Source organism: Dendrobates tinctorius, unplaced genomic scaffold, assembly GCF_039654945.1.
Source record: "Dendrobates tinctorius isolate UK_male_01 unplaced genomic scaffold, ASM3965494v1 ptg000075l, whole genome shotgun sequence".
In the NCBI taxonomy this organism is placed as follows: Eukaryota; Metazoa; Chordata; class Amphibia; order Anura; family Dendrobatidae; genus Dendrobates; species Dendrobates tinctorius.
In genome coordinates, this window is record NW_027361743.1 from 2066218 (window position 1) to 2210396 (window position 144179).

Consider the following 144179-nt stretch of genomic DNA (forward strand, 5'->3'; position numbering starts at 1 on the left):
GGTGTGAGACACCATATGTCTCTAATTGATTGCTCCGTCGAGAAGAATAACACAGACTTACGCTGTATTGTACAACTCGGGAAGCCTGCTGAGACGCCTCTGGCTTATCAGTTAGGTTTCCATTCTTTATAGCAAAGAAGTTAAACATTTACAGACATGCCTAGTATAAAACAATTTCACAACTGGTTTCAACAAGACAGAGGAAGCCACGTAGGCTGAAAAACAGGAATTCATCTGTTATCTGGTTTTAGTTCTCAAGGGAACAGGTAAGATGAGTCTAAACAAGAAAATACAACATAGACAGAACTCAATTTAACTCCTTCAGTTCCTATCAGCTGCATGCACAGTATACAAACACTGCTCTGCTGCATGCACAGTATACAAACACAGCTCTGCTGCATGCACAGTATACAAACACAGCTCTGCTGCATGCACAGTATAGAAACACAGCTCTGCTGCATGCATAGTATACAAACACAGCTCTGCTGCATGACCAGTATACAAACATAGCACTGCTGCATGCACAGTATAAAAACACAGCTCTGCTGCATGCACAGTATACAAACACAGCTCTGCTGCATGCACAGTATAAAAACACAGCTCTGCTGCATGCACAGTATACAAACACAGCTCTGCTGCATGCACAGTATACAAACACAGCTCTGCTGCATGAACAGTATACAAACACACTACTGCTACATGCACTGCATACAAACAGTGCTGCTGCATGCACATTATAAAAATACAGCTCTGCTGCATGCACAGTATACAAACAGCACTGCTGCATGCACAGTATACAAACACAGCTCTGCTGCATGCACAGTATACAAACACAGCTCTGCTGCATGCACAGTATACAAACACAGCTCTGCTGCATGACCAGTATACAAACACAGCACTGCTGCATGCACAGTATAAAAACACAGCTCTGCTGCATGCACAGTATACAAACACAGCTCTGCTGCATGCACAGTATAAAAACACAGCTCTGCTGCATGCACAGTATACAAACACAGCTCTGCTGCATGCACAGTATACAAACACAGCTCTGCTGCATGCACAGTATACAAACACAGCTCTGCTGCATGAACAGGATAGAAACACAGTACTGCTACATGCACTGCATACAAACAGCTCTGCTGCATGCACAGTATACAAACATAGCTCTGCTGCATGCACATTATACAAACATAGCTCTGCTGCATGCACAGTATACAAACACAGCTCTGCTGCATGCACAGTATAGAAACACAGCTCTGCTGCATGCACTGTATACAAACACAGCTCTGCTGCATGAACAGTATAAAAACACAGCTCTGCTGCATGCACAGTATACAAACACAGCTCTGCTGCATGCACATTATAGAAACACAGCTCTGCTGCATGCACAGTATACAAACACAGCTCTGCTGCATGAACAGTATACAAACACAGCTCTGCTGCATGCACAGTATACAAACACAGCTCTGCTGCATGCACAGTATACAAACACAGCTCTGCTGCATGCACTGTATACAAACACAGCTCTGCTGCATGCACAGTATACAAACACAGCTCTGCTGCATGCACAGTATACAAACACAGCACTGCTGCATGCACAGTATACAAACACAGCTCTGCTGCATGCACAGTATACAAACAGCACTGCTGCATGCACAGTATAAAAACACAGCTCTGCTGTATCGGGATCCCTCAGATTACCTCTTTCACCTGAAGGACTGATGTTCTTGGGTGTGAGACACCATATGTCTCTAATTGATTGCTCCATCGAGAAGAATAACACAGACTTACTCTGTATTGTACAACTCGGGAAGCCTGCTGAGACGCCTCTGGCTTATCAGTTAGGTTTCCATTCTTTATAGCAAAGAAGTTAAACATTTACAGACATGCGTAGTATAAAACAATTTCACAACTGGTTTCAACAAGACAGAGGAAGCCATGTAGGCTGAAAAACAGGAATTCATCTGTTATCTGGTTTTAGTTCTCAAGGGAACAGGTAAGATGAGTCTAAACAAGAAAATACAACATAGACAGAACTCAATTTAACTCCTTCAGTTCCTATCAGCTGCATGCACAGTATACAAACACTGCTCTGCTGCATGCACAGTATACAAACACAGCTCTGCTGCATGCACAGTATACAAACACAGCTCTGCTGCATGCACAGTATAGAAACACAGCTCTGCTGCATGCATAGTATACAAACACAGCTCTGCTGCATGACCAGTATACAAACACAGCACTGCTGCATGCACAGTATAAAAACACAGCTCTGCTGCATGCACAGTATACAAACACAGCTCTGCTGCATGCACAGTATAAAAACACAGCTCTGCTGCATGCACAGTATACAAACACAGCTCTGCTGCATGCACAGTATACAAACACAGCTCTGCTGCATGAACAGTATACAAACACAGTACTGCTACATGCACTGCATACAAACAGTGCTGCTGCATGCACATTATAAAAATACAGCTCTGCTGCATGCACAGTATACAAACAGCACTGCTGCATGCACAGTATACAAACACAGCTCTGCTGCATGCACAGTATACAAACACAGCTCTGCTGCATGCACAGTATACAAACACAGCTCTGCTGCATGCACAGTATACAAACACAGCTCTGCTGCATGACCAGTATACAAACACAGCACTGCTGCATGCACAGTATAAAAACACAGCTCTGCTGCATGCACAGTATACAAACACAGCTCTGCTGCATGCACAGTATAAAAACACAGCTCTGCTGCATGCACAGTATACAAACACAGCTCTGCTGCATGCACAGTATACAAACACAGCTCTGCTGCATGCACAGTATACAAACACAGCTCTGCTGCATGAACAGGATAGAAACACAGTACTGCTACATGCACTGCATACAAACAGCTCTGCTGCATGCACAGTATACAAACATAGCTCTGCTGCATGCACAGTATACAAACATAGCTCTGCTGCATGCACAGTATACAAACACAGCTCTGCTGCATGCACAGTATAGAAACACAGCTCTGCTGCATGCACTGTATACAAACACAGCTCTGCTGCATGAACAGTATAAAAACACAGCTCTGCTGCATGCACAGTATACAAACACAGCTCTGCTGCATGCACATTATATAAACACAGCTCTGCTGCATGCACAGTATGCAAACACAGCTCTGCTGCATGAACAGTATACAAACACAGCTCTGCTGCATGCACAGTATACAAACACAGCTCTGCTGCATGCACAGTATACAAACACAGCTCTGCTGCATGCACAGTATACAAACACAGCTCTGCTGCATGCACAGTATACAAACACAGCTCTGCTGCATGCACTGTATACAAACACAGCTCTGCTGCATGCACAGTATACAAACACAGCTCTGCTGCATGCACAGTATACAAACACAGCACTGCTGCATGCACAGTATACAAACACAGCTCTGCTGCATGCACAGTATACAAACACAGCTCTGCTGCATGCACAGTATACAAACACAGCTCTGCTGCATGAACAGGATAGAAACACAGTACTGCTACATGCACTGCATACAAACAGCTCTGCTGCATGCACAGTATACAAACATAGCTCTGCTGCATGCACATTATACAAACATAGCTCTGCTGCATGCACAGTATACAAACACAGCTCTGCTGCATGCACAGTATAGAAACACAGCTCTGCTGCATGCACTGTATACAAACACAGCTCTGCTGCATGAACAGTATAAAAACACAGCTCTGCTGCATGCACAGTATACAAACACAGCTCTGCTGCATGCACATTATAGAAACACAGCTCTGCTGCATGCACAGTATACAAACACAGCTCTGCTGCATGAACAGTATACAAACACAGCTCTGCTGCATGCACAGTATACAAACACAGCTCTGCTGCATGCACAGTATACAAACACAGCTCTGCTGCATGCACTGTATACAAACACAGCTCTGCTGCATGCACAGTATACAAACACAGCTCTGCTGCATGCACAGTATACAAACACAGCACTGCTGCATGCACAGTATACAAACACAGCTCTGCTGCATGCACAGTATACAAACAGCACTGCTGCATGCACAGTATAAAAACACAGCTCTGCTGTATCGGGATCCCTCAGATTACCTCTTTCACCTGAAGGACTGATGTTCTTGGGTGTGAGACACCATATGTCTCTAATTGATTGCTCCATCGAGAAGAATAACACAGACTTACTCTGTATTGTACAACTCGGGAAGCCTGCTGAGACGCCTCTGGCTTATCAGTTAGGTTTCCATTCTTTATAGCAAAGAAGTTAAACATTTACAGACATGCGTAGTATAAAACAATTTCACAACTGGTTTCAACAAGACAGAGGAAGCCATGTAGGCTGAAAAACAGGAATTCATCTGTTATCTGGTTTTAGTTCTCAAGGGAACAGGTAAGATGAGTCTAAACAAGAAAATACAACATAGACAGAACTCAATTTAACTCCTTCAGTTCCTATCAGCTGCATGCACAGTATACAAACACTGCTCTGCTGCATGCACAGTATACAAACACAGCTCTGCTGCATGCACAGTATACAAACACAGCTCTGCTGCATGCACAGTATAGAAACACAGCTCTGCTGCATGCATAGTATACAAACACAGCTCTGCTGCATGACCAGTATACAAACACAGCACTGCTGCATGCACAGTATAAAAACACAGCTCTGCTGCATGCACAGTATACAAACACAGCTCTGCTGCATGCACAGTATAAAAACACAGCTCTGCTGCATGCACAGTATACAAACACAGCTCTGCTGCATGCACAGTATACAAACACAGCTCTGCTGCATGAACAGTATACAAACACAGTACTGCTACATGCACTGCATACAAACAGTGCTGCTGCATGCACATTATAAAAATACAGCTCTGCTGCATGCACAGTATACAAACAGCACTGCTGCATGCACAGTATACAAACACAGCTCTGCTGCATGCACAGTATACAAACACAGCTCTGCTGCATGCACAGTATACAAACACAGCTCTGCTGCATGCACAGTATACAAACACAGCTCTGCTGCATGACCAGTATACAAACACAGCACTGCTGCATGCACAGTATAAAAACACAGCTCTGCTGCATGCACAGTATACAAACACAGCTCTGCTGCATGCACAGTATAAAAACACAGCTCTGCTGCATGCACAGTATACAAACACAGCTCTGCTGCATGCACAGTATACAAACACAGCTCTGCTGCATGCACAGTATACAAACACAGCTCTGCTGCATGAACAGGATAGAAACACAGTACTGCTACATGCACTGCATACAAACAGCTCTGCTGCATGCACAGTATACAAACATAGCTCTGCTGCATGCACAGTATACAAACATAGCTCTGCTGCATGCACAGTATACAAACACAGCTCTGCTGCATGCACAGTATAGAAACACAGCTCTGCTGCATGCACTGTATACAAACACAGCTCTGCTGCATGAACAGTATAAAAACACAGCTCTGCTGCATGCACAGTATACAAACACAGCTCTGCTGCATGCACATTATATAAACACAGCTCTGCTGCATGCACAGTATGCAAACACAGCTCTGCTGCATGAACAGTATACAAACACAGCTCTGCTGCATGCACAGTATACAAACACAGCTCTGCTGCATGCACAGTATACAAACACAGCTCTGCTGCATGCACAGTATACAAACACAGCTCTGCTGCATGCACAGTATACAAACACAGCTCTGCTGCATGCACTGTATACAAACACAGCTCTGCTGCATGCACAGTATACAAACACAGCTCTGCTGCATGCACAGTATACAAACACAGCACTGCTGCATGCACAGTATACAAACACAGCTCTGCTGCATGCACAGTATACAAACAGCACTGCTGCATGCACAGTATAAAAACACAGCTCTGCTGTGTCGGGATCCCTCATATTACCTCTTTCACCTGAAGGACTGATGTTCTTGGGTGTGAGACACCATATGTCTCTAATTGATTGCTCCGTCGAGAAGAATAACACAGACTTACGCTGTATTGTACAACTCGGGAAGCCTGCTGAGACGCCTCTGGCTTATCAGTTAGGTTTCCATTCTTTATAGCAAAGAAGTTAAACATTTACAGACATGCGTAGTATAAAACAATTTCACAACTGGTTTCAACAAGACAGAGGAAGCCACGTAGGCTGAAAAACAAGAATTCATCTGTTATCTGGTTTTAGTTCTCAAGGGAACAGGTAAGATGAGTCTAAACAAGAAAATACAACATAGACAGAACTCAATTTAACTCCTTCAGTTCCTATCAGTCCCCCCTTTGACATCTTCATTCTTCACAATCTGGAACACTGGATCCTGTAATGACAGCTGATAGTGTCCTATTCACCAGGTACTATCCCAGGCCAACGGGTTGCCCGAGGGAGACAGATATCTTCTTTTACCCTCTCCATCCCCCAGTTACTAAGGCCACGTCTGTCATCACAAGAGTACGCTCCTTCATGTCAGAAATGAGATGTCAACCTAAGACTTAAAGGAAACAATTATCAACTTTGGTAAGGGTTCTGTCACTAATTCATCTTTCTCATCTGTTTCTGTATCTTTTCTTACACACAGTTAAACACCAAAAAACGAATTTTAAAAATACATATATTACGAAAAGACAAACAAAGATACGTAGTAAGCTTAATATAATTCCAGCTATCCAACCCCCTATACCTTTAAACCAATTGGCTGGATTCAAAAAGGTGAAGGTATCTGACCACCAACTATCTTTATTGCGATCATTGTCTTTATCATACTGATCTCTGAGTCTTTGAACATCCTCTAATTTTAGTTTTAATCTTAAAGTTTTGTCAGGATCTATATAAGGACAGCAAGCGGGTCCGATGACTTGACACATAGAAAATAGGGGGGAAAGCCAGCACTGCTTAAGGTTAGAACGCATAAATTGGAGTGCATATGCACATAATGTCTAGCTGTATTCAAAAATGAGATATTTAGCAAAAAAATTGATCAATTCAATTGAGCCACCCCGCCGCGCCAAGGCAATCTCATATGGGGGGTCCTACTCTATATATTTTTAATAAATGCTGTGCCATTACGGCCTCCTAAATACACTTAGAGCATGACCATATCAAGTGCAATCTGTACCTGAACATTACTGGATCGCTCCCATGAAGCCAGATGAAGCAAGTGCAGATGAAGGCCAACCAGGTCTGAACACAGACATATCAGGAATGGCCTCCACACATTGCCTGACCAGCAAACATAGATGAAGGGAGATGTTGGTCCAGACACAGGTGCACAATTAAATAAAGCTTGGGGCAGGGTGGGGCTGCCGTGTGTGTGCACAGCAGCCTAATCCATCACAATGAACACAGAAAAATTATGGCGGACATAACCAAGCGTGCACGGCAGCAGTGGTGGTGAGGCTCAATATATTGATCAATATTTTGCTAAATGTCTCATTTTGAATGCAGTAAGATATGTGCATATGCACCTCATGTTATGCGTTCTGACCACTGGCAGTGCTGGCTCTTCTCTCTTTTTATTGCAAATTGGTTTTGTGGCTGACCACCACTGTTGCCGTGCACGCTGGGTCATGTTCGCCATCTTTTCTGTGTTTATTGTGATTGATCTAGGCTGCTGTGCACACTCACGGCAGCCCCGCCCTGCCCCAGGCTTTATTTATTTTTGCATCCATGTCTGAGCCTGAATTGCCCTTCATCTGTGTTTGCTGGTCAGGCATTGTGTGGAGGTCAAACCTGAGATGTCTGTGTTCAGACCTGGTTGGCCTTCATCTGCACCTGCTCCATCTGGCTGCATGGGAGTGATGCAGATATGCTTCAGGTATGGATTGCATTTGATATGGTCTTGCTTTTAAAACATTTAGGAGGCCGCAATGGCACAGTGAATAATAAAAATGTAGAGTAGGACCCCCCATATGAGATTGCCTTGGCGTGGCGGGGTGGCTCAATATATTGATCAATATTTTGCTAAATGTCTCATTTTGAATGCAGTAAGATATGTGCATATGCACCTCATGTTATGCGTTCTGACCACTGGCAGTGCTGGCTCTTCTCTCTTTTTATTGACTTGACACATACCACTTTGTGCTGCAGTTAAATAATCTAATACTATGGTATGCTGATTAGTGGCTATGATGAGCTGATTTTGAACAGCAACAGTGGTGTTCAGTATATCCAATATATCCCATATTTGGTCATCTAAATAATCTGTAGCTCTAACTAATTTATCCCACATTTGAGTAATCATAGGATAAATAAAAATAGAGCTGACAATTTTATTGGCCACACTCATCTGCACTATGTGTGGTCTTCCAGAGAGGCGAGGTGTATTGTCAGCAGCTCTTTTGTACAACGTGTGTTTAGGTATGCTCTGAGTACTCAACTGGTCATTCGGAATAACAAAGGTAGCTGGAGTCAAACGACCCAGAGTACAAGCACCTTTTACCCCTACTGGCAACCATTTATATGCATTGTCTCCACATACCCAGTACATGTCACTAGGTAGGTCCCATAGGGCTGAATGTTGTAGTACCAGTCTATGAACTAAATCTATGAACGCAGATGCATTCTGGAGCATGCACCAAGGTGAAAATTGTCCTAAAGGACTACAATAACCTGCATCAGGGTTTCCACAAGGGGAGGTTCCCTTCTTATATTCCGAGGACTCGTTACAAGGCATATTACCAGGAATATTAATACAAGTTTCGTTAGTGCCCTGGGGAAATAAATTGGAGTACTCCCATGACATATTATGTAACTTTCTTTCTAGCAACATTGGTTTGAAGGCATCAGTAGAATGGGAAGTTACATTAAAGCTAACTTGTAAACCATACGTTGGAACTTGTCCCAAGTAGGTTAACCGGGTTCTATTCCTAGGTACCCAAGCCCCCCCTTATATGCCAGATATTGAAGGTGAGTACTACTTCCTGAAAGGTTACCTTGCCACCAGGGATATCCTACCCATCCCACAATGGGTATACCAACCGTTGTGTTCCATAACTTCACATTATTTGTGGCATTATTAGCAAGTGTATCAGAACATCTGGTCCAGGCAAATAATTCCTCGGGTGGCACAGGAATAACAAGGAACGGAATACTGGTGGCTGATACTGGTGAATGTGTGCAGATCCAGCAATCTGCTGGAGACTGAGTGTCATTTGACCAATCATTCAGTAATTTTTTATGATGTTGTATAAACTTATTATTCAAGGACATTGGAGAATTTAGACTGTCCCACGCAGCTACCATTATTACAGATAATGCAACAAAACCAAACCAAAACATTATGCACTCTTATGCTTTGTTAACTCCTGTGGCTAGTTTGCAATGCGATGCGTGGATCCAGGTTGGTCGTCCTTCCAACTTAACAGAAGTAGGCGTTGTTAGGAGTACTTGGTAAAGTCCTTGATATCGGGGTTCAAGGGTCTTTCTGGAGTGTTTCTTGACATATACGTAATCACCGGGTTGTAGACAGTGAGTTCCTTCCACACTATCTGGATCTGGAATGGAAGAGAAAACTAGAGAATGCATTTGAGTTAAATGCTTTTGCAACTGGATTACATAACTTGTCAAATTATCCACATTGAGTGTTAAGACCTGTGGGTAGTACAACCCTGTGTTCGGTGGTCTTCCAAACAGTATCTCGAAGGGTGACAGTTTAGTTTTCCCCGTGGGTGTGTACCTTACTGAGAATAATGCTAACGGAAGACACTCTGGCCATGGTCTATGGGTCTGTTCCATGGTTTTCTGTATTTTTAATTTTAGTGTCCCGTTCATTCTTTCTACCTTCCCTGAACTCTGTGGGTGATAGGGTGTATGAAATGTTTGTTCTACACCTATCATTTGCATTACCTCAGCAGTGAAATGTGTGCCTCTGTCTGATTCAATTGTTTCAGGAACACCGAATCGTGGTACTAGTTCCATCACTAGTTTCTTTGCAGTGGCTCGAGCTGTAGCCGTTTTCACCGGGTAGGCCTCTGGCCATCCAGAGAACATGTCAACACACACCAGAACATATTCATATGGTCCACTTCTGGGGAGTTGAATGTAGTCGATCTGTAGTCTCTAGAAGGGATATAACGGCCTAGGACTGTGTTTCCGTGGAGTTTTCACTACCTGTCCGGGATTGTGTGCTAGGCATATGGGACAGGAGATACAGTGTAGCTGCGCCACCTTCCCAAACCCAGGAGCAATCCAAACCTTCGTGACTAGGCGCGTCATTCCATTGGCGGACATGTGAGTTGGAAGGTGAACTGCTTCTGCCATCCTTGGGTACAAAACCCTAGGCAGGCAGTACTTCTGATCTTTCTTCCATATTCCGTTCGTCTTCTCAGCTCCCATCTTTTCCCAAGTTTCCTTGTCCGTCTGAGCGGAGTCTTCTTGGAACTTTTGTAAGTCTGTAAACAATCCTGATGCATCCTTGTGCACTATGTTTACCTTTTCTGGAGTCCCCAAGGCAGCTTGCTTCACCGCCTGGTCTGCTTTCTCGTTGCCTTTTGCTTCCATGTTGTCTTTTCTGGTGTGTGCTGGCACCCTCATAACGGCCACCCCCTGTGTCTGGGCCACATTCTCGAGGATGTCTCTGATCAGTGTGGCATGTTTTATGGGTGTTCCTGCTGCTGTCATGAAACCCCTTGTGCGCCACAAAACCTCAAAATCATGTACTATCCCAAAGGTATATCTTGAGTCAGTGTAGATATTTGCTGTTTTTCCTTTGGAAAGTTTTAATGCCTCATTCAGAGCTGTCAGCTCAGCCTCTTGTGCGGACATGTGGGGTGGAAGTGCCTTTGCTACAATAGTCTCATGTGGTGACACTACCGCATATCCTGTGTGGAATTTTCCACTTTCATCGGCATATCTGCTGCCATCCACAAAAAGTACAAAGTCTGGATTTGACAATGGTGTGTCTGTGACATTGGGCAAGCCAACAACTTCTTGCTGCATCAGTTCTATGCAATCATGTTCAACCTCGTGTGGGGGCTCAAAAGAAAGCGATAATGTGTTCTCATCTATATCCCCCCTTTCAGAATCTGCAATTGGCAACAATGTAGCCAGATTCAGATTCTGAGTTTTGGTAAACGTAACATTAGGAGGCATAAGCAAGGCACATTGCAATCTGAGTTGTCTTGCCATAGAAATATGTTTAGCAGAAACCTGATTCAGGATACCGTATATATCATGTGTGGTACAGACAGTTAGTGGGTTATCCAGTACAATATCAGAAACTTTGTCAAGTAGCAATGCGATTGCAGAGACTGCTCTAACACAGGATGGTGTTCCCTGTGCTACTGAGTCTAGTTTGGCAGAATAGTATGCCAGGGGTCTATTCTTTTTATCATGTTTCTGTGTCAAAATGCCAGTAGCATGCCCTCTAATTTCAGCGGCCATCAGTTGAAAGGGTATATCATAGTTAGGTATACCTAATGCTGGGGCTGACACTATGGCCTTCTTCAGATACTGGAATGAGTCTCGTGCAATGTCAGTCAGTTGAAAAGGTATTGTGTTGATGCAATCATACAGTGGCTGCATATGTTCACTAGCATGTATGACCCATTGGCGGCAAGACGAAACTAAACCCAAAAATGCTCTCAACTGCTTGTGGGTTGTCGGTTCCTTCATTTGTTGTACAATTGTAATTCTGTCATTGGTTAAGTGTCGGGTACCGTGTGATAGACAATGTCCTAAGAATACGACTTTTGGTTGGCAAAACTGTAACTTTTCTCTGTTGACCTTACATCCATTGTCTGATAAAAACATCAGTAGTGAAAGTGTATGGATTCTACAGTTAGCCTCATCAGGTGCACAAAGCAACAGGTCATCCACATATTGTAAGAGCACTACATCAGGTGGATGTGGCCAGCCGGCCAACACAGACTGCAATGCCTGCGTGTACAGTGTGGGTGAATGCTGCATGCCCTGTGGCAGTCTGGTCCAGGCATATTGTTTGCCCTTAAATGTAAAAGCGAACAGATGCCAACAGCTTTTGTGGAGGGGCACTGAGAAAAATGCGTTTGACAAATCAATCACTGAAAAACATTTCGATTGACTAGGGATTTTTGCCAATAGCGTGTGTGGGTTAGGTACTACTGGTGTCAAAGGAACAAGGACCTTATTTATCTCTCTCAGATCATGTACCATGCGATATTTCGGGGCATCACCTGGTCCTCCTTTCTTTTTGACAGGAAACAATGGCGTATTAGCTTGTGATTTAATTGACACCAATGCTCCATTGTTTACAAGATCAGTGACTTGTGCCTCAATAGCAGCCTCTTGTTGGGCACTGATAGGGTACTGCCGCAGCTGTGGCAATCTTGTGTCTGCGGGCACCTCTACCACAACTGGGGATACGGGAAGTAAGCCAATATCCGCATTCCCTTTTGCCCATAAGGTATCAGGTAATTTGTCTAGGGCTGAGTCCCATGGTTGTGATGTGGTGTCATCATGATTTTGTGACTCGAGAGCTTGAATTATCATGCAAGCCTCAATAGCATCCCCTTCCTCATCTGGAATGGTAAGGTGTACTGTACCATCTTCAGTAAATTTGATGTCTGCCTGCAGTTTCTTTAGTACATCTACTCCCAATAGGCAAATTGGTGCTTTTTTGACAAACAAAAATTTATTCAGAAACATTTTAGGTCCTACTTTAACTGGCAGAGGTTTGCTAAAAGGGATTAAGCTAGATTGTCCACTAAATCCTGAAACAAAGGTCGAGTTTTCTGAAAGGAGATCTGGAGTTATTACTTTGTCATTAACCACTGAATAGGTTGCTCCGGTATCTACTAGAAAGGGTACCTTTTTTCCATTTACTTTGATTTTAACTACTGGTTCCCTAGAATCAAGTTGCATTCTAACTGCACCTAGTCAGTTAGTAGGTTCCTCCCTCCTAGGCTGAGATTCTCTATCCGCTTTTCGTTTACGGCAATCTCTCTGGAAATGACCTGGCTTTTTACAGTAATGACATGTAAAAGTTCTCCTCCTAACCTCATTGATTGGATGTCCTTGGTTGTCAAATTGGGTCACCGCTACTCTTGTTTTGGCCGGTGGTGCATTCTTCCTTTCCTGCAAATCTAATTCAATGCCCATAGCTTTTTGTCTTAATCCATGGACATCAGGTACTGATCTCCAATCAGGGGTGCTTATTTTCAGGGGATCTCGTATTTCTTTGAGCAACCCTTCCATAAAGGCTTTCGCCAATAGTCGTGATACCCCCTCATTATTTGTATCAAGACCCTCATCTTGGAACGCCGTTTCCAATATCCGAAAGAAATCGGTCACTGACTGTCCCGGTTTCTGCGGTATGGCTGTCATGTTACCTCTCTGCCTCTGCTTCGTCTGCATAAAATTGTCAAGGGCAGTTAAAAAGGGCTCTCTCGAAGCCTGAGTTCGAGGATTACCTTCTTGATCATTATCAGTGGGTCTATTTGGTCCAACAATCTGTGAAAACTCCCCTTGGGTAGTTATTGGTAGTTTTAATCTGCATAAGTCTTCCCCATCCAACCAGGTCCCTCTGTGTACAGTCAGTACTTGTCTTATGTACCGGGCAAACCCCATAGGAAAGGTAGTGGGATCTGGAGCATTGGACAATAATGCCATACATTCTGGAGCGTACCATGGAGTATAATGGGTAGTCTGAATCTGTCTGGTGCGGGTAACACCCTGTTCATCTGTTTCCCTGAAAGGGCGTATTTGGGTCCTAACGGGGGCTAATCTGCTAGGGTGATGGTAACGGGGTGCTCCACAGGCTAGACACGTCTCTCTCCAGTCTGGATTTTGTTGACCACAATTATTACAAGTCCATCCTAGATCGCCATTGCTAGGTAATGGTGATTGTTAGAGTTGATCGATACCGTCCGATACTTCAAAGTATCGTATCGGATGGTATCGGCCGATCTTTAAAAAAAGTATTGGTATCGCCGATTCCGATACCGGAAGTCCCATTCAAGTCTATGGGACTTCCGGTATCGGAATAAGAAAAACCCTTTCCTGCCCTTGTACAGCCTCTCTGGGGTCTGTACGGGCCTTTCGGGGGGCTGTGCCGGCCTGCCAGGGGGTCTGTGCAGGCTCCGGTGGTCTGTGCCGGCCTGCCGGTGGTCTGTGCAGGCTCCGGGGGGCTGTGCCGGCCTGCCGGGGGGCTGTGCCGGCCTGCCGGGGGGCTGTGCCGGCTCCGGGGGGCTGTGCCGGCCTGCCGGGGGGCTGTGCCGGCCTGCCGGGGGGCTGTGCAGGCTCCGGGGGTCTGTGCAGGCATCGTCCGATGGGACTACAAGTCCCATCGGGCGATGCCTGCTACCATGACAGTGATTGACACATTAGCCAATGATGGGACAGTAGTAGTCCCATCATCCGGCTAATGTGTTAAATGTAAAAAAAAAATAAAAAAAAAATTACATGCTACATACATACAACATGCATACTACATACATGCTACATTCATACTACATAAATACTACATGCAACATACATACTACATATATACTACATGCATGCTACATACATACTGCATGCTACATACATACCACATACATACTACATACATACTACATGCATGCTACATGCTACATACATAACACATATATACTACATGCATGCTACATACTACATGCTACATACATACTACATATATACTACATGCATGCTACATACATACTGCATGCTACATGCATGCTACATACATACTACATACATACTACATGCTACATACATACTACATATATACTACATGCATGCTACATACATACCACATACATAACACATATATACTACATGCATGCTACATACATACTACATGCTACATACATACCATATACATACTACATGCATGCTACATACATACTACATGCATGCTACATACATACTACATGCTACATACATACTACATATATACTACATGCATGCTACATACATACTACATGCTACATACATACTACATATATACTACATGCATGCTACATACTACATGCTACATACATACTACATATATACTACATGCATGCTACATACATACTACATGCATGCTACATACATACTACATGCTACATACATACCACATACATACTACATACATACTACATGCTACATACATACTACATATATACTACATGCATGCTACATACATACTGCATGCTACATGCATGCTACATACATACTACATACATACTACATGCTACATACATACCACATATATACTACATACAATACATTCATACAATACATACATAGACATACAGTACATATAACATAGAGTAACATACTTACCAATACTTGTCACATTGTTCCCCGAAGCCATTGTCGTCTACGGAATAAATATTAACATAACAAACCACAAAAATACTCACCCACGATCCGAAGCAGTCCACGAGTGTGTCCCACGACGATCTTGGGTAGAGAACGGCAGCATCAGCTGTTGCTGCCGTTCTCTACGGGCTGCAGGAATCCAATGACGGAAGGTAGGTATCCTTCCGCACTGTATTCCTCCGCCACTTAAAAAAAAAAAGTCCCTAGTCTCAATTTATGCCATTGCTGTGTGGGAAATTCCCACGCAGCAATGGCATAAAGTGAGACTAGGGACTTTTTTTTTTTTAAGTGGCGGAGGAATACAGTGCGGAAGGATACCTACCTTCCGTCATTGGATTCCTGCAGCCCGTAGAGAACGGCAGCATCATCTGATGCTGCCGTTCTCTACCCAAGATCGTCGTGGGACACACTCGTGGACTGCTTCGGATCGTGGGTGAGTATTTTTGTGGTTTGTTATGTTAATATTTATTCCGTAGACGACAATGGCTTCGGGGAACAATGTGACAAGTATTGGTAAGTATGTTACTCTATGTTATATGTACTGTATGTCTATGTATGTATTGTATGAATGTATTGTATGTATGTAGTATATATGTGGTATGTATGTAGCATGTAGTATGTATGTAGTATGTATGTAGTATGTATGTAGCATGCATGTAGTATATATGTAGTATGTATGTAGCATGCATGTAGTATATATGTAGCATGTATGTATGTGGTATGTATGTAGCATGTAGTATGTATGTAGCATGCATGTAGTATATATGTAGTATGTATGTAGTATGTATGTAGCATGTAGTATGTATGTAGCATGCATGTAGTATATATGTAGTATGTATGTAGCATGTAGTATGTATGTAGTATGTATGTACTATGTATTGTATGTATGTAGTATATATGTGGTATGTATGTAGCATGCATGTAGTATGTATGTAGTATGTATGTAGTATGTATGTGGTATGTATGTAGCATGTAGTATGTATGTAGCATGCATGTAGTATGTATGTAGCATGCATGTAGTATGTATGTAGTATGTATGTAGTATGTATGTAGCATGTATGTAGTATGTATGTAGCATGTAGTATGTATGTAGCATGCATGTAGTATATATGTAGTATGTATGTAGCATGCATGTAGTATGTATGTAGTATGTATGTAGTATGTATGTAGCATGCAGTATGTATGTAGCATGTATGTAGTATATATGTAGTATGTATGTAGCATGTAGTATGTATGTAGCATGCATGTAGTATGTATGTAGCATGTATGTAGTATGTATGTAGTATATATGTAGTATGTATGTAGCATGTAGTATGTATGTAGCATGCATGTAGTATGTATGTAGTATTTTTTTTTTTTTTTTTTAACATTTAACACATTAGCCGGATGATGGGACTACTACTGTCCCATCATTGGCTAATGTGTCAATCACTGTCATGGTAGCAGGCATCGCCCGATGGGACTTGTAGTCCCATCGGACGATGCTTGCACAGACCCCCGGACATCAGCACAGCCCCCCGGCAGGCCGGCACAGCCCCCCGGCAGGCCGGTACAGACCCCCACAGGGTGCACAGACCACCGGCAGGCCGGCACAGCCCCCCGGCAGGCCGGTACAGACCCCGGGCAGTCCACACAGCCCCCCGGCAGGCCGGCACAGCCCCCCGGCAGGCCGGCAGAGACCCCCGGAAGGCCCGAAATGACGGCGCATCATGATGCGCACACACCGCGCATCATGATGACGTCAGGCCGTCAATCAACTGAACTTCCGATTCCGATGCCGAATTCCGATATTGAAAAAATATCGGAAGTCGGTATCGGAATTCCGATACAGCAAGTATCGGCCGATACCCGATACTTGCGGTATCGGAATGCTCAACACTAGTGATTGTACATCAGGGCACAGTCCGGTGGGCAGTGATATAACCGGTGCTGCAGGTGGGGTTGTTATACGGGCTGGGGCAGGATACGGTGGTGGTTCCTGCTTCTCTGACACAGGGCTAAATTCTTTGGGACGAATCCATCGTTTTGTTTTCTCATTATATGCCCAGTTCTCTCGCTTAGCAACCTGTGATACTTTAATGCATGCCTCCATTTGTTCCCCCCACTCATTGTCTGCAATTCTTCCTGATTTTATGTCTTTTATCTCCTTCCACTTTTCTTCATCTAGAGCTTCTTTACCTTTTAACTTAAACTCTCTTAATACTGCTTTTAGGTCCTTTGCTGCACTACTTCCACATCTGTCCTTTATTATCTCACTTAACAATTTTCCTTCTACCACTGTTTTCCCCTGACTGTTTCCCATTTTCTTGTCCCGTATCACTTATCCCTTTTGTTAGTCCCCTGCCTTAGGTGGTGTATTGGGTAAGCTCAAGACTCAGCTCTACTATACCTCGTTACCTTCTTCCTAAGGTGCTAACAGACTGAATGGAGTTTCTGTTCCTCTTTGTATTATATGTTTCGTATACTTATACGCTATATACACTGCAAACAGAAGCACTCCCACGATACACAGGGATGTGAACAGGACATCCATTCACTGGGTTTCTTCAGTCATATCTTGTCACAGGCTTATATTGTTATCCTGTGCTCATTCAATCACACTCTTATCTGTCACAAGGTTTATTCATAAAGGGTGTTGATTTAAGCTTAGGCAGTGACCTCCCCGAAAGGACGCTGTCACATGACCCAGTTAGGCAATATCACCTCTTTGAACGAATACCTGCTGTGCAGCTTATTTTCTACTTTCCACAATCCTTCAACTCAGAGCAGCCACTCAACAACCTCCCTGATTCCTAACACGGAATCTTCTATTGTGGAAAACTTGTCTGTCTGGGCTTTGTAATATGAACTGTTCACCTAGCCTTATATTCCGTAATGTCTGACCTCTCAACGTATTACTACTCAATGGGATATGTGTATTCAATGCTAACAGTATCCACCACTGATCTCCCTTTTTGGCATAATGAAACTTTCTTATATTGGTGTCTGGGGTTGTTCCTGCAAATGTCCAATCACCATACCCGTTATGATTTGCATCAGTTCTTCTCCTGAAGATAGCAGTACACAGACAGAATCTGCAATGACCTCTCATTCGAGCAAAAATTACATATGCGTATCACACCCGATTTCCTCAGAGTTCTTATATAGACCTGATCCTACGGCCCCCTCCTCTACTAGATTCCCCTTTATACGGACCTTAGTTACAATGATAGATTATGAAGAGCAGAGAAGAGAAGAATTGATCTCTTACCTGGCCAGGTGTTTAGGTCTGCTGTTCACAATTTCATCAGTAACTGGAATGGTCTGTAAATCGGGTAGTCTTGGAGAGGTGCCTATATCAGGTCCCTGTTCGGGCGCCAGGAAACTGTCGGGATCCCTCAGATTACCTCTTTCACCTGAAGGACCGATGTTCTTGGGTGTGAGACACCATATGTCTCTAATTGATTGCTCCGTCGAGAAGAATAACACAGACTTACGCTGTATTGTACAACTCGGGAAGCCTGCTGAGACGCCTCTGGCTTATCAGTTAGGTTTCCATTCTTTATAGCAAAGAAGTTAAACATTTACAGACATGCCTAGTATAAAACAATTTCACAACTGGTTTCAACAAGACAGAGGAAGCCACGTAGGCTGAAAAACAGGAATTCATCTGTTATCTGGTTTTAGTTCTCAAGGGAACAGGTAAGATGAGTCTAAACAAGAAAATACAACATAGACAGAACTCAATTTAACTCCTTCAGTTCCTATCAGCTGCATGCACAGTATACAAACACTGCTCTGCTGCATGCACAGTATACAAACAGCACTGCTGCATGCACAGTATACAAATACAGCTCTGCTGCATGCACAGTATAAAAACACAGCTCTGCTGCATGCACAGTATACAAACACTGCTCTGCTGCATGCACAGTATACAAACAGCACTGCTGCATGCACAGTATACAAATACAGCTCTGCTGCATGCACAGTATAAAAACACAGCTCTGCTGCATGCACAGTAGACAAACACAGCTCTGTGCATGCACAGTATACAAACACAGCTTTGCTGCGTGCACTGTATACAAACACAGCGTTGCTGCATGCACAGTATACAAACACATATCTGCTGCATGCACAGTATACAAACACAGCTCTGTGCATGCGCGGTATGCAAACACAGCTCTGCTGCATTTGCATGGACAGTATATAAACAGCTCTGCTGAATCTGCATGGACAGTATACAAACACAGCTCTGCTGCATGCACAGTATACAAACACAGCTCTGCTGCATGAACAGAATAGAAACACAGTACTGCTACATGCACTGCATACAAACAGCTCTGCTGCATGCACAGTATACAAACACAGCTCTGCTGCATGCACAGTATACAAATTTAAGGGGGTGAAGTGCAGGAAGAGCTGGGGGAGGGCTGCCTCCTCTGCTCCATGCCCGGAACCATTGAGCAGGGCAGCAGGTTCCCCGGGGGACAGAGAATTGGCTGAGCACAGGAAGCCAGCAGAGCAGAGAGCAGGAGAATAGCGCACGCTTTCCTCAGAGCAGCCTGGGCAGGAGACGGGGAGGATGCTGATGCAGGCGGGGAGAGAGACAGAGCTCCCGATCACAGAGTAAAGACCAGGGTACCGTGCACAGAGACGGCAGACCGTGAGTACGTGAGACTGTGTACTGCGGAGACAGCAAAGGTGCGCCCTGACCCCTGTGGACAGACTGAGACCCGCAGAGAAGCGGAGGCCTGTATAGAGACTGAGGCCAGAGCAGAGACCGTAGCCCATGACTACGTAAAGCTGGAGTCTGCAGTGACAGATGAGGTGTGTCCTGACCCCCGTATGAAGTCTGTGTCTAGTGCAAAGACGGCAACCAGTGCAAAGACAGCAGCTAGTGTGAAGACAGCAGCACGTGCAGAGGCAGTGATCTGTGCTGAGAGATCTAACAGGGGACAGAGTGTTGTTTCCCCTGGGAGAGACTGTGTGCTGTGACAAGACGCTTCTCTGCAAAGAGACTGTGTGCTGCGATAAGACTTATCCCTACAAAGAGACTGCGCCCAGTGACTGGTCTGTGACCTGCTTAGGGTGGTTTCACATTAGCGCTTTTTAAGCGCACGCACAGCCGGGGGTAGCTCCGCCCCCGAGCCGGCTCTCTGCCCGGCGTGCCCGCCCCTTGCTTGTAGCGCCGCCTCCTAGTGCACAGCGGCGCCTGCGATCGGCGCACCCTATCTTTAGCATAGGGTGCGCAGATCGTGCGCAGGCCATGCGCTAGTTGCGCTTTGACCTGCGCTGCGCACTTTTGACGTTTGATTTTGGCGCGCACGGCGCACCGTCAAAAGTGCGCAGCGCAGGTCAAAGCGCAACTAGCGCATGGCCTGCGCACGATCTGCGCACCCTATGCTAAAGATAGGGTGCGCCGATCGCAGGCGCCGCTGTGCGCTAGGAGGCGGCGCTACAAGCAAGGGGCGGGCACGCCGGGCAGAGAGCCGGCTCGGGGGCGGAGCTACCCCCGGCCGTGCATGCGCTTAAAAAGCGCTAATGTGAAACCACCCTAAGAGAGACTATACCACGTACAAAGTTCCGGTGACCCTTGTTTTAATGCAGAGCCCCTGATTCCGATGGGAAAGCACCGCTGTGGAGTTGGAATTGGAAAGAAGGACATGGAGCATAGGGGATATCGTTTGTCTCATGCCCTTCTGGCTCCTGCAGCAACACCACATATTTTGGCTGGACATTGTTAAAGGCACAGGATACAGAGTACTTCAGACTACAAGCGCTGCTGGTGATTCGGCACCAATGTTGGAGAAGAGAGAACCCTTCAAGCAGGACCCCTGCAGACTGATAAGTTCCCCATAGGAAAATTACCTTTATTGCTGTTCAATACTGTTCATGCTTTTTGGCTACTTGCCTAACTTGTTTTCATATTACATATATCAAGAGTTCACCATTATTTTGCCTGTATTATTCCCTGTAAATAAACCTCCCCTTTAACTGTTGGTCCGTCTGTTCCGTGGTGACATACTCATCCCTGCACTTTATTACACAAACACAGCTCTGCTGCATGCACAGTATACATACACAGCTCTACGAGCAGAGTACATATATAAATAACTCTGCAGTAGGGGTGAACAAACCCGAATGGTAAAGCTCGGGGTTCGTACTGGTGACCGGTACCAAACCCCAGACACAGACTCCCGAAAAGGACTACTGTTCAGGTTCATCAGCTTAATAAATCAGAGCAGCCAATCAACAAGCTCTAAGACTGTGGGCACTTTCGGCCCAATCACAACCATGCCAAGTGTTAGCATGGCTGTGATTGGCTAGCACTCCACGCGACCCAGTCTGTATAAAGGCCAGATCACATGTTGCGCCACCATTCTGACTGTCACGCCTGCCATGCCGCTTTGCCCCCAGTGACGGGTCCCTGCGGGTGCCCTGGAGGTCTCTCATGTCTTATGCTGCAAGATCCCTGGAGCAGTGTGCACATGCACCTCGTGACTGTTGTGCTGCAAGATGCCTAGAGCAGTGTGCATGCGCACCTCACCTCGTGGCTGCATGCCGTGGCTGTGTGACCAGCTGTCTCTTCTCTGCCTGCGACAATCCTCTGTGTTCTTGAAGACCCTGATCATGTGACCTTTCCAGCACTGTCTGATGCAGCAGTCCTCTCTGTGTTTCTGGAGCCCCTGATCATGTGACTTTTCCTATGTTCCAGCACTGTCTGACCCAGCTAACATCTCAGTGTTTCTGGAGCCCCTGATCATGTGACCTTCTCTATGGTCCAGCCCAGTCTGATCTAGCAATGCTCTCTAAGATCCAGGAGGATCTGAACCGGAAGTCCCCTCCTGGTTCTGACCCGGAAGTGCAGGTGCTAATGCCCTATATCAGATATCAGACCACCCCTTCCTGTGGTCGGGGCCTGAGTATCGTGTTGCTTCCTTGCATGGCTGCTTGGTCTGCTCGGTCGCTCCCCGTATTCTGTGCCCCTGCACTTTGCCCTGTCGTGCATCTCTGCACATGCTCTGTGCTTGTATTCTGCCTCTTGTCCTGTGCCATGTCTTGTGTTGTCCTTTGTGCCATGTTTTGTCATGCTTGGTCTTGTAGTCCTTCCTGTGTTCTCTGCCTTTGCCTGCTTTGCCATGTTTTGTCTATGCTATGCTTTCCTTGTACTGCTTCCGCTTTCCTGTTTCTGCCTGGTCTTCCTTGTTCTGACCTAGGGTGCTTTGTTGTGCCTCCTGGCACACGCACCATTCCTCCTCTCTTACCTATGGTGCTCTGTTGTACCTCCTGGCACACGCACCATTCCTCTGCTCTCTGACCTGGGGTGCTCTGTTTTGCCTCTGGCACACGCACCATTCCTCCTCTCCTACCTATGGTGCTCTGTTGTGCCTCCTGGCACACGCACCATTCCTCTGCTCTCTGAACTATGGTGCTTCTCAAGCACATTTCCAGGCTAGTCTCAAGGTTCTTCCTTGACCCAGCTCTGGGCTTCGGCCTACGCTCCGCTGCTAGCCCTGTTCTCTGCCTGATGCTCTGTTGTGCCTCCTGGCTAGTGTTGAGCATTCCGATACCGCAAGTATCGGGTATCGGCCGATACTTGCTGTATCGGAATTCCGATACCGACTTCCGATATTTTTTCAATATCGGAATTCGGCATCGGAATCGGAAGTTCAGTTGATTGACAGCCTGACGTCATCATGATGCGCGGTGTGTGCGCATCATGATGCGCCGTCATTTCGGGCCTTCCGGGGGTCTCTGCCGGCCTGCCGGGGGGCTGTGCCGGCCTGCCGGGGGGCTGTGTGGACTGCCCGGGGTCTGTACCGGCCTGCCGGGGGGCTGTGCCGGCCTGCCGGTGGTCTGTGCACCCTGTGGGGGTCTGTACCGGCCTGCCGGGGGGCTGTGCCGGCCTGCCGGTGGTCTGTGTACCCTGTGGGGGTCTGTACCGGCCTGCCGGGGGGCTGTGCCGGCCTGCCGGTGGTCTGTGCACCCTGTGGGGGTCTGTACCGGCCTGCCGGGGGGCTGTGCCGGCCTGCCGGGGGGCTGTGCTGATGTCCGGGGGTCTGTGCAAGCATCATCCGATGGGACTACAAGTCCCATCTGACGATGCCTGCTACCATGACAGTGATTGACACATTAGCCAATGATGGGACAGTAGTAGTCCCATCATCCGGCTAATGTGTTAAATGTTAAAAAAAAAAAAAATACTACATACATACTACATGCATGCTACATACATACTACATGCTACATACATACTACATATATACTACATACATGCTACATACATGCTGCATGCTACATACATGCTACATGCATGCTACATACATACTACATGCATGCTACATACATACTACATGCATGCTACATACATACTACATGCTACATACATACCACATACATACTACATACTACATATATACTACATGCATGCTACATACATACTACATGCTACATACATACCACATACATGCTACATACATACTACATACATGCTACATACATACTACATACATACTACATGCATACTACATACATACTACATGCATGCTACATACATACTACATGCATGCTACATACATACTACATGCTACATACATACCACATACATACTACATACATACTACATGCATGCTACATACATACTACATGCTACATACATACCACATACATACTACATACATACTACATGCATACTACATGCATACTACATACATACTACATACATACTACATGCATGCTACATACATACTACATGCTACATACATACTACATGCTACATACATACTACATATATACTACATGCATGCTACATACATACTACATGCTACATACATACCACATACATACTACATACATGCTACATACATACTACATATATACTACATGCATGCTACATACATACTACATATATAGTACATGCATGCTACATACATACTGCATGCTACATGCATGCTACATACATACTACATATATACTACATGCATGCTACATACATACTACATGCTACATACATACCACATACATACTACATACATACTACATGCTACATACATACCACATATATACTACATACATACAATACATTCATACAATACATACATAGACATACAGTACATATAACATAGAGTAACATACTTACCAATCCTTGTCACATTGTTCCCCGAAGCCATTGTCTTTTCCGGAATAAATATTAACATAACAAACCACAAAAATACTCACCCACGATCCGAAGCAGTCCACGAGTGTGTCCCACGACGATCTTGGGTAGAGAACTGCAGCATCAGATGATGCTGCCGTTCTCTACGGGCTGCAGGAATCCAATGACGGAAGGTAGGTATCCTTCCGCACTGTATTCCTCCGCCACTTAAAAAAAAAAAAGTCCCTAGTCTCACTTTATGCCATTGCTGTGTGGGAATTTCCCACACAGCAATGGCATAAAGTGAGACTAGGGACTTTTTTTTTTTTTAAGTGGCGGAGGAATACAGTGCGGAAGGATACCTACCTTCCGTCATTGGATTCCTGCAGCCCGTAGAGAACGGCAGCATCAGCTGATGCTGCAGTTCTCTACCCAAGATCGTCGTGGGACACACTCGTGGACTGCTTCGGATCGTGGGTGAGTATTTTTGTGGTTTGTTATGTTAATATTTATTCCGGAAAAGACAATGGCTTCGGGGAACAATGTGACAAGGATTGGTAAGTATGTTACTCTATGTTATATGTACTGTATGTCTATGTATGTATTGTATGAATGTATTGTATGTATGTAGTATATATGTGGTATGTATGTAGCATGTAGTATGTATGTAGTATGTATGTAGCATGCATGTAGCATGCAGTACGTATGTAGCATGCATGTAGTATATATGTAGTATGTATGTAGCATGCATGTAGTATATATGTATGAATGTATGTAGCATGTAGTATGTATGTGGTATGTATGTAGTATGTATGTAGTATGTATGTAGTATATATGTAGTATGTATGTAGCATGTAGTATGTATGTAGCATGCATGTAGTATATATGTAGCATGTATGTAGTATGTATGTGGTATGTATGTAGCATGTAGTATGTATGTAGCATGCATGTAGTATATACGTAGTATGTATGTAGCATGTAGTATGTATGTAGCATGCATGTAGTATATATGTAGTATGTATGTAGCATGTAGTATGTATGTAGCATGCATGTAGTATGTATGTAGCATGTAGTATGTATGTAGCATGCATGTAGTATATATGTAGTATGTAGCATGTAGTATGTATGTAGCATGCATGTAGTATATATGTAGTATGTAGCATGTAGTATGTATGTAGCATGCATGTAGTATGTAGCATGTAGTATGTATGTAGCATGCATGTAGCATGTACTATGTATGTAGCATGCATGTAGTATATATGTGTTATGTATGTAGCATGTAGCATGCATGTAGTATGTATGTAGTATATATGTGGTATGTATGTAGCATGCAGTATGTATGTAGCATGCATGTAGTATATATGTAGTATGTATGTTGCATGTAGTATTTATGTAGTATGAATGTAGCATGTATGTAGCATGTATGTAGTATGAATGTAGCATGTATGTAGTATGTAGCATGTATGTAGCATGTAATTTTTTTTTTTTTTTTTACATTCAACACATTAGCCGGATGATAGGACTATTACTGTCCCATCATTGGCTAATGTGTCAATCACTATCATGGTAGCAGGCATCGCCCGATGGGACTTGTAGTCCCATCGGACGATGCCTGCACAGACCCCCGAAGCCTGCACAGACCACCGGCAGGCCGGCACAGCCCCCCGGCAGGCCGGCACAGCCCCCCGGAGCCTGCACAGACCACCGGCAGGCCGGCACAGCCCCCCGGAGCCTGCACAGCCCCCCGGCAGGCCGGCACAGCCCCCCGGCAGGCCGGCACAGCCCACCGGAGCCTGCACAGACCACCGGCAGGCCGGCACAGCCCCCCGGCAGGCCGGCACAGACCACCGGAGCCTGCACAGACCCCCTGGCAGGCCGGCACAGCCCCCCGAAAGGCCCGTACAGACCCCAGAGAGGCTGTACAAGGGCAGGAAAGGGTTTTTCTTATTCCGATACCGGAAGTCCCATAGACTTGAATGGGACTTCCGGTATCGGAATCGGCGATACCGATACTTTTTTTAAAGATCGGCCGATACCATCCGATACGATACTTTGAAGTATCGGACGGTATCGCTCAACTCTACTCCTGGCACACACACCATTCCTCTGCTCTCTGACCTATGGTGCTCTCTTGCACATTTCCAGGCTAGTCTCAAGGCTCTGCCTTGACCCGGCTCTGGGCTTCGGCCTACGCTCCGCTGCTAGCTCTATGTCTCTGTACCCGGCTCTGTGCTACTGCCTACGTTCTGTTCCTTGCTCTCTTCCTTGCCTCGCCTTGCCTTGTTTCTTCTCATGCCCTTTGCATGCGCCTGGCCTTCCTAGCCTCCTGTCTGTGCCTCAGCCATGCCGCCCTAGCCGTGCCCGCCTGCTTGTGCCTCAGCCGTGCTCGTCGGCCAGTGACAGCTGTGTCGCCTGTTATGCCTCAGCCGGGTTCGCCTCAGTCTCGCCCGTCTGTCTGTGCCGCAGCCCGCACAGCTAGCCAGTGCCCCAGCTGTTCTCTCTGTGCTTCCTTGCACCCACGCTGTCTGTGCACTGTGCATTGCGTGCTCTCTAAAGCACGCGCAGGCCCTAGCCTGCTTCTTGGCATACCTCCCCGTGCTTCTCTAAAGTACGCGCAGGTCTTGCCATGTACCCTGTCGTGTCCTCTTTCACACACAGGTCTAGCCTGTACCCTGGCGTGCCTCCTAGCACGCACCCTGCCTTGAACCCTGGCTTGCCTGCCAGATTCTTGAAACCTGCCGACCGCTGCCAGAGGTCCGGAACCAGATGACTGCGGCCTGATGTCCGGAGCTGATTTCTGCAGCCTGATGCCTGGATCCTGTCGGTCGTTGCCAGTAGTCCGGAGTTCGATGCCATCACACCCTGCCTTGAACCTTGGCGTGTCTCCTAGCACGCACCCTGTCTTGGACCCTGGCGTGTCTCCTAGCACGCACCCTGTCTTGGACCCTGGCGTGTCTCCGAGCTCGCACCCTGTCTTGGACCCTGGCGTGTCTCCGAGCACGCACCCTGTCTTGGACCCTGGCGTGTCTCCGAGCACGCACCCTGTCTTGGACCCTGGCGTGTCTCCGAGCACGCACCCTGTCTTGGACCCTGGCGTGTCTCCGAGCACGCACCCTGTCTTGGACCCTGGCGTGTCTCCGAGCACGCACCCTGTCTTGGACCCTGGCGTGTCTCCGAGCACGCACCCTGTCTTGGACCCTGGCGTGTCTCCGAGCACGCACCCTGTCTTGGACCCTGGCGTGTCTCCGAGCACGCACCCTGTCTTGGACCCTGGCGTGTCTCCGAGCACGCACCCTGTCTTGGACCCTGGCGTGTCTCCGAGCACGCACCCTGTCTTGGACCCTGGCGTGTCTCCGAGCACGCACCCTGTCTTGGACCCTGGCGTGTCTCCGAGCACGCACCCTGTCTTGGACCCTGGCGTGTCTCCGAGCACGCACCCTGTCTTGGACCCTGGCGTGTCTCCGAGCACGCACCCTGTCTTGGACCCTGGCGTGTCTCCGAGCACGCACCCTGTCTTGGACCCTGGCGTGTCTCCGAGCACGCACCCTGTCTTGGACCCTGGCGTGTCTCCGAGCACGCACCCTGTCTTGGACCCTGGCGTGTCTCCGAGCACGCACCCTGTCTTGGACCCTGGCGTGTCTCCGAGCACGCACCCTGTCTTGGACCCTGGCGTGTCTCCGAGCACGCACCCTGTCTTGGACCCTGGCGTGTCTCCGAGCACGCACCCTGTCTTGGACCCTGGCGTGTCTCCGAGCACGCACCCTGTCTTGGACCCTGGCGTGTCTCCGAGCACGCACCCTGTCTTGGACCCTGGCGTGTCTCCTAGCACGCACCCTGTCTTGGACCCTGGCGTGTCTCCGAGCACGCACCCTGTCTTGGACCCTGGCGTGTCTCCTAGTACGCATCCTTCCTTGAAACCCTGTTGTGTCTCCTAGCACATACCCTGCCTTGGACCCTGGTATGTTTTCTAGCACATGTTATGCTTTGAACATTTGGCGTGCCCCTGCACGCACTTTGCTGTGTTTCACTGTTTATGCCTTGCACCTGATTAAAGCTTGAAACCACATTTATTGAAGAAACCCAGTGACCTCGCTTTATGTTTTGCATCCTGCTCGTCCTGCTACCAGACACTCACTAGTCTGGTCCCAGCAGTCATGGTGGCTCACCTCCTTGGTTTTGCCCCTGACGCTCCCTATCCAAAGAAAAAAAGATGATTAAAAGGCTTTTATTACTAATATAAAGAAAAACTTTATTGTTTGGAACCATAGATAAAATATTACATATCACCAATTAAGGGAATAAGGGGAAGTAAACATACACATATGTATATTGTGATTACATATCTAAAAAGACGCACATAACCAGCACCTGGAGATGTAAACTATACAACTCCAATTATATGACTATCCAAAAATGGCAGTTTTGCTGAAAAATAGTACATCAACCTCAAAGTGGACAATACAATATTATATCCTCATATCCTACAACTGATTTAGAGAATTCATATTATGGATGTCTATTATATTATGCCTCCACCGCCAAGGAAATAGCCGTTATATATAATAATAATCTTTATTTAATAATCTTTATTTTTATATAGCGCTAACATATTCCGCAGCGCTTTACAGTTTTTGCACACATTTTCATCACTGTCCCCGATGGGGCTCACAATCTAAATTCCCTATCAGTATGTCTTTAGAATGTGGGAGGAAACCGGAGTGCCCGGAGGAAACCCACGCAAACACGGGGAGAACATACAAACTCCTTGCAGATGTTGTCCTTGGTGGGATTCGAACCCAGGACTCCAGCGCTGCAAGGCTGCAGCGCTATCCAATAGTAAATCTATATGGTGTGGTACCTAAATGCAGCCACTTATCCTGGCTAATCACCCATAATGTTATCTATAATACCGCCAGCAAGTGGCCGCTAAACATCCATGCCATAGTGATTATCACCGGCAATAGCCGCTATATACAGAGAATAACATCCACACCATAATGATCACTATCAGCAATAGCCGCTACATATACAGAATTAACGTCCATACTACAATAATTATTACCGGCAGTGGTGGTCAGGAGGTGCTCAGGTGCCTGGATAGCGCGTCCGCCCCGACGCGCGTTTCGGACCTGCCTTTTTCAAGGGGCCTAGCCGGTAAATACACCAGCGTCCTTAAATAGTGTGCCCGGACGCCGCAAAATCGGCGTTACCGGAAGTCATGTCCGCGGCCCGGAAATGACGCGCTCCGTCACTGAGGCAACCACAACACCGGTCCGCACTGGCATCACACAGTGGGAGTGGCCGGGGCGGACCAACCCCACCATGTAGAGACGCCACATGCAGACAGGGGCAGCGGTGACAAGGGGACAGGCGCGTACAGGGCCGCTGGCACCGACCCATAGCTACACAGAGCACACGCATGTTGTAAACATACAGAGAGCATATTTATTATAATATACACATACTACCAATTATATATAGGATCAGCAACCATCTATAAGGACAATATCATATATATATTTTTTTATAAGATACAACAATTATTTCACCATAAACAATAATCATTGCATATCATTATTAATCTAAGGATATACATAATATAAACATCATGATCCTTGCTGACTTCTTCATTTCTTGGCAACAATTATTCACCCACAAAGGGCTAGATTATATATGATGTCCATAGATATATGGTTCACTTTATCCATCCTTATAGATCCCAACACTAAAGTAATAAAATAAAACATTAAAAGAAATATTAAAATAGTGATATCACAAATCATAGGTGATGTTTACCTACAGAGCAGTGTTCATAGGAATGGGGCATAACTGATGTTTTCATTGAGTCCAGATGGATGGACTGATCCAATTGTCCATATCCATCTGGACTCAAGTTGGGCCAACTTCTTGGAGATCCCACCCCCATGAATCCCTGTCTCGACCATGTCGATGCCCCTCACCCTAAGGCCTCTTTCACACATCAGGTTTTCGCCGTCAGGCGCGATCCGGCGGTTTTGACAGAAACCGGATCCGGCGAAATGCAATGCCGGATCCGGTTTCCCCCCCATTGACTTGCATTTGCGCCGGATAGCGCCGGATGGCCATGCGTTTCATCCGGTTTTCGCCGGATCCGGCAATGTGTCGCAATGTGTCGCGATCCGGCGTCTGGAAAAAACGTCTACTGTAACGTTTTTTGTCTCCGGCGAAAAAGCCGGACACGCCGGATCCGGCGTGTCCGGCTTTTTCACACAATGAAAGCCTATGAGCGCCGCAATGCGCCGGATCCGGCGAAAGCCTGATCCGGCGGCCGGATCCGGTTTTTTGGTCTGAGCATGCTCAGTAGCTCTGCCCACAAGACATATATAAAAGCAAGACAGTGGGACCCACAGCCACACCCAACATGCCACCCAAGAAAGCAACCAAGCGCAGCAGGAGAAGGCAGGAGACCACTGCAGCACCATCAGCACCACCCCAATTGGAGCAGCATGCTGAACAACGGGAGGGGAGTCCAGCAGCAGATGAGAGACGGTAATTATCAAATCACCCATTCCTCCAAACTAGGGCTATTGAATATCAAGATATTCATTGGCCCTTTGTTTCTCTTTATTCAACAGCCGCCCAATAGATGCAGCAGCAGCAGCAGCAATGGCAGCAGCTGGAACACCACCCACAGGCATGGAGTGTGGCCACCAGGAAGACAGCACATCATCTTCTGGGAGCCCTCCCTCGCATCGTCAGCGTTTGACGGTAAGTTTTTATTTCCAAAATCCATCTTCTCTGTAATATATGTCTATTCATGGCCTTTTATTTCAAAACAGGAATCACAAGATGAAGAGGAGCTCCCAGAAGAAGAAGGAAGGGGTGGACAGACACCTGGAGTGGGCTCACAATTGGTAAGTTTTTTGCATCAAACGCAGAAACACAACATCACACTACACACAACACATAGAAAACAATGTTCTGCAGACCACACACAGCAAACAAATGCCTACATCCAAAGACATAACTTTTTTTGTTTTCTTCTCTAGTCTTCCCAATCTGGTGCTTGGCCAAGAGGTCCTCGCAGTGCCTCCCAGGGTCGTCGGCGACAGCAACGCGGCGGTCACCAGCGTGTAAGTATAAATATTTTTGCTTTGTTTTTTTGCACTTTTTATTTCATTTCTTTTGTGGAGGCTAATTATGTTATTTTTGTCTTTTTCTTTAACAGCCTTCACAGTGTGCTCCCGACTCTGACGTTGAGGATGGAGGGATTGATGTGGACCGCCTCATCGATCTCGTCAGAGAAAGGGAGCCGCTCTGGAATATGGCTGACCGCCGCCACGCTGACCTGATCGTTACCCGACGACTCTGGGAGGAAATCTGTTCGCTCCTTGTGGGCCGCTAGGAGGACCTCGATGTTCGGGCCCAGATTACAGAGCGTAAGTATATACAGTACCGGTTGCTTGATTTAAACCAGTGTTTCCCGAACTCCAGTCCTCGTGGTCCCCACGGATCATGTGTTCAGGATTTCTATTTACTATGGAAATCCTGAAAACATGACCCCTGGGGACCATGAGGACTGGAGTTTGGGAAACACTGATGTTGTATACTAACCACTCCTTTCTCGTTTCAGGGAACAGAATTGTGAATCGGTGGCGGTCTGTGAGGGATCGTTTCAAGAAGGAGTTCAATAAAGAGATGCGGGCCCCGAGTGGATCTGGAGGACGCAGGAGCAAGTACAAGTACGCAGAAGCCCTGTCGTTCCTCCGGGAAACAATGGTCACCAGAAGGTAAATATTACACACCACATGTGAAAAAAAATGTTAGATGTAAATTTTTTTTTCAGCCAGGGCCATACCATGTCAGTGTTTTAATTGTTTTTTTTTCTCTTTATTCCACAGCACGGTGAGCAGCACTCGGGAGCCGGCACGATTGGACCCTTCTGAGGAGATCCCTGAGGAGACCGGCACCGAGGGACACTTCGACCGCCCCGGTACATCTGCACCTTCCCAGCCTTCCCACACATTCGACCCATCTGTCCCATCCACCAGCACAGGAGCATCGTGGCCGCCTACATTACATGAAGCTGCTGGTGAGGAGATCGCTTTCCCTTTACCCCACCCTTCTGCCCCTGCCACCTCTAGTACACCTGCGGGTACTGGGCGGCAGTGGCAGAGGGGTCAGGAAAAGACTTATGCGCCAGAGTTCTTGCATCTGAATGCATCTTTCCAGAACTGTCTAAAAGTCTTGTCAGAGCAAATCTCCGCAGGCTATCAGCAGATCAACTCCAGCATTCTGGAGGTGAAGACACTTCTGCAAACCATGCATTCAGAAGCAAGATCTTCGCCAAACCACACCTTTTTCAGGTCTGTTGTGGAGCGCATGGAAACGCTCTCTCCTGCCCAGCAGATGCATGTAATGCATTCATGCCACGCTGCTCTCCAGCAAGTTACCTCCCAACCTCCTCCTCCTCCCACCACAGTAGTTCCTCCACCTGCACCCCCTCCAGCCACTTTCCATCCTCCCCCTCCTATTACATCTACACCCCCTCCAGCCACTTTCCATCCTCCCCCTCCTATTACATCTACACCCCCTCCAGCCACTTTCCATCCTCCCCCTCCTATTACATCTACACCCCCTCCAGCCACTTTCCATCCTCCCCCTCCTATTACATACCATCCACCTCCAGCCACTTTCCATCCTCCCCCTCCTATTACATACCATCCACCTCCCCAGCACCATCCACCTCCCCAGCACCATCCACCTCCCCAGCACCATCCACCTCCCCAGCACCATCCACCTCCCCAGCATCAGCAACCTCACCAGTACCAGCAACCTCCACAGTACCAGCAACCTCCCCAGTACCAGACATCTCCCCACTTCCAGCAACCTGCCCCGTACCAGACATCTCCCCACTTCCAGCAACCTGCCCCGTACCAGACATCTCCCCACTTCCAGCAACCTGCCCCGTACCAAACTCCTTCCCCATACAACTTGCCATCAACATCATCTGCTCCTACAGTCCCTGCCCAACCCTCCACTCCACCACACACCACCTCTTCTGCTTCCCACAAGTCCACCCATTCTGTAGTTTTTTCCACACCTTCACCTCTAACTGTTCCTTCCCCACCACAATCCCAGTCCTCTCTCCACACTCCCAGTGTCGAAGTGTCCCGCAGCCCCTACAGCAGTATTTCCACCACACACTACACCGAATTATAATGTGTGCATTTAAATAAAAATGACCAGTTTTATGGTTTCAGTTTTATAGTTTCAAATTTTTATTAAACATGTTTATTAAAATTTTAAAAAAGTTTACTAAAAAAAACATTTTTCAATAAAAGTTAAATTATTTTACACTGGTTGTCTGTCATTTCTTTCTGCGGCGAAAAAGGTTAAATACAGGGTATTTAAAAGGTGAAATGGTATTCAAAACTAGGTATATAACTGTGGGTAAATTTTAGCTTTTTGCCACAGTTGTGTTCCTGGTTGTGTTTGAAGCAAAGTATTTCACCTAAAAAGTTGTGTTTATTGTTGGTGATTTCCTAACAATGTACACAACTTTTGTTAAAAGGTGAAATACTTTGCATAAAACACAACCAGGTACACACCTGTGGCCTAAAGCTAAAAATAGAGACCATGACAAGATAGCCAACTTTGGTTGGCAAAGGTATATACTGTTGGTACAGAAGGTACACAAGTTTGGTTAGGGCACAAATCTTTCACACTCTGTCATCCTGCCAGTGTACTCTGCCTTGAGGTGACATAAAGTATAGTGCAAAATTGTCCCTCATTACTGAAATCGTCACAGAACTTCTAGTGGTAATGTCATGGTAATCTTGCAAGGTGGTTTCTTCAGAGGTGTCCTCAATGGAAATGGGTTCCTTGCAGATAACAAAATTGTGGAGTACCACGCACGCTTTGATCACCTCGTCCACAGTTTCTGTCTTGAGGTTGATCGCAGTCAATAGGACCCGCCATTTGGCTGTCAGAATACCAAAGGTACATTCAACCATTCTTCTTGCTCTTGTGAGGCGGTAATTAAAAATGCGTTTTGGTCTTGTCAATCCTCTGCTAGAGTACGGTTTCAAAAGGTGTTCTGACAGCTGGAAGGCTTCATCCCCTACACAGACAAATGGCATAGGTGGACCAGATGTTTGCGGCAGCGGTCTAGGTGGTGGGAACTGGAAGGTGTTTCCATACAGTTTACGCCCCATGGCAGACAGTTTGAAAACTTGAGAGTCATTGGAGCGGCCATAGGCCCCAATATCAACCGCAATAAATTTGTATTCCGCGTCAGCGATGGCCATGAGGACAATTGAAAAATATTTCTTGTAATTGAAATATTCCGATCCCGATCCAGCTGGCTTTACAATGCGGATATGTTTCCCGTCCACAGCGCCCAAGCAGTTTGGAAACTGACATATCTGTTGAAACTTGTCAGCAATTTCAATCCACCTCTCTGTTGTGGGCTCTGGTAAAAACTCTTCAGCTAAGGAGTCCCACAGTGCACGGCATGTGTACTTCACAATTCCAGATATGGTGGAAATCCCGAGTCTGTACTGGAAATGCAGTGACGAAAGGGATTCTCCAGTTGCAAGAAATCTGTGGGGAATTAACAAACAATAAATTAGTTTTAAATCACAGCATTACATACCAAAACTGACCTATAACACTTGGAGATACAAATTACCACCAACAAGATTGCAGTGAAAGTGTGCTCTGATGCGATCATATCCAATAAATGTGGCTTACCTTAAAGTCACCATCAGACGCTCTGCGGGTGAAACTGAGAAGCGGCAATAGGTGTCCGCTTTTCTTATGAGGTGTGCAATGCGCTCCACCAAGTAATCAAAATTCTCCATTTTCATCCGAACATATCCAAAAAATTTATCCGGGTTTCGTCGAAGGTCCATGCATAGTGTAGAATAGACCCCACGCGTCATTCTCTTGGCTGTGATGAGGTGGATCCACAAACGTCGTCTACGATGCCTGATGCGCTGCTGTCTCGCTCTCTCCTTCTCCAGAACAATCACCCTCAAACGATTTGCCTCCGCTGTAAAATCCGCCAAATTCTTCAAAATATTTCCAATGACAACATCCATCTTCGCCAGTACTTGCTCTTCTCTCCAACCTGCACTTTCTCCTCTACAACCTGTCAAAGAAGGGCTGTAGGAACATGCTATATATAGTTTTCCAGTAGCCAATCCCGTTCGGAAGGCCACAAGGGTCAATTTTAAAAACCAGATCCGGCGTAATCCGTCGAAAAACGGATAGAAAAACGGATGAACCGGATGAGACGGATCCGGTTTTGTCTGTCAAGAAAAAGACGGATCCGGCAGAAAACCGGATCCGTCACATCAGGTTTTACTAAACATTTGCCGGATCCGGCGTTCCGGCACGACGCCGGATCGCGCCTGACGCCGAAAACCTGATGTGTGAAAGTAGCCTAAGGAGGCTGCCATCGCAGCCGTGATATCTCCGAAAATGGCGTGGAATGGTCTTTAATGATGTTATATCTTCCGCGGTCGCTGCTGCCTCTATGCCCAAAGCATGTTCCTGCACTCTAACCTTTAGCTGTCTGGTAGTCATACCCACGTAAATCATATTACATGGGCAGACAGCATAGTATATTACATTTTTGCTAATATATGTAATATATTTTATTTTAAACTCCCGAGATCCATTTTGGGTAACAAAAACTTCTGTGCGATCAATGTTTGGGCAAGCAACGCAGCGACCACACGGAGTGCTACCACAACGACCAGCCATTTGATCTAAGAAGGTGACCATTGGCTCACCCACATAGTGGCTTTGAACCAACTTGTCACGCAAATTCCTTGATCTTCTGGCCGCGACAGCAGCCCTATCCGGCAGGAGACTCGACAAGACCGGATCAGCCTTCAATATATGCCAAGATTTATCAAGGATCTTACGCATAAGCGGGAAGTGTGAATGATAATTGGTAACAAACCTCACTTTACCCGACTCCTTACTAGATCTTGTACCATATAGGAGTGTGTCTCTTGACGAATATCTGGCCCTATTGAATGCCTTTTTGATCATTCGGTTACTAAAACCGCGTTCAAGCAGCCTTTCCTTTAAATCTTCCGCCTGCCTGAAAAAGTCTTCATTGGTCGAGCATAACCTGCGTAATCGCAGGAATTGTCCGGTGGGAACCGACTGGACCATATGTCCCGGGTGGGAGGATGATGCATGGAGCAACATATTGGTAGCAGTTGGCTTACGGAAAATATCCGTTTGTATCTCACCCCTATGATCTTTCTTCAAAACTATATCTAGGAAATCTATTGACACCGGATCATATTTATAAGTAATGTAGATGTTTAAGTCATTATTATTTAAAGATAAGATAAGACTAAAAAGGAAAGAGCGCAATAGGGTCTTATCTGGGTGGAAGATAGAACAAATTCAAATGGAATCTACTCACCTTTCCCAGAACGAATAAAAGCATGTAAATCACTGTCAGCCTGCTGCACGCCCGAGGTTCACAACCGTGACCGCCAGTATAGTTCCTTTTGGATAAATATTTAGGCTTAATGTGCGCTGCTGAGACTAGGATAAAGTCACCACATGAGAATCTTTTTAACTCTTTATTCCCAATGCGTTTCAAAGTGAAAAGCCACTTCTTCTTCAGGGGTGACATATATCAAATATATGTCATCCCCTGAAGAAGTGGCTTTTCACTTTGAAACGCGTTGGGAATAAAGAGTTAAAAAGATTCTCATGTGGTGACTTTATCCTAGTCTCAGCAGCGCACATTAAGCCTAAATATTTATCCAAAAGGAACTATTATTTAAAGATAGCATGAAGGACTCAAGGTCATCCCTAGACCCCTGCCAGATCAACAGTATGTCATCGATGTACCGCGTCCAGGACAGGACGCGGCACATCGGCATCTGTTGATCTGGCAGGGAGAGGTCTCTCTCCCACAGCCCCAGGAACAGGTTAGCATAAGCAGGGGTGAAGGACGCCCCCATAGCTGTTCCCTGGAGCTGTAGGAAGAAAGACCCCTTAAAAACGAAAAAGTTATGCATCAATGTAAAACGCAATAACTCGATGACCAACTCTTTAATTTCCACAGGTAAATTGGACATACCAAGAAAAAATGTTGTAGCCCTAATGCCATCCTCATGCCTGATGCTGGTGTACAGGGATTCAACATCTCCTGTCACCAGCATCATATCATCTTCTAAATGCAAGCCATCCACTCGCCTCAACAGCTCACCCGTATCTTTTAGAAATGATGGCAACCCCTCCACTAGCGGTTGCAGTTTGGAGTCTATCCACCTATTTACATGCTCCAGGTAATTGCCTCTACCCGATATAATGGGCCGGCCTGGGGGCGTCTGCGCGTCCTTGTGGACTTTAGGGAGTAAATAAAAAGTCGGAATAGTTGGTTCCACGACAATCAGGGCATCAGCCAACTCCTTAGTGATGCTTCCTGCTTCCCTTGCTTTATTAATAATGGTATGTAATTGTAAAGAATAGGCGGACAAGGGGTTAAATGTGAGTTTTTTAGAGCAGATCTTATTATCTAACTGGCGAAAGGCTTCTTTTTCATATAACACCTTTGGCCAAACTACCACATTGCTCCCCTTGTCCACCGGTTTAAAAACTACATCCCTTAAGTCTTGAAGGACACGCAGACGTCCCCGTTCTTCTTTTGTAAGGTTATCACCACGAATATATTTTGGAATTTCCAAAAATTCTTTACTTACAATTTGTACAAATAAGTCCACATTGGGACATGATGATATAAGGGGAAACCTCTTAGATTTGGGCCGTATCGAGGGTGGAACCTTACCTCCCTCTGGAACACTGTGTTCGGTGGCTAGATCCTCCAATGTCTGCAACGCTATTTGTTCTTCCTCTGTTGGAAATAAATTGGAGAGGTTGCCATCAAAAAAATGTTTTTTATAAATCAATGAACGGGCAAACAGATGTAAATCCTTAATTGCCAAAAATGCATCAAAGGATGCAGATGGAGAAAATGAAAGGCCCTTCTCCAATAACTTAATCAATCGCAGTAAATTTATGATCACTAAGGTTAATTACCTTGTTACCATATCTAGTAGATACGGGAGAGCGATCATGACTAGTGTTGAGCATTCCGATACCGCAAGTATCGGGTATTGGCCGATACTTGCTGTATCGGAATTCCGATACCGACTTCCGATATTTTTTCAATATCGGAAGTCGGCATCGGAATCGGAAGTTCAAAGTTGATTGAAAGCCGAAATGACGTCATCATGATGCGCGGTGTGTGCGCATCAAGATGCGCCGTCATTTCGGGCCTTCCGGGGGTCTCTGCCGGCCTGCCGGGGGGCTGTGCCGGCCTGCTGGTGGTCTGTGCACCCTGTGGGGGTCTGTACCGGCCTGCCGGGGGGCTGTGCCGGCCTGCTGGTGGTCTGTGCACCCTGTGGGGGTCTGTACCGGCCTGCCTGGGGGCTGTGCCGGCCTGCCGGTGGTCTGTGCACCCTGTGGGGGTCTGTACCGGCCTGCCGGGGGGCTGTGCCGGCCTGCCGGGGGGCTGTGCTGATGTCCGGGGGTCTGTGCAAGCATCGTCCGATGGGACTACAAGTCCCATCTGGCGATGCCTGCTACCATGACAGTGATTGACACATTAGCCAATGATGGGACAGTAGTAGTCCCATCATCCGGCTAATGTGTTAAATGTTAAAAAAAAAATAAAAATATATATATACTACATACATACTACATACATACTACATGCATGCTACATACATACTACATGCTACATACATACTACATATATACTACATGCATGCTACATACATACTACATGCTACATACATACCACATATATACTACATACATACTACATGCATGCTACATACATACTACATGCTACATACATACTACATATATACTACATGCATGCTACATACATACTACATGCTACATACATACCACATATATACTACATACATACTACATGCATGCTACATGCTACATACATACCACATACATACTACATACAAACTACATACATACTACATGCATGCTACATACATACTACATGCTACATACATACTACATATATACTACATGCATGCTACATACATACTACATGCTACATACATACCACATATATACTACATACATACTACATGCATGCTACATACATACTACATGCTACATACATACTACATATATACTACATGCATGCTACATACATACTACATGCTACATACATACCACATATATACTACATACATACTACATGCATGCTACATGCTACATACATACCACATACATACTACATACAAACTACATACATACTACATGCATGCTACATACATACTACATGCTACATACATAACACATATATACTACATGCATGCTACATACATACTACATGCTACATACATACCACATATATACTACATACATACTACATGCATGCTACATACAATACATACATAGACATACAGTACATATAACATAGAGTAACATACTTACCAATACTTGTCACATTGTTCCCCGAAGCCATTGTCTTTTACGGAATAAATATTAACATAAACCACAAAAATACTCACCCATGATCCGAAGCAGTCCACGAGTGTGTCCCACGACGATCTTGGGTAGAGAATGGCAGCATCAGCTGATGCTGCCGTTCTCTACGGGCTGCAGGAATCCAATGACGGAAGGTAGGTATCCTTTCGCACTGTATTCCTCCGCCACTTAAAAAAAAAAAAGTCCCTAGTCTCACTTTATGCCATTGCTGTGTATTGCATGCATGTAGTATGTATGTAGTATGTATGTTGCATGTAGTATATATGTAGTATGAATGTAGCATGTATGTAGTATGCATGTTGCATGTAGTATATATGTAGTATGTATGTTACATGTAGTATATATGTCTGCACAGCCCCCCGGCCTGCACAGCCCCCCGGAGCCTGCACAGCCCCCCCGGCAGGCCAGCACAGCCCCCCGGAGCCTGCACAGCCCCCCGGCAGGCCGGCACAGCCCCCCGGAGCCTGCACAGCCCCCCGGCAGGCCGGCACAGCCCCCCGGCAGGCCGGCACAGCCCACCGGAGCCTGCACAGACCACCGGCACGCCGGCACAGACCACCGGAGCCTGCACAGACCCCCTGGCAGGCCGGCACAGCCCCCCGAAAGGCCCGTACAGACCCCAGAGAGGCTGTACAAGGCAAAAACAGGGTTTTTCTTATTCCGATACCGGAAGTCCCATAGACTTGAATGGGACTTCCGGTATCGGAATCGGCGATACCGATACTTTTTTTTAAGATCGGCCGATCCATTCCGATCCGATACTTTGAAGTATCGGACGGTATCGCTCAACTCTAATCATGACGTCTATATGGATGAAACGTGCGTTCTCTTTGATTCCGTCTCATCAATCCTGATCCAGTAGTCATAGATGACCCTGATCTTTCTGACTTGTCACTTAGAGATGAGACTGACGTTTGAGATGGAGTACGACCTAATTGATGGCCATGTGATGGAAACTTCCTCCATAAATATACTGTATTATTTTCGTAATCTCGATGATCACGATTAATTTTATTCAACTGTGTAGCCTGTATCTTCTTTACAACCATTTCCAGGGTCTTATCCATATTACTATGAAAGGATTTCAATTTTTCAACCGTACCAATAGATTTGAGTTCTTCTTCAAGATTTTGAATAGATCCATCTAATTGAGTAATAATTTTACTATTGTGCTCACTTAAAAGTTGCATAAGGGATCTAGAACACTCATTGCATACATCTTCCCACTGAGACACAAATCCGCTGTCCTCCACCGGAAACGTAGGGATTACACCTCCCTGTATAGGGGGTGATTCCTCACTAGGTTAGCTCGTCCTAGGTGGGTGGGTGCCAAGGCCCAGAGGGTCCACTCAAAAAATCGGCTCAGCAGAAGCTGAGTCCGTCACACTGACACCTGGTGTCCATCTCTTAAAGGGAATCTGTCATCTATTTTTTCGACTATCAGCTGCTGGCACCGCCATCAGGGGCTTATCTACAGCATTCTGTAATGCTATAGATAAGCCCTTGATGTAACCTGAACGAGAAGAAAAACAAGTTACATTATACTCATCCAGGGGAGGTCCAGGTCCAGTTTTGGTCTGATGGGTGTCGCGGTCCGGCGCCTCCCATCTTCTAGCAGTGAAATCCTCTTCTTTGCTTCCCGTCAAGGCTCTGGTGCAGGCGCACTGCTCTGCCCTGTTGAGAGCAGAGCAGAGTTCTGCAGTGCGCAGGCGTCGGGAAAGGTCAGAGAGGTCCGGCGCCTGCGCACTGCAGGACTCTCCTCTGCCCTCAACATGGCGGAGCAGTGCGCCTGCGCAGGAGAAGCGTCGGGAAGCAAAGAAGAGGACGTCATCGTTAGAAGATGGGAGGCGCCGGACCGTACCGTGACACCCATCGGACCAAGACCGGACCCGGACCTCCCCTGGGTGAGTATAATGTAACTTGTTTTTCTTCTCTTTCAGGTTACATCGCAGAATGCTGTAGATAAGCCCCTGATGGCAGTGCCGGCAGCTGATAGTTGAAAAAATAGGTGACAGATTCCCTTTAAGACCCTGGTGCAGCTTTGTGTAGCGTGCCCTAACTGCTGTAGAATGACATAACAGTTTGGTGTAGAGTGCCCGTAATACATCCTGAATGAAATGGAGGTGTCATTCAATGCGCTTCTGATAAACGCTCGATGGCAGAATAAAATAAAAGGAGTTTAATTAAACAGGTTCTATAAGGTCTACGTGTTTCAAGGGTCTGCATGACCTCTTCAAAGGTTTTTTAGTTGAGGTTTTTCATCCTGATGAAGAGGTTGTGCAGAACTTTGAAACTATCCTACTTCTATGCTTCTGTGAGAAAAAAGCTTCAGGCGATGATGGATGAGGTGGTGACACAGGAGGAAAAAGAGGAGTAACAGTGACCATTCACACCATTATCAGGCCAGTCATCCATACATGGCTCAGATGGTGGGTTCTTGTACCAACAGCCAGGGGACAGTTTTGTGTTATAAGGAGGAGGAACAGCAGGGTGGCACTTAAAGCAGCTCATGGGCTGTCACCAAACATCACATTATCTGTAGCCCTCTATACAGGCCAACTCACTGATTCCAAGATTGTAGACATCTGTGATGCTAATTAGTGGACACACCGTGATTTAACATGTCCCTTTAGTCACATTAATTTCAGGGGTACCATCATTTCTGTCCAGGCCTCTTTCATGAGTTTTATGTTTTTAAAAATTCTGTGGAAGCATGATTGAAAAGCAATGTCTGACTTTAATTTGTTCATTTTCATAGACTTTTTATTTATTATTACTTTTGTCAGATTCAAGTTATTTCTGTCACCATTGTGGGTTTTTCTGTCCTTAAACGAGGGGTACCAGCAATTTTGACCACATGTGTAGACTGCCACTTCCACCTCCTCCTAAACCTCCTCCTCCACTTAGACCGCCGCCTCCTGGTTCATCATTATTCTTATTTTTTTTATTCTATGTTATGTTAATGGGGTTGCCCCATGAACAAAATTAATTTTAATCAATAGATCTTGGAATAATAATAAGTTCCACAATTGGATGTGTTTAAATGAAATGTTCCTGTGCTGAGATAATTTTATAAATGTGCCCCTGCTGTGTACTGTGTAATGGCTGTGTCTGTCCATGCAGGGACATAGTCTGATCATACCACGGCTCCTGGGCAGGGGAGGAAGGAAAAAAGTATACTGACATTACAGCATGGGATCACAAATAATTCTTTCTTTGAGGAAAAACATTTTTAAAAACAGGCAGGGAAATGCTTTACCTCACAAGAAAAATCACATGTGATCCCTGGCTGTCTGGTCTGTATACTCACTTTTGCATCCTCCCCTGCCCAGGATATGTGGTATGATCAGGCTATGCTCCACCCAATTGCTACATACCCACCAGCTATGTTACATACTCACACAACTCTGCTGCATATCCAAACAGCTGTTCTGCATACCAAAACAACTCTGCTGCAGAGACACACAGCCAGGTCTTCTGCATGAAAATGTAAGGGGAGGCCAGGACTGTAGTCATGGTCAAAGACACTGAAGCATCTGTGTCCCGACCTTCCCTCACAGAAAACTGTAATCCACTGGTCAGCGTACCTGCATCTCCAGGTTCAGGTCCCCCTGGGCACTTCCCAGGCGGTGATGGCCCCTCTTCCAGGCGATCCCCAATAATGGAGACACAGTCCAAAATAACTTGAACATTTTCTTTAGATAGAACTTCCCACATTATATCCACAGTTGGCACATCATGGAATTCACATTCAACTTTACTTGTTTCCTCTGCTTTCACTACTTTGCTGATGCTTCTGTATGGCGCATGTTCGGACCGGGCCGTCCTAGACTGCTTCCCAGCTTCTTCTTAGCCTAACCTCGCCATGATGACAATTCCTTCTGCCTGTTTCACCCCAGACTTGAAATCATCCACCACCTGGTTTAGTTGGCTCTGGAAAAGCATCCGGCCCATCTGTACCGTTCCCTGCGAAGCTTCAACTTCCTTCTGTTCCTAACTCCAACCAACTCCCGCCCTAAAGGCGTCTGCCCAGGCTATGAGTCATCACATCTTTTTCCTACTGTACTGGCCCACTGCAATGATGCCCAGTGGCCGTGAATAAAGTGTGCTGTAGTTACTTAAATGTGTGGCTACCGAGCCGTCCTGGGCCTATAGCCCATGTGGACACTTCAGGCGCCCTGGCCCCATCTGCCTAACATCCCTTCTGCTTCAACCTTAATGCCTGGCAGCCCCTCCTACACCTAGTAAAACTTATACTATCTACTAACTGTTCTTATTGATGTAATTTAAAAGATAAGTAAAAAAGTGGTACTGAAAATACAAAAAAATCAGGAACATAATACCATAGAATACCCACAATGCAAAGACAAGCTGCAATGAGCAGCAAAAAATATTATCATAAGGAATGATAAAATCTGCTATAATAATGGCACTATTCATGTATATTGCAGAAAAGGAGGAAAAAATCAATAGAGCCAACACTACAAATATGGGGTTTTGAAAACAAATACCTATATAAAGTGCTTATGTGCTCATAGTATAAACTCCAATGATACAACTACCTATAAAGCCTATCATGGATAATGTGCTCTAGAAGGGACAACCTGATCCCTATATAAAGTGCATAGCAGTGTAAACATTCTAATAACCTATAAAAGGCTAAAAATCGTTACCAGTATGGTGCACGACGCGCGTTTTGCAATCCTTCTTCGGGAGGTGTGTCAGGGCAGGGGGCACGTCAGGTATAAATACATCTAAAATGTGTTGTGGTAAGACAAAATATAATTAGTGGCTTAAATCGGCCAATAGGCCTCAATAACAAAAGCAAAACTAAAGTGGCCGCCGCGGACGGACATGACATAATAGAATAATGCCGTGTTCATCTAAGTGAAACAGCGCATGCGCTGTTTAAACCAAAAGTAAATCAGCACTACAGCTGAATGTGAAAGTAATGAAGTATACATGCAAGTAAAAATGGCGCATGCGCCCATTAAACAAACCCTAACATATCATGAGAAGTTAGATCAGTGAGCTCTGGAGAACAACGGCGCACGCGCCAGCTGATCAGACCTGTGTTGCCAATGGAGGGCGAATACTGCGTTCAATATGGGTAAAGAAGAACACCACTAAATGACGTACCTAAGAAACCACATTAACGACTACAAATGTCGCCCCAAACAGATCCGCAGCCAATGAATGCGCACTACTCCAAACAGCCAGTGAATCTGCGCATGTTGGATCATATATTTACCCCCAGCGGTCAGTATCTCGGCCTTGGGCTTCGGTCTTTCTGTCAACATCCGTCAGCGTGACTAGACACACATTAGTCTCCACCTGTCTGCGGTGCGTTACGTCACCCGACTTTTCTCTCTCTGGCCGGCTTTCCCGGTTCGTACGGTCATGAGTCCCACATCCAGTTGAGCTAACTGGCGGGTCTGAGTCTGACCCTTTGTTGCTACGACCACCACCGGGTCTCCTGCCTATGCTACTAAGATTAAAACTGCCGCTTGCGGACTCTCGACGTTCCTGTCTTTGACTACCTGTCCTTTCATTATTTGGAGGATCACTTCGGGTCCTTACACCTTGGGTTGGAGGTGGATGCCACCTGACATTCTGTATCTGCTTATTCATCTGCAGTCGATCCTGTCTTAGCTGCTCTATCTCCTTCAGGTACACTACCTGATATTACAGGAGCATGCGGAGGTTCCCAATGCTTTCCACCGAGCCAACCACAATGACTGGAACCATGTCATCTTCAACAGCAACTTGGATTTCACCAGCAGGTGGGATCCTCACTCTCTTCACACTGGATCGATTTACCATCTCCAGCATCACCCTTCCAAGTCTGCCAATGACTTTCCCCACCAGATTTCTGGGTACCGGAATTATGTCTTCCATAAAGCCCAGCTGACTTTGAGCCTCCCTCGCTAGCACCAGACGTCGAGCGGCTTTCCTATTACGCAACACGAGCATCTGTTTCGTGCGGAGACATTGTAGGTGCATCTCCTTCAGGACAGCCACCCTCTTCTCTGTGTCTTCCGTTTCTGCCAGTATCACCAACTGGTCCGTCTCTGGTGCCCAGTTCACACTATAGGCCTTTACTGCCTTTTTAAAGGTCTCATGCACACCCTTGCTGGCACATGCTTCTCGCACGTCTTCGGGTACCTCCATCACACACTTGAAGGTCGTGGACTTGCTCTCATCCTGGACAGGCGGCTCTGGGTTTCCCACGAACACTTCCCTTAATACAGTTGTCCCGACCGGGGGAATATCTTGTTCAGCTTTCCGCTCCAAATCTTCAGGAGATTTTACCTCTTTGAGACCCCTTGCCAAGATGGGCACTGGCAGTTCCGTCTTGTCATCACTCAGGTCGGGCCGCTGTAAGTTTTCATCCACCAACTTCTTCTCCCACAGAAGACCTTTTACAGTTTCTTTGAGCCCTTCCACATCTTCTCTTAAGGTGTTGTTCATGCTGTGCCACGTTGACAGGTGACCTCTGAGCTTCAAGACTTCTTTCTCGAGCTCCTCCACTCTGTGCTCAGCCGTTTGTCTCATGACTCTTTCTCGTTCAAGATGTTCCTTCACTGTCTCTTTTATTAACTGTATCTCCTGATCTTGTTCTCTTTTGGCCAGCACGTGTTGCACCACTACTTCTTTAATTACTTCGTCAATGGTACCACTGGGTCAGCCCCGTCAAGTCAAGTGAACCCTCCAGTTACCGTCCACCCATGGGTCTAGTCCAGTCGTCTCATCTCCCAGCCCACCATCCGTCATGTCACGAGACGTCAGGTCCGTAAGTTGGGCAGATGTACCCCTTCTTCCGGTCACTTCTACCTTTGACCTGCCCACTTTATGAGGCGACACCATCTCAAGGTCTGCTAGCCCAACATTAGAAATGTCTCCATCCCCTTGCTGTAGAGGAACTCCCCTCTCCTACAAGCCAGAGAACAGTCTCGAGTCACGGCTTATCACCACTGGACAGGACAGATACGGGACTATCGCTACATCCTGTCCCTCGATGTCCCAACCTGTTTCAAAGACTACCCTGGCGACTGGGCAACTCTTGGTGCGCCTGTGGTTGCAAGTAACCCCCACCTTTCTGCCGGGTATCTCCGGAGCAACCCGCACTAGAGTCACCGGGCTCTCAGGGTCGACAGGACCAACCATATCTTCATTATCTATCTGGAGGCCACACCCCCTTGGCATCATGCTGGCTGGGTAGTTTACCAGGCGGATAGGACAGACATAAGACATTTGCTCCTTGCAACAGTTCATCTGTACCAGCTTTTCCACATCGGGATGCTCCGCCCCCATTCCCCAGGACTCCACCCCCTTTTGGGCGACTATACCCTTTTGGGACTCCACCCCATTTTGGGTTACCACCTCCCTCGGGGACTCCACCTCTCTTTGGGTTACCACCCCAATTTGAGACTCCACCCCTTTTTAGGCTACCACCCCAATTTGGGTCACCGTCCCCTTCTGGGACTCCACCCCCTTTTGGGATCTCCCCATGTCCATTATACCGGTCTTCTCAGACCACAGTTCACACCACACAGTTTGTGTCTCTTACGACACCACACAAGTCCTTGCTGGCACCACCACAGCTCCTGCTGTCACTAATCACCGACACCACCGGCTGCCGTTCACACACAGCTGCTGGTGTTCTCTTCGTAACCCCGCTGAGTTACAGGAAGCCGCTTGTCCCCTTCGTAACCCCGCTGAGTTACAGCAAGCCGATTGTCACCTTCTTGACTCCCACTGAGCCACCGCAGGCTGTTGAGAAAAGAAAAAAACACACCACACAAAACTCACGGGTCCTGTCTGTGTGCTATTCAGGCCGTTCCGTCTCCGCCTTAGACCGTCCAATACACAGGGCGCAGCGGGTGCTATTCAGGGAGCCGACCCTCCTCCCAAGGTTTCCCAACACACCGGCCTCACCAGATCCAGGGGCTCAGGGGGTGCTATTCAGGACATTCATCTCCGCCTGAGACTGCCCAACACTCACGCCTCACCAGGTCCAAGGTCATACTATGTGCTCCAGGGATCCGATTCTTCTCTCAGAACCTCCCAACACTGACCCTCCAGGACCTTGCTCACTGACCCAGGTCAGTACAACACGAACACCTGTCCGTTACCTATGTCGGCCACACAGGTCCTCGGGTACTTCTTCTCTGCAGAGACACCCTAGCAATCACCAGTTTCTTTCTCCTGGGGAAGCGGCCGCGCTGGGCTCACCGATCCGGACAGTGCCTTACTCACTAGGCCGCCCCATGGTTCCAGAACCACAGCCGGACAGTGGCTTCCCCAATTGCAGGTCGTCACAGGCTCTGCTCACCCACTTGGCCGGTCAGCAGCATATCACACTGCTTCCACAACTGTCAGCCCTCCTGGCGCAGTGTTGACCTTAGCCACCAAACTTTGCAGTCCTTTTCCGTTGAACCTAGCAACAAGGCTACAATATTGCCCTTTGCAGTTCTCCACCATTTGTGAGGTAGCACTGTCATTCAGGTTGGGGGACACTCGCTTGGCAGCGAATAAATCAAATCCGGCATGGGTTTCCATAAAATCATAACAGTCCATGCCGTTTATTTAGCATCATAAACCATGACCAGCAACATAAAGTTCATATAAACAGCATAGCGTCCATGACAGAGCTTCACTCTATTAGCAATGTCCAATACGCAGGCTTTTCAGCCACACAGTTATATCCCCTGTCAGGGTTTTACCTCATGGCTGCTTCTACATGCTGCAGACAGTCATTCCCTCTCCCTGGGAACTCACAAGCACTTGCAGCCATTAAGCAAAGTGTCCACATGTGCTGTCAGGAAGACCAATCAGGTCCCTGCATTCACTCATGTGACCAAACCTCAGTTACCTTATATGGTCCATAACCACACCCACAGGTGATCACATGGCTATGACCTCACTAAAGGTCCTATTACACACAGCCACACACAGGCTTCCCTGACACATTGTAACGGAAACGTCAGCAGTACCAATAATCGAACCTGCATCCCAAGGCCACCCACCTTGAGATAGATAATGGTCATTCAGTATCCTACACCTATCAGGACACTGGAAATGCTTATACTCTCGTCCTGGGACATCCACACAGCGCCCTCTAGCGGACACAGTGGTCACTACACCACAAGTATATATATATATATATATATATATATATATATATATATATTACCAGTGCTGTGGTGACTATTGGTAAGATAATAGTGCTGAAGATCAGCTATACACACTGGAATATAAATCAACCAAAAAGAACTGATGAATAGAGTTCAACACTGTGTTAAAACCAGTACTTCATAGACCAATGTACTCAAAATGAATAATACTTTCATATGGATAATCTTTTAGTAGCCATATACCTGTAGTGCTGAATATTCAGGAGAAATATCCACTAAAAAAAGCATGTGAAATACATCACACAAACTGCATTATAAAGTACCTGGTGTGGATGGGATGGCGGTCGTAATGCAGTGCGGGCACACCCCGATGCGCATTTCGGATCTTAGTCCTTTGTCAGGGGATGGACGAATGACCAGGAAGAATGTCCTGTAGCACTCGAGGAGCTCTGTAGGATCCAGAGGATACCTCTGTCTGACTCAGTGCTGCACATAGAAAAGTCAGACTGGCAGCATGTAGTAATCCAGTGTATATTTTATACAGTGCTTTTTTAACAAGGTGGCATGGGGTAGTAGTCATGACCGAGTCCATCAAACAACAGTCAGTGAGCACAATGACACCTTGCACATGAAACGACAAGTGAAATTCTAGTCCTGCGATACAGTCAGTTACCTTCATCACACACTCAATTCAGCTGCTGGGGATGAGTATTCAGGAAAACACCACAGGCCATAGTTCTGTTCCAATGGAAAAACTTTACTGTTAACAACACAATCCTTCCTGCTCTGTCTCTGCAACTTCATTAGGCTGCACAGCATCAATGACTCCCATCCAGGTTAGAGAACCGCAACAGTCCTTCTGGAGATGTTCCCACTGTACCAGGGCCTATCCACACTCCCAGAGAGTCCGTGGCAGCTTGTGTCCCCCCAAACGTGGCACCCTCTGTTCCTGGATGTGGAGAGTGTCTTGCCCAGGGCAAGCCTGCCCGGGCTCTGCTGTAGGGACAGGAAATCCCTCTCCTGTAAGCCTGTTGAATGGTCCCCCTTCTTAGCTCTGGACAACAACTTAACACTATGTTGCCTTTCTATCCCTAAGCTTGTGCATAACAAACACAGCACATTACAATATACACAGTATAAGAACAGAAAACAAATCTGAACTGAGAAAGTAAGTTAATGTGTATGCACAATGTAAGTGCATATTAACACATGACCATTAACCAGAGAAAACAAAAAGCAAAAAACACAAATATCCTGAACTAAAAAGTAAAAAATATATATTGCAAATAATGCATAAAGGTAATAATAATAATAAGGGTATTTAGTAAACATAATTTTGATCAAAATAATCCACAAGCCATCCTGCTGTCATGTCGGACGCTGTTCACACCACAGCATCCGGCAGGCAGAGGTAGTTCCACCTCCAGCCACTATAGCCTCAGTGGCGCCGGCCTGATCTTCAGGCTCTCGGGGGTTAATCCTGCTGGAGACCAGGTTGGATGGTTAGTCACGCCCACGGTCTTTAAATAGTCATGCTGGCCTATGGGCGTCGCCGATTATAGCTTGTGTTTCATACCAAGTGGTTCCGGTCTGGAGTGGAGGTGTTCAAGATAGAGAGATTCATATCTGGTGTCGTATGATCCGTCGTTATCCTTTCTCCTTCCCATATTTGTGTTTAGTTGTGCCCTGTTCACATTACTGTTTATTCCTGTGTGTGTGCGGCGCAGTGCAGTTTAAGTTCTCCCTGTCTGTCATTATTTGTGTGGGAGCTTTGGTGGTGACTTCTCACTGGGTGGAGGGTGGAGGGTTAAGTGCAGGGCTGAGCAGGAGATAAGGAAAGGTCGGAGGCTCAGGCATTTGCACCTTCAGCAAAAACCCTGGGTTGAGGGTCAGACAGGGTTTCCCCTAGTAAAGGGACACCACAGGGGCCCCGGGTCTTTCAGCCTTAGTTGAACTTAGCCCCCGTGACATTATAATCGGCCCACATTTTTCAGGAGTCCATGGATCCATTAGATTCCATAACCCGCCAGTTGGCGGCGCTGTCCATACAGGTCTCCGAGTTGAATGGGGCAGTTCAGCAGCATGGCCTGGTAGTAGCAAAGGTGCAAACGGCATCTGCAGGTATCGGTGCAGAGCCGAAGTTTCCGCTGCCAGAACGATTTTCAGGCGATCGCAGCAAATTTGTCGTATTTCGGGAGGCCTGCAAATTATACTTCCGCATGCGGCCAATATCCTCAGGTAATGAGGCCCAGCGAGTAGGGCTGGTGTTGTCATTACTGAGTGGTGACCCCCAAGCATGGGCATTTTCCTTACCACCTGACTCTGCTACATTTCATTCGGTCGATAATGTTTTTTCTGCCCTCGGGCTCATTTACGATGACCCTGACCGACTGGCTCTAGCGGAATCTAAAATCCGCGCCCTCCGCCAGGGGGAGCGCTTGGCAGAAGACTATTGTTCGGAATTTCGCCGCTGGGCTGTAGACACACAGTGGAATGACCCAGCACTGCGGAGCCAGTTTATTCATGGGGTATCAGGGAGGGTGAAACAAGCCCTCCTGATGTATGAGACTCCGGCATCATTGGAGTCTGCCATGAGTTTGGTGATACGTATTGATCGCCGTTTTCGTCAGGGGGCACAGGAGACGCTACCTCTGGGGGAAAACAGAGGTGCAGGTGTGGTTGAAGTAGATGAGTCCCCTGAACCTATGCAGATTGCTGGCGTGGCACAGGTTCGGCCTCGCGCTCCGGGAGTCCGGAAGTCCGGAGCATGTTTCTACTGTGGTAAAGGTGGTCATTATGTTAACGTTTGCCCGGTACTACCTAAGAGGGTCACACCGGCGGAAAACTGTTAAGCTCAGAGGGTATGGAGGAGACCCAACTGAGCGTATGCATATCCTCCATGATGGTATCTCAATGTATGCTCCCTGCCAAGGTTATTGTCGCCGGCAGAGAGCTACCTATATCAGTGTTTGTGGATAGCGGTTCCGCCACCAATCTCATAGATGAGGAGTTTGCACACACCGCCGGGTTTAAGATTGAAAAACTTCCTCACCCCATACAGGTGGTGACCATTAATGCTGTTCCCCTCCCTCAAGGGGAGATTACTGAGTTTGTGGCAGAGGTGAAACTCCACATTGGGGTCCTACATTCTGAGTCGGTTACATGTAGGGTCCTCCGTAATCTCCCAGCTCAAATGGTCCTGGGTTTTCCATGGCTGTCCAGGCACAACCCGGTAATTGATTGGAAAACTCAGGACATAGTACAATGGAGTGGTTTCTGCCAAGACAATTGCTTGGCCACATGTGTGTCCGCCGTGACGCCCAGCCTGCCGGAGGCTTTGCAGGATTTCGCGGATGTTTTCTCTGAGAAGGGTTGCTCAGAACTGCCTCCACATAGAGCCTATGACTGTGCTATTAGGCTAAAACCCGGGGCCAAATTACCTAAGGCCAGGATGTTTAATATTTCTGGTCCTGAGAGACAAGCTCTGAAAGACTACATCGCGGAGAGTCTGAGCAAAGGTCACATCCGGCCTTCGTCCTCGCCTGTAGCCGCGGGGTTTTTCTTCATTAAGAAGAAAGATGGGGGGTTACGCCCGTGTCTGGATTTCCGAGAGTTAAACCAGATTACTATCCGTGATCCCTACCCAATGCCGTTGATCCCGGATTTGTTCAACCAGGTAGCGGGGGCAAAATGGTTTTCCAAGCTGGACCTCAGGGGGGCGTATAACCTCATAAGGGTCCGTCAGGGGGATGAGTGGAAGACGGCGTTTAACACTCCTGAGGGTCATTTTGAGAGTCTGGTTATGCCGTTTGGGTTGACCACCGCGCCTGCCGTTTTCCAACATTTTATTAATGATGTCTTTGCTCATGTCCTGGGGAGATTTGTGATTGTATACCTGGATGATATCCTCATTTATTCTAGCGATCGGGACACTCATTTGCAGCATGTTAGGCAGGTGTTACAGTTGCTCCGGGAGAACCAGCTCTATGCTAAGCTGGAAAAATGTTTATTTTTTGTCCAGGAGTTGCCCTTTTTGGGATATATTGTGTCCGCAGCTGGTTTTAAAATGGACACCGCTAAGGTGCAAGCGGTGTTGCAATGGGAGAGGCCGGAGAGTCTGAAAGCACTCCAGCGGTTCCTGGGGTTTGCGAATTATTATAGGAAATTTATAAAACACTTTTCGACTGTCGCCAAACCGCTCACGGACATGACAAAAAAGGGTGCCGATCTGGCGAACTGGCCTGAGGTGGCTATACGTGCATTTGAGCGTCTGAAGAATAGTTTTGCTTCAGCCCCCATTCTGGTGCAACCAGACGTGTCTAAACCTTTTGTGGTAGAGGTTGATGCGTCGGAGGTGGGAGTGGGGGCAGTACTGTCTCAAGGCTCGTCCTTGAGCGAGATGCATCCATGCGCCTACTTCTCCAAGAAGTTGTCGCCGGCCGAACGGAATTATGATATCGGCAACAGGGAGTTGTTGGCCATCAAACTGGCTTTTGAGGAATGGCGACACTTCTTGGAGGGGGCGGCTCACCAGGTCACAGTTATCACCGACCATAAGAATCTGCTCTACCTGGAGTCGGCCAAGCGTCTGTCTCCTAGGCAGGCTCGCTGGGCATTGTTTTTTACTCGTTTCAATTTTCTTGTGACGTACCGTCCCGGGGCTAAAAACACCAAGGCGGATGCTTTGTCTAGGTGTTTTCCGGGGGGAGAACCTCGGGAAGAGCCGGTACCCATCCTCCAGAAAGGGGTAGTGGTCTCGGCTCTCACGACTGAGGTAGAGGCGGAGATTGCCGAGGCCCAAGAGGAGGTACCACCAGGACTTCCCGCCAACAAATCATTTGTACCCCTGCATCTTCGGCCTAAGGTGTTGAAGGAACACCACGATTCGGTACTGGCTGGTCACCCAGGGGTGAAGGGCACCTTAGAGCTGGTATCGCGTCGTTTCTGGTGGCCCAAAATCCGGCAGGACGTGGTCTCGTACGTGGCAGCTTGCATCACGTGCGCTAGGGCTAAGTCACCCCGAACCCGTCCTGCTGGCACGCTACAGCCTCTGGGGGTACCCAATAGGCCATGGACAGAAATCTCCATGGATTTTATCACTGACTTGCCAGCCTCGGCAGGGAACACGGTCATCCTGGTGGTGGTTGACCGTTTTTCAAAGATGGCGCATTTTGTGGCGTTGTCCTCTTTGCCCAATGCTAAGACGTTGGCTCAGGTATTTGTGAAGGAGGTGGTCAGACTCCACGGAATACCGTCTGACATAGTATCTGATAGGGGTACGCAATTTGTGGCGAGGTTTTGGAAAGCTTTTTGCTCAAGGTTGGGGATCAAGTTGTCACATTCATCGGCGTTTCATCCACAGTCTAATGGACAAACTGAGCGCATGAACCAAAATCTTGAACAGTATTTACGATGCTTTGTGTCCGACAACCAGGAGGAGTGGTCTACTTTCCTTCCTCTGGCCGAATTCGCATTAAATAATCACCGCCAAGAGTCATCAGGAGAGTCTCCATTCTTTTGTGTGTACGGTCAACATCCTCAGTTTTGTACCTTACGTCAGGGTGACTCCGGGGGTGTCCCGGAGGAGGATCAGCTAGGAGCCCAATTGTCATCAGTCTGGAGGCGGGTGAAACAGCGTTTGTTGAGCATGAGTGCCAGGTACAAACGGGTGGCTGACAGTAGACGCGTGCCAGGTCCGGACCTGTGTGTGGGTGAATGGGTGTGGTTAGCTACGAAGAACATAAAACTCAAAATCCCTTCTTTAAAACTGGGTCCAAGGTTTATTGGGCCTTTTAGGATTTCTGCCATCATTAACCCAGTGGCTTATCGGTTGGAACTTCCCGCAGTGTACAAGATACACAACGTGTTTCACAGGGCTTTATTGAAAAAGGTGGTAGGCTCTGTGGACACAACGCCGATGCCACCTCCAGTCATGGTGGATGGCGAGTTAGAGTTCGAGGTCGCCAAGGTAGTGGACTCTCGAGTAGTACGCCGTACTCTTCAGTATTTGGTGCACTGGCGGGGGTATGGTCCAGAGGAGAGGTCTTGGGTTCCAGCCTCAGACATACATGCGGATCGGCTGGTCAGTTCTTTTCACCGTCGTCATCCGGACAAGCCGGGTCCTATGAGTCTTGAGGGCCCTGGGGTCCCTCGTAGAAGACGGGGTACTGTCATGTCGGACGCTGTTCACACCACAGCATCCGGCAGGCAGAGGTAGTTCCACCTCCAGCCACTATAGCCTCAGTGGCGCCGGCCTGATCTTCAGGCTCTCGGGGGTTAATCCTGCTGGAGACCAGGTTGGATGGTTAGTCACGCCCACGGTCTTTAAATAGTCATGCTGGCCTATGGGCGTCGCCGATTATAGCTTGTGTTTCATACCAAGTGGTTCCGGTCTGGAGTGGAGGTGTTCAAGATAGAGAGATTCATATCTGGTGTCGTATGATCCGTCGTTATCCTTTCTCCTTCCCATATTTGTGTTTAGTTGTGCCCTGTTCACATTACTGTTTATTCCTGTGTGTGTGCGGCGCAGTGCAGTTTAAGTTCTCCCTGTCTGTCATTATTTGTGTGGGAGCTTTGGTGGTGACTTCTCACTGGGTGGAGGGTGGAGGGTTAAGTGCAGGGCTGAGCAGGAGATAAGGAAAGGTCGGAGGCTCAGGCATTTGCACCTTCAGCAAAAACCCTGGGTTGAGGGTCAGACAGGGTTTCCCCTAGTAAAGGGACACCACAGGGGCCCCGGGTCTTTCAGCCTTAGTTGAACTTAGCCCCCGTGACACCTGCCACGTCACGGCAACCCTTGTGGGACAGTCCCTACACTAGTATTTAAAACCTTTTCACTTGCCAAGTGACGTGAATGTGAATAAGGATCGAGCGGCTGAACCACTAGTAACAGCTTAGGCCAGACTGAATGGCTTTCCAAGCTCAGAGGGACGGTACAAGGCGATCATCCGAGACCTGCTGCCCCGCTCCAGCCCGTGGCCACTGTGGCCTCAGTTCAACCCGCGGCCGCTGCCGCCTCTCCTCAGCCCGCAGCTGCGGCCAGTCCGTGGTCGCCCGCGGCCGCTGCTGTCTCGCTCCAGCCCGCGGCTGCGGCCTGTTCCCCGCCACCCGCAGCTGCCCTGCTCCTACCAGTGGCCGCGGCAAGTACAGTGCCGTCGGCGGCCACCACTGTCCCGCTCCGGTCCGCAGCAGGGGCCAGGCCTCCACTAACTGTGGACTCCCCGTCGCAGCCGTTAGCTGCGCAGGTGGCCTGTCATTTGCCGCCACACATCGCTGCCGCTTGCGGCCCATCCGTCCAAGAACTCCGCCGGGGCCTGTGGGGCTCCAGTGTCATCAGCGCTCTGGAGCGCGCGAAGACTCTGTCAACGCCTAAGCAACTGGGCCCAGCAACTACTACGCCGAAAGACCACCATCCTGAACGACGAGAGATGCCTGGACAGCTAAGTTGACTATATAATTAAGGACCCGTAGTCGGCCATACCGCGGCCCTATAGTGACCGGCTGTTGCCGGGAGTAGTCGTGTTCTACCCGTTTGTGTTTACTTGTAGAGCCCCTGCGAGGGCAACCCGTGTTACCCCTTTCGGTGATCAGGCCGTGACTGATTAACGTTCCCTCTAGTCTTATAAACGCTATTATAGAAAGCACGAAGTTGTCTCGCGACTCGTCACTGCATCCTGCGTACCTGCAAGCACCACACTGGTGCCATATTTATGTGCTGAGTTGTGATCTGACACTGAATTTATGAACTGAGGTTGGTTCTGGGATTATATTTATGTGCTGAGCTTGGTTCCAGCGCTGTGTTTATAACTTGAGATCAATTCTGAAACTATATTTATGTGTTAAGCTTTGTTTTGACACTGTATTTATGAACAGAAACTGGTTCTGGGATCATATTTACATGCTGAGCTTGGTTCTGACTCCATATTTATGTGCTGAAGTTGGTTCTGGCACTATATTTATAACCTAAGATCAGTCCTGTGCTAAGTTATGGCACTGTATTTATGTGCTAAGCCTCATTCTGGGCCCATATTTAAGTGCATTGCTTTGTCCTGATGGAATATTTAAGTGTTGAGCTTTGCTCTGGCACTGTATTTATGAAATGAGATTGGTTCTGGGACCATATTTATGAGCTGAGCTTGAGTCTGATTATGGTTATGCGACTGTGTTTAGAAGTTTAGACTGGTTCTGGGACCAAATTTTTTTTTTTTGCTTTGTTCTGATGCCACACTTATTTGATTAGCTTTGTTCTGGCATTATATTGATGAAATGAGACTGGTTCTGGGACCATTTTTACGTTCTGAGCTGGGTTCTAATACCATACTTATGTGATTTGCTTGGTTCTGGAACTGTGTTTATAACCTGAGACTAGTTCTGGTGCCATTTTTATTTTCTTTGCTTGGTTCTGGTGCCATATTTATCTGCTGAGTTGAGTTCTGACACTGTATTTATGAACTGAGCCTTGTTCTGGGACCATTTTTATGTGTTGTGCTAGGTTCTGGCACTGTATTTAAAAACTCATCCTGGTTCTGGGAATATATTTACGTGCTGTGCCCAGTCCTCATGCAACAACAATCTGGTTATTAGAAGCACACAATTTTACCTGTACCAGTTCAAATACTAGCTAAAAGGACTGTCATGCCTTTCAGTACTGAATGGTCCTATACATACACATCTAAAAATAGTGGTTGGGTGTAACGTAGAGAACCTGTTGTTAAAAATGTAAAGACGATCTCTGCATCTATCTATCTATCTATCTATCTATCTATCTATCTATCTATCCAATAATAAGCAATTTGGCGTTTTTGTCTGTGATTCCAATTTCTACTCTATAATGATTTCTTTTATTTTACCCACATGTTCCAATAATTGACATCTTCTCATTTAGGTTTTGATTCCTACGTGCTGCCCCATCATCATGAGTTCAATCATTCTGCTTTTAATTGGCATGATTACAGTATCATGGTACTGAGCACGCTCACACAATTTTCACACAGCATGAAAGTAGAAAAGAAAGCATAAAACGTTTATCCCTGTCTCTGCACTTCACATTTTTTTCTGAAACCCATTAGCAGCAATGAAACAGAGGAGCAGGTTGTTTACGGTTTGTACAAATAGAAGGGAAAGAGCTGTGACAGCGATCCCAATCTGCAGCAGCGCACTCCATTCATGATGAAAGTGCGTCTTCCACAACAAACCTACACTTTACATCAAGAATAGTGTAACTTGGAAACAGAAACCGAGCATCAAAGACTGCCGTTACTAACTCCACTGTGAAAAATGTAAACAGACTCACATCTTATTGGAATGTTACTAAAAAAATTTCAAATTATGTAATAATCCATAAAGAAAAGCTGTCACCAGTACAAATGTGTCCAGTTTTAGATCTTATTTTATTCTTGCAACCCCGTGTGTATTCTGTTTTTGTTTAGTGCTAATTTTTATAGTCCCCCCCAGGGGGCGTGGCTCACCAGGTAACTATGCAGATTAGCATAAAGACATGCCCCAGAGGATCATTTGAGCCACACCCCCTTTGAAAAAAAACTATTAAAAACTAGCAGTATATAAAAAGACCCATATCTTTGTGAATTTGCAAAAAAAAAAAAAAATAGAATTTTCAGGGAAGTAGCATGAATATAGTAAGAATTCAAAACTGGCTACTTCTGACCTGGTGGTGACAAGTCCTCTTTAAATGTTATATACACTGCAAACAAATACTTTTTTTATTGTGTCATGGCTAGTGTTGAGCATTCCGATACTGCAAGTATCGGGTATCGGCCGATACTTGCTGTATCGGAATTCCGATACCGACTTCCGATATTTTTTCAATATCGGAAGTCGGCATCGGAATCGGAAGTTCAAAGTTGATTGACAGCCTGACGTCATCATGATGCGCGGTGTGTGCGCATCATGATGCGCCGTCATTTCGGGCCTTCCGGGGGTCTCTGCCGGCCTGCCGGGGGGCTGTGTGGACTGCCCGGGGTCTGTACCGGCCTGCCGGGGGGCTGTGCCGGCCTGCCGGTGGTCTGTGCACCCTGTGGGGGTCTGTACCGGCCTGTCGGGGGGCTGTGCCGGCCTGCCGGTGGTCTGTGCACCCTGTGGGGGTCTGTACCGGCCTGCCGGGGGGCTGTGCCGGCCTGCCGGTGGTCTGTGCACCCTGTGGGGGTCTGTACCGGCCTGCCGGGGGGCTGTGCCGGCCTGCCGGGGGGCTGTGCTGATGTCCGGGGGTCTGTGCAAGCATCGTCCGATTGGACTACAAGTCCCATCTGGCGATGCCTGCTACCATGACAGTGATTGACACATTAGCCAATGATGGGACAGTAGTAGTCCCATCATCCGGCTAATGTGTTAAATGTTAAAAAAAAAAAAATAAAAATACTACATACATACTACATGCATGCTACATACATACTACATGCTACATACATACTACATACATACTACATACATACCACATATATACTACATACATACTACATACATAACACATATATACTACATACATACTACATATATACTACATGCATGCTACATACATACTACATGCTACATACATACTACATGCTACATACATACTACATACATACTACATGCATGCTACATACATACTACATGCTACATACATACTACATACATACTACATACATACCACATATATACTACATACATACTACATACATAACACATATATACTACATACATACTACATACATACTACATACATACTACATATATACTACATGCATGCTACATACATACTACATGCTACATACATACTACATGCTACATACATACTACATACATACTACATGCATGCTACATACATACTACATGCTACATACATACTACATATATACTACATGCATGCTACATACATACTACATGCTACATACATACTACATATATACTACATACATACTACATACATAATACATGCATGCTACATACATACTACATGCTACATACATACTACATATATACTACATGCATGCTACATACATACTACATGCTACATACATACTACATATATACTACATACATACTACATACATACTACATGCATGCTACATACATACTACATGCTACATACATACTACATATATACTACATGCATGCTACATACATACTACATATATACTACATACATACTACATACATACTACATGCATGCTACATACATACTACATGCTACATACACACCACATATATACTACATACATACTACATACAATACATTCATACAATACATACATAGACATACAGTACATATAACATAGAGTAACATACTTACCAATACTTGTCACATTGTTCCCCGAAGCCATTGTCTTTTACGGAATAAATATTAACATAACAAACCACAAAAATACTCACCCACGATCCGAAGCAGTCCACGAGTGTGTCCCACGACGATCTTGGGTAGAGAACTGCAGCATCAGATGATGCTGCCATTCTCTACGGGCTGCAGGAATCCAATGACGGAAGGTAGGTATCCTTTTTTTTTTTTAAGTGGCGGAGGAATACAGTGCGGAAGGATACCTACCTTCCGTCATTGGATTCCTGCAGCCCGTAGAGAACGGCAGCAACAGCTGATGCTGCAGTTCTCTACCCAAGATCGTCGTGGGACACACTCGTGGACTGCTTCGGATCGTGGGTGAGTATTTTTGTGGTTTGTTATGTTAATATTTATTCCGTAAAAGACAATGGCTTCGGGGAACAATGTGACAAGTATTGGTAAGTATGTTACTCTATGTTATATGTACTGTATGTCTATGTATGTATTGTATGAATGTATTGTATGTAGTATGTATGTAGTATATATGTGGTATGTATGTAGCATGTAGTATGTATGTAGTATGTATGTAGCATGCATGTAGCATGCAGTATGTATGTAGCATGCATGTAGTATATATGTAGTATGTATGTAGCATGTAGTATGTATGTAGCATGCATGTAGTATATATGTAGTATGTATGTAGCATGTAGTATGTATGTAGCATGCATGTAGTATGTATGTAGTATGTATGTAGTATATATGTAGTATGTATGTAGCATGTAGTATGTATGTAGCATGCATGTAGTATGTATGTAGCATGCATGTATGTATGTAGTATGTATGTAGTATATATGTAGTATGTAGCATGTAGTATGTATGTAGCATGCATGTAGTATATATGTAGTATGTATGTAGCATGTAGTATGTATGTAGCATGTAGTATGTATGTAGCATGCATGTAGTATGTATGTAGTATGTATGTAGTATATATGTAGTATGTATGTAGCATGTAGTATGTATGTAGCATGCATGTATGTATGTAGTATGTATGTAGTATATATGTAGTATGTATGTAGCATGTAGTATGTATGTAGCATGTAGTATGTATGTAGCATGCATGTAGTATATATGTAGTATGTATGTAGCATGTAGTATGTATGTAGCATGTAGTATGTATGTAGCATGCATGTAGTATGTATGTAGTATATATGTAGTATGTATGTAGCATGTAGTATGTATGTAGCATGCATGTAGTATATATGTAGTATGTATGTAGCATGTAGTATGTATGTAGTATGTATGTAGTATGTATGTGGTATGTATGTAGTATATATGTAGTATGTATGTAGCATGTAGTATGTATGTAGCATGCATGTAGTATATATGTAGTATGTATGTAGCATGTAGTATGTATGTAGCATATATGTAGTATGTATGTAGTATGTATGTAGCATGCATGTAGTATATATGTAGTATGTATGTAGCATATATGTAGTATGTATGTAGCATGTAGTATATATGTAGTATGCATGTTGCATGCATGTAGTATATATGTAGTATGTATGTTGCATGTAGTATGTATGTAGTATGTATGTTGCATGTAGTATATATGTAGTATGAATGTAGCATGTATGTAGTATGTAGTATGAATGTAGCATGTATGTAGTATGCATGTTGTATGTATGTAGCATGTAATTTTTTTTTTTTTTTTTACATTCAACACATTAGCCGGATGATGGGACTACTACTGTCCCATCATTGGCTAATGTGTCAATCACTGTCATGGTAGCAGGCATCGCCCGATGGGACTTGTAGTCCCATCGGACGATGCCTGCACAGACCCCCGAAGCCTGCACAGCCCCCCGGCAGGCCGGCACAGCCCCCCGGAGCCTGCACAGCCCCCCGGCAGGCCGGCACAGCCCCCCGGCAGGCCGGCACAGCCCACCGGAGCCTGCACAGCCCCCCTGGCAGGCCGGCACAGCCCCCCGGCAGGCCGGCACAGACCACCGGAGCCTGCACAGACCCCCTGGCAGGCCGGCACAGCCCCCCGAAAGGCCCGAACAGACCCCAGAGAGGCTGTACAAGGGAAAAACAGGATTTTTCTTATTCCGATACCGGAAGTCCCATAGACTTGAATGGGACTTCCGGTATCGGAATCGGCGATACCGATACTTTTTTTTAAGATCGGCCGATCCATTCCGATCCGATACTTTGAAGTATCGGACGGTATCGCTCAACTCTAGTCATGGCTCCAAAATAAATGAAGCAATTTTGCAATAGGTCTTAAATAAAATTGTCCTATTGTCTTGTTTCTACACCATTTTTAAGCTCACTTAAGCAAATGCAATAATGTGGAATATGTGTCTCCATTAGACCTGTCCATCAAGCTAAGCCAGGCACAAATAGCTGATTCGTGTAGCATTAAATGAATGACAGGTTCTCTATAATGTGTACCGAGTGTGCCTGTTTTCTTCATGATGGTTAATGAAAAATGTCTCTTATCGGATACCTCTTTCTCCCTTTCCAGTGGTGTCTGAAAGTTTGGAAACCCTACAGAATTTTCAGTATTTCTGCATAAAATTGAATCAAAACTATCAGATTTTCACACACGTCCTAAAAGTAGATTATGAATCAAATCAAACAAAGGAGTCTAAAAATACATGAGTCTTAATCATTTATCATCCTATATCACATATCTACATATCTATGAGTGGAAAAAGTATGTGAACCTTTGCTCTTACTATCTGGTATGATCCCCTTGTGCAGCTATAATGAATCTAAATGTTTCCTGTAAATGTTGATTAGTCTAGCACATCGACTTAGAAGAATTTTAAAGGGAACCTGTCACCCCCCCAGGGCCTATTAAGGTAAAAGAGCCACCTTCACCAGCACTAAGGCTGCATTCTGTGAAGGTGGCTCTTATGTTTATTATCCCTAGGAACGCTGAAATAAAGACTTTTATAAATTGCCCGCCATACCTCTATTGCGTAATGGAGATATGGTTTCTCCCCCTGTCTCAACCGCCTAGCAGCCGCCCATCATCCCCCTCTTACCTCCATGCGCTGCCTCCTCTGTTCCTCGTTTTGTGACCGGCGTCTGTGCTCTGCACACATTTCTTGGGCATGCGCCGTGCATGCTGCCCGGGAGCTTACATCAGGAGATGATGTAAGGATATCGTGCCTGCGTGTAGCGAGGCCCCAGATACCGCCCCACAGTGTGTTATAATGTATTCACACTGTGGGGCTGGGATTCTGTTCCCTGCACAGTGAGGATCTCTGCACCTGTCCCTATCTCCCTATCTTCCTCCGCCTCTTTCCAACGTATTGCAGTGGAGGAAAGAGGCGGAGGAAGATGGGGACAGGCGCAGAGATCCTCACTGCGCAGGTGCCAGATTTCCAGCCCCGCAGTGTGAATACATCATAACATACTGCGGGGCGGGATCTGGGGCGCGATATCCTGACATCATCACCTGATGTAAGTTCCCGGGAAGCGCGCACGGCACATGCCTGAGAAGTGTTTGCAGAGCGCATGCACTGGTTAGGTAACGAGTAACAGAGGAGGCAGCACACGGAGGCAAGAGGGGGATGATGGACGGCTGGGAAGCGGTTGAGACAGGGGGAGAAAACTTACCTCCATAACGCAATAGAGGTATGGCGGGCAATTTATAAAAGTCTTTATTTAAGCATTCCTAGGGGTAATAATCATAAGAGCCACCTTCACAGAATGCAGCCTTAGTGCTGCTGAAGGTGGCTCTTTTACTTTAATAGGCCCTGGGGGGGTGACAGGTTGCCTTTAAAATTCCTCTAAGTCCATGTGCTAGACTAATTGTATTTCACATTTTCTAAAATTTTGGTCTTTGGACTTTATTTGATCGTATTTTTTTCTTTTGTGATTTTCAATTAGAAAATGCGTAAGGCGAGCGGTAAGTGACGGGGAAGTGGAAATGCAGATGGTGGTGCATGCAGTCATCGAGGGCGTGGGCCAGGTACGACTACGCCTGTTGCTGGAGTACACAAGACACGTTCTTCCACGACACATAAGTTCCTGTTACAGTTTGCAGGGAGGCACAGTACACCACTTGTGAAGTCAGAGCAGTGCGAACAGTTGGTCGGCTGGATGGCAGACAATTCTTCCAGCAGGCTTGACAGCACCACCCAGTCTTCCACACTGTCCAGTCTCACCAGCCAACAGTCTAGATCACTTAATAATCACCCTTTCTCCCACCATATTGATTCCCAGGAGTCTAGTGATCCTACACCAGAACTCTCCGAGGAGCTTTTTACAACATTGCTTCTTGATTGTGGTCTCTCACCCTCCATGTTCTAAGTGGGAAAGGAGGAGATGCTGTTTAGTGAAGCATAAAACTTAGTGCAGCCATGGCCAGTAGAAACTGACATTGGGGAACAGAAAATTTTGTCTAAGGAGGAAGATGATGATGAGACACACTTGCCGATAAGTCAGGTTGTTGTTAAGTCACCAAATCAGGAGGACCACGGTGCATCGGTGGAAGACAAGGTGATATTTGACAAAGTCACTGACCCAACCTGCAGAATTTGGCCAGCAGCACTGAGGTGGAGGAATCGGAAGCACCAAAAAGGAAGGAAGAGGCAGTGGGGTGACGAGAGGGAGAAGGCAGGCAACTGCCGCAGAGCAATGACACTTCTGAATTTGAAATTGATCATTTGCAACCTGTGCCATGCCAAGATCAACAGGGACCTGACCACCAGCATGACCAGGCACATGTCATCTAAACACCCACCTCGGTGGGCCGAATGCCTAAGTCCACGATTGGTTGCACCACTGCCTCGTACCTTGTGCTAGGTGCTTCCCAGTCCCCTGACCATGACACTGGTGCATATACTTCCAGCCCTGCATCTGTCCTTGCACATTCTATTGCCCAATCATCAGGCACTTCCAAATGCTTGTCCCAGCACAGCACTCAGCTGTTCCTACTCCAGGCCTTGGAACAAAAGAGAAAGGTTCCAGCCATCTACCCACAGGCCAAAAGACCAGCGGTACTCGGATCCCTGCCGCCACTTTTTCTCCCTGTATGGAGTCCCCACCTTGTACCAGCACATATCCAGGATCATTAACCGTGCCCTTACCATCGCACTTACTGAGATTGTCCACTTAACGACTGACACATGCACAAGCACTTTAGGCCAGGGACACTAATTTTAATTTTAAAGCCTCAGAAAAAGGAAAAAATCCTGGCAAACTGCGTCAAAGTTCCTTATTCTTGCCAGTCCTACTCTAACATTAACCCCATCACCCCCAAGCGTGGTTTGCATGTTCATGACCGGGCCAATTTTTACAATTCTGACCACTGTACCTTTATGAGGTCATAACTCTGGAACGCTTCCATGGATCCCGGTGATTCTGACAAAGTTTTCTCGTGACATATAGTACTTCATGTTAGTGGTAAAATTTCATTCAAATAACTTGTGTTTATTTGTGAGAAAAACAGAAATATGGCGAAAATTGTGAAAATTTCGCAATTTTCCAACTTTGAATTTTTATGCCCTTAAATCACAGAGATTTAACTTGATAACTAACATTTCCCACATGTTTACTTTACATCAGCACAATTTTGGAGCCAAAATTTTTTTTTGTTAGGAAGTTAAAAGGGTTAAAAGTTGACCAGCGATTTCTCATTTTTACAACACCATTTTATTTTTATGACCACATCACATTTGAAGCCACCTTGAGGGGTCTATATGATAGAAAATACCCAAAAGTGACACCATTCTAAAAACTGCACCCCTTAAGGTGCTCAAAACCACATTCAAGAAGTTTATTAACCCTTTAGGTGCGTCACAGGAATTTTTTTGAATATTTAAAAAAAAATGAACATCTAACTTTTTTTCACAAAAAAAATACTTCAGGTTAAATTTTTTTTATTTTACCAAGGGTAACAGGAGAAATTGGACTGGAAAAGTTATTGTGCAATTTGTCCTGAGTACGCTGATACCTGATATGTTGGGGGGAATGACTGTTTCGGCGCATGGCAGAGCTCAGAATGGAAGGAGCGCCGTTTGACTTTTTCAATGCAAAATTGGCTGGAATTCAGATCGGACGCCATATCACGTTTGGAGAGTCCCTGATGTACCTAAACAGTGGAAACCCCCTAAAAGTGACCCCATTTTGGAAACTAGACCCCCCAAGGAACTTATCTAGATATGTGGTGAGAACTTTGAACCCACAAGGGCTTTACAGAAGCTTATAACGTACAGCGGTACAATTAAAAAATCATATTTTTTCCACAAAAATGATCTTTTCACCCCAATTTTTATTTTCCCAAGGGTAACAGGACCCTAAAAGTTATTGTGCAATTTGTCCTGAGTACTCTGATACCCCACATGTGGGGGTAAACCACTATTTGGGCGCATGGCAGAGCTTGGAAGGGAAGCAGCTCCATTTGAAGTTTTTAGCTGGAATTGAGATCAGACATCATGTCGCGATTGGAAAACCCCTGATGTACCAAAACAGTGGAAACCCCCCACAAATGACACCATTTTGGAAACTAGACCCCCTAAGGAACTTATCTAGATGTGTGGTGAGAACTTTGAACCCCCAAGGGCTTCACAGAAGTTTATAACATACAGCCGTACAATTAAAAAATCATATTTTTTCCACAAAAATGATCTTTTCACCCTCAATTCTTATTTTTCCAAGGGTAACAGGACCCTAAAAGTTATTGTGCAATTTGTCCTGAGTACGCTGATACCCGACATGTGGGGGTAAACCACTATTTGGGCGCATGGCAGAGCTCGGAAGGGAAGCAGCGCCATTTGACGTTTTTGGCTGGAATTGAGATCGGACATCATGTCGCGATTGGAAAACCCCTGATGTACCTAAACAGTGGAAACCCCCCACAAATGACACCATTTTGTAAACTAGACCCCCCAAGGAACTTATCTAGATGTGTGGTGAGCACTTTGAACCCCCCAGTGCTTCACAGAAGTTTATAACGCCCGGGCGTGAAAATAAAAAATTCGTATTTTTTCCACAAACATGATCTTTTAGTCACCATTTTTTTATTTTCCCAAGGGTACCAGGAGAAATTGGACCCCAAAAGTTGTTGTCCAATTTGTCCTGAGTATGCTGATACCCCACATGTGGGAGAAAACTACTGTTTGGGCACACGTCGGGGCTCGGAAGGGAAGTAGTGACATTTTGGAATGCAGACTTTGATGGAATGGTCTGCGGGTGTCATGTTGCCTTTGGAGAGCCCCTAATGTACCTAAACAGTGGAACCCCCCCACAAATGACCCCATTTTGAAAACTAGACCCCCTAAGGAACTTATCTAGATGTGAGGTGAGCACTTTGAACCCCCAAAGGCTTCACAGAAGTTTATAATGCCAGGGCATTAAAATAAAAAAATCGTATTTTTTCCACAAACATGATCAATTAGTCCCCAATTTTTTTATTTTCCCAAGGGTAACAGGAGAAATTGAACCCCAAAAGTTGTTGTCCAATTTGTCCTGAGTACGCTGACACCCCATATGTGGGAGAAAACTATTGTATGGACACACGTCAGGGCTCGGAAGGGAAGTAGTGACGTTTTGGAATGCAGACTTTGATGGAATGGTCTGCGGGTGTCATGTTGCCTTTGGAGAGCCCCTAATGTACCTAAACAGTGGAAACCCCCCACAAATGACCCCATTTTGGAAACGAGACCCCCTAAGGAACTTATCTAGATGTGTGGTGAGCACTTTGAACCCCCAAGGGCTTCAAAGAAGTTTATAATGTCCGGGCATGAAAATAAAAAAATCGTATTTTTTCCACAAACATGATCAATTAGTCCCCAATTTTTTCATTTTCCCAAGGGTTACAGGAGAAATTGGACCCCAAAAGTTGTTGTCCAATTTGTCATGAGTACGCTGACACCCATATGTGGGAGAAAACTACTGTATGGACACACGTCGGGGCTCGGAAGGGAAGCAGTGACGTTTTGGAATGCAGACTTTGATGGAATGGTCTGCGGGTGTCATGTGCGTTTGGAGAGCCCCTGATGTACCTAAACTATTGAAACTCCCCACAAGTGACCCCATTTTGGACACTAGACCCCCCACGGAACTTATCTAGATGTGTGGTGAGCACTTTGAACCCCCAAGTGCTTCAAAGAAGTTTATAACGCTCGGACGTGAAAATAAAAAAATCATTTTTTTCCACAAAAATGATATTTTTGCCCCCAATTTTTTATTTTCCTAAGGGTAACAGGAGAAATTGGACCCCAAAAATTGTTTTGCAATTTGACCTGAGTAGGCTGATACCCAATATGTGGGGGTAAAACACTGTTTGGGCGCATGGCAGAGCTTGGAAGGGAAGGAGCACTATTTGACTTTTTCAACTCAGGATTGGCTGGAATTGAGATCAGACGCCATGTTGCATTTGGAGAGTCCCTGATGTGCCCAAACAGTGGAAACCCCCAATTCTAACTCCAACCCGAACCCCAACACACCCCTAACCCTAATTTCAGCCCTAACCCTAACCCTAAGCCTAGCCCTAACCCTAGCCCTAACCCTAACCCTAGCCCTAACCCTAACCCTAGCCCTAACCCTACCCTAACCCTAGCCCTAACCCTAACCCTAATGGAAAAATGGAAATAAATACATTTTTTTATTTTATTATTTTTCCCTAACTAAGGGGGTGATAACGGGGGGTTTGATTTACTATTCATGGCGGTTTTTATATTTGGCAGCTGTCGCACGCTAAAAGACGCTTTTTATTGTAAAAATAGTTTTTGCATCACCACATTTTGAGAGCTATAATTTTTCCGTATTTTGACCCACCGAGTCATTTGAGGTCTTATTTTTTGTGGGACGAGTTGATGTTTTTATTGGTACCATTTTCGGGCACGTGAAATTTTTTGATCGCTTTTTATTCTGATTTTTGGGACGCAGAATGAACAAAAACCAGCGTTTCATGAATTTCTTTTGGGGGGGTGCGTTTACACCGTTCCGCGTGCAATAAAATTGATAAAGCGGTTTTATTCTTCGGGTCGGTACGGTTACAGCGATACCTCATTTAGGTTGTTTTTTTATGTTTTGTTGGTTTTATGCAATGAAAACTATTTTATATAAAAAATAATTATTTTTGCATCGCTTTATTCTGCGAGCTATAACTTTTTAATTTTTTCGCTGATGATGCTGTGTGGTGGCTCATTTTTTGCGGGACAAGACGATGTTTTCAGCGGTACCATGGATATTTATATGCATCTTTTTGATCGCGCGTTATTACACTTTTTGTTTGGCAGTATGATAATAAATCGTTATTTTTTGCTTCGTTTTTTATTTTTATTTTTTAAGTGGTTCGCTAAAGGGGTTAACTAATGGGACAGTTTTATAGGGCGGGTCGTTACGAACGTGGCGATACCTAACATGTGTACTTTTATTGTTTTGGTTTTTTTTATTTCCAAAAAATGGATTTATTTGGGGGAATATATATTTTTTTTTTCTAATTTATTTGGTGATTTTTTTTTAATTTATTTTAACACTTTTTTTTTTTTTTTAACTTTATTAAATAGTCCCAGGTGGGACATCACTGTCCTGTGACAGATCGCTGATCTGTCACATCACAGATCACAGTGACAGATCAGCAATCTGTCACAGGCAGTGCAGAAGGCTTCCTCATGCCTGCGCTTTGCAGGCACTGAGGAAGCCAGCTTCCTGCAGGCCCCCGAAGGCCCCCGTCGCCATCTTGGATTCGGGGGCCTGCAGGAAAGGAGCCCCCCGCAGCAGCGCTGCACATTGCGCTGCCGTGGGGGGCTCAGGGAAGCACGGAGGGAGCCCCCTCCCTGCCGATGCTTCCCTTTAACCCCCAGTACACCGCGATCATGTTTGATCGCGGTGTGCAAGGGGTTAACGTGTCGGGGGTGGTCTGTGACCGCCCCTGACACATTGTGCCGGGTGTCAGCTGTGATGATCAGCTCACCACATGCGCGCCGCTGATCGCGCTAGACGTACTATCCCGTCCATGGGCATAGGTGCCCGGGTCCCATGGACAGGATAGTACGTCGGATGTCAGAAAGAGGAAAAAATCCTCCAGAAAAAAAAAATCAAGAGAAAACCAGACAGGCCTAAATACATCTGCACTAACCAGGGTGCAGCGGACCCAAGCAAAATGGCAACTGCACAGGTGCAATAATACCAAATGAAATATCAACTAATACCTTACATATATTGATATGTTTTTGTGCACTGTATTTTTTTCAGGGTGCAGTTGGGCCCAAATGGTTCTGCTAACTGTGGCCTCTGTTCACACGAGATGCATTTTAGTTAGCACTGGGCAGCCCCCCTCTATTGTGTTACTAAGAGGCTGCGAACCAGAAGCTCTGCAATCCCTGTGTGAACACTGCCACATGCGGATTATTTTTTCGCACTGGTGTACCGAAATGGCCAATCCCTGATTGTAGGCTGGCTATTTCATTTGGTATTACTGCACCTGTGCAGCTGCCATTTTTTCTTGGGTCCACTGCACCCTGGTTAGTGCAGATGTATTTAGGCCTGTCTGGTTTTCTCAGGGACACTAATTTCCCTGATGGAACACTGGGTAAACATTGTGGATTCCCGCCCTGGCACTTCACATGTCCACCAAGGATTGCTGACCCTACTTCTATCAGGGTTTCCTTCACGTCATACATCAGTTTCTGCACCCCCTCCTACTCCTCCTCTTCCTCCATCTCCGATTTGTTTACTCAGAGCACATCGTCGTCCACATCAGTCGGAAGCTGGAAGCTCTGCAGAACTGCCTCAGTGAAGTGGCAACAAGCTCTTCTGAATCTAATTTGTTTAAGAGACAAGCTGTACACCGCGGCAGTTACTTGAAGGAATAACAGACCAATCAGATTTGTGGCTTTTGCCCCAGTGCATCCAACCAGGCATGGTCATGTGTGATAATGGGCATAACCTGGGAGTGGCTGGAAGCTTGGCAAGCTCACACATGTGCTTGACACATGTGATCAACTTGGTAGTTCAGGGGTTTCTGAAAACATATCCAAACTTGACAGAGGTTCTGGTCAAGGTACAACACGTCAGCACCCACGTCCGCAAGTCGGCTACATCTGCCGTCACCCTGGCAGTGCTACTGCAGTGCATGCAAATGCCAGTTCACTGACTGGTATGTGACTTTCTCACACGTATGCTCTCCACACTGCATATGCTGGCAAGTCTTTGTGAGCACTAGAGCCAGTTGTTGAGTACCAGCTCCACCATGCCAGTCAGTATTCTGGTCAGCCTCTGCACATAACAACTGAAGAGTGGCCATTAATGTCTGACATTTGTGAGGTTGTCCAAGACGTTCAGGACTCCACAATGATGGTGAGCGACGATAGCGTCATAGTCATCGCAATAATTCCACTTCTGTGCCTATTTAAACAGTCGCTGCTCACAATTAAACATGAAGCTATGCATGCAGACCAGGTGGAAATGGAGGAAGACATGAGACAGGGATATACTACCCAGTTCAGCCTCATCTCATCTGCTTAGTGCGGACTGGGTAACAATGAGGATGTGGAGGCTGAGAAAGAGGAGGAACAAGACCTATTGGCTAGCGCAACAGAGGCTAGTACCCACAAAACCTTCAGTCCGTCTCTCCTATGTGGATGGCTAGGGAGATTCACCGCACACTCTGTTTTTTGGTGATGAAAGCTTCTTTATTTCGTGTGAACAAACAAAATTAATTGTGATTTTAAGTATGCGACAAAGTAAGGATGTTTTGACCTCACTAGGGTCTTTATCACAATGTTGTTTGGTACTTGAGATTGAAGGGATATATTTGAAGGGGAAGAGTTGCAGTTACTGCTGTGTTGTCTTGGTTTTCTTTGTGCTCCTGCGCCTCTGTTTGCGGGAGTGCCAACGCCATTTTGTTCCTTACAGTATTGCCCTATCTGTGCAATTTTGTCCCATCCAGATCTTCATAATTTGCTTGCCTGGCACCTGATGTCACACAGTGAGCTATCAGTCTAGCTAAAGAGACTGGTGCTGAGAGGGAAAACAGCAACAAAATTACATTACGAGTACTTAACTCCTCATTTGCATATTAATTAAACCTGTCATTTCTCGGGACTGCAGCAGCAGATTGAAGATATAAAGGTGTTCATAAATTTAGCTTTCAAAGACCTGTATGTCCATATACTTTAAGTAGTTATTTTGGGGTGGCTGATATTATTGACAGATTTCCTCTAAGCCTGACTTACTGAAATTTTCTTTCACATTTTGTTTTGCTAGTTCAGCGGTCATGTATTTGATAAATTTTACTTTTATGTGAGCAGAAGTGATAGTGGACAAACAGCAACAACAATAGAAAATGTTACTCAATATTCTAAATTACAAAATCTAATATTCAAACCAGGTTACATCAAAGCCGTGACTTTTTATTTTGCAAAGAAAAATTCAATAATTCAACATAACATATTGTTGTAAGTCATCTGTCAAGAATGGGGTTAACTAGCCCAGAAAGCGACGCACAGTGGAGGACTTCATTAGCTTTATGTTCTGGAGCTGCTTCATTTCCACCCACCTGAGGTTATGATTTATTTATTTCCGAATAAGAACAAAGAAGTGGGGTCAGAAAGCAACATGTCAAAAAAAATATAATGAAAAATGGCGCAGGTCTGCTGTCATTTGGCTCATTATGATGAAAAAATATTTGACAAGTATCTAATATAATTTATATCATACCTGGCAATTAGAACGGCAGTATACCTACTTCGTTTTAGTGTGATTTTTTTTTTTTTTACTATTGAAGTTGAAATATAAGTTTGTTTTTGCATCACATTTTAGTGACCAGCACTGGGGTATTTTAGTCTTTTATTCCTTTAGTACTTTAGTAGTGGCATATTTTATAGACTAGTACTGGGGTACTTTAGTCTTTTAGTCCTTTAGTCCTTTAGTTCTAGCACATTTTAGAGACCAGTAATTGGGTACTTTAGTTCTTTAGTCCCTTAGTTCTATCACATTTTAGAGACCAGTACTGGGGTATTTTAGTCCTTTAGTACTTTAGTTTTGACACATTTTAGAGGTTATTACTTGGGTACTTTTGTCTTTTATTACTTGAATACTTTAGTTCTGGTGCATTTCATAGACCAATACTGGGGTACTTTAGATTTTTAGTCCTTTAGTTCTGGCACATTTTATAGACTAGTACTGGGGTACATTAGTCTTTCAATATGTTGATTTTTGCTTCAGATTGCGCTGAGATTTCCTGCTGGGATCAGTAGAGAAGGGGCAGCCTTTTACAAAGTATTGACCCAGAGCGGTTTGCTTGTCCCTTACAGGATACCATTTAGAGACATCACAGAATAACAATTATCACCTAACCACAGAACAGCGGCTAAATGTATGATAGGCGGTGCTCCAACCACTGGAATGTTCACCAATTATGAGAAAGTGAGTCCTAGGACCCTTTCTGTTTCTACATAAATTGAATGGAAAGGTGGCCACACATGAGCACTACTGCTGATAAAAATGCTTGGCTGGTGCATTGGCCCCTATAGAAATGAAAGGCAAGAGAGAACATGTGTGACTACCCCTCTGTTCAAGATCATCATCACTAATGTCATGCACATGCAGGGAAGAAGGAACGAGGTGTTAAGGACCCAACATCTAGTGATTTGTGGGACTCCTAGCAGTCATACATTTTTTGCCTTTCCTGTGCATAGACAATGAATTTAGTTGCATGTTCCCTTTAAGTATGCACAGGTTCATCTCTTATTCACTTCAATAGGAGGCGAGATTTAGTACCTGGGGACAGCGCCTACACCGCTTACGCAACTTTGCTGTTCCAGCTGCACACACTGTTTGATCCGGCTGTTGATCGCTGACTGGCCAGATGCCGGACATCCTGTGATCTAAACTGAATATCAAATTCCTGACACATTGTAGAGATGGTGCATGCATATTTGTAGAAAGGACCACCCTATGGGTGTCCACCAGGTGCGGTTCATCCAACTATATGCTCTTGCGACAAATAGGAAATGTAATATATAATAATATTATTAAAGGGCTATAGACACTTTTAAGTGTGATGGCATACCGACAGGATAAGCCATAACGTCCGGATCGACTGTTGTAGAAAGCCAAGAGCCGGATTTGGTTATCACCAGCGGTGTTACAGCCGGTTAATGGGTTGGCAATATGCATTGTGATAAAACACTCCGGGATCGCCTTTGCTGGGGTCAAAGGTCACGCGCATTCAGCATGAAACTCAGGCGCAGAGCTGGGATTCGGGTGTAACTGACCCTGGGTCAGGTTTATTAACGGTGAAAGCAATGCAAAAGGAAATAAAACATAAAACAAATCCTTGCCTGTCCGGCACTAACTAAACAATGGACAACCTAACTACCAACTGGCGGGCTTCTCCCGTCCAGCCAAACCACAGTTGCAGTGGGCACTGCTTCCACTCACGTGTGTCTCTCACACAGACAGGCTCTCTGTGTTCCCAGGCTGAGACACTCACACAACCACCTGGCATCCTTTTATATCCACCTCCCATTATCCATTAGTAAGCAGGTGCGATAATGACCAGACTAGGCCACATAGGAAAGGAATCTGGGCGAGATATACCTGCCCTCATCCACTATTCCCACATGATTCTCACATATCCCCCCCCCTCTGCTCAGACCACTCTGGTCGAGCAATGACACCCGCCAAACAGTGCACTCGGGACAGGGCATCTGCATTCCCCATCTGTACCCCTGGGCGGTGCTCCACCATAAAAGTGTAGGCCTGCAGGGCAAGGAACCACCGGGTCACCCGGCTATTCCGTTCCTTGTTCAAGTGCATCCACTTGAGAGGGGCATGGTCAGTGATCAGCCTGAACTTTCGGCCCACCAGGTAATATTTGAGGGCCTCTAGAGCCCACTTAATGGCGAGGCACTCTTTTTTTACGACTGCATACCTTTGCTCGTGTTTATTCAGCTTCCTGCTGAGATAGAGGACTGGGTGTTCCACTCCGTCCCTCACTTGTGAGAGTACGGCCCCGATACCGGTATCAGAGGCATCTGTTTGTACCACAAACTCGCTGCGGAAGTCCGGAGTCACCAGTACGGGCTGAGAGCAAAGTGCCCGTTTTAGGCTATGGAAGGCTTCTTCAGCCGCTAAACTCCATTTAATCATGATGGAGTCTTTCCCTTTTGTAAGATCCGTCAGGGGGTAGCGATGGCTGCAAAATTGGGTATGAACCGGCGATAATAGCCGGCGATCCCCAGGAAGGCTTGTACCTGCTTCTTGTTGACAGGTTGTGGCCAGTCCTGAACGGCCTGAATCTTATCAACCTGGGGTTTAACAACACCCCTCCCAATTACATACCCCAAATACCGGGCTTCTTCTAGCCCGAGGTGACATTTCTTGGGGTTCGCGGTTAGACCTGCCTCCCACAGGTCGTCAATCACAGCTTGTACTTTCTGGAGATGAGTCTCCCAGTCCAAGCTGTAAATGACAATGTCATCCAAATAGGCCGAAGCGTACCACCTATGTGGCCTCAAGACTCGATCCATCAGTCTCTGGAAGGTCGCCGGTGCCCCGTGCAGTCCAAACGGCATATACACATACTGAAATAAACCTTCCGGCGTAGCAAATGCCGCCTTTTCTCTGGCAGCCTCAGCCAGAGGGATCTGCCAATACCCCTTTGTTAGATCTAGGGTCGTAATATACCGGGCTTTTCCTAACCGATCTATTAACTCGTCAACCCGGGGCATAGGATAGGCATCAAATTTTGAGACCACAATCAGTTTCCTGAAGTCATTGCAGAACCGGATGGTGCCGTCCGGTTTAGGAATTAGCACAATCGGGCTGGACCACGGACTGTGCGATTCCTCAATGACTCCTAACTCTAACATTGCCTTCACTTCTCGGGAAACGGCTTCACGGCGCGCTGCCGGGATTCGGTAGGGCTTTACGTGAACTGTGACACCAGGTTCCGTTACGATGTCATGTTTCATTAGCATAGTCTGCCCGGGTTTTTCTGAGAAAAACTTTTGGTTGTGAAGTAGAAACTGCCTGACCTCAGTCTTTTGCCGCTCCGAGAGAGTCTCTGCAACCCGTACCTCCGGTACGGTATGCGAGCAGACAGGACGGGCCAGCTCCGCTGACAAGGCAGACCGATCCTTCCAGGGCTTTATCAGATTTACGTGATAAATCTGTTCAGGTTTCCGTTTACCTGCCTGGTATACTTTGTAGTTTACTTCACCAACTCTTTCCTTGATCTCAAAGGGGCCCTGCCACTTTGCCAGGAACTTACTGTCCACCGTGGGGACCAGGATCAACACCCTATCTCCGGGTGCAAACGTACGGATCTTGGCGCCCCTATCATAGATTCTTTTTTGGGCTCCTTGAGCCTGTATCATGTGTTCTTTGACGATAGGCATAACAGCCACAATACGGTCCTGCATTTGTGTGACGTGATCTATCACTGTTTTAAATGGAGTGACCTGACCCTCCCAGGTTTCTTTTGCAACGTCTAACAGTCCGCGAGGACGTCGGGCGTACAACAACTCGAAAGGCGAGAATCCCGTGGAAGACTGGGGTACTTCCCTGATGGCAAAAAGCAAATACGGCAGTAAATAGTCCCAGTTCTTCCCATCCTTGTCTATCACCTCAGCATCTGCTTCAGAGTTTTATTGAACCGTTCAACCAACCCGTCTGTTTGAGGGTGATACACGGATGTGCGTAACGGTTCGATTTGTAACAATCGGCAGAGCTCCTTCATTATCCTGGACATAAAGGGGGTCCCCTGGTCGGTGAGTATCTGTTTTGGTATACCGACCCAACTAAACACATGCACCAGTTCCTTGGCAATCGTCTTGGTGGCCGTGTTACGCAAAGGGATGGCCTCCGGGTAACGAGTGGCATAATCCAAGATGACCAGGATATGTTGGTATCCACGTGCAGACCGTGGAAGGGGCCCAACTAAATCCATCCCAATCCTCTCAAACGGGACTTCAATAATAGGTAGGGGTACCAAAGGGCTACAGAACCGGGGCTTAGGTGCAGAGGCTTGGCAGTCAGGACAAGACTCAGAATATACACAAATATTGTGATGCATGCCTGGCCAAACAAAACAGTGTAATATCCTTTCGGTGGTTTTCTGGACTCCCAGGTGACCTCCCATCACATGTCCGTGGGCCAGGTCCAGCACCTGCCGCCGGTAGGGTTTTGGCACGACTAATAGTTGCACCGTATCTTCCCCCTTTTTCTCTATCTGATAGAGTAAATCATTCTCCAGAACCATGTAAGGATATGCCAGCCTAGAGCCAGGTTCTACGGGTACCCCATTTATCACTTTTACATTTGTCCTAGCCTGAGAAAGGGTAGGATCCTTTATTTGCTCACTTTGGAAGTCATCTTTCTGAACTTCTAAATCTGGCAAACGGGGAGGTGGACGGCTGTCGGCCTCCTCCTCTTCCCTGGTCTCCTCCGTATCACCCGCCATGACTGAAAACGGGACTGCAGGTCATTTCCCGCAGACTCTTCCCCAGAGTCTTCCGGGGAGACCTCTTCCAGGGGTTCGGGACCCACACGCGCCCTGGGAGAAGAATCATGTACACTACTACCCTGGGGTATCAACTGATTCTCCCACAATTGCCAGAAGTGGGGAAAATCCCGGCCCAGGATAACATCATGCAATAACGCCGGGACGAGTCCCACTTTATGTTGCACAGACCCATAGGAAGTTGTAAGGTATATGACCGTGGTGAGGTACGAACAGGTGTCTCCATGCACACACGTTACAGAAAATTTGTCTGATGGTCCAGTCGGGGCTGACACCAGACTGGCCTTCACCAGAGTCACCACACTTCCCGAGTCTAACAATGCCACCACATTTTTGCCATCAACAGTTACTAAATCACACAAGTGTTTTTCCACATCCTTTTGACCGGCATTCACACTCACTACCCGTGCAACCATAGACATGCGGTTTTTAGAGTCTGTGACGTTGCACTGCATGGGTTCAGTAGTGACCGGACAGTTCGCAGCAATATGTCCCATCTCTTGGCAGCGGAAACACCTAACGGGCCCCTTGCTTAGACCATAGTTCGTTACTCTCGGCCTCGCAGTGCGGGCAGTCCCGTTTTACTCCCCCACTGTCTTAGGGATTTTTCCATCTCCCCTACTCCCTGGAACAGTCTTACCGGTTCCATGTGGAGATGATGAAGAACGAGGTGGGTAGCGTCGTCTCGGAGTCCTTCCGCCACGGAGTAACGTTCAACCAGATCCACCAGTTGATCTGCCGTCGTAGGATTTCCATGGCTTACCCACTTCCTCAGGGCTGGCGGTAGAGCTCTCAGGTACTTGTCCATGACGACTCTCTGGATTATCTCTGGCGCTGTCAACACCTCGGGTTGTAGCCACTTCTTCGTCATGTGGATCAGGTCGAACATCTGTGACCGCGGTGGTTTATCCGGCTGATAAGTCCATTGATGCACTCTCTGTGCACGGACAGCGGTCGTCACTCCCAGCCGGGCCAAGATCTCGGCTTTCAATTTGTCAAAGTCCTGCGCGGCTTCAGGCTCTAAGTCATAATAAGCCTTTTGGGCCTCACCGGAAAGAAACGGGGCAATCAGGCCGGCCCATCGTGCCTTCGGCCATTTTTCTCGCACGGCCGTCCGTTCAAACGTGGTCAGGTATGCCTCGACATCATCTTCGGTCGTCATTTTCTGCCAGTACCGACTCACGTGAATCACTCTCGACTCGGCTTCCAGGTTAAGCTCAGGTAAGCTTGCCAAGCGCTGCGCCACCTGCTGGAGAAGCGAACGATCGGCAACTGTCATGTTCACCAACTCCTTCAGCTGGGCCATCATCACCCGATTAGCTTCTTGCTGGACGGCGGTGGACTGTACCAGCGCTTTCACCACGTCCTCCATGCTCATGCTTGCAACGTGATGCCCGCGTTCTCCACCACAATGTGATAAAACACTCCGGGATCGCCTTTGCTGGGGTCAAAGGTCACGTGCATTCAGCATGAAACTCAGGCGCAGAGCTGGGATTCGGGTGTAACTGACCCTGGGTCAGGTTTATTAACGGTGAAAGCAATGCAAAAGGAAATAAAACATAAAACAAATCCTTGCCTGTCCGGCACTAACTAAACAATGGACAACCTAACTACCAACTGGCAGGCTTCTCCCGTCCAGCCAAACCACAGTTGCAGTGGGCACTGCTTCCACTCACGTGTGTCTCTCACACAGACAGGCTCTCTGTGTTCCCAGGCTGAGACACTCACACAACCACCTGGCATCCTTTTATATCCACCTCCCATTATCCATTAGTAAGCAGGTGCGATACTGACCAGACTAGGCCACATAGGAAAGGAATCTGGGCGAGATATACCTGCCCTCATCCACTATTCCCACATGATTCTCACAGCATGCATAGAAATGCTGTGATCCAGGGATCTGTTCTGGTCTAGGCAGTCCTGTGGACAGGTGACAAAGCTTGTTTTAACTGTAATGCCCCTTTAAAACACTTTATGCACTGTAGTTGGACGATTTTTGTCTGGAGCTTTCACTTGGGCACGGTAGCACGGTATGGTGGTAATTTTTTAGTCCTGTATGGCATTATTTACTTAGATACGGCACAGTATATTATATTTTCAGTGTATGGCGTGGCAGTACTGTATTGTATTGTTATTTAGATATCTGTATTAATTGGTGATGGCATTTTGGCACCATAGTGTATGGCATACAATGGTGCCATAGACCATGGTGAACGGCTGCTAATTAGGCAATATATGGTTTGGTTATTCTCGTATTGCATGGCACAAATGGCACTGTGCATCCGTTCAATATAAGTGTGGCGCCCCCAGGAGTATGGTCGCCACAGTGGCATTGCCTTCCTCCGGGGAGGGTGATGTCAGGCTAGGAAGCAATCAAGGGTCTCTCTAGCAGTTAATCATTTTCATGCAACACAGTTCCCACTCCAGGCCAGGAGAGGGCGCTCTGAACCAGAATTGGGGGAGGAGTGCTCTCTGAGGGCCAGGAAGGGAAATTATTCAGTTAGTGTGAGGAGGGCCACGTGTGTAGACGTGTGGAGAGAAGCTGGAGGTTGAGCTGAGGATAGAGAGCTCCCTCCCAGTGAGAGCGCATGAACTGGAGCCTGGTCTCCACAGGTGTATGGATACTGACGGGCCTGTACCAGAAACCAGAGGAATAGGAAGCTGTAAATGCTCTATTCCCAACTAAGACTCGGAGGCAAAACAGCGACGGGTGAGCCAAGAGAGATAGAGGGCTACAGCTGTCTGCCATACGAGGTAGTTCTCAGAGAAGATAAGAAGGAGGAACTTCAGTGTAACCCTGTACTGCATGTACCTCAAGCCAGCGCTAGGAAGGAGACTACACAACCCATATGATAGAGAGATCCCTGAGTTGCTTCCAGGCTAGCCTGCTCCTGTGCCATCTGTAACCAGGACCCTGGACTGCATGTGCCCAGTAAAGGAAAAGAAACTGCAACCTATTGTGTCCTTGCCTTCTTGCTGAAACCTCCCTGGCACTGCTACATCTCTGTGCCAACCACTGCACCCTCTTCCTAAACATTCAGCTACACTGCCCTGGGATTACAGCCCTGCCTGTGGAGGGCTACACCATCATTGCTGCACCACACCCTCTGTCCCAGAGGATCTGTCTGCAGCGTCGGCTTAACATCTTCATTGCCGAACACCACAGGTGGCGTCACAAATCACTTATAAACTTTATTCCACCACTTAATTTCCCTTTTACATGGGCGCCCAGGGCCACGGACCGGGTCACCGCTGCTGTGACATTCCCCTCTGAGAGACCGGCCCGGTACTGAGTACCCCACAGCCCTGGGAGGGCGACCCATTTTAGCGTCACGAACAGGATTACGGAGCCCGGTATCCCCGGTTCCTGTGTGCCAGAGACAGTGTTTGGTGCTATAGACTGTGTGCGAAATTGCCGCCATTGCCACCATTATCCCGCTGATTGGCGCGCGCGGGAAGAAAAGGGGGCAGACCTTTGTGGGCAGAACCAGCCGAGAAGCGCGAAAGGAGAAGAGCACGCGGGAAGTGAGAAGCTGAGGCCTGCAGTTCCGGCGCCCCCTGATCGAGCCGAGGAGTGGCATCCGATAAGCCAGCGCAACCCCGCAGCCTGGCCCACGTTAACTAGGGGGGAGAGAAAATGTCTGAGGACAACGCCAATGTAGCGGCAGACGCTCCGGCTAACCCCCCAGCGCCGCAAGATGCAAGTCCCAACGTGGCTGCGGCTCCAATAGCACCCACCACAGCGGTCCCCATAATGCCGCTGTCTATGCCTTACATACCGGGAGCAGCATGGCTACCGCAGTATTCAGGGGAGTCACATACCCTGAGTGACTTCAAAGAGAGACTGTGCAGTTTGCTTGAGGTATATCCCCTGTCTGAAAGTCAGAAAGTGAACATTCTTATTGGGCAGCTAACAGGTGCAGCACAGAGAGAGGTAAAAGCCTGGCAGGACACTGATAAGGAGACTGTTAAAAAGATCTTGGCTAAGCTAAGAAGCACCTTTGACACCAGCACTGCAGCTGAAATAAAGATGAGATTCTTTGGGCGTAAGCAGAGAGCGCAGGACAGTATACGGGACTATGCTCTTAACCTGCAGAAGGTGCTGCAAGCCATAAAGCAGATGGATCCAGACAGCGTGCAGGATAGAGACAGACTGTTAAAGAGCAATTCATTGAGGGACTCTTATCCAGCACCCACAGAGCACAGCTGCGCATCATAGCCCTACAGAACCCTGATCTAGACTTTGCTGATTTCAAGGATAGGGCTATCCGGGTGCTGCATGAACCAACTGTCAGCAGTTCAGGGCCCCCTAGGCGCCCAGCGATCACCTACCACCAGGAAGCAACATCTTTCCCTTCCATCCCTCGGGAGGCGGATGCACAGACTCTGGATAAAGATCCATCTGAGGAGCTGCGTCTTCAGGTCCAGGAGTTGACCAAAGGTATGGCTGCACTTGCCAAAAATGTGCAGTCCCTGCAGGTATCCTCCAAGGAGAAGGTCCAGCTTGCCTCCAGTCCAGAGGATGTCCCGTGGCTAAAGAAGAAGAGGATCCCGCCACTCCGAGGAAGGAACAACGATCACTATGACCAGGACGGACGTCCCATCTGTCGTCACTGCCACAGGGCAGGCCACATTGCAAGGTACTGTTATTTAAACGAGCAACCCCTGGGGCAGAGGGCCAAACCCCAGGAGTAGGACCACAAGGCCCAAAGAACTGGCGAGCCAAGTATGTTGGAGGGAAACCAGTCCTTCCAGTGGTGATTGACGGCATCCCCATGAACGCTTTGCTGGACATTGGCTCCCAGGTGACAACTATGCCCTATATCCTGTACAAGAGGTTTTGGGCTGATTCTGAACTCACTAGCGGCCCAAATGATGAACTCATAGAAGTTGCCAGTAATGGTCAGTCTTTACCACAAGTGGGATGTAAAGAAATTACTGTTAAAGTGGGTCGAGTAGAGTTGAAATCTCAAGGTCTGATAGTTGTGGATATTGATCGACGAGAATGTAACCCAATGATGACTCTTCTTGGTACCAATGTGATTGAAAATTGTCTTTCCGAGGTTATTGTCTTGTTGCAACAGGTGGCTGAGGCTGCTGGTTCCAGTGAACAATGGGTCCTGCAGAAGGAGATCAAGGCCCTGATGCAAAGACAGCAGGTAGAACGCTCTGGCGGAGAAATTGGCAGCATCAGAGTGAGCGATGCTTTCCCCATTGCAATACCCCCCAGATGTGAAATGTTGATTTGGTGTCGGGCAGCCATAGGCCTCAGAGGAAAAGATTACCAGGCAAAGGTAGAGCCAGTGTACTCTGATAGCAGGCCCACTGTCCTGACAGCCAGAGGGGTAGTTGATGTCCGCAAATGGAGAGTACCTGTACGCCTTTTGAATTGTGGGGAGGAGGAGGCCACAATACCTGGGAATGCCACAGTTGCTAAGCTGCTTACTGTCAGTAACAACGCAATGCAGCCAGCAGAGCCCTTGGTCTCATCCGACCAGGTGGAGGACAATGGCTCTGCAAAGCAGCTGGAGGAATGGTGCCAGTAATTGCAGGTGGGAACTGACTCCACACCTTCATACCAGAAAAATGGGGTTTACAGAATGACCCAGGAATATGAGCGGGTATTCAGTTAACACCACCTAAATTTTGGGAAGGCAAAAGGGGTTCAACATCATATCCCCACTGGAGATCATCCCCCTATTAATGAAAGGTACCGGCCTATACCCCCAACACAATACCAATGTGCTAAAGGTATGTTGAGAGAAATGAAGGAAGCTGGGGTTATCAGAGACAGTTGTAGCCCCTGGGCAGCTCCAATAGTTTTTGTAAAGAAAAAGGATGGTGCCATGAGAATGTGTGTTGATTACAGGAAAATCAATAGCATTACACATAAAGATGCCTACCCATTACCTAGAATTGAGGAGTCCTTAGCTGCACTTAAAACTGCTAACTACTTTTCTACCTTGGATCTCACTAGTGGCTATTGGCGAGTTCCCGTGGCAGAGGCAGATGAGGAGAAAACAGCATTTACCACCCTGAGGGGTCTCTGTGAGTTCAACTATATGCCATTCGGTCTCTTCACCGCCCCAGGAACATTTCAACGGCTGATGGCGTGCTCCCTGGGACACAAGAACTTTGAGACAGTCCTTTTGTACCTTGATGATGTCATTGTTTTCTCCAAGACTTATGAAGACCATCTGAAGCACCTGGCTGAGGTGTTTGAAGCCTTGTCCAACTTTGGCCTGAAGGTGAAGCCTTCCAAAAGCCACCTCCTGAAGCCCAAGGTCCAGTACCTCGGTCATGTAGTGAGTGCAGAAGGTGTGGCACCAGATCCGGACAAAGTCACAGTCATCCAAGACTGGCCGAAGCCCAGCAACCTCCATGAAGTACGCTAATTCCTCGGGTTGGTAGGTTACTTCCGAAGGTTCATCAAAGGCTTTACGGAGATAGCCACCCCTATGCAAAATCTTCTGGTTGGGCAGTCCAAGAAGGCCAAACAGAAAAGTTCCACCTATGAATGGACTGAGGAGTTGGAGAGATCCTTCCCTCGACTGAAGATGGCTCTCACAGGGGATGAAGTTCTGGCCTACACAGATTATGACCAACCCTTTGTGTTGTATACTGATGCCAGCAATGTGGGACTTGGAGCAGTACTGTCACAGGTACAGAATGGCAAAGAAAGAGTGATCTCCTACGCCAGCAGGAAGCTGCGTCCCACTGAAAGGAACCCAGACAACTACAGTTCCTTCAAGCTGGAGTTCCTCGCCATAGTCTGGGCTGTGACTGAAAGATTCGAGCATTACCTAGCTTCAGCCAAGTTTACCATATTCACGGAAAACAACCCGTTGACTCACTTGGAGACTGCAAAGCTAGGTGCACTGGAGCAGCGATGGATGGCCTGGCTGTCTAACTATGAGTTTACCATCAAGAACCAAGCAGGGCACAAGAATGCCAATGCTGATGCGCTGTCCAGAATGCCTAATCTGCCAGATGCAGGAGAAGACCCTGAGGCTCTTGAAGAAATAGAGTTACCTCCCTTCCACCGGCCAATTGCGGCCCAATGTGCTCAAGGAGTGAGAAACAGGCGGTCTGGCTTGAAAGAGGTCACCCTGAATCCTTTGCCCCATCACGATTGGGCAGAAACGCAGGATAATGACCCCGCAGTCCGCATGGTGAAGGAGCTACTGTCACAAGCTGACTCACGCCCAGAGTCGGATGCTCCTGGAAAAACTCAGCAGTTGTGGAATAAAAGAGGCAGGCTGTTCATCTATGAAGGAAAGCTGTGTCGGAGGAGTATCAATGCCCGCACTCATGAGCTGGTCTGGCAGGTGGTAGTCCCAAAGAGAGAGGCATCAATGGTCTTGGAAGCATACCACAATGGAGCTGGACACTTCGGATGGAAGAAGTTGGAGGCCTTGCTCCGGGAGAGATTCTACTGGGCTGGTATGAGGAAAGCCATTGAAAAGTGGTGCCGGGAGTGTGGACAATATAACCTGCGCAGAAAGGATCGAAACAGCCAGAGAGCTCCTCTACAGCCAATAATAACCAAACAGCCACTTGAGTTGGTTGCCCTGGACGATGTGAAGCTGGTCCCAAGCCGTTCAGGCTACATTTATGCTCTTACCATCGTTGACCACTACTCAAGATTCCTGGTAGTTGTGCCTGTCAAGGATCAAACAGCCAGAACAGCAGCCAGAGCCTTCCAACAGCACTTTTGTCGACCACACGGTTACCCTGAGAGAGTGCTTACAGATCAAGGTCCAGCTTTCGAGGCAGAAGTGTTCCAGGAATTCTGTAACTTGTACGGTTGCAAGAAGATCAGGACAACCCCGTACCATCCACAGACCAATGGCATGTGTGAAAAGATGAACCAGGTGGTGATAGACCTACTGAAAACCTTGCCTTTGGAAGAGAGGAATCTGTGGCCAGAGAAGTTGCCAGATCTGGTAGACCTCTACAACCACATTCTTGTGAATTCCACCAACTGCACTCCAGCCTACCTAAAGAGAGCGAGGCCTGGTAAGCTGCCTATTGATTTGGACATGGGAGTCCTTACACCTGAAGTAACATCACCAGAAGCTGACTGGGATACAGAAAGACAACAACAGTACCGTAGAGTACAAGAGTGTGTGGAGAAGAGTCTAGCTCAGGCAAGACAAAAACAAGAAAGGCACTACAACCAACATGCACCTGCAGTTCCCTTGTCACCAGGAGAACAAGTCCTCAAGAGGAAAAGAAGACTGCATAAATTGGATGATCAATGGGAAGCTGAACCCTACACCTTTCTACCCTCAAACTTTGACAATACCAAGGTGTGCCTTATTAGTAAAGATGGAGGAGAAAACTCAGCAGCAATATCAAGAGATCATCTGAAACTGTGCCCTGACCAGTTGTAAGAAAGGATGGAAGAACAAAACAATCTTCAGCCCATTGAAGAAGAGGAAGAAAAGGTCAGTACTGTACTTGGTGAATTCCCTGCAAACTGGACACGAATGGGTAGTTCCTGTCCTAACCTTCCCCCAACTGGTAGTACAAGAAGAGACTCAAGAGAACGTTGAAAATCAGGAAGTTCAGGTAGCAGATGCCGCACCAGCAGTGGAGCCGGAGAATCCTCGCCCTGCCAGTGGTGAATCTGTCATACCCATGGTGAGTCTAAGAGTTTGCAGACCACTACCCAGTTTACCCACACCAGAGTTACGCAGGTCTACCCGCACAACCCAAGGTATACCACCCATTAGATTCCACATATAATCAAGTTAGAGTCATGTAAATATTGAAATTGTGTGTAAAAATGTAACTGTTCTCAAGTTTTGTACCTACAGATAATCTGTAAGAGTTTCCCTTTTGAATAAACCAGTTTTGTTTTATGGACATTTTGCACCACTGGACTAGGTGTGGTCAAAGACTTTCCTGTATATAGTTCACCAAATGCCCAGGAATGGACTATAGACATTGATGCTTGGACTTATCGTCATAGGACTCTTTTTGAGCATTTGGTTTTTGTAAATTTTTCCTTTTTCAATCTTGTACACCTATAATTGTTTATTTGTTTATGTTGTTTACATGTTTATCCTTCAGCCCAGGAGTGCTGACTTGCACTAGGGGGGAATGTGGCGCCCCCAGGCGTATGGTTGCCACAGTGGCATTGCCTTCCTCCCGGGAGGGTGATGTCAGGCTTGGAAGCAATGAAGGGTCTCTCTAGCAGTTAATCATTTTCATGCAACACAGTTCCCACTCCAGGCCAGCAGAGGGAGCTCTGAACCAGAATTGGGGGAGGGGTGCTCTCTGAGGGCCAGGAAGGGAAATTAGTCAGTTAGTGTGAGAAGGGCCACATGTGTAGACGTGTGTAGAGAAGCTGGAGGTTGAGCTGAGGAGAGAGAGCTCCCTCCCAGTGTGAGCGCAAGAACTGGAACCTGGTCTCCCCGGGTGTATGGATACTGATGGTCCTGCACCAGAAACCAGAGGAATAGGAAGCTGTAAATGCTCTATTCCCAACTAAGACTCGGAGGCACAACAGCGACGGGTGAGCCAAGAGAGATAGAGGGCTACAGCTGTCTGCCATACAAGGTAGTTCAAAGAGAAGGTAAGAAGGAGGAACTTCAGTGTAACTCTGTACTGGATGTACCTCAAGCCAGTGCTAGGAAGGAGACTACACAACCCATCTGTTAGAGAGATCCCTGAGTTGCTTCCAGGCTAGCCTGCTCCTGTGCCATCCTGCTCCTGTGCCATCTGTAACCAGGACCCTGGACTGCATTTGTGGCACCCCTGAGGCTCAGTCACCACAGAGGTACTGCACCTCCTCCTGAGGTGTGGTATCCCACCATCCAGGTAAGGTGGAGACTCCTGACTCCAACACCTGCATCCCACACCACAAAGTAGTGTAGCAAAGCACATTCGGCGGCTCCCTGCTTGGAGTGTAGCAAAGCACCCATTGGTGACTCCCTGCTTGGAACACAAAACGTGCTGGGAGGTGGGTGGAGTTAGATTACATTTCAAGGAGTAGGAAGAGTTTAAGTTGGTGAGTCAGTAGTTCGTTGGAGAGAGAGAAGAAGATCCCTAGAGAGAGGGATAGATGGATGGAAGTGCTGCAGCAGATCCCAGTGACCTGGGTCTGCTGGCACGGGAATGGGAGAGAGAGCAACATAGACTGAAAGCCTGACTCTCCATAGGAAGAAAGGATTAGTACAGAACGTGAGGAGTAAAAGAGAACAGAGGACGAGGGTGAGAAGAGAACCCTTCCTAGAAGTTCTAAGCGCAAGGCCGGGGCCCGGTCCCCGAGGTTGTACGGATACTAATGTGTTATGATTGAGTCACTGAGGAGGAAAAAACAAAACACAAGCTCAGCCCAGAAAATCAGAGAGGTTGGAAACTAGCGGATTGCAGACCCCTGATCCTATCACACAACTAGCAGTAGCCGTGGAGTGTTCCTACGGTGATCCTAGACACCTCGTCACAGTCGGAGATCTACACAAGCCTAAAGAGAGAAAAGGGAAAAAGTGACTGCTCCAGAGCAGACCCCAAAGCAATAGGCAGCCCCCAACATTTAATGACGGTGACGCAAGATGAAAACACTAACACAGAAAGATAGGTTGAGCCAACAATGGGGCCCAAGCTAACTAAAAAGGACAGGACAGAAAATCTGCTGTCTGCAATCCGAGAAAACCCTGCCAACAAAATTACCAACACAACTGATAAGCAAAAAGGACCCTGAAGTCACTAGACTTCAAACCCTATATCAGCACTCAGAATATTCTGGAAGCAGAGCAAAAGAGAACACTGATCAAGGAAAAAGAATCCAGCACACCCCCGGCCAGGGATGGATGAACTCAAAAAACAAGGTAAACAAAACCAAAACTAATAAGTTCAATAGCAGAGCAAAAACTTATCTTTGGGAAGCAGGAATCAGACTGGTCTCCAAGAATCCAGCAGCGAAATCACCAGCGACTCAGAAGGGCGTCGGCTGCCTTATATCCAGTCTGTAGTTCCCGTTACCCAGTCACAATCTACCTGATCAGGTGTTTGGTTTCTTTCATCCAAATCAGCCTCACTACCTTCCTTCACCAGAAGAGGGAGATCCTTGGACACAAAAGATGAATGAACAGATGAGTTCACAACACTAATGGTCCTGCAGCAGACACCGGAGGAATAGAAGTAGTGACCACTAGAGTTGAGCGAAACGGGTCGAAAAAATTCAAAAGTCCCCGACTTTTGGCAAAGTCGGGTTTCATGAAACGAAACCCGACCCTAGGATGAGGTCGGCCACGAGGTCGGCGACTTACGCGCCAAAGTCGCGTTTCAAAAGTTTGTTTTGCGCTCTTTTTCAGCCAATCAGGATCCACGGACACTGTGGGCAACGTGATGACCTAGGCACGGGTCACCACCATCTTTCAGAAGGGCATGCAAGTGATTGGCTTGCTTTGGTGGGCGTCACAGGGGGTATAAAAGGGCGTGCACGCCGACCGCCATCTTACTTCTGCCGATCTTAGTATAGGGAGAGGTTGCTGCTGATTCTGTAGGGAGAGCGTTAGGCAGGGAAGAAGACAAAAAAACTGCTTCTGCTGCTAGCGATTTGGCCTGCACAACACACAAGTCACTGTGTGTGCAGTGCAAGGGGAGGCTATATAGTGGTGTATCAGTGGTGTTAGTTGTTGGGCTGCCTTTTAAGGCTTCCTGACACGCTGGCATTGCTGTTTACCCACTGCTCCGCAAACTGCTTTTTTAAAAGCAATCCAATCTCCCTTATCCTCTAGTCACTTTTGTCACAGCTGTGCCATCGAGCCTGTCACATAGCGCTCAGATATCAGTGGGCCTCACACAATCCACAAGTGTCCAGTGTCCAAAAGTGTGCGCAGAGATTCAAAATCTCCATTATCCTCTCGTCACTTTTGTCACAGGCAGCTGTGCCATCGAGCCTGTCACATAGCGCTCAGATATCAGTGGGCCTCACACAATCCACAAGTGTCCAGTGTCCAAAAGTGTGCGCAGAGATTCAAAATCTCCATTATCCTCTCGTCACTTTTGTCACAGGCAGCTGTGCCATCGAGCCTGTCACATAGCGCTCAGATATCAGTGGGCCTCACACAATCCACAAGTGTCCAGTGTCCAAAAGTGTGCGCAGAGATTCAAAATCTCCCTTATCCTCTCGTCACTTTTGTCACAGGCAGCTGTGCAATCGAGCCTGTCACATAGCGCTCAGATATCAGTGGGCCTCACACAATCCACAAGTGTCCAGTGTCCAAAAGTGTGCGCAGAGATTCAAAATCTCCATTATCCTCTCGTCACTTTTGTCACAGGCAGTTGTGCCATCGAGCCTGTCACATAGCGCTCAGATATCAGTGGGCCTCACACAATCCACAAGTGTCCAGTGTCCAAAAGTGTGCGCAGAGATTCAAAATCTCCATTATCCTCTCGTCACTTTTGTCACAGGCAGCTGTGCCATCGAGCCTGTCACATAGCGCTCAGATATCAGTGGGCCTCACACAATCCACAAGTGTCCAGTGTCCAAAAGTGTGCGCAGAGATTCAAAATCTCCCTTATCCTCTCATCACTTTGGTCACAGCTGTGCCATCGAGCCTGTCACATAGCGCTCAGATATCAGTGGGCCTCACACAATCCAAAAGTGTCCACTGTCCACAAGTGTGTGCAGAAATTCTAAATCTCCCCTGTCCTATAGACACCTTGTACCTTGTTTTACATTACTATATAGTTTGTTGGATTTTGTCTACATTTATACCAAAAATGAGGAAGGCTGGTGGAAGAGGCCGTGGAATTGGGCGGGGGTTGGCAGCTGGTAATGATGGTGTTGGTGGTGGATCTGATGGTAGTGGCAGGAGCAAAATAGGACCAAATGCAGGAGGTGCTGACCCTGCGTCATCGCCTGGCTACATAAGGCATCGAACGCTTAGTTTTCTAGGAGTTGGCAAACCGCTTTTAAAGCCAGAGCATCAGGAAAAAGTTTTGTCTTACATTGCTGACTCAGCCTCCAGCTCTATCGCCTCCTCTTCTTCAGTTGTAAAAAGTAAAAGCACTGAGTCGTCATTGGAGGCTCATGTTCATGAACCACACCTTTCCTTGTGTCCTTCACCCCAACCAAGATTGAAGGATGACGCAGGCCATACTACTGATTACTCCATGGAGCTGTTTTCACATACCATGCCTGGATTATCAAGTGAAATGGTGAATTACCCAGGCCAAGATGAATCTGACATGGAGTGCACTGATGCACAGCCGCTGATGGATGATTCTGCTGGTACATTCACTCAGAGCACTACATTGTCCTCGCAGTGTACAGAGCCAGATTCTGACCCTGATGAGAGTCAGGTGCCCCTTCCCGCACACTATACCACCATACACGGTGACACAGAGGAAGGTGCACATGACATAGAAGAGGAGGTGATGGATGACCCAGTTGTTGACCCAGATTGGCATCCATTGGGGGAAGAGGGTGCTGCTTCCAATAGCTCAGATGAGGAGCATCCACAGCAGACATCGACATCGCAACAGCTGTTATCTGGCAGGCCCGGAGCACTCAAAAGACAGGTTCCAAACATCAAAAGAGTTGAAGGACAGCTTGTCCAGAGGGTCAAAAGATCACAGCGTGCTAGGCCGCAAAATGTCTGCCAAAGTAGGAAGAGTGCAGTGTGGCACTTTTTTGAACAAAATCCTCATGATCAGGCCAAGGTTATCTGTAAGAAGTGCGCAAAGACCTTTAGCCGAGGGAAAAATCTGAAAAATTTGAATACCAGTTGCATGCTTAGACATTTAACCAGCATGCACTTGCAAGCGTGGACACAACACCAAACCTCAAGTGCCACATATGCAACTGATCACAACGAAGGTAGTCAGCAACGCTACATTGTTTCCCCCACTGTAAGCCCACCGGTTAGCACAGCAGCAAATGTTGAGGTGTCGTTGCAAGACCACAGCAGTCAGGGAATCCCACTGTTATATCAACGAAAGACTGATTCTAGGCCATCAGAAAGAACACCAACTCCATCACCATCATCAACCCTCTCTCAGTCCGCCCTGTCCACCGCTACTTCCACCATATGCAGCTCTCAAGTCCAGCTCACCCTCCCAGACACTATGAGTAGGTCAAGAAAGTACTCAGTCTCTCATCCGCGTACACTGGGTTTGAACGCCCACATTGCCAAACTAATCTCGTTTGAGATGATGCCCTTTCGGTTGGTGGAAAGCACAGCTTTCCGCAAACTAATGGCCTATGCAGTACCACGCTATGGCCTACCCAGTCGCCACTTCTTCTCTCGCAAAGCCATCCCAGCCCTCCACCATCATGTGAAAGACCGCATTGTCCATGCACTCAAGCAGTCAGTGAGCGGAAAGGTGCACCTTACAACTGATGCATGGTCCAGTCGGCATGGCCAGGGCCGTTACGTGTCCATCACTGCTCACTGGGTTAATGTGGTGGATGCAGGGTCCACAGGGGACAGCGGTGGTGGGACAGTGCTGCCTAGCCCACGGTATAGGAAACAGTTGGCTGTAGGCGTTCGACCCTCCTCCTCCTCCTCCTCCTCCTCCTCCAGAAGCGAAAGCTCGTCCACAGAGCGCAGTCGTACGAGCACTCCATCTGCAGCTGCCACTGTTGCACACGATGTGTCCCCCTATCGAGCAGCTAGTGGAAAGCGTCAGCAGGCTGTGTTGCAGATGATGTGTTTGGGCGACAGACACACCGCCGAGGTGCTGGCCGAGTACTTGAAGCGACAAACTGAGTCATGGCTGGGCAGTGTACATCTTGAGGCAGGCAAGGTAGTTAGTGATAACGGCCGTAATTTTGTGGCAGCCATAGCCCTTTCAAAACTCAGCCACATACCTTGCTTGGCTCACACCTTGAACCTGGTGGTGCAGTGCTTCCTCAAAAATTATCCGGAGTTAACAGCCCTGCTCCAGAAGGTGCGAAGACTGTGCGCGCACATCCGCCGGTCGCCTGTACACTCCGTTCGTATGCAGAAGCTGCAGCGATTGCTCCACCTTCCCAACCACCGCCTCATTATCGACATTGCAACAAGGTGGAACTCCACCCTGCACATGGTGGAGCGGCTGTGCGAGCAGAGGCAGGCCATAATGCATTTGTGGGAGGATACACGGCCAGGCACTTTGAGAGCAGACATGGAGTTGACAGGCGTGCAGTGGTCGAAGCTGAAAGACCTTTGTAAAGTCCTTCAGTGTTTTGAGGAATGCACACGGCTGGTAAGCGCAGACGACGCCATCCTAAGCATGAGCATCCCACTTATGCGTCTGCTCATGCAAACTTTGACGCACCTTAAGGAGCAGGCGTCTGCAGCCAATGTTGATGAGGAGGAAGAGGAGGAGGGAATCCTTGATGACATTCAGCCATTGTCTGCTCAGGGACCTCTCCTGGACGAGGTGGAGGAAGAAGAGGAGGAGGAGGAGGATGATGGGGATGATTACTTAGGGGAGGAGGATGCATCTCGTGGGGCAAGTGAAAATGTTGGCGTGGCAAGGTCTGGTACAGGGTTTGTGCGTGACTGGAGGGATGTGGATTTGCCAGAAAGTGCTCCTCCACCCAGCACTCGCAGTGCATCATTGACACCGGGAACATTGGCCCACATGTCAGATTATGCCTTGCAGATCCTAAAAAGGGACCCCCGCATTGCCAAAATGATGAACGATGACGACTACTGGTTGGCCAGCATCCTGGATCCACGCTATAAAGGCAAATTACAAAACATCATGCCACAGGAGAACCTTGACCTAATATTGGCTAATAAACAAGCAACTCTGGTAAATCGGTTCCTTGAGGCATTCCCAGCACACAGCAGCGGTGATGGTTCTCACACGAGCCGTACGGGCCGGGGGCAGCTTGGCAGAGGTGTTCGTGGTGCACACAGCAGAAGTGGCGTTGGAGACAGGGGTTTCATGACAATGTTGTGGACTGATTTTTCAAATACCGCTCACACAACTGGTAATACTGCATCGATGGAAAGTGACAGGAGACAGCAGTTGTCAACTATGGTTACAAACTACTTTTCCTCCCATATCGATGTTCTCCCACACAGGTCATTCCCCTTTGACTATTGGGCCGCTAAACTGGACACCTGGCCTGAATTGGCCCAATATGCCTTACAGGAGCTCGCTTGCCCAGCTGCAAGTGTGCTATCGGAAAGAGTCTTCAGTGCAGCTGGATCAATCCTGACAGAAAAAAGGACCCGTCTGTCAACCCAAAATGTGGATGATCTAACCTTCATTAAAATGAACCACGCATGGGTTTCCAAGGATTTTGTCCCACCTTCCCCTGATGACACATAGGGTGACAGAAAAATGGCTTGCTTTGGTCCACCTATTCCTGGTACTTCACTTATTTCGCCTTTTGCATCAGCTGAATGTCCAACATCAACATATGCCACTTTCTAAAACTCCCTAACTGTGCTGCCTCCCCCCCCATGGCCGGGGTCAACACCTAGCGCACGACACCGTGCTAGTGCCGTTGCCCTGGACAGGTGGGTAGGCCGACTCTTGGGCGTGGGCACTGGCACAGGGTCCCTCATAGTGCAATCAAGTGTCTCTGACGGTGGTGGTGCACACCCGCCGTCAGACACACCGCTGTACTATGAGGGGCCCAGTGCCAGTACCGACGCCCACGAGTGGGCCCCCCTTGCTTGGGCAGGGCCCCAGCATTTGCAATCTTTACCTCTCCCTGCTCCTCCGCTGTGTAATCTGGGCCGTCAAATCCATACTGGGCCTAACACCGTCTGAGCCTGCCTCCTGAGACATATATTTTGAATGTGTACGCTATCCATACATGTTATCCAGGGATACGGTACCCTTTCTAACCTTTGTGCAATCACGTGCAATCCATACTGGGCCTAACACCGTCTGAGCCTGCCTCATGCTGTATAGACATATATTTTGAATGTGTACGCTATCCATACATGTTATCCAGGGATACGGTACCCTTTCTAACCTTTGTGCAATCACGTGCAATCCATACTGGGCCTAACACCGTCTGAGCCTGCCTCATGCTGTATAGACATATATTTTGAATGTGTACGCTATCCATACATGTTATCCAGGGATACTGTACCCTTTCTAACCTTTGTGCAATCACGTGCAATCCATACTGGGCCTAACACCGTCTGAGCCTGCCTCATGCTGTATAGACATATATTTTGAATGTGTACGCTATCCATACATGTTATCCAGGGATACGGTACCCTTTCTAACCTTTGTGCAATCACGTGCAATCCATACTGGGCCTAACACCATCTGAGCCTGCCTCATGCTGTATAGACATATATTTTGAATGTGTACGCTATCCATACATGTTATCCAGGGATACGGTACCCTTTCTAACCTTTGTGCAATGACGTGCAATCCATACTGGGCCTAACACCGTCTGAGCCTGCCTCATGCTGTATAGACATATATTTTGAATGTGTACGCTATCCATACATGTTATCCAGGGATACGGTACCCTTTCTAACCTTTGTGCAATCACGTGCAATCCATACTGGGCCTAACACTGTCTGAGCCTGCCTCCTCAGACATATATTTTGAATGTGTACGCTATCCATACATGTTATCCAGGGATACGGTACCCTTTCTAACCTTTGTGCAATCACGTGCAATCCATACTGGGCCTAACACCGTCTGAGCCTGCCTCATGCTGTATAGACATATATTTTGAATGTGTACGCTATCCATACATGTTATCCAGGGATACGGTACCCTTTCTAACCTTTGTGCAATCACGTGCAATCCATACTGGGCCTAACACCGTCTGAGCCTGCCTCATGCTGTATAGACATATATTTTGAATGTGTACGCTATCCATACATGTTATCCAGGGATACGGTACCCTTTCTAACCTTTGTGCAATCACGTGCAATCCATACTGGGCCTAACACCGTCTGAGCCTGCCTCCTGAGACATATATTTTGAATGTGTACGCTATCCATACATGTTATCCAGGGATACGGTACCCTTTCTAACCTTTGTGCAATCACGTGCAATCCATACTGGGCGTGAGAACGGCTGGCGAGCTGTTAAGCAAGCTACAGCACCTGTCCAGAGAAGTACAGGGATTCCCTAGCAAGGAGACTTATTTGATTGTTTTCAATGTTGGGACAGCAATTTTTGGGGAGCACTATACTCTGGAGAATGATAGATGGGGCCCACCATACACTGGAACATTCCAATGGTGGACATCAGACACTGGAGCAGCATTTACAGGGCCCATTATACACTAGAGCATTAGAAATGGGGCCCATTATGTTTGGAGCATTATTTGGGCCCATAAGACAGTGGAGCTTCATCCATGGGGACCAACATATACTGTAGCATTATGTGGAGCTCATCATATACTGTTTCAAACATTATATTGGACCAATGATTCTGTATGGAGAAATAGATGGGCCTCGTCATGAGATGTAAAAAGTGAGGTATTTTTCATTGTACTATACCGCTATTTATCTGCCGTATCGGAGCATGATGAGTTGTGGTATGTGTTAAAGGGGCGCTCTTTCGCCCAGGGCACATGAAAACCTGCAGCCAGCCCTCCCCCCCACAACTTTAGCCAAATAACCCCCATTTTTCAGTGCGTAACTTGTATTATGAAGTTAATTAAGGTTGACAAGCTTAAGTAAGAAGAATTGATGCTTTTGGCATTCAAATGGGCACTGTAGGTGTGTTTCCTGTCCTCCTCTCACTGCCGACTTTTATTCCCCATTGACTTACATTGGGTTTCGTGTTTCGGGACGACCCCGACTTTTCCCTATAATCGGACGATCTTGCTCGACCCGACTTTTGGAAAAGTCGGGTTTCACGAAACGAAACGCGACCCTAAAAAACCAAAAGTCGCTGAACTCTAGTGACCACTTTATTCCCACACAAGACTTGGGGGCACAACAGCAACTGGATAGTGAGCCGGGACTTAGAAGCAAGGAGTCCGCGAAGCAGGCTACAGCTGTCTGCCGTACAAGTAGAGTTCATAGGAACATCAGAGAAGTGGAACTCCAGTGTAACTCAGTACTAGGAATACTTCATCTAAAGGCGCTATAAGAGGAGACGTTCAGAAAGGCACAAGTTGGCGGAGTGTTGGAAAGGAAGATTCCATCCGGCCTGGGGGTTGACTGAGTCCCAGACCCGGAGGACACGGCACGGAAGCAGGCACCTGTTTCTACAACAGACTGTGAGTAAAGCTTTGGAACTACATGCTCTGGTGTCCTCCACTTATTCACGCGTCAACCTGCCCGGCACTGCTACATCTCCTGCGCCTGACACTACACCATCTAAGTGTCACCATATCTACTCTGCCCTGAGACAACAGCCCTGCCTGTGGAGGGCTATACCATCACTGCTGCACCACACCATCTGTCCCAGAGGATCTGTCTGCAGCGTCGGCCTAACATCTACATTGCCGAACACCACAGGTGGCGTCACGACTTATTCATTGACACTGAACGATTACAATGGGCGCCCCGGGTCACAGCTACCATGACAACCCCCACTGAGATCAACCGGGCCCGGTACTGAGTACCCCACAGCCCTGAGTGTGAGGGCGTCCCACATTTGCCAAGTAAAGGTAATGAAACTGCAACCTGTTGTGTCCTTGCTTTCTTGCTGCAACCTCCCCGGCACTGATACATCTCTGTGCCAACCATTGCACCCTCTTCCTAAACATTCAGCTACACTGCCCTGTAGAGTTGAGCGAAACGGGTCGAAAAAATTCAAAAGTCGCCGACTTTTGGCAAAGTCTGGTTTCATGAAACGAAACCCGACCCTAGGATGAGGTCGGCCACGAGGTCGGCGACTTACGCGCCAAAGTCGCGTTTCAAAAGTTTGTTTTGCGCTCTTTTTCAGCCAATCAGGATCCACGGACACTGTGGGCAACGTGATGACATAGGCACAGGTCACCACCATCTTTCAGAAGGGCATGCAAGTGATTGGCTTGCTTTGGTGGGCGTCACAGGGGGTATAAAAGGGCGTGCATGCCGACTGCCATCTTACTTCTGCCGATCTTAGTATAGGGAGAGGTTGCTGCTGATTCTGTAGGGAGAGCTTTAGGCAGGGAAGAAGACAAAAAAACTGCTTCTGCTGCTAGCGATTTGGCCTGCACAACACACCAGTCACTGTGTGTGCAGTGCAAGGGGAGGCTATATAGTGGTGTATCAGTGGTGTTGGTTGTTGGGCTGCCTTCTAAGGCTTCCTGACATTCCTGCATTGCTGTTTACCCACTGCTCCGCAAACTGCTTTTTTAAAAGCAATCCCAATTTTTTTTTTTGTCCTTCTGAGAAGAAAAAAAAACTGCTTCTGCTGCTAGCAATTTGGCCTGCACAACACACCAGTCACTGTGTGTGCAGTGCAAGGGGAGGCTATATAGTGGTGTATCAGTGGTGTTGGTTGTTGGGCTGCCTTCTAAGGCTTCCTGACATTCCTGCATTGTTGTTTACCCACTGCTCCGCAAACTGCTTTTTTAAAAGCAATCCAATCTCCCTTATCCTCTAGTCACTTTTGTCACAGCTGTGCCATCGAGCCTGTCACATAGCGCTCAGATATTCATTGGGCCTCACACAATCCAAAAGTGTCCAGTGTCCAAAAGTGTGTGCAGAGATTCAAAATCTCCCTTATCCTCTAGTCACTTTGGTCACAGCTGTGCCATCGAGCCTGTCACATAGCGCTCAGATATCAGTGGGCCTCACACAATCCAAAAGTGTCCAGTGTCCAAAAGTGTGTGCAGAGATTCAAAATCTCCCTTATCCTCTAGTCACTTTGGTCACAGCTGTGCCATCGAGCCTGTGACATAGCGCTCAGATATCAGTGGGCCTCACACAATCCAAAAGTGTCCAGTGTCCAAAAGTGTGTGCAGAGATTCAAAATCTCCCTTATCCTCTAGTCACTTTGGTCACAGCTGTGCCACAGAGCCTGTCACATAGCGCTCAGATATCAGTGGGCCTCACACAATCCAAAAGTGTCCATCCAGTGTCCAAAAGTGTGTGCAGAGATTCAAAATCTCCCTTATCCTCTAGTCACTTTGGTCACAGCTGTGCCATCGAGCCTGTGACATAGCGCTCAGATATCAGTGGGCCTCACACAATCCAAAAGTGTCCAGTGTCCAAAAGTGTGTGCAGAGATTCAAAATCTCCCTTATCCTCTAGTCACTTTGGTCACAGCTGTGCCATCGAGCCTGTGACATAGCGCTCAGATATCAGTGGGCCTCACACAATCCAAAAGTGTCCAGTGTCCAAAAGTGTGTGCAGAGATTCAAAATCTCCCTTATCCTCTAGTCACTTTGGTCACAGCTGTGCCATCGAGCCTGTCACATAGCGCTCAGATATCAGTGGGCCTCACACAATCCAAAAGTGTCCAGTGTCCACAAGTGTCTGCAGAAATTCAAAATCTCCCCTGTCCTATAGACACCTTGTACCTTGTTTTACATTACTATATAGTTTGTTGGATTTTGTCTACATTTCTACCAAAAATGAGGAAGGCTGGTGGAAGAGGCCGTGGAATTGGGCGGAGGTTGGCAGCTGGTAATGATGGTGTTGGTGGTGGATCTGATGGTAGTGGCAAGAGCAAAATAGGACCGAATGCAGGAGGTGCTGACCCTGCGTCATTGTCTGGCTACATAAGGCCTCGAACGCTTAGTTTTCTAGGAGTTGGCAAACCGCTTTTAAAGCCAGAGCATCAGGAAAAAGTTTTGTCTTACATTGCTGACTCAGCCTCCAGCTCTATCGCCTCCTCTTCTTCAGTTGTAAAAAGTAAAAGCACTGAGTCGTCATTGGAGGCTCATGTTCATGAACCACACCTTTCCTTGTGTCCTTCACCCCAACCAAGATTTAAGGATGACGCAGGCCATACTACTGATTACTCCATGGAGCTGTTTTCACATACCATGCCTGGATTATCAAGTGAAATGGTGAATTACCCAGGCCAAGATGAATCTGACACGGAGTGCACTGATGCACAGCCGCTGATGGATGATTCTGCTGGTACATTCACTCAGAGCACTACATTGTCCTCGCAGTGTACAGAGCCAGATTCTGACCCTGATGAGACTCAGGTGCCCCTTCCCGCACACTATACCACCATACACGGTGACACAGAGGAAGGTGCACATGACATAGAAGAGGAGGTGATGGATGACCCAGTTATTGACCCAGATTGGCATCCATTGGGGGAAGAGGGTGCTGCTTCCAATAGCTCAGATGAGGAGCATCCACAGCAGACATCGACATCGCAACAGCTGTTATCTGGCAGGCCCGGAGCACTCCAAAGACAGGTTCCAAACATCAAAAGAGTTGCTGGACAGCTTGTCCAGAGGGTCAAAAGATCACAGCGTGCTAGGCCGCAAAATGTCTGCCAAAGTAGGAAGAGTGCAGTGTGGCACTTTTTTGACCAAAATCCTCATGATCAGGCCAAGGTTATCTGTAAGAAGTGCGCAAAAACCTTTAGCCGAGGGAAAAATCTGAAAAATTTGAATACCAGTTGCATGCTTAGACATTTAACCAGCATGCACTTGCAAGCGTGGACACAACACCAAACCTCAAGTGCCACATGTGCAACTGATCACAACGAAGGTAGTCAGCAACGCTACATTGTTTCCCCCACTGTAAGCCCACCGGTTAGCACAGCAGCAAATGTTGAGGTGTCGTTGCAAGACCACAGCAGTCAGGGAATCCCACTGTTATATCAACGAAAGACTGATTCTAGGCCATCAGAAAGAACACCAACTCCATCACCATCATCAACCCTCTCTCAGTCCGCCCTGTCCACCTCTACTTCCACCATATGCAGCTCTCAAGTCCAGCTCACCCTCCCAGACACTATGAGTAGGTCAAGAAAGTACTCAGTCTCTCATCCGCGTACACTGGGTTTGAACGCCCACATTGCCAAACTAATCTCATTTGAGATGATGCCCTTTCGGTTGGTGGAAAGCACAGCTTTCCGCGAACTCATGGCCTATGCAGTACCACGCTATGACCTACCCAGTCGCCACTTCTTCTCTCGCAAAGCCATCCCAGCCCTCCACCATCATGTGAAAGACCGCATTGTCCATGCACTCAAGCAGTCAGTGAGCGGAAAGGTGCACCTCACAACTGATGCATGGTCCAGTCGGCATGGCCAGGGCCGTTACGTGTCCATCACTGTGCACTGGGTTAATGTGGTGGATGCAGGGTCCACAGGGGACAGCGGTGGTGGGACAGTGCTGCCTAGCCCACGGTATAGGAAACAGTTGGCTGTAGGCGTTCGACCCTCCTCCTCCTCCTCCTCCTCCAGAAGCGAAAGCTCGTCCACAGAGCGCAGTCGTACGAGCACTCCATCTGCAGCTGCCACTGTTGCACACGATGTGTCCCCCTATCGAGCAGCTAGTGGAAAGCGTCAGCAGGCTGTGTTGCAGATGATGTGTTTGGGCGACAGACACACCGCCGAGGTGCTGGCCGAGTACTTGAAGCGACAAACTGAGTTATGACTGGGCAGTGTACATCTTGAGGCAGGCAAGGTAGTTAGTGATAACGGCCGTAATTTTGTGGCAGCCATAGCCCTTTCAAAACTCAGCCACATACCTTGCTTGGCTCACACCTTGAACCTGGTGGTGCAGTGCTTCCTCAAAAATTATCTGGAGTTAACAGCCCTGCTCCAGAAGGTGCGAAGACTGTGCGCGCACATCCGCCGGTCGCCTGTACACTCCGTTCGTATGCAGAAGCTGCAGCGATTGCTCCACCTTCCCAACCACCGCCTCATTATCGACATTGCAACAAGGTGGAACTCCACCCTGCACATGGTGGAGCGGCTGTGCGAGCAGAGGCAGGCCATAATGCATTTGTGGGAGGATACACGGCCAGGCACTTTGAGAGCAGACATGGAGTTGACAGGTGTGCAGTGGTCGAAGCTGAAAGACCTTTGTAAAGTCCTTCAGTGTTTTGAGGAATGCACACGGCTGGTAAGCGCAGACGACGCCATCCTAAGCATGAGCATCCCACTTATGCGTCTGCTCATGCAAACTTTGACGCACCTTAAGGAGCAGGCGTCTGCAGCCAATGTTGATGAGGAGGAAGAGGAGGAGGGAATCCTTGATGACATTCAGCCATTGTCTGCTCAGGGACCTCTCCTGGACGAGGTGGAGGAAGAAGAGGAGGAGGAGGATGATGATGGGGATGATTACTTAGGGGAGGAGGATGCATCTCGTGGGGCAAGTGAAAATGTTGGCGTGGCAAGGTCTGGTACAGGGTTTGTGCGTGACTGGAGGGATGTGGATTTGCCAGAAAGTGCTCCTCCACCCAGCACTTGCAGTGCATCATTGACACCGGGAACATTGGCCCACATGTCAGATTATGCCTTGCGGATCCTAAAAAGGGACCCCCGCATTGCCAAAATGATGAACGATGACGACTACTGGTTGGCCAGCATCCTGGATCCACGCTATAAAGGCAAATTACAAAACATCATGCCACAGGAGAACCTTGACCTAATATTGGCTAATAAACAAGCAACTCTGGTAAATCGGTTGCTTGAGGCATTCCCAGCACACAGCAGCGGTGATGGTTCTCACACGAGCCGTACGGGCCGGGGGCAGCTTGGCAGAGGTGTTCGTGGTGCACACAGCAGAAGTGGCGTTGGAGACAGGGGTTTCATGACAATGTTGTGGACTGATTTTTCAAATACCGCTCACACAACTGGTAATACTGCATCGATGGAAAGTGACAGGAGACAGCAGTTGTCAACTATGGTTACAAACTACTTTTCCTCCCATATCGATGTTCTCCCACACAGGTCATTCCCCTTTGACTATTGGGCCGCTAAACTGGACACCTGGCCTGAATTGGCCCAATATGCCTTACAGGAGCTCGCTTGCCCAGCTGCAAGTGTGCTATCGGAAAGAGTCTTCAGTGCAGCTGGATCAATCCTGACAGAAAAAAGGACCCGTCTGTCAACCCAAAATGTGGATGATCTAACCTTCATTAAAATGAACCACGCATGGGTTTCCAAGGATTTTGTCCCACCTTCCCCTGATGACACATAGGGTGACAGAAAAATGGCTTGCTTTGGTCCACCTCTTCCTGGTACTTCACCTATTTCGCCTTTTGCATCAGCTGATTGTCCAACATCAACATATGCCACTTTCTAAAACTCCCTAACTGTGCTGCCTCCCCTCCCATGGCCGGGGTCACCACCTAGCGCACGACACCGTGCGAGTGCCGTTGCCCTGGACAGGTGGGTCGGCCGACTCTTGGGCGCGGGCACTGGCACAGGGTCCCTCATAGTGCAATCAAGTGTCTCTGACGGTGGTGGTGCACACCCGCCGTCAGACACACCGCTGTACTATGAGGGGCCCAGTGCCAGTACCGACGCCCACGAGTGGGCCCCCCTTGCTTGGGCAGGGCCCCAGCATTTGCAATCTTTACCTCTCCCTGCTCCTCCGCTGTGTAATCTGGGCCGTCAAATCCATACTGTGCCTGACACCGTCTGAGCCTGCCTCCTGATGTATAGACATATATTTTGAATGTGTACGCTATCCATACATGTTATCTGGGGATACGGTACCCTTTCTAACCTTTGTGCAATCACGTGCAATCCATACTGGGCCTAACACTGTCTGAGCCTGCCTCCTGAGACATATATTTTGAATGTGTACGCTATCCATACATGTTATCCGGGGATACGGTACCCTTTCTAACCTTTGTGCAATCACGTGCAATCCATACTGGGCCTAACACCGTCTGAGCCTGCCTCCTGAGACATATATTTTGAATGTGTACGCTATCCATACATGTTATCTGGGGATACGGTACCCTTTCTAACCTTTGTGCAATCACGTGCAATCCATACTGGGCCTAACACCGTCTGAGCCTGCCTCCTGAGACATATATTTTGAATGTGTACGCTATCCATACATGTTATCTGGGGATACGGTACCCTTTCTAACCTTTGTGCAATCACGTGCAATCCATACTGGGCCTAACACCGTCTGAGCCTGCCTACTGAGACATATATTTTGAATGTGTACGCTATCCATACATGTTATCTGGGGATACGGTACCCTTTCTAACCTTTGTGCAATCACGTGCAATCCATACTGGGCCTAACACCATCTGAGCCTGCCTCCTGATACATATATTTTGAATGTGTACGCTATCCATACATGTTATCTGGGGATACGGTACCCTTTCTAACCTTTGTGCAATCACGTGCAATCCATACTGGGCCTAACACCATCTGAGCCTGCCTCCTGAGACATATATTTTGAATGTGTACGCTATCCATACATGTTATCTGGGGATACGGTACCCTTTCTAACCTTTGTGCAATCACGTGCAATCCATACTGGGCCTAACACCGTCTGAGAATGATAGATGGGGCCCACCATACACTGGAACATTCCAAAGGTGGACATCAGACACTGGAGCAGCATTTACAGGGCCCATTATACACTAGAGCATTAGAAATGGGGCCCATTATGTTTGGAGCATTATTTGGGCCCATAAGACAGTAGAGCTTCATCCATGGGGACCAACATATACTGTAGCATTATGTGGAGCTCATCATATACTGTTTCAAACATTATATGGGACCAATGATTCTGTATGGAGAAATAGATGGGCCTCGTCATGAGATGTAAAAAGTGAGGTATTTTTCATTGTACTATACCGCTATTTCTCTGCCTTATCGGAGCATGATGAGTTGTGGTATGTGTTAAAGGGGCGCTCTTTCGCCCAGGGCACATGAAAACCTGGAGCCAGCCCTCCCCCCCCACAGTCTGTAGCCAAATAACCCCCATTTTTCAGTGCGTAACTTGTATTATGAAGTTAATTAAGGTTGACAAGCTTAAGTAAGAAGAATTGATGCTTTTGGCATTCAAATGGGCACTGTTGGTGTGTTTCCTGTCCTCCTCTCACTGCCGACTTTTATTCCCCATTGACTTACATTGGGTTTCGTGTTTCGGGACGACCCCGACTTTTCCCTATAATCGGACGATCTTGCTCGACCCGACTTTTGGAAAAGTCGGGTTTCACGAAACGAAACGCGACCCTAAAAAACCAAAAGTCGCTCAACTCTACTGCCCTGGGATTACAGCTCTGCCTGTGGAGGGCTACACTATCATTGCTGCACCACACCATCTGTCCCAAAGGATCTGTCTGCAGCGTCGGCTTAACATCTTCATTGCCGAACACCACAGGTGGTGTCACGAATCACTTATAAACTTTATTCCACCACTTAATTTCCCTTTTACATGGGCGCCCAGGGCCGCGGACCGGGTCACTGCTGCTGTGACATTCCCCTCTGAGAGACCGGCCGGGTACCGAGTACCCCACAGCCCTGGGAGGGCGACCCATAAGGCCGTCCCTGAATTTAGATCATTTATATAATTTTGAAGGGGGCTCCAATGCATTTTTGACAATAGTATGTACTGTTAAGGGGAGAATATATGGCACATGAATATATACAAGAATCAAAACAGTACCACTATATAGTGGCTTTGTAGAATATTAGGATCATGTTGCTTTAAGATACTTCTGGCTTTCTGCTGAATTATTTCTGTGCATGACCCACCTAGGCTTCATATAATACCGCAATACTGGGTGGATTGGGTGGATCGGGCTAAAGAACAATAGTTATGTAAACGGTGATTATGTAGCATATGAGAACAGTAAACAGTAACTCAGAAACGTACATAGTGATATGTAGCGGCATGGGAACGGTAAATACTAACTTAGAAATGTACCCATGATGTAATAACACAAACTCTGTATAAAAGCTGTTCATTTTTGGATTAAAGACAGAGAAGAATCATATTGACATGATACACCTTGTCTTGTGTATTCTTTTCTCCGTGCACATAAAATCTCTACCAAAGATCCAATTTGGCCACAGACAATTAAGACGGGCCACACCCTACTGCGGCAGAATCAACAGTTGGCGCTCAAACAGTGGGGCTCAGGACGATACCAGATGATCACAGCCGCAACAAAATCTCCCCCCAGGACGGACGTCTTTCCAGCGGGACGAGACTGCAGCTCGAGACCTGGTGAGAAAATATATCATCTTACCTAACCTTCTGTATTCACGTCCGGCTGGGAGGAGATAGTTGGCTGTCTTCTCTGAACCCTTAAACTGACCACGTTTGAAAGTCCTGAGCCTACGGACCCGGTCAGGTATATAATTCCTTAATTGTCTGTGTGTATTGTCCGGTCTAACCAATTCAGAGGGTGTGTCTAGAATCTGTCAAGTATCTGATAAAAACTATTTCATACTGCACTAGCGCTACTAGAAACAAAACAGAGCAGAGTACAAAGGGGGTGTTCACACTGGGTTATCACCCTGGTTCCGACCTTAGACGGTCGAAGAAGTTATAGGTATATATATATATATATACACATATAGGTGCTCACGTCCGGCCATACGCCCACAGTATAAACTGGGCCCGGTGACGTGAATGACACGGTAGTTTTTAAGGAAAGAGGTGATTACTAAATTTTCCCCACTCTGCTGAAATATCAACCACCTATCTAGAGGTGATTACCACTATTTACTATACCTAAAGTGACAAAAAGCCCAGCCCTAGTTGCCTTGGTAACAAAAGAACAGTGAAAGGGATAAGGAATACATTCATAATAGTTTTTTTTTATGTTTGAAGTATTGATGCATTGTTGTGACACGCCTGTCCGCAGCTCTCATATTGAATATACTGCCATACTGGTTAGACTGCTATTTCAGCTGCATTTCCTGAATGCAAAGTGTTTAACAATCACGCTACATTATCTGTATTCAGTCCGGAGGATATAAAATATAGAGTGTAATAAGTTGTTTTATAGTATACACACAGTAACCCTTCAAGCATATTTATAATTACGGTAATCTAAAAGTTTAATTGTCTGCCTTATCTGCTTTGCCTCTCTGCTTTGCTGTTTTGGTTGTTTGCATATGTGATTGTTACCTCAGCCAGCCTGAAAAGGAAAAAAATATAGATAGGGAGACGTACTGAGCAAATTCACTGTCACTCTGGTTCCGGTCCTGCTCTCGGCTTGACCGATGATCGCAGAAGTCTGAACTGTGTCTCTCCCAGTGGGCAAGTGGGAGCAGGGGCTTGATTACTCTCAGTGATTTTCCAACCTCTAAGTGGTTGGTGACTTCTTGCGGGTTTCCCACCGGACATCATCTGGCTAAGATGATGGTGTTTTAGCTGCAGCATAGGTTCATAAGTTATATGGGTGGAAGGGTAATTTCAATTACCGTGTTGATGTGACTGAGTGATTGCTCTCTCCCTGAAAAGTATGGTTTGCCCAGGTGTAGATTTTTCACCTCTACAAATCAGGCTGGCATATGGATAGGTAAATTGCGAATTTTTTTGGTGTCAAGGATTCGCAGTATTTGATGTCAGTACCAGTTTTAAATTCATTGTCTTTTGTCTTTTGTAGTGTGTATAATTTGCAGGAGGCGTACTAGCATGTGGTTAAAATTTTTGAATGCATTCTATGTGTGCATACATATATATGTTGTGAAATTAGAGAATTGGATAAACTGGTTTTGTTCTGCATACTATAATTATAAGGTTAGTTGGTTCAGGTAGAAAGAGAATTACTTGAATGGTAATTGCTTGATTTGTACAGATATCTCTGTGAGATCCGAGGTCTATTGTTACTTTTTAGTTATTGTTTTACTAATGTCACTACATTTCTCTATGAGATGGTTTTCTTTGAAATGTTTTAGAGCGAAAGTTTTGAGGAAACAGAAATTTTAACAATTTATAAGGTATTTTTATACTACGCAGTTTCTGGATACACAAGATTTGTGAAATACTCTGGTGTTAGTTGTTGGTTAATTCCCTATATTACTGTGTTCAAGATAGCTAGACATCACTATGTTCACTGAAGACCCCTTTACTCGGACATAAGGAGTACATACAGCTTTTACAGTCACATATCCAACTGTTCATAACCCCGTGAGAATTTGTTTCAAGACGCCCACATACATGTTTTTCAGATATACTCAGAATTCAGATGATAGAATGGGTGGGAGCAGTCAGTCAATATCTATAAGACAGATATGACCCATAGTGGAGTGAGAAAGAAAATGTACGTTAAGAAACCCTCCGATCCCGAGGGGAGGAGCATTAGATAAGAAGGGATAGAAGAATGTGTTAATGAGTGGAGAGCAGCGTCTCAGCCTCAGGTATTATGAGGTGTTACAGGACCCTGAAGCATTTTATAAGATGGCAGAGGAAGTTAGGAAAAAAGGCATGAGGAGAGGAATATAACAAGATTGCTGAATTTTGTGCAAAACAAATATTTACACAGGAAGATGTCAGTTGCAATATCTGCATTACATTCATTTATACTTCTATATACATTCCCGATGACTGGACGTGTGCCAGCTGTCAAACGCAGAATGCAGAACATCGTGAGACTTGTTCTGACTGTCAGATGAGCAACCCAAAGAGCCGTACCTTCTTTCCAACTATTTATATAGACGGCACGTCTTGTGCTACATCCTGTCCAGCATCCATTATAGTTTTATTAATTAATGTAATTTATGAAAAGAATAATGAAGAAAAAGATGAATATGACATGGAGGTATATAATTAAACAGAACAGGAGGAGACAGGAAATAAATAGCTCAGACTGATAATCTACAGTATTTATCGTTATATGGTGAGGGGACATAATCATCATCATCATCATCTTTTAAGCCTCAAAGCTCATTCTTTTGTACACAATCTACTCCACACAAGGACTCCTGGAAATATGCAGGGAAAAGGAGAACCTGTGGATAATTTCTTCCACCAATGTAACAAAAAGTTTCTGGATCTCAGATTTGAAATGCAAATTAGTCCCCATTTGGAAGAAGCTTGACACCCACCAATACCGAGCTCCAGATTTTAATAGGGTATTGGCATACTGATTCCACAACCCATGAAAGTACGTATACTCTTGCAGCCCCCCCCACAATAATACAATAGAGAAACAACATCTCTCACCCAGACAGGGGTTGAGGATACTCCTCTCAAATTCCTGGTGGGTCCCGATGCAATCAGAAGATTGATCAGGGACATTGATCTACTTGCTGAAGAAGTATGTAGTCTTTTCTTTTTTTTACAGGACACATCTGTAGATCATGTGGGTGTTGAACTAATGGCACTGATCCCAGACTCAATATTGGCAGGCTGAAAATCCAGTTTGTAAAGGTGGGGCAGAAGCCAGTAGCCCAGCTGCCAAGGAAATTGCAATATTTACCCTCCATTTCATTATTTGCAATTATTTCTATGAAGTTATGGATAATACATGACTTATGTGCTGTCAATGAAGTTATAGTACTGAACACATCTATGGTACCAAACCCACACACTATGTTTTGTTTTTATCAATTCTATTTATTTTTCTATGGTTCACGGTGATTGACCTGGCCAATGCTTTCTTCAGTTTATTTCTACATGCTGCAAGCCAGTACCTGCTTGTTTTCACACGAGGGCCAGCAATATATTTGGACTATGATGCCTCAAGGGGCACAGTATAGCCTCTCTATGTTCACCCGAGCCATGACCACGGTCCTGGAGCCCTGGAAGAGGATACATCCCACAGCCACTTTTTTTTTTACAATACATATGGATGACCTCTGACCCTGACTGAAGACAGCCAAGACAATACTGCTCTTCTACACACGCAACCTTTTTTATAACTATTTTAAGGTTAACCAAAGAAGGTATCGGTGTGTTTTATATGCTAAATTGCAATCACATTTTCACAGCTCTAGGACTGCCACGCTATACTGAACTGTTTTGTCTGTTTGTCATGAAGAAGCCTGACCATGTAAATGGAGTCCTAACACAGCTTCACGGAGGAAGACAATGCCCTCCTGGCTTCTACTCTCCAAAACCTGACCAAGTGACTCGTGAAGTCCAAACCTGCATGAGAACCGTGTTTGCAACCCACCTGTGCTGGATAAAGCTTCTGATATTTCTGTCTGCAATGCCCTACTCTGCTCCCGGACAACGTCACCATCTCCAGATGTGCTGTCCATAATCCAGCTACTCTTCTACCTCTGCCAAAGGGGGGAGGAAGATGGAGGATGAAAACCACATCTCTGACACATTAGTGGAAGAGGTAGTCGACTCTGAAATGGCTGAACGCGATTGTCTTGCTGTCATGAGGCAAGAGAACACCTGGATTTCCTGACCTGATGCTCTTTGTGGCTAGACCAAGGTATGCAGACCAAGAAGGCCGTTCGCACACTGGTATAGCAGTAGCCACAGAAGTAACTTGCTGCCAGCAAAACCACTGCCTACATCCAAAGGCAGGACTGCGGGCCTTGACAGAAGCATACGAGAGGTCCACTCAACATGAAGCTGTCAAGATCAATCTGGAGGGAAAGAGGCTTCATCACGGCTAACGGAACGCCAGTCTGACACCACAAAGCCATACAAGAATTAATGGAGTCCTTGTTGATGCCAGGAAGAGTTGCGGTGGTAAAAGTAAAAGCACACACACTGGAGACACTTCAAGGGAAGCAGTGGGCAACAGACTAGCTGAAGTAACAGCAAAAGAAGCAGCAGTAATACCGGTTGACACGGAAACAGAGGAAAAGGAATAACACTCCAGAAACAAGTATCCAAGGAAGAAAAGAAGAAATGGACCTAAGATGAAGTTATACAGGATGAAATACGCCTAAGGATGAACAAGGAAAATTTAAGGCCTCGAACAAAATTCTACATACTTGATGTTATACAGGAAACAGGGGTCATAGCATAAGAGTTTAGTCTTTCCCTTGGGTCACATACACGCACAAGTATAATTGCCTATATGTAGACTAAGTTTAAAAACATGTGACTAAAATGCATTTTCGAGTCTTTTCATCCATCCCAGATCCTGAGGACATAGGAGCCCACCAGATCCTGCCCGGTGACTGAGTCCTCATCACCAAGAGGTTCAACAGACGTACCCTTGAACCTAGAGATGACAGCCTGTTCCAAGTCCTGTCAACTATCGCAGCAGTCCATGGGTCCTCGCTTCCCACTGCAAGGAGATGCCGGATCCAGAGTCCAGTAGCGGCTGCCACTCTTCATCCATCTGGCACTTATCCTTTTTCCTAGCTCAAGGGGTAGTCAGTCACCAAGGAGTAGTCACTCATGAGAAGGGCATACTGACTTTCTAGTATAATGTCTCCACCCCAAGAGTAACATATCAATTTGACTACTGTCTCACAATAAGAATGTCCAGGCCCCATGGCACAGTTTCATATCAGGTTTAATACACAATTCATCTGTGTCACTACTGCAGAAATAGGGAAAGGTTCAAACTGGGAGGATTAGTCTCTTGTTGGGTGGCACACTGGTGAAAGTGACTGGAGACATCAACCAGCCCAGGCCCTACAGCGAAGGGACAAATGGGGAATAAGCCTATTAAGTCGCATGACCCTGTCCAAAGCCCATTTTAAGGGTCAGAGTGGCCTTCCAGATTCAATACTCCCTGTCACTGCCACTCACTGCCCCAAGGAGGGATGCATAGTTCTGTACCTTACTATTGACAACCCTTCAGAGTATGAGCAAGGGTTATATGTACTAGGCTCAAGTACTAAACTTGGGAGGGAAAATGGTGACACAAAAGGTAAATTTTGGCTAAGAAGCATAGATACCAGTGGGGGCACACAGGGAGCACCTGACAAATTCAAAGTCGAGAACGAGACAATAGTTGTGTTTAAACCCACCATCCCCGTAAATAAGAATGCAAAGCGGATAAACTATTTATACAATAATCAACAACGGTTTATAAAATACACTGGGGATGCCTTAAAGGCAATTATTAACCCATTAAGTTTGCAAAAGTTATTTTATGTCCTTTGATCATATTTTCTTTAATTCTATGCTGCATAGTGCCATGCCTTAAGAAAATGATGATGAAAACTATGGAAACCACAGTGATGACCATGCATGCCGATTTTGAAGATCCCCTGTATGAAAGATGTCCCAATGAAAACATGCAAGCACCACCTCCGGAATATGCCTGCTTGAAGCAAACCAACGAGGGAAAGTCCAGGATCTGACTTCCTCCTGTGCAAAGTCCGTTAGGAGGGGGTCCATCTACTAGAGATGGGTCGTCTCGTATATACGGTGAAGATTAGTTAGCTAGGTTCCAGCATTGTTGAGATAGGTAGGCCGGGAGGACAGATCGATAGGTTCGACGAGATTAGGATTTTGATTTTGCATATCTCCAAAGGAGGGACTGTTAAGGGGAGAATATATGGCACATGAATATATACAAGAATCAAAACTGTACCACTATATAGTGGCTTTGTAGAATATTAGGATCATGTTGCTTTAAGATACTTCTGGCTTTCTGCTGAATTATTTCTGTGCATGACCCACCTAGGCTTCATATAATACCGCAATACTGGGTGGATTGGGTGGATCGGGCTAAAGAACAATACTTATGTACACGGTGATTATGTAGCATATGAGAACAGTAAACAGTAACTCAGAAACGTACATAGTGATATGTAGCGGCATGGGAACGGTAAATACTAACTTAGAAATGTACCCATGATGTAATAACACAAACTCTGTATAAAAGCTGTTCATTTTTGGATTAAAGACAGAGAAGAATCATATTGACATGATACACCTTGTCTTGTGTATTCTTTTCTCCGTGCACGTAAAATCTCTACCAAAGATCCAATTTGGCCACAGACAATTAAGACGGGCCACACCCTACTGCGGCAGAATCAACAGTACTATTTATGGCCCATCAATACTCTTACAAGAACCTTTATTATATACCGAGAAAAATAAAAGTGTTTATGCTCAAACATCATAAAACCACATTAAATACTCTGCAGAGTGTTATGTTCGTGTTCCTGAATTTCTAGTACAGCCTTGTAGATTTTATTAGTTTTTGGTAGTGTAAATAAATCAGGAATTGAGAAGTCATAAAAACACTTAGGAAATAGAAATGGTCATAAAGCATAAGTAGCAATTTTCAATTCTTGGTTTTCGATGTCTTTCAAAACTTGCAATGGGCTTTGTCAAAGTTTTTTCTGCTGTCTTTTAATATGAGATTGTATCGGATAGTGCGGAGAGCAGGCAAAAGAAAAGAAAAATGTAGTCCAAAATATTAACAATAGGAAGGAAATTGTTAGGAATTCTTTAAAAACATACTGGGAGTGTTATGTAAAAAGATATAAAAATGGACCGCTGGTGGTTCTTTCAACTGGAAGCAGGAGGAACTGGAGTTGATTCCCTTTTTTCCAGTTTTTCCGTGAGAGAGGCTTCAAGACCCTCGGGCCACAGCTCAGTTCATTGACCCTTTGCAAGTGACAGATTTGCAAACAGTAGAGTTGAGCTATTTGATATCTTTGGTACAACGGGGCTCTTGAGGTAAGGGGGCCAACTTCCCAATGAAGTGGAATTGTGCATGATGATACGTTTTTGGACTGTAAAGGGTCCATATATTGCTCTTGCAAGGGACCATATTCTGTCTGGCGGTAACCTGCTTGCCTTCTCAGCGCCCCTCTACTCACCATGTGGTTTCTCACCGCGTCACGTCTTCCTCCCGCTGAGTCTGCTTCTTGCAACAATGCTTCTGCTATAGCATTCATTAAACCCTAGGAGGGTGTGGATGGTCTCTGCAAGAATTTAACCCGGGTGTGTCCTACAGAGATTAGCATCCCCTGCCTATGCCGTGCTAGCAGGGGCTTTATTAGGCATTTGCTCCTACCACTCCCCACCTGAACCTCGGTTCCTATTAAGTAGCACACGTTTATGCATTCTTCTATATTCCGCTTCTCATTAACGACCCGGCCTGTTTACCCATCCTGCCTGACCTCTCTGCTCCTGACCTTGGCTACATTTACTAATTCTGTGCTGACTGCCCCAACCTCAGACCATCTGACTATGCCTCTGTCTCGCACCTCTGTACTGTGTACCCGCACTTCCGAGACTCCGGTCAGCTGCTGAAGACCCGGGGAATGCTTTGGAGTGGTACCTAGTGACTATTAGCGGCAAAGCCTATACTTATCATCAGAGGCTCTGGCAAATACACGGTAGTCACTTAGTCATGCCTCTCCAGGATAAGCCGGGCCCGCGGGGCAGTGGTCCACACCCACCAGCGTTACACACCGGTTTTCCAATTTGTATGCTGTAGTAGCTAGAAAGATCTCAGAGTATAATAAACATCTTTTTGGAGCAGATTTGATTTGAATTGAATTTTATTTGGACTGATTTAAAATTACCAGGTGACTCAATCAAATCTGCCAAAGGTAATTTTTGGAAGATTCAATTATCTTTAGTAAAAAGCAAATATAATACACGGGATAATATTGAACCAGAAAATTGACTAAGTAGCACTTCAAAGAAAGTGAATTTATTAGCAGTTTGGGATATATAAGTTGTAAACGGGTTGTCCCCTTTTGGGGACCGAAACGGATATAATCGTGGCTAAAATTAATTTTTTTAATTGAGCTTCATAAAATTTTTTACACCATTTGCCTTTAGTAGCTTCTGGTTGTGAATTGCCTGCCAGGGCAGTGGGGTACTCGGTACCGGGCCGGTTTCTCAGAGGGAAGTGTCACAGTAGCAGTGACCTGGTCCGTGGGCCTAGGCGTCCATGTAAAAGGGGTTAAGCGTGGCTGGTTAAAGTTTATTAGTGGATGATACGTGACGCCACCTGTGGTGCTCGGCAATGTAGGGGTTAAACCGACGCTGCAGACAGATCCTCTGGGACAGATGGTATAAGGCAGCAAGATGTAATAGCTCCCCACAGGTAGAGCTGTAGTCCCAGGGCAGTGAGAATAGGTGTTGAGGAAGAGGGTGTAGTGTCAGGCACAGAGATGTTGCAGTGCTGGAGAGTTTACAGGAAGAATGCAATGACACAACAGGGTGCAGTTTCCGTTACCTTTACTGTGCTTTGTAAGTGCAGTCCAGGGTCCAGATTACAGATGGAACAGAGGCTGGCCAGCTTGTAAGCAACTTAGGAATCTCTCTATGCAGATGGGTTGTGTAATCTCCTTTCTAGCGCTTATCTGAGGTACTTGCAGTACTGTGTTACACTGAAGTTCCACTTGCTTGTTTTCTTTTAGAACTCCCTCGTATGGCAGACAGCTGTAGCCTTCTTCTTCTGGCTCACTCGTTGCTGTTGTACCTCCGAGTCTTATGTGGGAACAGAGCATTTACAGCTTCCTATTCCTCCGGTTTCTGCTGCAGGAACATCAGTATCCGTACAACCTTGGAGACCGGGCTCCATACCATGCGCCACAGCTAGAAGTGAGCCTGAGCTCTGCTCAATCTTCCAGCTCCTCTCCTCATGTCCACTCACGTTTCCCTCCTCACACAAACTAACTAATTTCCCCTTCCTGGCCCCAGAGAGCAGCTCCTCCCCCAGTTTTAGTTCAGAGCTCCCTCTGCTGGCCTGGAGTGGGAACTGTGCTGTGTGTTGTATTTAACTGATAGAGAGACCCTTTATTGCTTCCAAGCATGACATCACACTCCCTAAGAGGAAGGTAATGCCACTGTGGCGACCATACTCCTGGGGGTGCCACATTTGCATATGATGACCTGATGCAGGATTTATAACTCTTTTATCTGTCTTTATCTGAGCTTCTTTCAGCTGATTTATGACCACATCAAAGTTGAACGTGCAGGGAAACATCAAGTCTGTAAATGCAAAATGGTAAAGAATGTTTAGTAATTTTTAACCCCAAATACACACATTTAAAGGGATTAGCTGGGATTTGGTTACATAGGGCTATGAATTTAACTGCTCACTATCTGTCTGTTTTGTCCAGTGATGATCTCTGCCGGCTCAGACAGTGTTTCTCGTGTTTCATCTCTTCTCACATCAACCGGGCAGTACCTTCTCTTATAGTCTGCTCTGTTGGTGGGGCATCTCTGCCAAAATTATGGTGATTGACTGCCGCCTCCTCGCAGTTAGGCAATGAGGAGCCGGCTGTCAATCAACATGACATCAGCAGTGAGCAATTTCGCCATGTAATAAAGCAGAAGAAGGGAAGGTCCTATGCCACCGACATGATCAGTCAGGGACCACTCTGAATCAGCAAATATCGCCACATGGCAGAACAAGAAGGCAGATTGCAACTAAATGTCTAAGTTCAAAAAAATTTGCAAAGTCCCAGATAACTCTTTTAAGCAAAAAAAGTTCCCAATAGTGTAAAACCCTTTTAATATAAGAAATATTTATTAGGGGGCCTTTCAGCAGCCTGTACTATAGATCTTCTACACCTATATACTGAATTTTGATGAAGGCGCATAAAACTCATCTAGTAAAGTAGTGGAGTAAATACAAAACAGGGATAAGGGGGAGGAAGGGGATGCTGCTGCAGTTTTTCCCTCTTGGTTGTTAGTTCAACTGGATGCTGTGAGAGGAAAGGTGGAGACATCTCATTTGCCGAAAAGCTGGAAAAAAAACACCTATTCAGGAAAGACAAATATGCAGTTCCAAAAGGCAGGTGGTTGGAAAAGACCAAAAAAATTCATGTTGGACTCATTTCTGCGCTACATATAATATCTGATGAGTGACTATAATGTTTGTGTCCTGATGCACCTTAAATAGTTCTGATCTCTGTGTCTTAAGTCCCCGTCACACACAGCGAGATCGCTAGCGAGATCACTGCTGAGTCACAAGTTTTGTGACGCAACAGCGATCTTACCAGCGAGATCGCTGTGTGTGACAGGTATCAGCGACCGCCCCCCCATGCTGGGTATCGCTGATCGTGCTGGAATGCCCTGGACTTTTTTTTTGGATCGTTGGTCTCCCGCTGGCCAGCACGCATCACTGTGTATGGCAGGCGGGAGAGCAGCGATCAGCGAGCTCCCAGCTCGTATCCAAGTTAAACATTGGGTTTCTAAGCGCTGCGCGGCGCTTAGAAACCCTCTGTGCACCTTAGATACCAGCGCGCTGGTGCAGGGAGTTGGTAACCAAGGTAAACAGCGGGTTTCTAAGTGCCGCACGGCGCTTAGAAACCCGCTGTTTACCTTGGTTACCAGCTCCCTGCACCAGCGCGCTGGTATCTAAGGTACACAGCAACACGAGCGCTCATCGTTGCTGGTGCTGATCGCTGGTGAAGCTGCCTGTTTGACAGCTCACCAGCGATCATGTAGCGACTCACCAGCGATCCTGACAAGTTCATATCGTTGTCGGGATCGCTGGTGAGTCGCTATGTGTGACAGAGCCCTTAGGGTGTTTAATACATAATAATAATATGTAAATAATAGGCCAAAATCACCAGCGGTTGTGAAATTTTGATCAGGGTCATTTGGATGTTTTGGGTTGTCATTATGATTTAAAAAGAGAAAACACAGTAGTTTGACAATAAATGGCTTCACCCAACCACTAACCATGAGTGGAGAAAAAGTTTTGGTGTTATCATTCATATTCTCTGAAGAAAGGCCGAGAAAGCAAAAATTCTGCCGGGGTATGTAAACTTTTGAGCACAACTGTACTCACCTGTTCTAGGCCCTCACCTGTCTCCTTGTATTGCCTATACCACCGCAGTCATGTGGGACCATTGCATGTAATTGACGTCAATGACTCGCTTTGCCCCCATGTGACCATGTGGATCTCAGTGTCAGGGGAATAGAAGATCTGTATCGGGGACCTGGTAGCTGTGCCGGTGGTATACGTGGTGCCAGAAGACAGGTCTAGAACAGGTAAATATAAGGTTTTTTTCTTATTTTATCCCCTCCCGAGCACCCCAAAAACTTACCCAATTGGTATCAATTCTGCTGGCATCTCACAAATCAAATTCGGAAAATTTGGGATTCACAAGAATCCAGTATTCTGGAAAGGGAAATTTCGTGATGAATTATTTGTGTTGTAGTCAATCAATTCCTTCATCTGTGAAAAGTACATGCGAATTGTCATTCAGTAGAAACTGTAGCATACAGTGTAAGTAACATCAACCCTTTCTCTCCTGCATTCATGTAGTTTTTGTGTTGTACATCCCCGCTAGAGAGAATACTAGAGACAGGAATATAGCTATGGGATTCATAATGACAAACAATGTGAGCTGGAAGACAAGGCAGCTGCTCCACAAAGGGAACCGAGGAGTAATATAAACTTCAGGACACCACCTAAGTCACAAAAAAGGTTAATCAGAAGATTTATCGAAAATAAGTACATAGTGTTAGTGCAATGGAAACGCACACAGGGGAACTTAGCAGAAGAAAACACAGGATCAAACTGTAAGCAAAATCAATAATACAAAGAGGCTGAAATCCGGACTCATAAAAAGTAGATGGAATGTTCTGCAATAATAGGGGTGGCTCAAGATCTATGGCTAAAGTACAGTAGTAGTTATAAAAAGTCTACCAGTCTCTGTTAATAGGCCACATTTTTGTCATGTGAAAAATTCAAATCAAGAAGAATCATTTATTGTCCTCCATAGTCTGCACAAAACCATTGAGAAACAAACTGAACTCTTTTTTTGGGTGGAAAAATAAAAATAAAGAACTTCATTAATGTGGGTGCATAATTCTGCACACTCGTAAACTAATACTTTGTTGAAGCTCTCTTTGAATTTATGACATCTGGGCTTTTTGGGTAGGCGTTTGTCAGTGTTGCATATCTAGAATGGGCAATCTTCGCCCACTCTTCCTTGCAGAAGCTCCACATCTGTTAGATTGCAAGAGAATCTCCTGTGTATAGCGCCAACTTCAGGTCACCCTCAGATTTTCAGTTGGATTCAGGTCTGGGCTCTAGCTGGGCTATTCCAAAACTCTGGTCTAGTTGTGGATTTAAAGATATGGTTAGAGTCGTTGTTGTGCTGAATGGTTAAATTCCTCTTCATATTCAGCTTTTTAGGAGAGGCCTGAATGTTTTTCTATTTTAAATTGACTGATATTTAGAACTGTTCATAATTCTCTCCACCTTGACGAATGCCCCTGAAAAACAGCCCCAAAGTATAATGATGCCTCCTCCACCATTCTTCACTATGGGTACAGTTGTTTTGGTGATTCACACTATTGCCTTTGTGTCAAACATATGTTTGCAATTACCCCACAGGCCAGACATATGAAGAATACAGGCGATTGTTGTCTCATGCAGTACACAACTAATGCCATAAATATATGCAGCTCCTATAGCAAGTGTAAGGATCTGAGCTACTATAGTAGTGGTGAAACAATCATGACTAGACATCTGGGTGTTGTGATGTTAGTTGTATACAGTGGTTGGTATCTACTAAAAGTTGTCCAAGGAAGGAGAACTGGGGAAATAGTAACAGGGTTATACTGTAAATGTCCAATGCTGATTGATAGGGAGTGAAGGCTAACCTGTCTTGTCCAATTCAAAGGAAGAGCTACTATAGCACATGAAAAAAAGAAAACTACTACTAACTATGATAGAACGGTGTCACAACCTACAGAGCATCACATCTAGCTGAGATTGGTGCTGCCCATGTTGATCCATTTTCACTGCTACTAGTGCCTACAATTGGCATATCAACATCAGAACTGAAGGATGGAGAGATGGGAGAATGCGACCTGATCTGATAAATCTTTATTTTATTTTTCATTACATGGACACCCGGTCTGTGTATGTGTTTACAGATTTAAATGGAACCTGTCATTTGGATCAACCTAAGCCATCTAGATGGATATGCAGTTCATAGGAAGTTGAATAAAATAATAATTCGATATGTGCGATCCAATGTCTTATTCTTGAAAAATCCACATTTATTCATAGTATATAAATGAGCCGTTAAGATCTATGCGCAGGACATAGATATCCCTGAGAATCTGCCTCCAGAGCATATTGTAAATGACAGTGGCCATTACCAGAGTGAGACATGTGATGACTGACAGTCTGCTCTACTGATCTACATGTCTCACACTGGTAATGCTCCCTTTCATTTAAAATAATCTCTGGATGGAAGCAGAGGCTCAGGGAGATCTATGTCCGGCCAATAGATCTGAACAGCTGATTTACATATTAAGAAAACCGTGGATTTCTCTGAAATAAGACATCTTATCGCAGATACGAGAGGCGATCTTTAAAGATTTCCCCTGACTCACTTCTATTTATCACAGGACGTTGAAAATGCACATACAGTGGGGAAAAAAAGTATTTAGTCAGTCAGCAATAGTGCAAGTTCCACCACTTAAATAGATGAGAGGCGTCTGTAATTTACATCATAGGTAGACTTCAACTATGGGAGACAAACTGAGAAAAAAAAATCCAGAAAATCACATTGTCTGTTTTTTTTTCATTTTATTTGCATATTATGGTGGAAAATAAGTATTTGGTCAGAAACAAAATTTCATCTCAATACTTTGTGATATATCCTTTGTTGGCAATGACAGAGGTCAAACGTTTTCTGTAAGTCTTCACAAGGTTGCCACACACTGTTGTTGGTATGTTGGCCCATTCCTCCATGCAGATCTCCTCTAGAGCAGTGATGTTTTTGGCTTTTCGCTTGGCAACACGGACTTTCATCTCCCTCCAAAGGTTTTCTATAGGGTTGAGATCTGGAGACTGGCTAGGCCACTCCAGGACCTTGAAATGCTTCTTACGAAGCCACTCCTTCGTTGCCCTGGCGGTGTGCTTTGGATCATTGTCATGTTGAAAGACCCAGCCACGTTTCATCTTCAATGCCCTTGCTGATGGAAGGAGGTTTGCACTCAAAATCTCACGATACATGGCCCCATTCATACTTTCATGTACCCGGATCAGTCGTCCTGGCCCCTTTGCAGAGAAACAGCCCCAAAGCATGATGTTTCCACCACCATGCTTTACAGTAGGTATGGTGTTTGATGGATGCAACTCAGTATTCTTTTTCCTCCAAACACGACAAGTTGTGTTTCTACCAAACAGTTCCAGTTTGGTTTCATCAGACCCTAGGACATTCTCCCAAAACTCCTCTGGATCATCCAAATGCTCTCTAGCAAACTTCAGACGGGCCCGGACATGTACAGGCTTAAGCAGTGGGACACGTCTGGCACTGCAGGATCTGAGTCCATGGTGGCGTAGTGTGTTACTTATGGTAGGCCTTGTTACATTGGTCCCAGCTCTCTGCAGTTAATTCACTAGGTCCCCCCGCGTTGTTCTGGGATTTTTGCTCACCGTTCTTGTGATCATTCTGACCCCACGGGGTGGGATTTTGCGTGGAGCACCAGATCGAGGGAGATTATCAGTGGTCTTGTATGTCTTCCATTTTCTAATTATTGCTCCCACAGTTGATTTCTTCACTCCAAGCTGGTTGGCTATTGCAGATTCAGTCTTCCCAGCCTGGTGCAGGGCTACAATTTTGTTTCTGGTGTCCTTTGACAGCTCTTTGGTCTTCACCATAGTGGAGTTTGGAGTCAGACTGTTTGAGGGTGTGCACAGGTGTCTTTTTATACTGATAACAAGTTTAAACAGGTGCCATTACTACAGGTAATGAGTGGAGGAAAGAGGAGACTCTTAAAGAAGAAGTTACAGGTCTGTGAGAGCCAGAAATCTTGATTGCTTGTTTCTGACCAAATACTTATTTTCCACCATAATATGCAAATAAAATGAAAAAAAAACAGACAATGTGATTTTCTGGATTTTTTTTTCTCAGTTTGTCTCCCATAGTTGAGGTCTACCTATGATGTAAATTACAGACGCCTCTCATCTTTTTAAGTGGTGGAACTTGCACTATTGCTGACTGACTAAATACTTTTTTTCCCCACTGTATGTAATGATATAAGTCTCTATAGGCTACCTGCCAATTTGCAACTCAGAACGGTCCTGATTTCACAGGTGCTGAAGTGGTGTGAGGTTTGATAACGGACCCAGTGGAATACAGAGAAGTCATCAAGTTCCCACACAGCAATGGCATAAAGTGAGACTAGGGACTTTTTTTTTTTTTAAGTGGCGGAGGAATACAGTGCGGAAGGATACCTACCTTCCGTCATTGGATTCCTACAGCCCGTAGAGAACGGCAACATCAGCTGATGCTGCCGTTCTCTACCCAAGATCGTCGTGGGACACACTCGTGGACTGCTTCGGATCGTGGGTGAGTATTTTTGTGGTTTGTTATGTTAATATTTATTCCGGAAAAGACAATGGCTTCGGGGAACAATGTGACAAGTATTGGTAAGTATGTTACTCTATGTTATATGTACTGTATGTCTATGTATGTATTGTATGAATGTATTGTATGTATGTAGTATATATGTGGTATGTATGTAGCATGTAGTATGTATGTAGTATGTATGTAGCATGCATGTAGCATGCAGTATGTATGTAGCATGCATGTAGTATATATGTAGTATGTATGTGGTATGTATGTAGCATGTAGTATGTATGTAGCATGCATGTAGTATGTATGTAGTATGTATGTAGCATGCATGTAGTATATATGTAGTATGTATGTAGCATGTAGTATGTAGCATGCATGTAGTATATATGTAGTATGTATGTAGCATGTAGTATGTATGTAGCATGCATGTAGTATATATGTAGTATGTATGTAGCATGTAGTATGTATGTAGCATGCATGTAGTATATATGTAGTATGTATGTAGCATGTAGTATGTATGTAGCATGCATGTAGTATATATGTAGTATGTATGTAGCATGTAGTATGTATGTAGCATGCATGTAGTATATATGTAGTATGTATGTAGCATGTAGTATGTATGTAGCATGCATGTAGTATATATGTAGTATGTATGTAGCATGTAGTATGTATGTAGCATGCATGTAGTATATATGTAGTATGTAGCATGTAGTATGTATGTAGCATGCATGTAGTATGTATGTAGCATGCATGTAGTATGTATGTGGTATGTATGTAGCATGTAGTATGTATGTAGCATGCATGTAGTATATATGTGTTATGTATGTAGCATGTAGCATGCATGTAGCATGCATGTAGTATGTATGTAGTATGTATGTAGTATGTATGTGGTATGTATGTAGCATGCATGTAGAATGTATGTAGTATATATGTGGTATGTATGTAGCATGTAGTATGTATGTAGCATGCAGTATGTATGTAGCATGCATGTAGTATGTATGTAGTATATATGTAGTATGTATGTTGCATGTAGTATTTATGTAGTATGAATGTAGCATGTATGTAGTATGTAGTATGAATGTAGCATGTATGTAGTATGCATGTTGTATGTATGTAGCATGTAATTTTTTTTTTTTTTTTTTTACATTCAACACATTAGCCGGATGACGGGACTACTACTGTCCCATCATTGGCTAATGTGTCAATCACTGTCATGGTAGCAGGCATCGCCCGATGGGACTTGTAGTCCCATCGGACGATGCCTGCACAGACCCCCGAAGCCTGCACAGACCACCGGCAGGCCGGCACAGCCCCCCGGCAGGCCGGCACAGCCCCCCGGAGCCTGCACAGACCACCGGCAGGTCGGCACAGCCCCCCGGCAGGCCGGCACAGCCCCCTGGAGCCTGCACAGCCCCCCGGCAGGCCGGCACAGCCCACCGGAGCCTGCACAGACCACCGGCAGGCCGGCACAGCCCCCCGGCAGGCCGGCACAGACCACCGGAGCCTGCACAGACCCCCTGGCAGGCCGGCACAGCCCCCCGAAAGGCCCGTACAGACCCCAGAGAGGCTGTACAAGGCAAAAACAGGGTTTTTCTTATTCCGATACCGGAAGTCCCATAGACTTGAATGGGACTTCCGGTATCGGAATCGGCGATACCGATACTTTTTTTAAAGATCGGCCGATCCATTCCGATCCGATACTTTGAAGTATCGGACGGTATCGCTCAACTCTACTCATAACCATTTGCCACCTAGCACAAAATGTCAAGATCAGTCTATGGGAAAAATCATCCAAGACCATCTTCACGTGCATAAGGTATCCGATTGCTGGGTTCCCTGGCTGCTGACACCTTTCCAGAAGCAGGAACAAGTTGAATACTCCAAGGCTCTATTGACGATGTGGCATGGAAACCAGGAGGACTATTTCAACAGACTGATCACACAGGATGAAAGCTGGGTCCATCGCTATGATCCAGAGACTAAAGTTCAGTCGATGCAATGGAAGCATCATGACTTACTGCCTCCAAAGATGACACGTGCATAATCCGAGGCATTCAACGTCATGCTCACAGTATTTATTATTATTATTCATTTTTATAGCGCCATTTATTTAATGGCGCTTTACATGTGAAAGGGGCATACAAAGACAAGCACAATAAACATGAGCAATACAAGGCACAAAGGAAGAGAGGACCCTGCCCACAAGGGCTCACAGTTTACTGGGGATGGGTGAGTATACACTAGGAGAGGGTAGAGCTGGTTGTGCGGTGGTTCAGTAGACTGAGGATCACTGCAAGTTATAGGTGTTCGGGAAGATGTGGGTCTTCAGATTCCTTTTGAAGGTTTCTGTGGTAGGTGAAAATCTGATGTGTTGGGGTAGAGAGTTCAAGAGTATGGGGGAAGCACAGGAAAAGTCTTGTATGTGATTGTGGGAAAAAGAGATATGAGGGGAGTAGAGAAGGAGATCTTGAGAGGATCGAAGATTGCACGTAGGTAAATACTGGGAGACCATGTCACAGATGTATGGAGGTGACAGGTTGTGGATGGCTTTGTGTGTCATAGCTAGGGTTTTGATCTGGAACCTCTGGACAATAAGAAGCCAGTGAAGGGCTTGGTAGAAAGGAGAGACTGGGGAATAATGGGGAGAGAGGTGGATTAGTCAGGCAGCAGAGTTTAGGATAGATTGGAGAGGTGCAAGAGTGCTAGAGGGGAGGCCAGAGAGTAGGAGGTTGCAATATTTGAGGCGGTAGATGATGATGGCGTGCACAAGCGTTTTCGTAGTTTCTTGGTCAAGGAATGTAGGTATCCGGGAAATATTTTTGAGTTGGAGTCGGCAGGAGGAGGCAAGGGTTTGAATATATGGCTTGAAAGAGAGGGTAGAGTCGAGGATCACCCCGAGGCACCGAGCATGTGGGACTGGGAAAGTGAGCAGCCATTGACATTGATGGATAGGTCTGGTGAAGGGGTAGAGTGAGATGGAGGAAAGATGACGAATTCTGTTTTCTCCATATTCAGTTTTAAAAAGCGAGCAGAAAAGAAAGATGAAATAGCGAACAGACATTGTGGGACCAGCACAGAGTATTGATGGATTTCCTAGCAAAGGGTACCTGTTACACCGCTCCATCATACTCACCTGGCTTCTGCTCCCACACAGCAGCCGGCCTCCGCTCCCACGCCGCAGCCGGCCTCCGCTTCCACGCCGCAGCCTCTCTCCACCCGACTGCCACGGTGGTCACCTCTGATGGGCTCGCGGCCGACGCCATCCCTGCATGCAATGCGCATGCGCCATAGGCCGCGGCCGCGCCTCCCTGCTGCTTCTTGTGCTCTGGCTGTGCCCTGACCCGGAAGCACCTTTGGATCAATGGCAGACCAGACGGGGCTATATCAGGCCGCTTCCCCCTGAGGGAGGCGCCTGATCGTTGTGTTACCTTGCACACTGGGCCCTGCTTCCTCCTGTGCTCTCTGCAGCCTCTCAGTTCCATCCACGCTGTTTCCTGCAGCAGCCTCGCAGCCCTGTCTCCCGTGTTACCTGAAGTATACTCCAGTCCTGCTCCAGCGTACCTGTTCCTTCCTACTCCAGTCCTGTTGCTTTGTTCCAGTTCCATCCTACTCCAGTCCTGCTCCAGCGTTCCTGTTCCTTCCTACTCCAGTCCTGTTCCTGTGTTCCAGCTCCATCCTACTCCAGTCCTGCTCCAGCGTTCCGGTTCCTCCTACTCCAGTTCTGTTCCTGTGTTCCTGTTCCTGTGTTCCTGTTCCATCCTACTCCAGTCCTGCCTTCGGTGTTCCTGCTCCATCCAGCTATCCACACTCCTACAGTCCTACTCCAGTCCTGTCTCCTGTGTTCCGCTCCAGCCACCTCTCCATATTCCAGTCTACGCTTCAGTCCCACACTCCTACTCCAGCCCATTCTGAGCCGCCCCTCTCGGTACCGGCTACCGTGGTACTCGAACCCCTGGGCCTGCTCCTAACGGTCCCTCTATAGGGGTTGGTTCCACCTGGCAGCTCGCCCTGGGCCCCTCGGTGCCACGGTCCAGAGGGTCCACTCCTGGAGATTCTGGCTCCTGACCACCCACGCTAACAGTACCACGATCACTGGGGCATACTATGCTTCACTGCTGTGGAAATTGGGGGAGACCATCAAAACCAAGAGACATGGCATGCTCTCCAAAGGTGTCTGCCTTCTGCAAGAGAATGCACCAGTTCACAACGCACATGTTGCCCAAATGGAAGCATGCCTCTGTGGCTTTGAAATTCTATCGCATCCCCCTTATTCACCTGACCTCGCACCATCGGACTTCAACCTCTATCGAACAATGAAGTTATTTTTGAAGGGCAAGCATTTTAAAGATAAGGAAACTCTGAAGTCACAACGTGGCTTTTGGAACAACCTGTTGACTTCTACAAGTGAGATGTTTACTGTTGTTTAAAGAGATTGGAGAAGTGTGTGTCCCTAGGTGGCACCTATGTAGAGAAGAACTAATAATTGTGCCAAGTTTCATTGCTCTCATTCCACAAGAAGTTGGTCAGGGGAAATCTTTAACGCGAACCTGTCAGCACTTTGGCCGATATAAGATACGATAAGATATAGATAAGCCCCCGATCTGACCTGAAAGATAAGAAAAATAAGTTTTATTATACTCACCCTGGGGGAGCGACCAGTCCGATGGGCATCGTGGGTCCAGCGCCTCCCATCTTCTTGCGATGCTGCCATTCTGCTTGGTTCATGGCTCCCCAGCATCGTGCTCCTGCGCAGGCATACCAACCTTTTTTCAAAATGAATGATGAGCTCAGGAGGCATAGGAGGCCTTATAAGTGAAGGAATAACATATTTCTCTGATAAATATATATTTTCAAAGTTTGTAGAAATAACAATGACCATTTAAGTGAATACGCGTGAGCTGCAATACCAAACAGAGACACTGGATAAGAGTGGCACTCTTTCTTGAAAAAAAAAAAGTATTTTTTTCTAAGTATGGATCTTTTGTTATAATATTGCCCCTCGACATCTGTGATCTGGGGCACTGTTACACTACTCACTTGGCTTTTTTTGCTGAACAGTTTATTGAAATTTCCCCGCCTCTATGATGTAATATAATCCCTTTGATGGACACCACAGAAACAGGCAACAAGCAATATTAAACGTATTAATCCTGAATATTGATGGAGGCCTTATTGCTTTCTGACACATCTTGTAAGGTCAGCACATCAGACAGATGCTACAAACGAAAAAATGTCCACATCGCAACATTGGAAACTGAGATGTTTTGTACAAATGCCACAGAGGTTCCTTATCATTGTTTTTCAGTGGTTATACAATGAACACAGTGTGGGACTTTACAAACTATCAGAGTTTCTGATCTTGGTTTTGTAAATCCTGACAAATTGAACATTTTGAAAACGCCACCAGGAGATAGGATCCATTTAATATACTATCTGGTCGGATGCGACGTTACATTTTACAAATTAAACAGCAGCGCGATGTTTGACAGAATGGGAATTTTCATCTTAAACCACTTGTTGATGGTAAAGATTAAAGTAGATTGATAGAAAGTGGGCCGAGCGTGTCCTGACTTTATTTAGAATGGAATCGGAATACATGAGCAAGCTGGGTAATTATACTCAGAAATCACCCAGGAATTCTCCCTCACCATATAAATAATACTGAGAGATAATGCAGCCCATTACCCCGCTCAGGATATATGACTGTAAAGCTGCAAAATAATCACCACACATTTAACCATTGCAAGAAAAAAAAGAGTAAAAAAGAAGTAAAATTGATATAAATACATAACAGTTTTGATTACAAAATAATTTTAAAATTGTGGGTAAAAATGCTGAGAATATTTTTACTTTTAGTCATTTATTTAGAATAACCAACATAGATTTTGGCACCTGAATAACTAAGTATCCTGGAAATCTTGTTAGTCATCTCAGGCATAAGCCAGACAGATCTCAGCCAACTCTGCAGGAGACAAGCCAGATAATCCACACTTAGGTCGCCAAGCTGAATGAATCATATTCAAATATTCTGAAATCATATTCAAAATATGATGTCTGTAGAATATGTGAGGGATGAATGGGTTTTCCACCCCCCAAAAAAAGTTATTCCCTATCTACAGCGATCCTGATTTTGGGGCTCTGGAACCCCAAGAATGAGGCTATGTAATAGCTTCCTGAATGCACACTCAACCTCGGCTCCATTCATTGTCATTCACTTTGTTAGCCCATCTGCATCCCCACAGCAGGGTGCTGATGGGTTGCTATTACAACTGGAAGCCTAAAAATGGCCTCCATGTCTGGTATATCCCTTATACTGTCAGATTCCGCCATGGGCGGGACCTAATAGGCTAGCTGTTAGTCAAACATTGTCAGGTTAGACAATAATGCACTGTACAAAATAGGTTGTACAGTGTATCATCAATGCGATCAAAGGATAGCATGTTCCAGTTGTGGGACTAGTAAGCATTGCACAATACCACCACCATGTTTCAAAGTAGGCATCATACATTTTTATTCATTTTTCTAAATGTTTGGTTCTACAGTGAAACATGGTGGTGGCTGCATGAGTACTGCTGATGTAGGGAGCTACATTTCATTGATGGTATAATGAATTCACAGATGTTCTGCTCTTTAGTGAAAGAGAAAATGCTCCCATCACTCCATGTCTTGGGTAGACGTCCACTTTTCCAACATGACAATGATCCAAAACACACATCTGTTATGTATGAAGAAGAACAGGGTGAAAGTGATTGAATGACCAAGTGTCTCCTGATCTGACCCCAACTGAGCACCTATGGGGAATTCTGAAGAGACAAGTTGTCATCACTCTCCATCCAGCATCCAGGATTCAAGAGAAGTCGTTTTTGAAGAATGGAAAATAATAGATGCTACAATATGTCTTCAACTTGTTCATTTCATGCACGGAACACTTGGCGCTCACCTAAAAAATCATGGATGTCATACAACATTAGTGGATGTAGTAGTTTTTGATGAGGTGTTTATTCATTTTCACATCAACTCATTTGAGTAAAACCGAAGATTTTGTAATGAAAGTTATATTACCTGAAATTCATTTTATGGGTTAAAAATGTTGTAAGAAACTCAATCTTTTCAACATTTTGGAAATTGTTCTTGTATTGGTTGATATATTTATTAAAATCTTACTTTGCTAAAGGGGGTGTACTGTATTCTGGGCACTGTATATGAGGATTTGACAACTCTCCCCATGACAGATATTGGGGAAAAAAAGATAGAGAATGTTTTTTTTTCAACCTGAAGTAGCTGCTTTAACTTCTGATATTGGTATCCAAATTTTCTTCCTTGGAGGTCTTAAAGGGTATCTGTCAGTAGGATTAACCCTCCTAAGTCATCTTTTTGGCATGTATTTAATAGGAAGCTTAATAAAATGATACATTGATATCTGCGATGAAATTTCTTATTCCCAATAAGTTCATATTGTTTTTCTTAATATGTAAATGAGCTGTTAATATCTATGGCCCGGACATACAAGAATAGAGTACATGTCACTCCGTCTTCGAGGTGAACGGAAAAGGATACCACTCCTCAAAATGTATAGTATAAGAAATTCCGGCACTCAAAAGAAATATATGCCGAAGAAATTTATTATACAACAGATTCTCCCAAAATGATTTGACGTTTCGGTCTACAACTCAGACCTTCATCAGACTAGAGGTATGGAGGTATATGTGAGCATGGAAAGTCCATGGAAGGCAGCCACGATAAGTAGCAATATTCTCCTTTTTGGAGGGGAGGAGAGAGATATCAAGGTCTTGGGACAAAGGGAGAAAGTCCCTGTGGGCACATAGTCAGGCGTGCATGCAGCGCTGGCAGGGGGGCTGGGTCGCCCCGTGGTAAAGCCACTTTTTCTCTCTCCTTCCCTCCAAAAAGGAGAATATTGCTGCTTATCGTGGCTGTCTTCCCTGGACTTTCCATGCTCACATATATCTCCATACCTCTAGTCTGATGAAGGTCTGAGTTGTAGACCGAAACGTCATATAATTTTGGGAGAATCTGTTGTATAATAAATTTCTTCTGCATATACAGTGGGGAAAAAAAGTATTTAGTCAGTCAGCAATAGTGCAAGTTCCACCACTTAAAAAGATGAGAGGCGTCTGTAATTTACATCATAGGTAGACCTCAACTATGGGAGACAAACTGAGAAAAAAAAATCCAGAAAATCACATTGTCTGTTTTTTTTTTCATTTTATTTGCATATTATGGTGGAAAATAAGTATTTGGTCAGAAACAAGCAATCAAGATTTCTGGCTCTCACAGACCTGTAACTTCTTCTTTAAGAGTCTCCTCTTTCCTCCACTCATTACCTGTAGTAATGGCACCTGTTTAAACTTGTTATCAGTATAAAAAGACACCTGTGCACACCCTCAAACAGTCTGACTCCAAACTCCACTATGGTGAAGACCAAAGAGCTGTCAAAGGACACCAGAAACAAAATTGTAGCCCTGCACCAGGCTGGGAAGACTGAATCTGCAATAGCCAACCAGCTTGGAGTGAAGAAATCAACCGTGGGAGCAATAATTAGAAAATGGAAGACATACAAGACCACTGATAATCTCCCTCGATCTGGTGCTCCACGCACAATCCCACCCTGTGGGGTCAGAATGATCACAAGAACGGTGAGCAAAAATCCCAGAACCACGCGGGGGGACCTAGTGAATGAACTGCAGAGAGCTGGGACCAATGTAACAAGGCCTACCATAAGTAACACACTACACCACCATGGACTCAGATCCTGCAGTGCCAGACGTGTCCCACTGCTTAAGCCTGTACATGTCCGGGCCCGTCTGAAGTTTGCTAGAGAGCATTTGGATGATCCAGAGGAGTTTTGGGAGAATGTCCTATGGTCTGATGAAACCAAACTGGAACTGTTTGGTAGAAACACAACTTGTCGTGTTTGGAGGAAAAAGAATACTGAGTTGCATCCATCAAACACCATACCTACTGTAAAGCATGGTGGTAGAAACATCATGCTTTGGGGCTGTTTCTCTGCAAAGGGGCCAGGACGACTGATCCGGGTACATGAAAGAATGAATTGGGCCATGTATCGTGAGATTTTGAGTGCAAACCTCCTTCCATCAGCAAGGGCATTGAAGATGAAACGTGGCTGGGTCTTTCAACATGACAATGATCCAAAGCACACCGCCAGGGCAACGAAGGAGTGGCTTCGTAAGAAGCATTTCAAGGTCCTGGAGTGGCCTAGCCAGTCTCCAGATTTCAACCCTATAGAAAACCTTTGGAGGGAGTTGAAAGTCTGTGTTGCCAAGCGAAAAGCCAAAAACATCACTGCTCTAGAGGAGATCTGCATGGAGGAATGGGCCAACATACCAACAACAGTGTGTGGCAACCTTGTGAAGACTTACAGAAAACGTTTGACCTCTGTCATTGCCAACAAAGGATATATCACAAAGTATTGAGATGAAATTTTGTTTCTGACCAAATACTTATTTTCCACCATAATATGCAAATAACATGAAAAAAAAACAGACAATGTGATTTTCTGGATTTTTTTTCCTCAGTTTGTCTCCCATAGTTGAGGTCTACCTATGATGTAAATTACAGACGCCTCTCATCTTTTTAAGTGGTGGAACTTGCACTATTGCTGACTGACTAAATACTTTTTTTCCCCACTGTATTTCTTTTGAGTGCTGGAATTTCTTATACTATGGCCCGGACATAGATCTCCCTGAAAATCTGCCTCCAGAGTTTATTTTAAAGTAAAAGAGGTGTTACCAGAGTGAGACATGTAACGATTGACAGTCTGCTCTCTTGATCTACAGGTCACACATTGGTAGTGCCTCCTTTCATCTAAAATAATCTCTGGAAGCAGATTCTAAGGGAGATCTAAATCCGGCCTATAGATCTTAACAGATTATTTATATATCAAGATCACAGACACCAAAATATCATTTTATTCAACTTTCTATGACCCACATGCTTAGGATCGTTGATCCTGTAACGCTCATGGTGTAGACCCACTGCACCACGGACCGGGCTTACCTAGGAGGGGTGTAACTAAGTGACTACCGGGTATTCACTAGAGCCTCTGATGGTGAAGGTAGGCTTGACAGTTGGTATTCACCACACCAAGGCAATCCCCGAGTCTGCAGCTGCTGACAGGAGAGTCAGAGGCGTGGTATAAGGGGTGAAACAGAGGCGGTTCCGAGGTCTAGGCAGGCACAACAGGATTAGGTGATGTAACCTAGATTAGGAACGGCGAGGTCAGACAGGATGGGAAAACTAGCTGGGTCGGTAATGGGAAACGGAATATTGGCAACAGCATAAACGTGAAGCAATGTTCAGGTGAGGAATGGTAGGAGGTGTTGTCAATTATAGGTCCTGCTGGCACGGGATATGCCGGGGAACCTAATCTCTGCAGTACACAGCAAGGTTAAATTCCTGCAGGGACAGGTCACACCCCCTAAGGCTAGATGGAAGTCACATGCAGGTTCAACAGTGCTGCCTGAAGCGGACTCAGTGGGAAGGCCAGACATGAGGAGACATTACATAATGAGCAGAGTGATGCTGCCGTGACATATCCTACTGACAGAAACAAATTATTATTAATCATGTCATTTTTCTCTGTTCATAGTAACATAGTAACATAGTTAGCAAGGCCGAAGAAAGCCATTTGTCCTTCCAGTTCAGCCTATATTCCTTCAGAATAAATCCCCAGATCTACGTCCTTCTAAAGAACCTAATGAGTGTAAGATACAATATTGTTATGCTCCAGGAAGACATCCAGGCCTCTCTTGATCACCTTGACTGAGTTCGCCATCACCAGGCAAGGAATTCCAGATTCTCACTGCCCTTATTAGGGGTAAAGAATCATCTTCTACAACTCTGACAAAAATTGAGAGACCTCTGCAAAATTATCAGTTTGTCTTATTTTTCTCTTTATAGATAAATTTTAGAGTAAAATGTAAATTGCTGTTTTATTCTGTAAACTACTGACAACATGGCTCTGAATTTCCAAGCACTACATTTTGTATTTATTTTCAGAAAATAACAAATGGTCAAAAGAACAAAAAAATGCAGTGCTTGCAGACCTCAAATAATGCTAAGAAAGCAAGTTCACAATCATTTAGAAACAACAATACTAATGTTTTAACTCAGGAAGAGTTCAGAAATCAATATTTTGTGGAATATTCATGATTTTTAATCACAGCTTTCATACGTCTTGGCATGCTTTCTACCAGTCTTTAACACTGCTTTTTGGGTGACCTTATGCCACTCCTGGTACAAAAATTTAAGCAGTTCTTCTTTGTTTGATGCTTGTGACCATCCATCTTCCTCTTTATTAAATTCCAGAGGTTTTCAATGGGGTTCAGGTCTGAAGGTTGGGCTGCCCATGACAGGAATTTGATGTGCTGGTCCTTCATCCACACATTGATTGACCTAGCTGTGTGGCAAGGCGCATTGTCCTGCTGGAAAAACCAATCCTCAGAGTTGGGGAACATTGCCTGGGCAGAAGAAATCAACTGTTTTTCCAAGATAAGCTTGTATGCGGCTTGATTCATACGTCCTTCGCAAAGATTAACCTGCCCATTTCCAGCCTTGCTGAAGCATCCCCAGATCATCACCGATCCTCCACCAAATTTCACAATGGATGAAAGACACTGTGCCTTGTACGCCTCTCCAGGTCTCCGTCTAACCATTAGATGACCAGGTGTAGGGCAAAGCTGAAAATTAGACTCATCAGAGAAGATGACCTTACTCCAATCCTCTGTGGTCCACTCCATATGGTCTTTGGCAACCTTGAGCCTGGCTCGCCTTTGCTTCTCATTGATGAAAGGCTTTTTTCTAGCTTTACATGACATGAGCACTGCCTCTAGGAGCCTGTTACGAACTGTTCTTGCCGTGCACTTCACCCTAGTTACCATTTGCCATTCCTTTTTTGGTTCACTTGATGTTATCCTGCGGTTGCTGAATGACATTCGAATAAGATGTCGTTTTCGCCCTCTGCCGGTCTGTAGCTTTGTTGTCCCCAATGTCTGCTGCTTGACCTTGTTGTAATGGACTGCCGTATTAGAAATTTTAAGGATGGAGGCAACATGATGCTCACTGTATCCCTCTGCTGCTAAAGTCAGAATTGAGCCCTTCTTTTCTTCACACAAGACTTTCTTTTCAACTCCTTTGGTATGGTTAAAAGCTATTTTTTCATTCCTATTACTTTTGGGATATTACTAGCACTTGTTTTGCCATCCAGCTTGTCCTATTGCAAGAGGATTGTGAACACCACAGCAGGGTGTTTTATACTTTCCTTTGTTAATAAGATTTGGTTCAGGTGATCACCTAATCAGAAGCACATTAAGTAGAATGAGGTGTACTCTGGTTGGAATTCAACTGGCACTGGAATGGAATGGCTGTCAGACATGGAGAGAAGCTGATTTTTATAAAACTGTGCAGTGGTCTCTTAATTTTTGCCAGAGCTGTATGTTGGTGGTAAAACCTTCTCTCCTCCAGACGTAGAGAATGCCCCCTTGTGACCGTCACCTTTCTTGGTATAAACAGATCCTTGGAGAGATATTTGTATTGTCCCTATCAGAGATACCGCACTGAACTTGCTCACTGAGCCAGTGCGCGTGTCCTGAGTAAAGCGAACAGTGCTCAAAGATACCTGTGGAGCGGGCAGCAACCGAATAGATGCGTACTTCAGAGCCGCAGGACCTGAAGCACGTGACTGCTAGAGGCGTGGCCTAAACTCCACAGAGCTAGGAGCTGCAAGACAATTCCTAGCAGAGTAACTGCGAGACAAAGTTACCAAGGGGCATAGACAGGGAGGATAGTCAGGACGTAGCCAATGAGTCACACACAGAGATAGCTGCAAGGTACCAGAGGGGCGAGCAGAGAGTAGTCAGGTCACAGGCAATGAGTCATACACAGATAATAACGCAGTACAAAATCAACAGGCAAACTCACAACGGGAAACAGAATCGGGTCAGAACCATATAAACAAGCTATAGCAACACACAGGCACACGGGGTCAGCACACTAGGCCAAAGGCAAAAGTATAACTGGCAGGGATTGAAGCTACCCAGGGGTTTATGAAGCTCTCCCAGAACCAGAAAGAGGCCACAATCATTAACCCCAAGTGTGCAGGTCAAAACCTGCACAGAGCTCCAGACATTAACCCCCGGTGTGCAGCTCAAAAACCTGCACTGGGATCATGACAGTACCCCCCTCTTAACGGGGGGCCTCTGGACCCCCAGGCTTCCCCGGGTACTTGGCATGGAACGCCTGAACCAGGCGATCTGCATGTACCGAGCGAGCAGGGACCCATGAGCGCTCTTCTGGTCCATATCCCTTCCAGTGGACCAGGTACTGCAAAGAGCGGCGCACCCGCCGAGAGTCCACAATATGTCCGACCTCATACTCCAATTGATCCTCCACCAGCACTGGAGGAACAACAGTCTCAGAGTTCTCTTTGACAGATCCTGCTGGTTTCAACAGAGACTTATGGAACACATTAGATATTTTTAAAGAGGTGGGGAGACGCAACCTATATGCCACAGGGTTGACTATCTCCATAATCTCGTACGGACCAATGAACTTTGGTCCCAACTTAACTGATGGTACCTTTAAGTTGATGTTACGCGTGGAGAGCCAAACCTTCTCTCCCACCTGTGGCTCTCTTTTTGACCGCAAAATATTTGTATCTCCCCTGGGCTCGAGAGATATTACGCCGGACTTCAGCCCAGAGGTTTTTTAACCGTTGAAAGGACCCCTCTGCTCCTGGACAACCGGAATCCACCCGAGAAAGCTCCCCAAAATGCGGATTAAAGCCATAGTTAATCAGGAAAGGGGACATGTTGGTGGACTGACTCACCCGGTTGTTAAAAGCGAATTCAGCCAATGGTAACGCATCACACCAATCCTCCTGTCTGGCGGAGGTCAGACACCTGAGAATTTGTTCCAGGGATTGATTGGTGCGTTCTGTCTGACCATTACTCTCCGGGTGATATGCCGACGAGAAGGAGAGTGAGATGCCCAATTTCATACAGAACGCCCTCCAAAATTTGGTCACAAACTGCACACCTCTGTCAGACACAACATTCAGGGGTACCCCATGCAATCGGACCACATGCTGCACAAACAATCTTGACAACGTTTCTGTTGAAGGTAATGCTGCCAAGGGAATGAAATGGGCCTGTTTAGAAAACCTATCTACCACCACCCAGATCACGGTATTGCCCCTGGAAGGTGGAAGGCCGGTAATAAAATCCATGGAAAGATGAGTCCATGGCCTATCAGGAACCGGTAAAGGTATGAGTTCCCCAGCCGGTCGGTTATGCGAGCTTTTGGAACGGGCACATATGTCACAAGCAGAAACAAATTCCTTGACATCGGACCTTAATGAAGGCCACCAAAAACCCCTGGCTACTGCCTCTCTAGTGGCCGTGATACCTGGATGAGCACGCAGCCTAGAATCATGAAACTCCTGCAGAAGTCTAGGCCGCAATGAATCTGGAACAAACAGTTTATCGCTTGGCCTGGTTGCCGGAGCTAGGGCCTGAGCCCTTAGGATTTCTTGTTCCAACTCAGTTGAGACCCCCGCCACTACCACCCCTGGGGGAAGAATGGAGGACGGCGGCTCAGGGGGAGACACTGGATCAAAACTTCTGGACAGGGCATCCGCTTTAACATTTTTGGACCCCGGTCGAAAAGTAATTGAGAACTGAAATCGTGAAAAAAAAAGTGACCAACGGGCCTGTCTAGGAGTAAGCCTCTTAGCAGATTCAAGGTATGCCAAATTTTTGTGATCCGTGACAACCGTGATAGGGTGAGCCGCCCCTTCCAAAAAGTGCCTCCATTCCTCAAACGCCAGCTTGACCGCAATAAGTTCTCTATTGCCTACATCATAGTTTTTCTCAGCTGAAGAGAACTTCTTGGAGAAGAAGGCACAGGGTTTGAGATTGGTAAGTGTGGCCGGACCCTGGGACAGCACAGCCCCCACTTCAGAAGCATCCACCTCCACAATGAATGGTTTGGACGGGTCAGGTTGCACCAACACCGGGGCAGACATAAAACATTTCTTAATCGCTGAGAAGGATTCCTTAGCGAGTACCGACCAATTTTTTACATCAGCTCCCTTCTGGGTAAGATCCGTGAGTGGTTTCACCACTTGTGAGAAACCTTTAATGAATCTCCTGTAATAGTTCGCAAATCCTAAGATGCGCTGGAGCCTCTTGAGATCTCGAGGCTGAACCCAGTCAGCGATCGCCAGCACCTTCTTAGGATCCATACGAAACCCCTCACAGGACACAATCAACCCCAAAAAAGACAGCTCCTGTACAAAAAATGAACATTTTTCCAATTTGGCGAACAAGTGGTTCTCCCTGAGTCTCTGGAGAACTGTCTTTAGATGTTGCAAGTGAGATTGACTGTCCGGGGAATACACCAAAATATCATCCAAATAAATAATAACAAAATGGCCTATCAGATCAGAAAACACAACATTGATGAAATTTTGGAAAATAGCGGGTGCATTAGTTAACCCAAATGGCATTACCAGGTTCTCAAAGAGTCCTTCTGATGTGAGGAATGCCGTTTTCCACTCGTCCCCTTCCCGAACCCTTATCAGATTGTAGGCCCCCCACAGATCTAACTTGGAGAACCATTGGGCCCCAGCTAACTGGTTGCATAAGTCTGGGATGAGGGGAAGCGGGTAAGAGTTCCTAACCGTTATCTTGTTCAGTTCCCGAAAGTCGAGGCACGGCCGCAAACCACCATCTTTTTTCTTCACAAAAAAGAACCCTGCTGCCACAGGTGACACAGAAGGCCTGATATGCCCTTTGCGGAGACTCTCAGCTATGTACTCCTTCATGGCTTGGCGCTCAGGCCCAGACAAATTGAACAATCGAGCCTTAGGTAACTTGGCTCCGGGTACTAAATCAATGGCACAATCATAGGGTCTATGTGGTGGCAGCGCCTCAGCCTCACTTTCGGAAAAAACGTCTTCGAAATCTTTCAGGTACTCCGGAATACCTTCCAGATCGACAGACGACACAGACACGGATTTAACAGCGTTAACAAGATGTCCCCGGTTACCACATTTATTATTGCATCCCCATTGAGTGATTTCCCCTGTAACCCAATCAATGGTAGGATTATGGCGTTGAAGCCAAGGCATCCCCAGTACCAGTCCTGCAGGCAAGTTATCTAGCACCAGACAACTTAGTTTCTCCACATGAGTGGAACCCACTTTTAGAGAAAAAAGTTCAGACCTGCAACAGATACCATCTTGGGTAAGAGGAGATGAGTCAATTGCCACAAGTTTAACAGGATCATGAAGCCTGACTGTCCCTATCTTATTAAGAGTCATAACCTTGGTATCAATCAGGTTCACAGCCGAACCGCAGTCAATAAAAGCAGTAGTCTGAACAGGACCATAACCAAGTTCCAGTTCCACCTGCAGCACCATTTTTGCACATGAGGAAAATTGTACCTGAAGGTCTGGGTAGCCTCCTCGATTACTACCCAGACCTAGTCGTTTCCCGCCATCTTGGAGGATGACGGACAGGAGGGGCAGTCCTTCTGCCAATGTCCAGATTTCCCACAATAGAAGCACAACTGCTTTTCTCGGCGGCGTCTTCTTTCCTTTCCCTCACAGGTGACAGCGCTCACCTCCATAGCCATAGGAAGAGTCTGGGTCTCATCTCCACTGAAGAATAAGGGCGATTCCCGTTGCATAATGCCTCTAGCCCGCAGTCTGCGATCCATACGAACCGCTTGGGTCATGGCATCCTCCAGGGAGTCAGGCGGAGGATGGAGTGCCAAAGCATCCTTCAGACGTTCACACAGGCCTCTGTGGAACAGCCCCCGAAGGGCGGCATCACTCCAGGAAATCTCCGCTGCCCAACGTCTGAATTCAGTACAGAACCATTCGGCCGAGTGCTCCCCCTGACAGACACTCATTACTTTGTCCTCAGCCAACCGCACTCTATCAGGCTCATCATAAATAAGCCCTAAGGCTTCAAAAAATGCATCCACAGACATTCTCTCAGGGGCAGAAGAGGAAAGCGAGAATGCCCAGGCTTGTGGGGACCCCCTAAGCAGGGACATCACCACCCCCACCCTCTGTTTCTCATCCCCAGAGGAGCGGGGTCTCAAAGAAAAAAAAAGCTTACAGCCCTCCTTAAATGCCCTGAACTCATCCTTGTTACCAGAAAATATATCTGGCAATTTAACCGGGGATTCAGGTGGGACTAAAATGACATCTCTATTCCCCACCTGCTGGAAACCAGCGGAAAGTACCCCCTGAACTGAGTCCTCAACCCGCCGTTGGGACTGGGCCAGAGCTTGGTGTTCCAAACTAAGCTTCTGCAGTGACTGAGTCAAGCTTATCACCTGCTCAGATAAAGCACACATTGGATCCATGCTGCAGAAGTGAGGAGAGAAAAAAAAAATGGTAGGCCAGTTATAATGTCAGAGACACCACACTGAACTTGCTCACTGAGCCAGTGCGCGTGTCCTGAGTAAAGCGAACAGTGCTCAAAGATACCTGTGGAGCGGGCAGCAACCGAATAGATGCGTACTTCAGAGCCGCAGGACTTGAAGCACGTGACTGCTAGAGGCGTGGCCTAGACTCCACAGAGCTAGGAGCTGCAAGACAATTCCTAGCAGAGTAACTGCGAGACAAAGTTACCAAGGGGCATAGACAGGGAGAATAGTCAGGACGTAGCCAATGAGTCATACACAGATAGCTGCAAGGTACAAGAGGGGCGAGCAGAGAGTAGTCAAGTCACAGGCAATGAGTCATACACAGATAATAACGCAGTACAAAATCAACAGGCAAACTCACAACGGGAAACAGAACCGGGTCAGAACCATATAAACAAGCTATAGCAACAAACAGGCACACGGGGGTCAGCACACTAGGCCAAAGGCAAAAGTATAACTGGCAGGGATTGAAGCTACCCAGGGGTTTATGAAGCTCTCCCAGAACCAGAAAGAGGCCACAATCATTAACCCCAAGTGTGCAGGTCAAAACCTGCACAGAGCTCCAGACATTAACCCCCGGTGTGCAGCTCAAAAACCTGCACTGGGATCATGACAGTCCCCTTTCATGGTAAATAACAAAATTAAGTAAAAAATAAAGGAGAATCCTTTTGAATTGTATTTAGGTTTTGCATAGTACTTCAGAATGACCAACGTAGCAGCTCAGATGTAGAGAAATGACTTTAAATATCTTAGAATTAGAAGCATCCATCACTGAACTAGACCACATTCCACACTAGTAGGACATTTTAAGACCTACGCACATGATAATAAACAGCACGTAATGTTTTCCTTCATCGTCGCCTTACATTTGAAATGCTAAAAATATTCCTGCTGTGTGTATTTATAAGAAATTTGGGAACAAAGTATGATGAAGTCGACAGGCCTTGATTTTCTAATGACCAAGGTGGAACCAAAGACGCATATGGTATCCTTGACTTGTTCTCAGAAGTATGTGGATTATCTCATTACTTTCTATTCTAATTTTGTGACTATACCAAGCTAAGTTATTAAAGCAACATCTGCTACTCAACGCGTCATGTAAATGAGGATGTATCTAGAAGAGTTTCCTTTGCCGTCATGGCGGAGAAATAACAGAATCCAATTCTCTGGATACTTGAAAACTAAACTTAAAACTTATGAGCTATGTGACTTCCACTATACACTATAAAGTTCACATGAGTTTTATGTTGTAATAAAAATATTGTATTATCAGTTTTTTCCAAGTGGCTTTGAAATGTATTTCTAGATTTATCTTTCAGACAATTTTATGGTGTTTTGGAGGCCAAGATGATGGTGTTTTCTATTTTTTTTTTTTACTATTTGCTTTTAAAGACCTTTTCTCTCTTTTATAATAATTCATCTGTTGGGTTGTGTTAGAAAGTCACAGATTGTGGTTGCATAATTGTAAATGATCATTTTATTACAGATGAAGCAGCGTTGAATGCATCAGCTGGCTGATTAGGTGCAGTATGACTTGTGGGATCTATTAGCATAGGAAAGAATATCCTGATATATTGGGAAGTACGCAGTGTAAAAGGTGTCAGGTTGTGATCTCCACCTGGACATTCTGGCTTCTAAGGAACATGAAACATGAAGAGAACTAGCTCTCCTGACTAGAGTTGAGCGACTTTTGGTTTTTTAGGGTCGCGTTTCGTTTCGTGAAACCCGACTTTTCCAAAAGTCGGGTCGAGCAAGATCGTCCGATTATAGGGAAAAGTCGGGGTCGTCCCGAAACACGAAACCCAATGTAAGTCAATGGGGAATAAAAGTCGGCAGTGAGAGGAGGACAGGAAACACACCTACAGTGCCCATTTGAATGCCAAAAGCATCAATTCTTCTTACTTAAGCTTGTCAACCTTAATTAACTTCATAATACAAGTTACGCACTGAAAAATGGGGGTTATTTGGCTACAAACTGTGGGGGGGGAGGGCTGGCTCCAGGTTTTCATGTGCCCTGGGCGAAAGAGCGCCCCTTTAACACATACCACAACTCATCATGCTCCGATACGGCAGAGAAATAGCGGTATAGTACAATGAAAAATACCTCACTTTTTACATCTCATGACGAGGCCCATCTATTTCTCCATACAGAATCATTGGTCCCATATAATGTCTGCAAACCCTGTCTTATGAGGAAAGGTTGCAGGATTTGGGAATGTTTAGTTTGCAAAAGAGAAGACTGAGAGGAGACTTAATAGCTGTCTACAAATATCTAAAGGGCTGTCACATTGTAGAAGGATCAACTTTATTCTCATTTGCACAAGGAAAGACTAGAAGCAATGGGATGAAACTGAATGGGAGGAGACACAGATTAGATATTAGAAAAAACTTTTTGACAGTTAGAGTGATCAATGAGTGGAACAGGCTGCCACGAGAAGTGGTGAGTTCTCCTTCAATGGAAGTCTTCAAACAGAGGCTGGACAGACATCTGACTGGGATGATTTAGCGAATCCTGCTTTGAGCAGGGGGTTGGACCAGATGGCCCAGGAGGTCCCTTCCAACTCTACGATTCTATGATTCTATGATTCTATGATGAGCTCCACATAATGCTACAGTATATGTTGGTCCCCATGGATGAAGCTCCACTGTCTTATGGGCCCAAATAATGCTCCAAACATAATGGGCCCCATTTCTAATGCTCTAGTGTATAATGGGCCCTGTAAATGCTGCTCCAGTGTCTGATGTCCACCTTTGGAATGTTCCAGTGTATGGTGGGCCCCATCTATCATTCTCCAGAGTATAGTGCTCCCCAAAAATTGCTGTCCCAACATTGAAAACAATCAAATAAGTCTCCTCGCTAGGGAATCCCTGTACTTGTCTGGACAGGTGCTGTAGCTTGCTTAACAGCTCGCCAGCCGTTCTCACGCCCAGTATGGATTACACGTGATTGCACAAAGGTGAGAAAGGGTACAGTATCCCCAGATAACATGTATTGATAGCGTACACATTCAAAATATATGTCTCAGGAGGCAGGCTCAGACGGTGTTAGGCCAAGTATGGATTGCACGTGATTGCACAAAGGTTAGAAAGGGTACCGTATCCCCGGATAACATGTATGGATAGCGTACACATTCAAAATATATGTCTATACAGCATGAGGCAGGCTCAGACGGTGTTAGGCCCAGTATGGATTGCACGTGATTGCACAAAGGTTAGAAAGGGTACCGTATCCCTGGATAACATGTATGGATAGCGTACACATTCAAAATATATGTCTCAGGAGGCAGGCTCAGACGGTGTTAGGCCCAGTATGGATTGCACGTGATTGCACAAAGGTTAGAAAGGGTACCGTATCCCTGGATAACATGTATGGATAGCGTACACATTCAAAATATATGTCTATACAGCATGAGGCAGGCTCAGACGGTGTTAGGCCCAGTATGGATTGCACGTGATTGCACAAAGGTTAGAAAGGGTACCGTATCCCCGGATAACATGTATGGATAGCGTACACATTCAAAATATATGTCTATACAGCATGAGGCAGGCTCAGACGGTGTTAGGCCCAGTATGGATTGCACGTGATTGCACAAAGGTTAGAAAGGGTACCGTATCCCTGGATAACATGTATGGATAGCGTACACATTCAAAATATATGTCTCAGGAGGCAGGCTCAGACGGTGTTAGGCCCAGTATGGATTGCACGTGATTGCACAAAGGTTAGAAAGGGTACCGTATCCCTGGATAACATGTATGGATAGCGTACACATTCAAAATATATGTCTATACAGCATGAGGCAGGCTCAGACGGTGTTAGGCCCAGTATGGATTGCACGTGATTGCACAAAGGTTAGAAAGGGTACCGTATCCCTGGATAACATGTATGGATAGCGTACACATTCAAAATATATGTCTATACAGCATGAGGCAGGCTCAGACGGTGTTAGGCCCAGTATGGATTGCACGTGATTGCACAAAGGTTAGAAAGGGTACCGTATCCCTGGATAACATGTATGGATAGCGTACACATTCAAAATATATGTCTATACAGCATGAGGCAGGCTCAGACGGTGTTAGGCCCAGTATGGATTGCACGTGATTGCACAAAGGTTAGAAAGGGTACCGTATCCCTGGATAACATGTATGGATAGCGTACACATTCAAAATATATGTCTCAGGAGGCAGGCTCAGACGGTGCCAGGCACAGTATGGATTTGACGGCCCAGATTACACAGCGGAGGAGCAGGGAGAGGTAAAGATTGCAAATGCTGGGGCCCTGCCCTAGCAAGGGGGGCCCACTCGTGGGCGTCGGTACTGGCACTGGGCCCCTCATAGTACAGCGGTGTGTCTGACGGCGGGTGTGCACCACCACCATCAGAGACACTTGATTGCACTATGAGGGACCCTGTGCCAGTGCCCGCGCCCAAGAGTCGGCCTACCCACCTGTCCAGGGCAACGGCACTCGCACGGTGTCGTGCGGTAGGTGGTGTCACGGGGGCTTAGTTCAACTAAGGCTGAAATACCCGGGGCCCCTGTGGTGTCCCTTTACTAGGGGAAACCCTGTCTGACCCTCAACCCAGGGTTTTTGCTGAAGGTGCAAATGCCTGAGCCTCCGACCTTTCCTTATCTCCTGCTCAGCCCTGCACTTAACCCTCCACCCTCCACCCAGTGAGAAGTCACCACCAAAGCTCCCACACAAATAATGACAGACAGGGAGAACTTAAACTGCACTGCGCCGCACACACACAGGAATAAACAGTAATGTGAACAGGGCACAACTAAACACAAATATGGGAAGGAGAAAGGATAACGACGGATCATACGACACCAGATATGAATCTCTCTCTCTTGAACACCTCCACTCCAGACCGGAAC

The 144179-nt window shown here is 46.2% G+C and overlaps 1 long non-coding RNA gene across 1 annotated transcript; it reads right to left on the reverse strand.

Moving 5' to 3' along the window:
* Positions 1 to 28694: 28694 nt before the first annotated feature.
* Positions 28695 to 108941, reverse strand: LOC141096389 (uncharacterized). The gene is made up of 3 exons (XR_012233682.1): positions 108817 to 108941; positions 38235 to 38300; positions 28695 to 30152 (listed from the first exon to the last, which is right to left on the reverse strand). It is a non-coding gene; the product is annotated as an uncharacterized lncRNA (long non-coding RNA).
* Between the last annotated feature and the right edge of the window lie 35238 nt (positions 108942 to 144179).